Below are 113364 nucleotides of genomic sequence, written 5' to 3'. Positions count from 1 at the left end.
GGCACCCCCTCTCAGAGGGGCTTTGAATTTCCCACACATATGCACGTGATTGGTTGGGATCTTAGCTCCGCCCAGCTCAGTGGCCAATGGAATGTTTGCATTCATGGTTCAAAGGGATTGGCCGGGATTCCCTGTTTGACTTGGAATCCAGCCTATCGTTGTCTTAGCCAGGCACACCTTCACTCTGTTCCCTAACGAGCTGGGCTGGGCCACTCGGTGTCCATTGAGGCCCAGCTGTCTGTGCGGCTCACGGACCAGCTGCTGCTCTCACTAAAGCTTAGAAGAACCTTAAAGCTGAGTAAACAAAAATAGCTGATGGGTTCCTAAAGAGATTGGCTGTGGCAATATGCTTTCATTTCAGAATTCTTCCTGAAAATGTTTGTTTGTGTCATTAAGAGTTTTCCAGATGATTTCTTTGACAGATGCTCAGTTACCCCAGTATTAAAATGAAGAAGTAGAGCTGGCAATTCTGTGGTTCTTGATCAGCGTGAGAGTCCAGCTTCAGCACAGCTCAAAGGTAAATACTTGTAAACCACAACATTTGAACTCAAACAGTCTGCGCAGAAATGAACCTGCCAATATATCTCACCCATAAAAGCTCTTGAGCTCAACCGAGGGAAAATGACTGGATGGAGAGAGAGGGAACCACTTATTGAGATGTTCATCTAATCAGGCTTCCTACCATGTATGCTTTGGAGTTTTGGCATGCAGGGGGTTAATATTTTAGCAGAAATGTTCATTAAACAATTTCAGATTACGTTGCATTTCAATTTTTTATTTCAAACATTTAGCTGGGTTCTGCTATATTGTGTTATATTTCACAGCTGGGTACACAAGATTTATTCTTTTAATAGTTCTGTTCTTTTGACAATTATTCATTTATGTGGTTTCCACTGTATTTCTCACATTACTTGGCTTTTCTGCATTTTAAATACAGAAAAGGAAAAGTAAGATGCATTTTTGAAGAAGCAGCAGTTAATTCACCTTAACTGTAGGGGACAGTCATAATGTAGATGTTATAAAGAGAATGTCAGTAAGATGAGATGAATTGATCTTGAGAAAGAATTCTGTTGGAGCCTCAAGCAAATCTTTAGCAAGAATTGTCACAGTGACTGAGGTTTGGCTTCACTCGTGTAGCATGCCTTCCTTGCTTTCTGGACGACAGTACTAATCTCCAGAATATTTTTACCTCTTCAGGTTTGAAATGTACTTCAACTTTCTCACTTACTATTAAAAGGAAAGTTATGCACTGTACTGGATTATTTTTCCATTAAAGCAATGTGTTCCTTTCAGTTGTCAAAGCTGACATGTTCTTTTAAAATCTAGTGGACTTCTCTAATGCTAAGGAACAGAAAATACCCCGTAAAAGTGTACTGGTGCTCCAGGTATTTTCATGAGCAAAATTCCTACTAATGAGACTTCAAAGGCAGTGTGGCTCTACAGTAGTTGTCATTCTCATCTGTAATTTCTCTTTATTATAATCTTTTTATTTTTATTCATTTATTCCTAAATTATTTTATTATACCATTATAATTACTCTTTTCACTTTATCCGATGTTGAGGATTTCTGTTTCCCTCTTATCCTGCCTGATGGGGGTGTAACTGCTTGGAGAGGCCCCATCACTGTAAAATGTGCTCTGAGGGGTTGGGTAGGAGATTGTATCCCAAGCTTTTTATATCCATCCTTAGTGAGAGCTGGAGGAAGCATTTGTGTGTGCATGCAGCAGCAGGCAGAAATGGGCAGTGCATTATTTATATTTAAGCACCTGGAGCTTTGTTATCAGTAGGAAAAATGTCCAGGCTGACCCTTTGCCAGCTCAGCAGTGTGCTGTGGGTGACCACAAGCCTGGCTCTGCCACTGCACTGTATTGGGAGGGTGAAATAGTTAATTACTGAGGAAATGCTGGCTAATGTTTCCTGCTGATTTATTGGAGAGCACTTGGAACAGAAAGAAATAACCTGTACTATAAGGATGTGGTGAAACACTGTAGGGTGTTTAAGAAAACGGTTTTGTGTTGATTCATTGTCTCTGTTTTTCCTCCACCCCATCAGTGGACATGAGTCAAACTGGTGATAAACCTATTTCATACACTGCTTTTGCCCCTGGCATGTGCTCCTATGGAACCAGGCTGGGATAAGAGGAGTTCTTCAAGGCTCTCCTGGTATGTAACTATTCAAAGGATGTTCCCGAATTCCAGCCTCACTCTTGACCCCTAGAGTTCATTGCAAATGCACTTTCAAAGTGATTTTTTTTCAATAGTTTGATTACATTATTTACCAGTATCCTTTAGTTTGCAGTCAAATTTTTGTTGTGTTCTAGCAGGCCTAGAACATGTACAGGAGCCCCTCATCTGCATGGGTAGATTCCCATGGTCTGGAGCGCAGTATTTGCCAGCTCATCTAACAAACGCTGTGTGTGAAGGCATCTGAGCTCCCTGTTTTGGTACTTTTGTAAACATTTTCAATCAGGCAGGCTGAGCTGTGTGTGCAGTCTGCAGCTCAGAGGCAGCAGAAGGCAGCACTGGGTGCTGCTGTAGCAGCTCAGAGAGCAGCAGATGGCACACTGCCCCCACGCTGTAAATCCTCACATACGGGTCCTGCTGGCAGCTCTCTGCAAACTGGCAAGAAATTTGGAAGCAGAAAAGTCAGACATACATCAAATGACTAAGTTAATACAGATTTATATAAATGGTCAGGATTGCTTGGATTGTTCTATTTACAGAATGGATAATGGAAATTTTGCATGCTTCAGTCATGTTGTAATGATTTTTTTTGCTCATATGCTTTCATACTGACAAACAGAAAATTGTTAGACAACAGTGAAGAGTCTGATGTAAATGTAGAACAAGTCTTCTATATAAATATATAAATTTTGTTCAATAATTAACTCATAATCTTAAGCATGTGCATGTAATAAAAGCAAACTCATTATAGGAAAAGAGAAGTGGCTAGGTAAATGAATGCATTCTTATTAACCAGCCCACTGGGGCTTACTGTCTGAGGAAGGAGAGCAAAACCTGAGAGATTTCTTCCATGATGCTGTAATACACTTTTAGTGCCATAACCATTCCAGTACAAAAATGATGCATCAAGATTGACTGGCTTTGGAACAGACAGACTTTTGAATGAACATATACATAATAAATTTCTGTTGAATACTGGACTGGACTCTCTGGTAACTGTGCAGGACTGCTCTATCAATTGCCTATCAGTACATATTTTGTTTTAATGCTTGCATGACTTAGTTTTCATAGTGTCACTGTTTTGTGGTGTATTGCTGGCAGGGTAGGAGGAAGAAAGTTGTCTGGAAAAGCAGTGCTGCTAAGCAGACATTTGCCCTCAGAGGGGGAAAAAGCAAAAGGAGGGGTTTGTAACCTTCCCTGGAGCAGTTCAATGTGCAGCTATTCCCGGTTCTCCTGGGACAGGCTGGATCAGCAGCCTGTAGGATGGGCAGGGGTTGGCTGTGACTGCCCCTAAATGGCCATAAAATATTGCCAGGGGTCAGTAAAACTGGTAAGTCTTGCCGATTAATGTATCAAAGGAAATGCAACTGAGCGAAGGTAGTAGTTACTGAAATTTCTTCAGTTCACTTAGAATCATGAGCTTGAAACAAGTTTAAGGCACCTTCATACTCGGGAGTTCTGACTCTTGTAACAGTTCCGTTTCCACATACACACTGTCACAGTGATTGTAAAAAAGAGATTGCTTTGGTTGAAGATTTTTCTCATGAGATTGCATTAGGAGTTATTCTGGAAGTGAAAAATAGTTCTAATTCTTGGACATTTTAGGCATAGAGGCAGGAAGTTCTTTTTATTGTTAGTTCAATTGCATTGTACTTTTCTGGGGAATGCTTGTAGTCGTTTAACATTTTGTGATTGAAACCAGAATAATTTAGTGGCCAGTGCAGGAGGAAGGCGCACATAGGAGGTGGCTGTGTGCCCGGTGCAGGCGGGGCGGGCTCGGTGCCGCCGCTGTTCCGGTGCCCGGTGCAGGCGGGGTGGGCTCGGTGCCGGTGCCCGGTGCAGGCGGGGCGGGCTCGGTGCCGGTGCCCGGTACAGGCGGGGTGGGCTCGGTGCCGCCGCTGTTCCGGTGCCCGGTGCAGGCGGGGCGGGCTCGGTGCCGGTGCGCGGAGCAGGCGGGGTGGGCTCGGTGCCTGTGCCCGGTGCAGGCGGGGCGGGCTCGGTGCCGGTGCCCGGAGCAGGCGGGGTGGGCTCGGTGCCTGTGCCCGGTGCAGGCGGGGCGGGCTCGGTGCCGCCGCTGTTCCGGTGCCCGGTGCAGGCGGGGCGGGCTCGGTGCCGGTGCCCGGTACAGGCGGGGTGGGCTCGGTGCCGCCGCTGTTCCGGTGCCCGGTGCAGGCGGGGCGGGCTCGGTGCCGGTGCGCGGAGCAGGCGGGGTGGGCTCGGTGCCGCCGCTGTTCCGGTGCCCGTCGCGGGGCCGAGCCCAGCGCGCGGCGCTGTTGGACCGGAGTTCAGCGGGACGAGCGCGGCCGCCGGGAAATGTCACCGTCCTCTCATCCGGTAGCTGCGTGTGCCAGGGCGGTGCTTGTTTTGCCTGTTAATTTTTTATTAAAGTGCACTTAGGCAAGCTCTTTACTGTGAGCGATTACCGGTTCCCTGCTCGGATCCTTCGCAGCTAGCGGTAGCCCTGAATGAGCTCAGAGAAGTCCTGGGGTGGTTAATCCGTGCCGGGTACTGCAGCTTGAGGGAGCCCTCTGGAAGTGAAGATCCCTGGCAATGGGGTGTTCCAGCAAGCCGTGGTTTTTTTTTTGCCCCATCTTTAAATAGCAGTGATGGGGACCCAAGGTGGGAGAGCAGAGTGAAAATCCTGGCTGCAGGGTTTCTGGGGAGCAGCCTCATGTACCCGTGGAGAGATAAAGTCACCACCTGGCACTGGAGGGGTGTCGGTTCCACAGTCTGGGAGCCTGGGCTTTTAGACTTGGCAGATCTGCACTATCATAAAAAGTATCTCAAGGGTTTAGAATTTAGACTACAGTGCGTTTAGGGGGGAGTGATAAAATAGCTTTCTTGCTGGATTGTGTTAGCAACACCTGAAAGCCAGACATGTATAGTCAGGTGTCACCTAAGCACTGAACACAGGCTTGTCCTCTCACCTGGAAGGGGCATTCTCTTGTTATTTTGAGATTTCTTCAATATGTTTATATCTCTTTGATTACATTGCCTGCAGACACAAAGCATGACTTAGCAAAAAAGATAAATACACTTATTGTGCAGCATGCGACCACTTTTCCCCTGTGCAGTACGGGAGCAGAGATCTGCAGCAGTCCCATTGCCTTCAGTGGGATCCTTGCGAGTGGAGGAGTTGAGCTGTGAATGGCTGAGCAAAAGCTCTGGGCCCTGGCATCTCCATGATTAATGATATCTTAACCCTTATGAATGATTATCCTTTCCTGGCTGTAAAATACATACACTGTTTTATTTCATTACCACGAGGTGAAGATCCAACACTGACAGGTGCTGGGAATTAGCAGGCAGTTTTGAAATTGTTCTGTGCAGTAGAAATTAGATCTCATTTTAATTCAGCTTTTCCAAACTAGTAAATGAGGTTAATGCCATACATATTCAGCTGATATGGATGAAGAAATTGATATAAAGTAGATCAACATAGCTACAGGGCTACTTTAATTTATACGTAAAGAGGCAGTGATAAATGAAAGTAATGTAGTAGTGGTCACTAAACTCCTCAGCCATCAGGGATTCAATAGTGTTAGCTGCTCATTAAAGACATGGTTGGGGTTACCTCAAATAGAAATTTGATAAGAAATAGCCAACTAACCCTTAATTATCAAAACATAGAAAATACTAATTATGCCTTAATTAGCTTTTCTTTTAATGTACTGAAATTGTTACTTTTTGTGTAGCACAAATGGATAGTTATATCAACAATAAATAGGTTGTTTTAATAACTTTCTTTTACCTCTGGGAAAACCACACTCCAATTTTAATATGCAATAATGCTTCTCTCTAGCCTGTAGGAGATGAAAATTATTAAGTAGCTCTATTTTTTGAAGATCTTACAGCAGCTTTGGGAAGAATTATTTCACTATGCATCAATTATTTTTAATTGAACTGAATATATTTCAGATTGCATGAAATGCCTCTCATTTAAGTTTAACATTTAGAGTTTGTTACGGAAATATTACAGTGAGAATTGGATGCAACTTATTTCTGTGGAATATTCTAGGAAGAATAAAAAACGGTTGTTTCAGAAGAAAAATATTGTCACTGGTATTTTTCCCTTCACTGGGCCAAATCTCATTTTTGCTCTGTTTCATAGCTCCCACACTGCTCTCATCCAATCTCTCTGCAGTTTACATAGGAAAAGAAAGTTGGGATTGGCTTTGGTGGGTCTGGGATCCTCTGGTGCTGATGGAAAGCTCCAGCAGCTGTTGCACAATTCCTCTCCCCGTGAGGCACCCAGAGCTTTCCCCCGTGGGTGTGAGCAGGAGAGAACAGCCCAGCACAGTTCCCTGTGGTTTATCAGACACAGCAGGTTTGTGCTTTTCCAGCTACAGGATGGCAGGGAAGCACTGAGTAGTGCCCACCATGTAAAATCCAAATTCACTTAACAGCCCATACTGAATTAAATAGAATGTAAGTGTTACTACAGAAGTCAAAATAAGTAGTTCTTAGTAACAAAACCTTGGCAAACTTTAAATCACAATGTCTGCCCTTTAACTGCTTTTGGAAATTTCTTTATTGAATTTCTCCATTACCTGGAAATTCTGTACAAACAGCAAACACACTATCAGGACATAGAGACAAAAACTCAAAACTTTGTGGAATCATAAACACCGAGTTCCTCATTAGGTTGAGTTGTACAGTGTCCTTCTCTTTACATGTCCTCAATTCCATCATTTTTATGTGGTTGTTTTATGTGTGAACTGATGCTTTTCTTCACGCACTGTACAGCTCATTCCTTTCTGCCTTTGCTTGGGAAATTTTTATTCTCCTTTCTCTTTTCTCTGATTTTACATAGTCCTGCCTTCCTCCTTCTATTACAATGACGTTTAAAACATTTAAGTCCTTAAAACCTCCTTTTCTTTTTTTTCCCCTGAATTGCAGTGTATTTGCTGCTCTGTCACTTACACCTTTGTCTCTCTCACTCGTTACCTTTGGATTCCTTGCTCATGACAACCAAACCTGCATGAATCATTATAGAGATATTCTTTACTCACATGTTTGTAATTAAAGCACTGGTTTAAGTGCCACACTATTTTATTTTAGAATTTTATAACATGAATAAGGCAATACTGACAATAAATAATAAGCACAGTTCAGTTCTTCACTTGACTGTTGCTGAGCTTTATTTTGTAGCTCCTAATAAAGGCACATTATCATGTTCAGGGATTGCAATTATCACTGAAATGTGTATGTCCATTAACTGCAACATTAGGCTGAGGGTATAATTACTGTCTAGAGCCAATATCTGTGTGAAGTTACATCTATGATGCTATTAAGCTATAAGCAATATTTGTAAAACTAATATTTAAACATTTCAGAATTGATTCCATCACTTGCCAATTTAAAATCTAATCCTACTTCCACTCCAAATTATTGATGGTTTAAGTGTTTGGCAAATAAATAATTGAGTTATTTGGATGTGAGTATAATTTATGATGTGAGAGAGAATACTGTTTTTCTAATAGCAAGTGCCCAGAACGAACTGAGCTGGTGGCAGGAGGAGAGAGAAGCTATGGTGACAACAAAATGCTGATAAAGTAGTGGTACAGTGTGTCACAAAATGCTGCAAACAGGATGAATTTTTCTCAGAGTTACATTTCAGACAATTTAGTACAGCAATTTAACATAAAAACCTGCTGCATGCTTAAAGGACAAGAAGGAAAAGACTTTCCTAATAATATCACAAGTGTGTTTTGAAGAGGAATGAGGTTGAGTTTGTGCATTTATTTGCTTTAGGAAAAATTCTAGTGTTTCTGCTGACAGAACATGAAACTGCCTGTGAAATTAGGTGGATAGTTCATTTGCAAAACTAGTCTAAGTCGCCTGCCAGTAATTCCATACATGGAGATGTTTGCATCTGTAATGAAGCAACCTTTTGATACATTTTGTTTTTGTATGCAAAATATGCATAGTAGTAATTGACTTTTAAGTGCTTGTGTAAATTAATATTCTGTTGTATTTCCTTGGCATGTGAGTGATAGCCACTCCTTTGGTTAATTTGGTTACCTGTCTCAGTAATGGATAGTTAGGGAATGCTGTTTGGCAGTAAATGTTAAGAGAATCAGTCTTTCAGCATTTTACATCTTATTCTGAATGCAAGTATGTTTCAGATTTTTCTAGGAGAGAGGAACTTTTGCATTGCTAAATGATTTTTTTTTCTGGTACAGATATACCTAATAGGTCCCTAATAGAATTCCTCTTTCTGCTTTATAACAGTTGTTTTGGATTCAGCTCTCATGTGTGTCTGTTTTGTGGCTTTCCAGCCTCTGCTTTGTTTTTGATGGCCAGACTTGGTTGTTCTGACACTGTTTGCTGCCCACATCACTAAATATGACTTTGTATTTATTAGATTGTTGGTAATTTTTATGTTGATTATGCTCTTTGTTTCAAAATTCACATATTTCACCTCAAGCAGATTCTCTTCTCTGAGTAACCTCTAACTGCTGGACCTTTTCACTTGGGCTGCATTTCCCAAAACCAACTTAGCAAGAAGGAATAAGTAGCAAACAGGGCATCTTGGGGAAAAAAACAACCCCAGCAACCCAGGCTAACTTGACTTACTCATCTAAAATATATTGGTTTCATTGCTGTACATTGGCCTTGTATCTTCATTATTTAAGTAGCTTAATAAATTAATTTAACAGACCTTGCAGTAAGTAAATTAACCATCAGAGTTCAGAGCAGAGTGAATAATTTTTTAATATTAGACTACAGCAATTTTTATGATTCAAGTTAATTATTAAATTGCTTATTGCATATTTGTGTAATTCAAAGAGAAAAATTATGCAAAGGACAATCCAGTAAGATCCCAGGAGGTTAGAAAATTCTTGTTGATACTGGGTGAGTTATTCACCATTCTGTTTGGGTCCTGGGTTTGTGGTGTGCACTGTCCAGCACTGCTGAAAGAGGGGTTGTATGATTTTACCTGATCAGTTGTTAACCTCTCCTTCAAAATTACTCATGAATTTAATTTAGTTACCAGCAATTAGTGTAGTACAAAAACAGTCCTCTGGATGATCTTCTAGATTTTCCTTTAGAACAATGTTGTCAGTTTAGATTTATAAAGGGGAATATGTATTTGTCTGGCAGCATTCCTAAACAGGAATTGTTCCACAGCACTAACTTTGGTTCATTTAATTTTTTTTTCCCTGAGAAAATAATTGCTACTCAAGTAGCAATCTTCCCAGGTAGCTTCATGCACTGATGATTTCTATTCTTACATGTGAAACAGAAGTGAAATTGAGTAGATAAAGTGCAGACTTCCACCCTTTGTGACCTCAAGGTCAGTTGGTTTTGACCTTACAAAAAACTGAGTGTTAAACGCAGCATGGGAACTGTCCATCACTTGGGGCTTTTTGTTATAGTTCTAAGTACTGGGTTAATCCAGAATTGCAAAGGACATGCTGTTCTTCCTTTTAGCTTTTACTCTCATATCACTACTCCTGCTCTTTTTAATTAAATAAGATTGGACAGTTTGTATTCCTATTATGGTCTATTAATTGCTTTTTTCATGCTTTTTAGATTTATTTACAAGTAACTCTGCTGGCCTGATCAAGTGTTCATGGAGCTGCATGTGCAGAAACCTTTGTGTCTTTTGTTAAGGTGTTGTCACCTGACCAGCAATGCATCACGGTGGAGCTGAGCTCCTAAGGAGTCTTTTCTTCAGAGCAGCAGTCATGTCCAATATATAGAATGAGAAAACTTTTGAGGTTTGAGATAGAAATAAGGCTTCAGCTATTTCCTCTGTTTCCTTTGATCTGGAAACCTTCCAGATGCATGAAGTCATCAGATTTCTCAATCAATTTTTTTTTTTTGTGCTACCCTTGGCTTCATGTACACACTGTCTGGGAGTGCCAGATGGAGAAAACATCCACATCATTGTAAAATGCTTCCTGGTGAATAAAGAGAAAAGACTCCTCTAAGGCAGGTGAGATGTCACACCTACTTCCTTCCTTTTCCACCTGTGTGACAATAACTGTACCAGGAGAGGTCTGTACAGAAACCTCTGCAGAAACTGCATTTGCTCAGTCAAGGACAGAGCTTCCAGCAAGCACTTCTGTTTCTATTTGGGTGGCAGTTCATGGCTCATCCGAACATTTGCACTCTGGTAATTTTTTTTTTCTTTTCTACTAAATATTTGAACCATTTGTACTTTTCATCCCATTTTATAGTACCATTAGGAAAAGCTGTAAAGTGTTTTCAAATGCCAAGTTTAACTGGGAAAATACTTTTAAAAAATACAAAGGCTACTTTTGCTTATGTGATTGACTCTGGTGTTGAAAAGCCAAAGTGCATACACGTATGGTGTTAGAGGGTACCAGATGGTGTTTCTTCTCCAGGAAAAGGAAAATGAACCCATTGCCTCTCTATTGTTTCCCTTTTTTTTTTTTTGTGTTGCGCGAGAAATTAGCATCTTTCTGCGAGATCATGTGGCAAACCAACCTACCTTGGGTCATTCTTCTCCTCAGGGAATATTTGGCTTGTCATCTGCAGTTCTAGGAGCGCTCATAAAGACCCAGGTGAGAGGTCAGTGCTGTTAGGAGCTTTCCATCCAGGTAAGGTGAGCCATGAGAGATGAGCAGCTTCCCTTTAGGAATCTACAGTAGGGCTGGTACAGAAATTTTGAGGAAGCCTGATTCTTCAGAAGCTTTAAAGCTATTGACATTAGTTTATTTTTTCAAGACCAAACTGCACAGGCTAGAAGGTCTTCAAGGTGTTAGAGACTGGTTCTAACTGCACAGGCTTTGCAGCTGCCTTCAGTTTATACAGCCTCCTGCAGAAGTTTTTTCAGAGTGTCAGGGCACCGTGGCTGAATTTAGTGCAGTACCAAGACTGCTTTGTAAAGCTGCCAGTACCCTTGGAAGTTCAGGTGATCTCCTGAACTACTGGGATTTTAAGGAAAATCATACTTTGCAAAGTAAATCTAATGATTAGTAGTGATCTTTTAAAAAATAATTTTAATTGTACATGCTGTGAATTCTTGTATTTGTTTCCTTTGGAAATAAATCCATCAGTCCCACCTGTTGGGAAGCACGGGCTGTGAGAGGCAGAGGGTCGGCAGAGGGAGCACAAGGAAACGAGCAGGACTGCGCTGTGTGCCATGGACAGGGCTGGGAGTGCTTCTGCTGAGCATGCACTGAATCATCAAATACCTCTTTGTTTGGTATAGTATAAAGATTTCATCACAGGAACACTTCCAGGCTGCCACCATGAATCTTTAGATGGTGAATGATAGGAAGTTAATTCTAGAGGTGCATAAACCTGTCGAGTGAGACTGATCTGTGATGTGGGGAGGTGTTTCTGTCGCCAATCCTGGATTACTTTTTGCAGTTCAACTTTATTTTAGTTTGCCTTTTGCTTTCCTGCTGTGCCAATAAGTGAATACTTGTGCAGATACATCCCTCCTGCTCACCCCTGGAGGACCAGGAGGAGGGGAAGCAGGTGGGTGGAGGCTGCTTGCACTGCAGTTTCCACACACATGTTGGAGGCATTAAGCTTCCTGTTTACCTTGACACTCCTTTGGCCCAAAACAAGGGAGAAGATATTTTTTAGAAATACATGTTTTATTTTAAGCATGCTTGACCTTAATAGTTATGACAAATTTTTAAAATATGTGCATTTGACACAGCATTAATAATTAATGTATGTTTCATTAAGAGAAAGAACAAACTGTCTATAGGGCCATTAAATTCTTACTTGGCTAGGATCATCAAAATTTAGATGACCTAAAATGGTACCTTGTTGGGGTCATAATATGCCGCTTGAAAAAAAATACCCTGTGATTTAGTTTTGATTCTGACAATACTCAAAAGGATTTGTTATGTCTTAGAGACCTCTCTGCAAACTACTAATGGGATGAACACAATATATCACTTTTATAATAGTGAGCTATTAAAGGCAAACATAAAGCAGTCTGAAGCCCATAAGTGCTGCCAACAGCTCCTGCTTTAATGAATTCCCTTTTAGATGTCCATTAAATGCTCATGGCAAATGTACTCATAATGGAAATGGCAAATCTAAATGGGTAGATATGAATAATCCATGGAGTTTAAATTCTGTTTATGATCATCTTCACATTTAGTTTTCAAGACAACGCAGTTTAGTTTTCATTACAGTTTGGAATAAAGAGGACAGGGAGTAATTGATTGCTTCAAGCAGATTAAAATCAATGGGTTGCTTTTCAAAGAACCCGTTGAATGCAGTAATTTCAACTTTAAACATTGATTTAGGGAACTCAACACAAAATGTTTTGTGCTGTGTGAACTTTTATGTGGAAAGACTAATACTAATTTTATTTCTATATATCTGTATATAGAAATATATAGAGGTTGTTATCAGTATGTGCATGAGTAAACAGTGATCTATAGTAAGTTATTTTGGTATTATTGCACTCATATAATGAATCAATGAGATTCCCGTCATCATTGGGATACTGTTTGTAAACCATTAGCACACAGAAATTATAGCCCATCATACATCATTACTGTGATTGAGGCTTTATTACCATATTCTCAAATTGCTTGCTTGCTATAAAACTAAATAGACACCAGACAACTATAGGTAGACGATAGACTGTGCATTATTGGGCTGGAGTAATGAAGGATTATTGTAGCATAATGGGGCACAACTTATGAGGAAAATAAACTTGGCAGCAAAGGAAAGCTTGAGTGTTTTTAATGTTTGTTGTTACTGCTTTAAAGGTCAAGTATATTTGTTATGATCGAGTTAGTGTTTCCTTATTTCATGAATCATGCACTTTTTGCGTTCCACATAGGCCTTGTTTTATATTTAAGCATTTAAAACACAGGGACTGCACTGCACCTTTCAGCTCCAGAGGTGGATCTACAGCTCTGGGGGAGTGGAGTGGTTGTCAAGGTGCTGGGATGGGAGAGAGCACAGCCAGACCTCTGCACACATTGGTTTTGTGCAGGACAGAGGCAGGGAAGGAGAACTGCATCAACAGACATCAGCTGTTAAATGTAATATAAGTTCTTCAAACACACAGAGGCAAAGTGTCCATTAGGAATTTTGGGAGCTACAGTGAAAGGATTTATGATACCTTAGTTATAAAAGATGAGAGGACACACTGAATTTCAACTTGGGGAATTTAGCAATCTCTTGTGAGAGAGCCAGGGACTTTACAGTACAACACCAGTATGCACAGAATATGTTCAAGGTGTTACTTTCTCCAGCTACAGAAAAAAATGTATTTTAGAAAATTGAACTTAGGCCTTCTGACCATGAGACATGTAAAGAGGGAAGCATCTCTTCATACTCTTGTGAGATTTCAGAGATGGGTTCTGAAAGAGAAAAAGACATAACAGTCTGTTATGGTGACAAAGAGATTTCAATATCCTTCATCCTTTTTACTTGCCTCCTCAAAAGGATTCAAACCTTCACAGCCTTCTGAATTTGTGCTGTATGTGCCATCTTTCATCAATACTTGATTCTTCTCTACTAGAGTTTTTAGAATATTACAGCAAAATGTGGTAAGCTCCGTATTTTGGTAAGGTAGGAACATGTTTCTGCCAGTTATGTTTAGCTGAATTTTTGCATGAGCAAGGGTTGCAAACCTTTGGGTGCTGAGGTGTTGGGAGAGCAGACACCTTAGTGCTTGGCTACCTACAGGCAGAGATTGCTGAAAAAGGTAACAGACAGTGTTAAGACTTCTGTAAGTTGTTTAAAAAATTCTGTAAGTTGATGTACTACTATTTACCTGACAATTTCAGTTTTAATAATAATGATATTCCATATTTTTTTGCATGAAAGCTTCTGCAGTTCTTAATGGGGACTAGAGAAACCATCAGGGTAGAGTACTCAATTACTGAGAGGCAATAAGTAACTTGATGTGCATTCACTTTTGCCAGGGGTTTTGGAAACACATGCTTATTAATAAAGTACATTTGACCTTTCTTTGGCTTCCATTTGGCATGAATTCACATTTCATTTCAGTTCTGAAAGTAGAGGCAATGTCTGTAGACCACAACGCATCATTATGCGCTAGTCCAAATGATTGTTGGGTTGTATTTTATAGATGTTTGACAATACATATCTATTATAATGTTTTTAACTAAGATATATACAATAAGAGCATTCTAGGTTGAGAAATAGTCAAAACATATTGCTGATATGCAATCTAGACACAAAATACTGCTTCTTATGAGTAGAAGGTGTCAGACCTGGAAAACCGCTGAGCTTCTGTCTGAGTTTGCAGTGAGCGCCTGTCTCATGGGCTGAGTCCTGCTGCAGCTGGGAACCTCCTGCACCTCCCCTCATTCCACAGGGAACTTCCTTGGCTCAAGGAAAAACTCTTTGAAGTGACAATGATGCTGTTATGTACCGATAGAAGATTGTGTGGTTCCATTATCTCCATGATGGACGTTGGTTTGGAGAGAGCTTCCCCTTTGTCCTTTCATTAGGAATTGGTTTCTTCAGTGCTCAATGAGTCAGTTCTGATTCCTTCAAAGAGTGTCTGTCAGGGAATCTGAGTGTTCTGGAGTAATCATTGTTAGGCAGTGTTCTCTTCTTGAGTTTAAGACAGCTGTAATTCTAAACATCTCACCATTTGGGTTTTAATAGACATGATTACCACAGCAAATATGTTTAGCTGTTAAGTTTGAAGAATATATTTCTATTAGCTTTAGGCAGATCTTGCATGTAGTTGCAGAAAGTGTCTCTATGATACTATTTTTACATAATAATGCCATTTTAGATAATAATTTTGCCATTTTTAGATAATAATTTTGCCATTTTTACATAAATATTTTAGAGTGCTACATGAAGCCACTCACTTTTATTCATGTTAAATCTCTTCATGCATATTTGGTAAGACTTATATAGATGTGTTTTCATTTTATCAGTAGAAATCAGATAATTTGCTAATTTCTCAGAAATTGTGAGGTGTGTTTGATCACTCTTTTTCAGAATATAAATTATTTTGGTTTAAAATATTTTTAAAAACATTTCATTTGGAAGTATCACTCAGGTTTTGACTATTAGATCTAACATGCATTTGGTTTGCTCATCAAAGTGGAGAACATTTAATATTTATTCATAACAAAAGTATTAGAGAAGCTGTCAATAAATTTTCTGTCATAATTGAATCAAAGGATATCTAAATTGTTGATAATATGATCTGCTTGTTAAGCAAAAGTGTCTGGAGAAAATGATGGATTAATTGACTGATGGCTAAGGTTTCTCTCAAATATAATGGTTTACCCAGTTTGATTTGATTTGTGTAAAATAACTTTCTCTAATAAACAATTTGCTCAGAGGCAATAGAAGAAATGAATGGTTATCAAACCAAACTTAATTAGTCTCTCCTAGATTGATATTACTTGGGGAGTCTTCGTTTTAATTGTGGAGAGCTGGATACAAAGAGTTTAGTTCATTATATTTTTCCTGTATAAACACTATTGTGTAACTACCTATGGAATATAACATGTAAATTCATTTTAATAAGTGCATGTAAAGTGGATTAGCTAATTATGCCAGGCTAAAAATGATTCCTTTAATTATTTTACATATTTAACTAGTACTTCAATTTTATTATTGTTAGTCTGTAAACATAATTTGTATTAGCTCTGCCAAACTAATTAGAATATACAGCTTAAACAGTTTTAACAGTTTTGTAATGCTCATAATGCACTCTTCTCTTAAAAATACATTTCTATTATAGAAATATTCAAATTATAAAGAAATTTTTGCCATAGAAAGATTTTATATGTGAGAAAGAATATCTTTTTCTCAAAAATACAGTTTCAGAAAAGTTCATATAGTTCGAGACTGGAATATTTGAAGAAAATATATGAAGGAAAAAATTTTTCTTTTCCTCAGAGATGGAGTCAAACTAAACATAAATCATAGAGTAACATAACTTTGTGGTTGGTTGTCCATGGATAACACAAACCACAAGTATAGTTGCATTTCACCCTTTCAAAGGTTAAGCACATACTTAATTGTGTTAGTAGGTGAGACTGCATGTTCAGACTATGAAGAGTTGCTCTTAAAGACTTCCAGTGAATTTAAGGTAAATAATTTTTTCTTTTCCTTGAAATAAAGAATTTTCAAAACATCTGTAGAAGATTTACAAGATTTTAATATAAAATGTACATCAGAGGGCTGTTGTTTGAAGCTGAGTAACTGTGGAAAGCAAGACATTAATGAAGAATAATTTGGTTGTTCTTAATTATATTCATTCATGATTAATCTTGGGTTTATAAACCCAGAAATTAATCTGGATTATTGTTTCTTCTCGCAAATGAAGTTTTCATTTTGACAATTTGTTACTTTAGTTTTCCTTAGTGTAGGAAACTACAGATAACTGAAAATGCAGGCAGGAAATAAGGAACATCTTTTAGTTTTGTCTGTACAGTCACTGAATGTGGGTGTGCTCAGACTTGGGGACATGGAGCCTTCTGAGCATGAACTGGTGCCATGAGCCTGAGCTGGCACATCTGTGAGAGTGACAGGAGCCTGCTGCAGACTGGCACACTGGGAACATCTTTGGGGCAGAAACAGCACTGAGCAGAACCTCTGGTACTCTCAGTTAACGTGTTCTCGGGAGTTGTCTCTGAGAGGAGGTCTCTCAGATGCCTTGGTTTCGTTATCTGCCCTTGGGGGAAATAGCAGAGCCCCGGGGCTGCACGGGTGTCCTGCACTCCTCCCTGGCTCTGGGAAGCTCATGGGTGTCCTGCACTCCTCCCTGGCTCTGGGAAGCTCATGGGTGTCCTGCACTCCTCACTGGCTCTGGGAAGCTCATGGGTGTCCTGCACTCCTCCCTGGCTCTGGGAAGCTCATGGGTGTCCTGCACTCCTCACTGGCTCTGGGAAGCTCATGGGTGTCCTGCACTCCTCACTGGCTCTGGGAGGTTCATGGGTGTCCTGCACTCCTCACTGGCTCTGGGAGGCTCATGGGTGTCCTGCATTCCTCACTGGCTCTGGGAGGCTCATGGGTGTCCTGCACTCCTCCCTGGAATGGCTCTCTGGGACTTTCACCAGCATTTGGGGAGCAAGACAGCAAGAACATACAGTAATCTTTGCAATATAGTAAGTTGATGAAAATAAAATTCAACAGTAAAGTTGAGCAAGTTCCTGGACACTATTTAGATATCAAACTTTATCAGTTAAATCTCATTAAAGTCCCTGAGAGTCTCACAACTACCTTGAGGTCCGTCCTACTGTGACTCAGCAGTGCAGCAGAGAGGCAATGTGGCCACCATACCAAATCCAGCTGTCAGATTCTGCTGAAAACACTGACAGCACGGGGGCAGCTCTGTGCAGACAGGTGCTCCTGCCTGGGGTGCAGGGAGGGCATGGTGAATGTCATTATTAAACACTCATGGATTTACAGATAAAATCCAGTGATGCTGAGGTACGGATCATAATCACTCTCCTGGCTAATTGTGGCAAACACATCACAGAGAAGGGTGTAGCAAGATTTTGTGGCAGTTCCAACTAAATGTGTTATTTTGAAGATTCTTAGCAATGATTTATTTTCTTTGGTAAACTATAATGTATTCCTTTACAAGTCATTATTTCATTAGGCAGTTTTACTCATTCTGAAATAAACAAAAAAGCCAAAAAAAACCTTTGTTTACAAATTCTTACCTTACAGGCAGGAAATAAGTATTCTTTGACTTTTTGCAAACCTGTATGATTCAAGGTAGCTAGTGATTTTTAATATAGAAAAAAACAAGTATAGGGCACAGAAAAAATTTTAGTTGGATCAGAAATGCAAGGTTTATCCTAAAGCATTTACATGTTGGTATATGAATTGGAGTATTTAAGAAATATTAAACAGTATACAAATTAACATAGGAAGTGATCTTTAAATATTCGAAATTCTTAAGATAAAGCATAAAAATAATATATGTTGAAATTATATTAAACATTTATAATGTTTAATTTTAAAACACAGCACAACTTTCAGATCAAGTTTTGAAGTTGTAACACTGCAGAGATGTGTGTAATGTGCTTCACTGAGGTTGTGTTATTCTGAACTGGCATGTTTCACTTCACTGACTGACACGTTCCTATGGTGTGATTCATGCTGAATCTTTGTAATCTCTGTTGGTGTCCAAACACTCTGTGCATTGTTAGATAACCACGCACCAAATCTCATGTTGGTGTTGCATTACCATTCCACTACAATGTATAGCAAAAGTAGTGATGATTATTTAATATTTTTATTCTGATTGTTTCAGCTACAGAGTTTCAACACACACCTAGGAGGAGCTATGTGTTGCTCATTGTGCTTCCCAAGGAGTATGTTATGGGAACAGTAGATTTCTCATTCAATATTTCAATGGAACAAATGCAGAAGGGTTCTCTGCATCCTCCATTTTCTCTGTTACAGCACTGCTGGGTTATGGGCTTGGCTAACAGTTTGTCCTTGATATCCTATCTGCTTGACAAACCAAACAACTTGTTCTTGTATTTTAGTCAAGGTCCTTCCTTGACCCTTTTTAGGACTCCCATCAAAGTCTTGTGGGAGCAAGATAAAACTCAAAAAAATCCCAAAGAAACTACGTTTGCGTATAGCAAACAGCTCCTAATTTCTTTGTAGTAATTTTGATTTGAAAACTAACCAGATAGCTATTAATTAGAAGAGTAACAACTTTGGTTTTGCTGCATTTTGTGGTTTTTTTTATAATCTGTGGTGGAAACTGACTGCATTTTGTTAATATTTCTAGCTTGATATTAAAGCCTATCACAGAATCACCATCCTCATTCCTGCCATGCCTCCTGGCACCTCTCAGTGCAGTAACTTTGACCTTTCTGTACACATGGCACAGCTCTGACAGAAGATGGCCTTGAACTGGCCATTCAGAACCCAGGCACTATAAAGGGCTCCTTTCCTCACTATAACACCTGTGAATCTCTCATTTGTGTTCATGCATTCTAAATGAGACCAATCTTTTGGAGGTCAATTGGCAAGGTGGGCAAAAACTTTAAAGGTAACCTGCTGGAATAAATTCCTTTGGTTACACCAAACCGGTGTTTATACTTGGCTGTCTTGGTACTTTATTTGAAATCTATCTTTGTGGTTTATTCTATAGTTACTTGCAGGCTTCCAAACTCTACAGGTTTGGTTCTACACTTGATGGTTTCATGCTTTCATGCTCAGGATGTCAGTAACTGTTTAAAAGGCTGAAGAAAGTAGTTAGTTTTAGGACTGTACTTGTTAAGTTTATGAATGAATTAATATGGTCTGGTTGCCTGGAGCAGCAGCAGTCTGGATAAAAGCCCTGGGAAGCCTCTGTCAGGGCTGTGCTCTGCATTCCTCTGTTCATGTCTGTATATATTCAATGGTTTAAAATGTTACATAGATGATTAGCAATAAGTTTGAGTTTGATTTAGAGGGTCATTATGATGTCTTTTTGTTACCTGTATACTGGCTTTGTATTCAGCAGCAGCTGTAAAAATAATCCTCTCTTCCTGGATGAAGTTCAGAATGGAATAAAAACAATCCTTGTAATACTTCAGTCATATAGTAAATGGCATTTGGGGATAAATAGAGGAGGTGACTGCAAGCTTTAATGGAAAAAGGATTTTTAAAAGGATTGTCTCAAACATAGTACAATAACTCTTGAGATAAGGAAGGGGGTTAAAGATGCAAAAGTGAAAGAGTGCACTCTTACCTGTTGCCAAGTATTTTTTCATGTATGCATTACAGCTCTATTTTGTAATGGTCAGTATTGCCCTTATTGTGTTCTATTTACATGTCTGACTTCTTGTTTGGATTTTACTTGGTGATTTGGTATTAATTTTTAATGTGAAAGCACTTAGCATTAGGAGTTTGACATTTTGTCTGACCTTAATCACCAAGAGGATCATGAGAGGTTTATTCAGTGGGAAGAGAATTGTTACAGCTCCGACAGAAATGATGGGAAATAAGTAAACAGCCTTTTAAATCTTCACCAGAAATCAATAGAGCTTAAAGATGATGGACGTTGGTGTTTTTTGCTGCTTAAGGACTTCAACCTTTTACGGGAAAATATCTTCTCAGAGTGTCAGCGTTTTTTTGCCCAGCACCATGAATCACTGCTGCAAATAGAACACTCTGCATAGAGCACTTCATCATTGTTACACAGATGATGTTATAGATCTGTCTCTCTCTGATACTGCAGATGTTTATATTTTTACACATAGAGGTGTGGTGCTACTTCATAATATTGCTTATTAATGGATGGTCAACAAAGTAATGATGTGTTTTTGATAGTATATAAACTGATGAACTCCTGGTTTCATTCCATAATTGAAGCCTGCTATTTAGAACTTTTCCAGTTTTATCTCCTTCCCTGGATCTATAGAAATACCGTCCTTTAAGTGAGAGTTCTCAGCTTTTACTACCTGGGAGTAAGAGCTCCTCTGAAGTCTTTGTGTCAGCAGGCCTTTCAGAGCCAGGCAGATTTTGAGCAGCAGCATAGCAAATTATGTACTTTGGCTTTTCATGAATGATTTATTAGACGTTAGGCTGATACAGTAGTTAGCAATATATGCAGAAAGAGCACTATTCAGACCCAAGTATTTGTATATTTGCATCATCATAAATCATTTGTTGTGCTATTTGGGGTTTTATTATACAGTATTGGATTCCATTTTAAAACAGCTAAGTATACAGTAAATTATATTCAAATATAGTAAAGTTGCAGTTAAATAGTAATTGAGAACTTGACTTTCAAGCTTTCAGTTAATTTGTTTGCATCCTTATGCAGCCATTTACTCAGAATAAAGTGAAGGGGATTTAATTTTGATTTGTAGACAACCTTTTGTATTGAAAATAACTGTAGTGACTGTAGTTTTATGCTAATATCTAAGCATGCCACATATACTCTTAGGCAAAATTGTCCCTTAAGACCTTGTAATATGAAGTGATCTTTGATTTAAGGCTGCAGTACTTTGGCTACAACTGTGTTCAATGATTATTAAACTGGAGTTATTACATAGCAGCTGATGGAATTTTTTCTGTAGTTTATCTCAATTGATTACCCATATTGAGTACAGAGTGGCAAACATTTAAAGCCGTTCCTCGTGTTCCTGGTGCAGCAGCCAGGCCCTGCCCTGGGCTGGGCTTGGAGCTCCCCCGGGACTGCAGGGGTTGAGCCGGGATAGAGCTGGGACGGAACGGGGATGGAATGGGGATGGAGCCAGGATGGAATGGGGATGGAGCTGGGATGGAACGGGGATGGAATGGGGATAGAACTGGGGTGGAATGGGGATGGAGCCGGGATGGAATTGGGGTGGAGCTGGGATAGAGCCGGGATGGACACAGGGAATGGGGCAGGGACCCCCAGGCTGGGATGCCTGGGGTGGAGGCTGGAGCCCTCCTGGAGTCTCCAGGGTTGTTCACCTGCAGGAAAAGGGGCTGTGTACATCCAGGCAGCGTTTGGCTGTCTCCTTAGCCAGCTAACGCATTGCAGGGTACCCAGCTTTGAGAGCAGCACCTGGAAGAGAAGGAAAATCTTCCAAATAGCACAGCCCTATAGATATTTTCCTACCTTTCATCCACTGTGTGGATTATAAGGGCAGTAGGTAATCTTGCTTTCACTTAACATAAAACTAAACTATCAGAGATGGCAGGGATATTTCAGGACTGGAACCTTATTTTTGGATGACTTTGATGTCCTCACGTACAAATACTCATTTTAAATAAGTTACAAGACACAGCAAAGAAGCACAGAAAAGGGAAAGAAACACATAATGCCCTCTCACTAGTTCTTATTGTTTAGTTGATGTGGGCTTAAATTTTCCACTGTTAAGCAGATAATTTTGCTTACTTTGTAGTCGATTTTTATATATTCATAGAATTCTTCTCTGTGATGGGAGGCTGAATTTTTGCCTTTATTTCTCTTTCATTGTTTTAAGAGGACAGACACAGACACCAGATGCTGGGTCAGAGACATTTCTTTCAGGTCCAGAAGTTTGGATATCTTTGGGAGTTCTCCTGGGATAGCAAGCACTTTTCTTCATTTTTCAACCTTTAAGAATCGTATAATTTTTAGCATTTTAATATTTGCCATATACTAATTCTGAATATGGATTTTCTTTAACAGCCTTTTTTTGATGAGTTCATGTAGCTTTACTAAAGATGAGTAAGCATTCTGTAGATTGATTAGCCAGTGAATGCCACAATAGCAAGCTGTACACTTGATTTTTTTCAATTTGTCGCTTTCCTTTTTAAACCCATTTATGAAGCTTGTGTTGCCTTAAAAAATGTCACCTCCTTTGGCCTGTCCCGTTACAAATGTGAAGTAACAATTGTGTGGGTGTTAGCCCTCTCTGCTTTACCTTGGCAGCTCCTAGAGAGAGTCCTTCAAAGCAGGAGGGATGTGCAGCAGGGCTGTAGACATCTAGTGGAGCCTTTCCTGGCTGCCTGGGGAGCCCTGGGAATGTGGGCTGGGATGGGACAGGATCCATCACTGTGTGTGGGGGAGGGAGGGGACAGCTAAAAATTCAGGGCAGGTAAAAGAGCTTTTTAAATTAAGGATGTTGCTGGCCCAGGATCAAATGGATATGGCTATCAAACAGCTTTGGTTAGAAATTCAAAACATCCAGGTTCATCCAGAGGAGCCTCCCAGAGGGGGTATTATGGAGGGAAAATTATTAACAGATTTTTAAATGAAATTTGAGTGATTTTATAAAAGGATTAAGGGACATGGTTGCCTGTACTGGTATGAACAGTATTCAGCATCCACAAGATTCCTTCTAGGTATTTTAGGTCTCTTTAGAAACTTTATCTGTTCTTTAACATGATTGAATCATGTAGAAGTTAATTTTGCATTTCCCGTTTAAAATCTTGTATTAATACTTGTGAATCTATGAACATAGAGGATAACTAATGAGATTTCTGCTTGGTTTTTCTGTTAGAAAATAACCTCTAGATGACACACTGTCCATCTGGAGAGCAAAGGAAGGTAGGACTCATGCAGAAAGCAGTGGTGTCCCTGCCGATGGCGCAGCTTTGCTGAGGTAGCTGAGGAGAGCAGCTGGTGGCTGCTGCTGCTCCTTCCACTGCCTGGTTTCACTTCTGAGCCCACAGTGATTGCAGTGCAGAACTCAAAAGAGGATTTTACTGATCTGTGCTCTGTACTATAAGTGAAGCTGAGTTTGCCCAGGCTCTGCTGCTCTGCAGCACCCTGGGTGCTGAGGCTCCCTGTGCCACCCCCGCGCTGCCTCGGCTGCAGCTGAAGGGAGGCAGACAGACAGACAAAGCTCTCTGTGCTCGCAGCCCTGCCCTGCTCGTGCTTCTCTGGGATACTGAAAGTGCGTGTCACGCTGCCAGGGTGTGCTTGGTGCTGTAGTGCTGAGTGGGAAGCTTGGTCTGGTGGTTCACAAGGTCATTGGTTGATGCTGATTTTCAGGATGAAATCACTGAACTGCTCATTCATGATGTAATGCTTATCTTCCCTTGCCTTGTAAGTGGTTTGTTATAGTAATTCTGAGATGTCTTTAAAATTCCCATCTCTTGTGCTTGAGTTTCATTAACGAGACTCCTTTGCTGCATGTTTCAATTCAGTGTTGCAGAAGAGGGGACTGAAAATGGAACCAAGTGTTGATCCTTCCTCAATGGTAATTTTGTTGGATATTAATTGGTAACTTATTTTGGATTGACACACAATTATTGATCCCTGCATTTAATAGAATAGAAGACATGAAGCAAAAGGCAGCAGAAAGAACATGCAGAGCAGTGTGTTCTCTGAGCAAGCAGGGCCATAGCTCTGACACTGCCACCTGCAGTGACAGGGTGGCTGTCAGGGGTGGGTGTCAGTGCCAAGTGTGGTGCTGGAGGTCCCTCCTGTGTCAGGGAACTGCTGGGATCATGCTGTACATCTTCATCAGCCAGGCAGGCACAACAGCCTTGTATTCCCATGAGCTGTGGCCGGGCCATAATTAACCTTGTGAACCCGGATTTCAAACAGAATGTAAAATCAGCTCAGGTTATCAATTACAGTCACACTCCATTGATGGTTGCCAAGGAGAGCTTCTTAGGAAGAAAAAGACATTATGATTTGCTCATTGCTTCATAAAGTAGCAAAATATGTTACCATTCATTAAATCATAAATCTAAATAATAGCTAATCCACAGATTTAAAATCACCTTATTTTGGTGCATTACTCACAGGTCATGGGCCAGTATCATGTCTGTCATTAGCAAAGCTCACAAGTAATTGTGTTATAAAACTGAATTAGGAAATGTTTTATAAAGAGAAATTACTAGTCTTTAAAATAAGGGAATTTTATCAGTGTTTTGAGTTTTTAATGTTATCGTTTCAATCTATGTTGTAAATGCTTAGCCCTTCAGTCTGTGGAAAACTAGTTTTACATAATTCAGGGACTTCAGAGTCCATATATTTGTTGTAACTTTTAAAAATAATCATGAATTAAAAGCAGTATTTGAGATTATGATCTGTTGAGTGTATCAACTGTTCTCAACTGAATTTATATCTTTTTAATACTAGTGAATGATGATGCTTTATAGCATCAATGTTACTCAATGTTAATAGCTCAGTGTTTTTTAGGTACTCAATGTTATATGCAAAGCAAATGATAATCTAGTTAGATTTGAATTTTTTTTATCTTACATCATACTGTATGAATATGCAGAATATTGTTAAACAAACTTCTTACACTTGTTTTTCCTATAATGTACTTCATTTGTCATAAAAATGAATGAGGTTATCAGTCAAGGACTGACTGCTTTTTCTTAGTTTGATTGCTCCTGTCACCAATGTTTTACAAATCTGGAAGGATTCCCCTTTAAGAATAGTTTGTCATTATTACTCTTTAAATACAGACAGTAACACCCCTGCAATATCTTATGATGGAGGAAAAAATCCTATTACATATCCATAATATATAGAAGATCTTTAGTATGCACTTCAACGATTCTTATTCATTCTTTTCTTTTGTTAGTATTGAAAACTTTATTTTCAAGCCTACTTAAACAAGTAAACACAGAATTACTGGAATATGTCATCCTTGAAAGGCAATAAATGTTACTTTTTAAGAAGACTTGTAACATACTTTTGGGCTTTCACATATTACTGTCTTTACCTGCTAACAGTACTCACAGTCCATGCATGAGCAATCTTTTCTCAAACTTCCCTTAATCCTTTTCCTTACTTCGTTTTCTGTAAGTATGGATTTGTTAACTGCTTGCAAGATATTTCAGTCATATTTTTATTCTGTCCATCAGAAACCAAGGAAAGGGCCTTTAAGAGACCATTTGTCCTCACAAGGAAGGAGCCTGATAAAATTGGGTTGTTTTTTGTTTTACCAGCCCACAATTTAAACACAGTCTTATTTAAAAAAAACAAAAACAGCATGAACCTTGTGTAAGGGTAGTCCATCCATGGTTCATGAATTCAAAATGTAACATTTCTTTCTGTATCCTTACTTGTTAGATTTGGGAAAAGAAATTGTATTTAATTCTCTTTAAAGAAAGTGCTGATTCCTATGTAGAACATAGGAGAACCACCTGAAGTATAACATTCAGGAAACATAAATTTTTGCATCAAAAAAATCTTCCAAACCAGATAATTATTTAATTGTGCTTTCAATCAGAGTTTAATATTGTCTGTTTCCATCTATGGGCAGGGGCTCCCTGCCCACTCCGAGAGGTTTGTCCTGACTCTGGCTCTGTTGTTCAGAAGGGCAGGGTTTGCAAAGGTGTGACAGGATTTTGTGTGCCAGCAAAGGGATGTGCTGAGGTCTGAGGGAATCGGTGTTCGTTGGTTTGGATTTTATGTGTCTGGCTGGAATTCTGGAGGGCTGTATGGAAGCACTGACAGAGGATTGCCATCCCCAATTACAAGGGCAACAAAAGGCACCCAAATTAAATTCTGAGTCTTTGAAATCAATTCAAAAATATTTTATTACCTGTTGAATTTCTTTCTCTGCCATTCCTGTCTGTCTTCTTCTGTACTTCTGCTTAATAAATGACTTTGTAGTATATTTGCTAAAGGATTCTGGAGACCTGCTTGAATAAGAGTATAAGGTGCAGTGTTAATTATCCCTCTCAAATGCATTTGCATGTAGGTGATACCTGAATTATACAAACAAAAACCCTTCCAGTCTCTTTTTCAGCTTCTGCAGACACAAGCAGAATCTTGGATAACATGATTCTTTAATGTGGGTTGGGTTTTTTTTCCTCCTCACATCTTAATTAGGAAAGGGAAAGTATAATTGTATCAAATACAAACCAGATTTCCGTATCTGAGCAGTATTTTCTGGATTGTGCTTCTGAAACAATATTTAAGATACAAGAATGGAACAGCACATTGGCCTAAGCCTTGGAAACAATGAGTATTATTAATGCCGTGGAAATCAGCAGAACCTGAAAATTGGATTCCTTAATAATAGGATCTCTTCGCTTGCATTGGAATCTAAAAAGTTCTTTAATTCTCAGGTTTATCATTTCACATTCTTAAAGTTCATTTCTTCCCTCAATCTGAGGGTGATTTATGGTTGCTCTGTTATGGATGAAGTAGTTTCATCTTTCAACCTCACTGCATTTTCTCTAGCATTTCTATCACTTAAGACCTCAAAATAAAGGTGAGAGAAGATGAATGTGTGTATGGAAGAACTCTCAGCTGGACCCAGCCCCAGGTATCTGAAACTTTGCAGTTCTCAAAGTTTAATGAATGTTTACTGTGCTCAACAGAGCAATTTGAAAGGTCAAATGAAAACCAAAGGTATTATTCCACCGAGCTTCATCACTGTGACACTGCTGGTAAGCAGAGAGTGCTTTGCTCTCCTCGGGTCGTTGGCACACGTGGGGATGGACACAGGCAGCCCTGACACACCTGCCTGCCTGGCTGGGCTATTCTTGCATGGCTTTTTTGAGTCTGTGTGTTCCTTTAAAGAGTCAAGACAAAAACATGTTCAGATAAACGGAGTGTCACTGTAGTAGGTGGCTGTGTAAGCAGCAGGCAGTGTCCTGGGTTCCGTTTGGTGCAGGACAGGCAGGGATGTGCCAGGAGCCCTCTCAGCCTGGTCTGTGGGAGCAGCTCCGGGGCACGGGAGTGCTGGGGACAGGGTTGGGGGCGCGGGGTGTGCTGGGGACAGGGTTGGGGGCGCGGGGTGTGCTGGGGACAGGGTTGGGGGCGCGGGGTGTGCTGGGGACAGGGGGTGCTGGGGACAGGGGGTGCTTAGGGTGCGGGGGTGCTGGGGACAGGGGGTGCTTAGGATGCGGGGGTGCTGGGGGCACGGGGGTGCTGGGGACAGGGGGTGCTGGGGAGAGAGGGTGCTTGGGGTGCGGGGGTGCTGGGGACAGGGGTGGGGGCGCGGGGTGTGCTGGGGGCACGGGGGTGCTGGGGACAGGGGGTGCTGGAGACAGGGGGTGCTTGGGGTGCGGGGGTGCTGGGGACAGGGGGTGCTTGGGGTGCGGGGGTGCTGGGGACAGGGGGTGCTGGAGACAGGGGGTGCTTGGGGTGCGGGGGTGCTGGGGACAGGGGGTGCTTGGGGTGCGGGGGTGCTGGGGACAGGGGGTGCTGGGGAGAGAGGGTGCTTGGGGTGCGGGGGTGCTGGGGACAGGGGGTGCTTGGGGTGCGGGGGTGCTGGGGACAGGGGGTGCTGGGGAGAGAGGGTGCTTGGGGTGCGGGGGTGCTGAGGACAGGGGGTGCTGGGGGTGCGGGGGTGCTGCTTTGGGGTCCAGCCTGCCCGTGCTCTCGGGCTGCAGGCTCTGCCCCGCTCCGGGACGGCTGCGGGCCGCTCTCTCTGTGTGCCAGCCGAGGTTTCCCTCTCGCTGTGCCGAAGCAGAGCCCAGCACAGGCGCGCTAATGAGCGGAGCGGGGCTGGGAGGTGATTGATGATCCCCGGTTCTGACAGCTCCGGTGCCGACATTCCCTGGGTATCCGATCCGGCATTAGCATGCTGACAGCTCAGCATTTAGGACATTATGGTAATTTATCCTGCATACGCTGTCACCTGCACTGTCAGAGTTTGTTTTTAATGATGGTATAACTATTTTGTTTGTTTGTACTGCATTCTTTTCATTTGGCTAATGTCTCCTCATTAGATTGCACCTAGTAAATGAGAGTAATTAAGTGTTTCCTATAGCTCAGATGCAATGATTAAGTTGCAGAGTTGGTGCTGATTATGTTTTGCCATTTATCTCTATTAATCTGAGAATAATCCAGATGATAAACACGTGTAATTTTTTAGCTAATGTTCAATAGATGAAATTTATAGCTTCTCAATGGAGCCAAACAATGTGTGTATTTTTATATGAATCCTAAATTATTGTACTTATATTTAAACATACAATTATCTGTGCAACTAAGAAAAAAAAGTGGAAAATCTACTGAATGTAGAGATTTTCACTTTTAAAAATGCATTTGTGTATGGAAAACAACTACTCATAATTCACAGTTCAGTGACTGTCTTTATTCTGCTTTCTCAAATATCTACAGAGATTCCTGTGGTGATATTTCCGAGGATTTTTTCCTGCAGTTATTATCTGTATTTGTTATTATTAATTCTAGAATACAAATTGCATCTCTAGTACTGAAATGTAATTTTCATATAGATACTTCCAAATGACTCAGTTTAGAAACAAAAAAAAACCCAAAAAACCACTAACACATCAAATTAAGTACCTCACAGTAATTTGTAAATCTTTAATTTAACTTTCATGCTGTAGATCAACATTGAAAAATAGCTTGAGTTATTTCTTCAACACAAAGTAGCAATAATTAATTTTGATGCAAATAGTAATGGCAACACTAGGAATACCCTGAGTTGTTTGATGATGTTCCTTTGTTTTCCTGGCTCTATGACCTTCCAGCACATCATACTGTGATGTGCTATTTCTAAATTTACTATTTCTAAATGTATAATTTACTATTTCAATATATATACCTTGAGAAAGTCAGACATCATAGCCCCATAATTGTGTGGGGTTTATACATCAAAATTCTGATTGGCTTCAAAAGTAGCAGCTTTTGTGTGTCCCCGGTTAATAAACTGCTTCAACATGGCATTGGAAGAGCTGTTGGGGACAGACCCTGGGCTAGTGTGGGGTTTCTGTTAAATGTATATAAATAAAAGCTGGACAGTGTTTCAGGCGTACCTCCTGCCTGGCATTCCTGGCCAGAATGGGAACCTCTCTCTGTGGTGCTGTGGTGTCCCTGTGTGTCAGTGTGTGTGTCCTGTGCTGTGTGTCCCTGTGTGTCAGTGTGTGTGTCCTGTCCTGTGTGTCCCTGTGTGTCAGTGTGTGTGTCCTGTGCTGTGTGTCCCTGTGTGTCAGTGTGTGTGTCCTGTCCTGTGTGTCCCTGTGTGTCAGTGTGTGTGTCCTGTGCTGTGTGTCCCTGTGTGTCAGTGTGTGTGTCCTGTACTGTGTGTCCCTGTGTGTCAGTCTGTGTGTCCTGTGCTGTGTGTCCCTGTGTGTCAGTGTGTGTGTCCTGTGCTGTGTGTCCCTGTGTGTCAGTGTGTGTGTCCTGTACTGTGTGTCCCTGTGGTGTCAGTCTGTGTGTCCTGTGCTGTGTGTCCCTGTGGTGTCAGGGCCAATGCTGCTGTACTGTGTGTCCCTGTGTGTCAGTGTGTGTGTCCTGTGCTGTGTGTCCCTGTGTGTCAGTGTGTGTGTCCTGTCCTGTGTGTCCCTGTGTGTCAGTGTGTGTGTCCTGTGCTGTGTGTCCCTGTGTGTCAGTGTGTGTGTCCTGTACTGTGTGTCCCTGTGGTGTCAGTCTGTGTGTCCTGTGCTGTGTGTCCCTGTGGTGTCAGGGCCAATGCTGCTGTACTGTGTGTCCCTGTGTGTCAGTGTGTGTGTCCTGTGCTGTGTGTCCCTGTGGTGTCAGTCTGTGTGTCCTGTGCTGTGTGTCCCTGTGTGTCAGTGTGTGTGTCCTGTCCTGTGTGTCCCTGGTGTCAGTGTGTGTGTCCTGTGCTGTGTGTCCCTGTGGTGTCAGGGCCAATGCTGTACTGTGTGTCCCTGGTGTCCCACGGCCGCTCTGCTCATTGGGCATGGGCTGCAGCGAGGTTCCAAACACACCTCCCTTTGGAGGTTCCTCTGCTTTGGACCACTGTTTCTTGCTGGATGTGTTTCCCTGAACAGCTCCTGGCCCTCTCTGGGGAGTGTGTTCCTGGAAGGTGCTGAGCAGAGTTTCATTGTGGTTCCCTGGGCTCAGAGCTCCCTGAAAGCCCCGGGCTGGCTGGTTTGCCGCGGGGTCTCAGCCTGTGGCCAGCCCTCCCAGTCCCAGCCACCTCTGCTGCTGAGGAGGTGAATCCTGGAGCTGGACTTGGTCCAGAGAGACTATCTGCCATGCTGTGAAGCATGGTCAATAAAATCAATGAGATTTGCCATTTGTCCCTATTTCAGGTGCTCCCACCCTCACCAGCTGAGGAGGGGGACAGTGGGTTTGAGCTAAGGGGAGCAGTGGGCCCAGGGCAGATGGACACAGAAAGCTGCAGTGAATCCTGGTGTGGCGAAGACAGCTGAAACGTGCTGGGCAGGAGAGCTCGGGGCTGATTGCATGGCCCAGCCATAGCCCACAAATTTAAGGGATTTTCAGTTTGTGCACATTTGCTAGGCCGGCTGAGACTTTTCCGATATGTCTTCTGGATGAGTACGCAATTATTTAAGGTTCAATTTTCATTTTTTAATACCTAAAATCACATTATTGATACAACTTGGTAGACTTCTAGCTTGAAATATATGTTAATCAGATCAAATTGTTGATCATTAGAATTTATTTGTTTCCTGAGAACATCCATTTTAAGGCATCAGCTTTCTTTCTGGAAAAGCAAATACTCTGTTCTGTTTATGTGGGTCAGTCCTGGAGTAGCTGCTTAATATCCCGTGTCTGGAATTCAGTTGTCTTTTCTCTTGGGTGGGTCAGGAAGGCAGTTGAAGCAGGCAGTAATGGCTGCTGGGCTTTCATTTCTTTGTGACTGGTAAATGAAACACATGCAGCCTCACCAAACTACATGACTAATGACAACCTCCAGTGGCTCCTGCAATCAAAGATTAATTTGCTTTATCAAGTTTAAAGAATAGTAGGTGATAAATCATGTCAAAAAGAAATAATCAGTGGCAGGCTGATGTTCTTTTGCACAGTGGAGGACAGGTGCAATAGAGGATTCATCTGCCATAGACTGTTAATTTTGTTCTTGTGCTGATGTGTTAATTTTTATTTAGTTGATTTTTCAGTCAAATGGGATGCATTGTCAACTAATATTTTTACCTAAAATATATAGTATTGCTTTTTAGCTCTAAAATCAAACATGCTTAGAGTCTCTCACTTTCCATCAAAATATTTCCCATTTAATTCCTTTAATAATTTATGGATACATCTCTATCCCATTGGGTTTGCTGTCTTGGAGCACAGCTTAATGTGGACAGGAATAAAAATATGCTGTACGTATCTAGTGCATGCATAATATATTTCTTTTCTCTGCAGTTGATTCTTGTTTAGCCAGATCTGCTCTGCTATTCTCTCTGCAGGAGAAGGCTGATGTTGGTCCTAGAGTTGCCCTGGTGCTGCAGTTGCTCTGGGCAGCTGAGGTTTGACCCGTGTGGGACTTGCTGCCGCCTCCTCCCACCCGCTGGTGGCACAGCACAGAGGGATCAGCGTGGAGCAGGAGGGAATCAGTTCTCCTGTTTCTCACCTAATGAAGCCATTCAGAGACTGCAGCTCTGTCACTTATGCAATTACTGAATAGAATCATCCCAATAAAATCTACAGTTAAAAAAAAAATCCATTGTGGTATGACATGGCATAGCATGGCACTGACTGACCTGCATTTATTGTGAATCCTGGGGCCCACAGAGCGAGGGCTGCAGATGTTTGTTTTTCAAGGAAAAGCCTGTGCTAACTTAGCTCTCCAGCTGCACAGTTGACTGTTGAGCATTTTCAGTTCTTATTTCAGTTAAACCATGGCCCAATTACATATTTGGCAGCAATGTTTTCTATGTGTAAGAGAATTTTAGTAAAGGAATAATGTAGATTCCATTATCTTCAGTCCTGGCTAGCAGCGTCTGTGATTTCATACCAATATGTGAGCCCTCTAGTGGCATTCCGAGTGCTGGAAGTGTGGCTGGCAGGGCACAGGATGCCCTCGGAGAGCTGTGCATCCACACAGGGCGGCTCATTCTTATCACAGTGATGGCTCTGGGAATAGATTTGGAGAACAAGGTGAGAAGAGTCTGTGTTTATCTACTTTGGGCCAAAGAAAGAAAAATATCCCCTTCGCAATTTAAATCTAAAATTCTGTAGCTTAATTAAGACATTTCATAAATTTCCTTCAGCAGTCTTTAGGAATACAACTCCTCATAAGAGCTCTTTCACCCCAGAAAAATATCTGTAGCTGTCTTCAAGTTGATAACAGATGAGTGAAGATAGGTAATAAATAATAGTATGGAAAGTCTTCTTGTTTGAACATGTTTTGCCAAAAGCACTGAATATGAAGTTGGGTGAGAGAAAGGAGAAACATTCTCTGACTATGACTGACATACTTTATGATGATTTAGTGGAACACCTTGCGGCCAACTGTCGCTTTTGTTCACAGGTGTTCTAAAGCTGTCACACCCCTGTTCCTCTCACACAACAAATTCACGATCTAATTCATTGTTAATTGTTGAATGCTCCTTTTTATGGTATCCAGAGATGCCCCAGGAGCCACGTGGCCTCCTTAGATTCTTATGTGTTAAAAAAATGGAGTCACAACCTTAATGTTTGGAGCAGTACAACTTGGGTTCATCTGTGGATCACTTGAACTTAGGAAGGCTTGGGGCTTTTTCCACTTAGGAAAAAAGTGTATTTTAGTTAAAACAAAAATGAAAATAAACATTTTCTCCAGAGCATCTGGTTCAGGTTTGTGTTAGACTTTGTCAGTGTGTGGTGTAGCAGGGTGTGATTTTCATACCTAATTGGATTAGTATAAGGCAGAACAACTGGTGCATCTCTGTGCATGTGCACAGGAAGGAGCAGGGATAGGCTGTTTCACCCAGGAAGTGTGCAGGCTGGGGCAGTGGAGACTGTTATCTTGTCTATAACCATTTTCCATGTCCTGAAATCAAATTTGCAGAACAAACAGCAGTTGGGCTTGGCTTCATATTTCATTAGATAGGCGCATCCTCACAAAATTATTTTCATTAGACCATGCAGACATCTTTCTGACATTTACTTTTGTGTGCTTTTAGAGTAATCAAAAATGCTAGTAATGTCCAGATATGGGTCTGTTTCACATACAGGAATATATTTTTGAAGTATGCTTTTCAGACTTAAATGCACTTTTGTTAAACATCACAGGAAGGCAAATGGTTTTCTTTCTTCTACTTGCCCTTCTTCTGAAGCAAGGAGGGGAATAATACTCCAAGTGTTTCAGTGTTGTGTTTCACACAGGCTTCATCTGTATCATCTTTGTTGGAAGAGTTGGTAGTTGGCATCAATTTGGATCAAAAGAACTGCAGTTAGGAAGGCCATGAGGAAGGTTCCATATTATTTCTCCAGAGCATTCTCACTACTGACGAGTTGTTTCTTGAGGCATGTAGCTCTATTGAGAAAGATGTCTTCTGGGAATAAAAGTTTTATTTCTGAAGCAGGGGTTTATATCAATTTAAGTATTAAATTATTTGTATAGATATCATCTACACAATAAAGTGGCTGATCACAAGATACGTAAAAACTTTAGTATGTAAGTCAATATAAAATCATATTATTTTAGATTTTATAAGAATGTGCACAGAATCTGATTATTTAAGTAACATTAATAGAATAGGCTATCTTTGAATGAGCTCTGAACAGCACAAGTACATTCTAGTTTATGCATTTTAAGACTGTTGCTGTCAGTCAGACTGAAAAGAGGCAGTACAGGAGGCCTGGGTGCCCCTGCAGAGGCTGTGGCCTCGCTGCCACGTGGGTCCTGCGGGAGCCCAGGGTGTGGAGGGCACTGGGCTGCCGTGGGTGCCGCTGGCTGGGTACCTGCAGCTCCTGTTTGGCTGCTCAGCATCAGCCACCCCATCCTTCAGGGTGTTCACTGCCGTGTGCCTCATTCAGCTGTGGAGCGAGAGGGCCTTTATTTACTCTGCCCTGCATTTTTCTCCCTTAGCCTGGTGACAGTCTTTCTCCGGCCAGAGCCAAGGCAGGCTGTGTTTTTCTGTGCACAACTTCAGGGAGTCACCCCTTTGTTTCAACTTCAAAGGCTGCAGTCCGAAGCTCACCACGTTTTACTGAGAATAATCACTGATCAAGGTTCTTGACCAATTTTGATTGATTGGTTTCATTAGTTTTTATTACTTTTATAAGCTTTTCGATAAATACTCATGTAACTGTAATTCTGCTCCCTGCTGGTGATCCAGAGTTGGATCTATTGCTGTGTTATCTCTACAGCATATTTGTGTTTGGAATTTCTTGACTAATACTATGCTCTCTCAAATTTTAGCTATATTATTTAGTTGCCTAATTTCAGCAAAAGTTAAAGATTTGCAACTTCTCTTTAAATTATGCCTCTCAAATACTTTGTGTGCTCATAGGTCAGACCAGCTCATTCCTTTTTCCTGAGCTCTTCTTGATTTCAGTGTCCTGTGTTTTAGCTTGAACTCTTGGGTGAAATTCAGAGTTGATGAATTTTTGGTATTTGAGTATCACTGTGTTTTTATATTTAAAAACATCTGTAACTCCTCTTGAACCAAACTGTAGTTTTTAAAGGTCTGTCCTATTAAATTCTCTTTCCACTCTGCAGCACTTTGAGGACTTCTATTCCTCAAAGGACCCTCCTGATACAGACACACCAGGCTTCATTCACTTGTTATTCTTTACCATCTTAGAATTGCACCAATATTTCATCTCCACAAGTAGACAAACTAACCTGAATTAGGAAACCACAGGCTCTGCTTTGTTTGTTGCCCTGGCCACATGGTTTATTAAACCTTGTTTTTGTCTGCTTTGGATAAGGAATGTCTTTGTCTTGCTGTTTTACCACTGATGCAAAATACAAGAAAACAAACTATCAAGGTAAACCTAGGATTAAAGGAGTGGAAAAGTGTCCCAAAACTATTTCCCATCTCATTTTGATTCCCATCTCATCAAGCAGTGCTTGTCCAGAGTGAGAGATGTGCCCCACAGCATCTCAGTTCAGAGTGATGGATGGCTGTGGGAGGAATTCCTGGTCCTGCTGACATGTCAGGGGTGTTACCTTAACATGCAACAGCAATGTCTTTAAATGGTTTTACGAGTAGGGAGGTAAGATCTGCTTCCATGCTCAATTGAAGAACTGCCATTTTGGAACTACAGAGGGAAAGTTGTATGATCAAAGCAAAACCAAAGCTTCGGGAACTGTAAAAACCATTGTGAGTGGAGGAAATAATATTTCAACCACACAGCTGAATTTTAGCTGCATGATGATATAGAGACAATGAAAAGGAATGTAATGTTTAGGATAATGATTTATGAAACAATCAAACTGTAAGGAAGAAATCTATGGAAATAGTTGAGCACATCAGCCTAAAAATAATGCAGATGGAAAGGCAAAGACAGTGCACTTCAGTGCTCTGTGCTGTCAGCAGTGAGGGCTGGACTGGCCATGGAGCAAAACTATTAAAGAGCAGTTCAACAAGCTTAACAGATATGTCTAATTTAAAGCATTTCTTGGAGAGATGCATGATGAAATAAAACTGCGGGGGTTTTTTTGTTAAAATCTACTTTAACAAAGAAATGCTTTCCCAAAGCTCTGATACTTTTTTAAATTAAAAATACAAATCGTGGTTTGCATAATATGTGCTGGAGAATTACTGTTTTATGTTACAGTAATATGTTGCAATTATTATTTAAAACCTTATTTAATTTTTAGATTCAGGTGTAAATCAGTGTTATCATGCTGTAATTGAAAAATTGTGCTCACCTTTTTTTCCTGAAGGTATCTTGAAGGGCATCAATTAAAAAGGCAATTTATTTTAAAAATACTTTCACATGAACTACTGATGCAAATTTTATGTTTAGTTATGTAAATCCATAGGAAAGCCTTAAAAAGTTACCTTTTGTTTAATCTTATGTGGAGCCCCTGGTTCATGCTTGTCTGTTTAATAAAGGGTCAGATTTTATTTATGTGGTTAAGTAGAACATAAATGTAGACACTTCACACGATGTACCATGTAAATGTAAGCCTTTGTAGTTACAAGTTTTTTTGTAGCTGGAGAATTGTTTTAAAAGGCATGTAATTTATTAGCTATCAGTAGCTGCTTTATTGCCTTGCCGCGCTGCAGTAATAAATAAAAGAAAGTGAGCTGATTTTACAAATGGCACACAAGGTGCACATTTTGTGAAAAAAGTCTTTTTTTAAAGAATTGGCATTAAATCCTTTTTTGTGATGACAAAGAGGCTAAGAGTGCAAACTGTATTTTCTGTTTATCGAAAACAGAGTCTCTTTTTCTCGAGGGCATTTTTTCCTATGATCATCAAGGGATTTCAAAAGCAATAAAGTGTGGAATCATTGTTCGACTTGAACAGTATTAAAACTTAGGTTTTAATTTCAGTGAAGTAATAAGATTTGAACCTGTCTCACATTACAGCACTGTAAGGCATTTAGCAATTGTATTTTAAAGGAGGTTTTTAAAATGCAGCTCACTTGAAAGCTAACTGTCTATTGAGTAATTAATAGTTTCTTTTCAGCACAGGCTGTTGTGAATCATACTAAGAAATCTTGGTTTTGTTAATAACAAATTAAGATAATTGTAAGGAAGTTATTTCCTAATTAGTTTAAACTTAAAATCTTTTTTGCCCCTTTCTGAGATGGATTTTCAAATGAAGACAAAAAAAAAAAAGAAAGAAAATATTGAGGTTTTCAGCATGATTTTCACCCTAGCATTAAAAAAAAAAATCTCTATGTTTACCTGTACATTTCAAGAAACTGTATTTCTTGGTTAGCAGCACGTCTGCTTGCCTTTAAGTATTTAATCAGTAAACATACTTTATTGCATTAATGCAATTTCTGTTTCAAAATTGCACGTTGCAGTTGCAGATAATTCTGCAGAGCTTCTCTCTTCTGTAGGGACACGGGGAACTCTGGGATACTGGAACTCCCTGTGCTCGCTTTGGCACGGATATTCTCCGGGTTCAGACTGAAAATACTCCTTCAGGTTGGTAAGTAAAATGTGGGCTGATGAGGGCATAGCCATACCCATGCCCTGCAGCTGGAAATGCACAGGTGTGATTTTGGGGAGGGGAGTTTGGGCACAGGTGCCTGTTCCAGCTGCCCTGGTGTTGGTGCGGGTGCTGAGAGCTATGGCCTTCCGTGGTGGTTCTGAGCAGCAACTGCCTCCATCAGCCATCAGGTTTGTTCCTGTATTTTAGTAGATGGCCTAGACTGTAAATATTAGAGGATCTAAAATAAATCAACATATTATCCTAAGGATACAAAACGTAAGAGCTATTTGTGGCTAGGAGCCCTTGACAGATAGTTTGGCTGAGGCAGATGATTGCCCGCCTCTTGGATCTGGCTCCCATTGCTGTGCCTGCAGGCAGTGTGGTGTTATAGTTGTATATTGATGTTAGGGTTACTACTGAGTGGCTAGCAATGACAGATGTCTATAATTAGAGGCAATGCTGCCAGTATTTCAGAGGAGCCGGCCTATGTTGAACCATTATCTTATTTCTGGCTTGCCAAAGAGGGTTGTTCAAATTGCTGGTATTAGCTGTGGTGGCTGTAACACCTCTCCTTATGCCCTGGGATAAATGTGCAAAAGCACTGTCATGTACAACCCTGGTGCAAAACCTCTTCAGAAGAAGTGATCCTGCTAAATTTCATGTGCTTAAGGCTTGATTTGGAGATGCAGAACACCTGCAGTGCTGTTATTCAGTACAATGCAATAGGTTTGGATATAGGGATTTTAGAGCTATAGTAAGTAGCTCTGATTTTTATTCCGTACTTTTAAGTGCCAGAGTGATGTAGATTTTTGAGTGTTGGTGTTTATTGCACATAAGTGTGCTGAGTGGGCCACTCATTTAGATACAATTCAGCATCTGAATAAAATTTAGCTGCACACTTGTAATAGTTATGTAGGGACAAGTCAGAGTGTGGATTACTGCTATTTGATTACCTGTATTTCTGGATCTTTTGGAGTGTTCTGACTGACACAAATATAATCTTGTAACTGCACAGTAGTGCTTCATTTCAATCACGAAGGATTCTAAAACAGCATTTTGGCTTATTGTTAAGCAAATCCTTGACTGCATACATGGCTTGAATTTCTGCAGTTCACTGTATAGCTCTGATGGAAAGTGCAGCCCAACACTGTGCTTCAAAAGCTAAAAATCTTCTGGAAGGTGTTCAAAAAGTAACAGCTGTTAATAGTATTTCCGTTTTCACTATAATATCTGTTCTTTAAGCCCTGAAGGGGAACACAAGAGACAGTGGAATTAAAACTCTCTAACAGTGCTTAACAAAAATGAAAGTCTAAACAAGACTATTTAAGCTAAGCATCCTTTTAACTAATGGCTAACTGAAAACCTAGCAGATAAACCCATTTCTTTTTTCTTCTTCTTTGTTTTTTATGGAGAATGCTTCTCAGGCTGCATCAGTAATAAGAGCAGTCCATTCATGGTAGGTCTCCTGTATAAGTTCAGCAGAATTGTACCTCTTTCAAGATTTTCAGAAAACATGGATTAAGAAAAGGAGAAATAAATAAATAAGTAAATAAACACTGAGAGATAGTAATTGAAATAGAGATCAATTTCCATGTAAGAGAGAGTTTATTGCTGGCACCGTATAGGCATTTTATAGATCAGGAAACAGGGAGTTAATCACTCTGGCACCCTAGACTCCTCTGAATCCTCCAACTTATGGGGAAGAACTGGGGAACAGGGCCTGGAAAACAGCCTTTGTGGGAAATGTTAATACCTCTTGCTGTCAGAGCTTGTGGTGGCAGAGTATTTCAACAGACTAGGAGGGAAATAACATCCATAGCAATGAGCCACACAGTGTGTTTACCCTTTCACCTAAAACAGAACACTTGGTTATAATAACAATCTCCTCGTTTTTAAATGTTAGGTTGTAGTAGGTCTCTTTCAGTTGAGGATAACTTAATGCAGTATTTTAGGCTAGGTTTGGAGGTAAGACAGTAAATCATCTATATCATTTATGTCATTGGTGTGGGTGCTCTGGTTATTACGAACACAGGCAGCAGTGGGTGGGAGAGAAGCCTACATAGAAAGCAGCTGAAAGTCCACTTGAGTCTTCAGAGATCCTGTCTGAATTAACTGAGGCATTTCCTTATGGCCTGTTTGGAGAGTTTCTTCATTTAGAGAGTTTACTCTAATCCAGTAAAAACTCATTCTCTTGTTTAGGCTCTGAGCTAAGAGTATTTTGAGATGTTAGCTTTTTAAGACAGCTGGTCAGGAGTGGAAGTGACCAAGGTTTTCCTCTGCTAAGAAGAGGAGATAAAAGCCAGGGCTTTTGAAGCCCTCAGTTTGATCAGGAGATAAAGATGAATGATCTGGCACCCTGATAGTCCAATTAGGGGATTCAGTTCCCATTTCCTGAAGCTGGTTGCAGAATGTAGAGCTGGATTTCTGCTGTGTTATACTGGAGAATTTAAGTGCTGCAAATTCAAATACCTGAGTGTGATTTTAAAATAGGGGAAATTACAAAGTGTGTTTTGGCACTCAATACCAAGAATGCCACTTGCAGTTAGTGTGGAGGTTTGGTGGGTGCTGGAGGCATGTTGGTCAGGGAGGTGGGGGGTAGAACCCCATAGTAGTTGCCCCTGCTTTGTTTGTATTCCCAAAAACACCACGGGGACAGACAGGCTCCCCTCCATGTGCCCCATGTGCTTCAGCTCTGCCAGGCTGGGGTAAACGTGGTGCAGGTCTGCTTCTGCCCTCACTGCTCATGACAAAATGCTTTAATGTTGCTGTGATAGTTCTCTGCAGCAAGGCCTGGAGGGCATCAAGGAAGTGATAATATCTGCAGCATTTACGCTGTGCCTACGGGTAATAACTTTACTGTAATTTTCTGAAGATTCATTATCCAAAATCTTAATTCATTATAATAGCCCTTATGAAAACTGTAGAAACTAACATTTTCTTGTGCTTTCTTATTTGCACAGTGTGAGAGATTCATTGCTCTGTTTTAATTTGTTTCATGGGGTGTGTTTGAGTACATTCCATACAGTGCTTTTATTGAATTTCTGTGACTGTCATTACTGAGCCATACAACCTTTAGGAACTCATATTCTGAGCTTCCCAGTTCTGTAATCTGCTTCACATTTAAGAATTGATATAATTAGCTTCTTCAGAGTTATAATGTTAGAGCCAAAAAGAGAAGACTTCCAAAGGCAAAGCAAAGTTAAACATATCCAAGGCCAAAGAGTAGGGAAGAGAAGGAAATAAAATTTTGGTGTCATTACTGAATTATTTCTGTTTTCTTGGTCTGTATTTACATGCAAGTATTTTGCTTTATAAAACATTGCTTCCACAGTTTTATTTCTTGTCCTTTTGGGACAGTTCAAGGACCTGGGAAGTGTATGTTTATGTAACTTGGAAAACTGATAGCCCAGAGAAGCTGCGTCTGCCCCTGGATGCCTGGAAGTGTCCCAGGCCAGGTTGGATAGGGCGTGGAGCAGCCTGGCAATGTGTCCCTGCCCATGGCATGTGTAGGACTGGATGGGCTTTAAAGTCCCTTCCAAACCTAATCTTTCTGTGATTCTATAAAATTTCCTGGATCATTAAAAAATTCCCTGGCACCAGAACTTGTGAATCTTCTGTCTTCCTTTAGGGTCCTGATGCCACCAAGGTGGTTATAAGGGTACAAACAGAAAAAAGAAGGATCCCTTGATCCTTTGCTTTCACACTTGGTTCAGTATGTTTGAAATTGTGGCTGATCAGTATTGAAGGTGTTTCACTGGTCTGTTCTTTCTCTTGGCTGCCATGGCCAGTGCTGTCACCTCTGAGCACAGCAGTGCCACTGGGGGTTGAGGGCAGTGGTGCCACCAGCTCCAGCTTGAATCAAAGGCCCTGGCTGGGTTCCTGGACCTGTGGAGCCCCTGAAACATCGCAGCCTAACACTGCCACTTGTGAGGATGTTTCCCTCACGGTCACAGGTGTGTAAGGTGAGCTGGGGATGGTATTCTCCTGTCAGCTGACGTTGTTGGCCATACATGTTTTAGTCACACAGCTTTGGACTGACATGGAATTCTCTTCTGGAGTTGTAAATCTTGCAGTTATAAGGATCTGGGACTCATTGTGTCACTGTTTTCCAGGAGTCTAGAACCAAGGTTTTCCTACTGGAACTTGATTCCCTGCTCCTTGCTGGCAGCACCTGAGGGCAGTAGGAGCGTCAGCCTTGGGCTCCTTGCTGAAGCAGGGCAGGGAGGGGTGAAGGGAGGAGCCCCGGGGAGTGTGGCTCTGCTGCCCTTACCCCCGGGGCGCCCTGTAGGACCTAAGCAGAAGATGAGATCACCTCCACAGCTTTTTACGACCCTTTTCAGCAGGATTTCTCTCCACCTTTTGAATATGTAGCACAGCCTTTGTTGTTGAAGTGTGTTTTATTATTGTACGACCAAAATGCTTTATCATTAATTTTTCATAGTGTTTAGAAGTCCAGGGGCATTGCATTGCTGTGGTGAGAGGCGATTACTTTTCTATTTTTGTATGCTAATAGCATGTGCGGGTTTTGAAAATTATTATGAAGAATGTTTTTAAATATCATATTTATTTTAGCTTACAATTTGCTATAGATTGGGTAGTTTTTATTGTGAGGGCTATATTCATGCTGACTTGGAATGACCCTATCACACGTGAAAACAAATCAGATTGTTGCTCTAAATGAGCTTTTCAATTTACTATTCAGTGGATCAGATAAGTGGATTTAAGAGGTAATGATCCTGCTTAGCACTCAGGCTTGTCTGTCAGATCCTAGTAGTGTGGGAAATCCCCAGGGACAAAAGCGTTGACACAGTTCTTGATGGGATAATGGGAATCAAAGCTAATGGATGATAAAAGGAGTAGTAAGAGTTACAAGGATAATTGTGGATTAAAGCACTGCTCTTTGTCAACACTGACTGCTGGTTTAGTATTTTATTTGTTAAACTCTGATGTGGGGAGAGCCTAGTTTGACAGCAGAGCACAATGAGCTGGGCTGGCTCCCGGAGCACGAAGAAAGGCTCGGAACACACAGGGGTAGCTGCTGATGCCTCTGCATTCCTTGCTACTGTTTTTTTTCTTGTCATGACACCAAACGCAATAATTCTGAAACACTGCAAAAATTGCAGCTGTTGTAGCATTTCAGCAGTGCGTTGTTTAGGGAGTGGATTTTTTTTTTACTTGGAAGATATTATTTTTATATTTCAATATATTATTTTTGCTATGCCTAATTACTGTAAGCAGTAACTTTACACTTACAGTGTGAACATAGTATTTTGCAACATTTAAAGATTGTATTATATAGTATTATTTTTTTCATCTTTTTGATTGTCCTTTGGTTTTGCCACCAAAAACTACATTCATACAATTATAAAAGGATAAATTGGCTTACAAGTTAAGTTACCCTTGATTTTGGTGCGATTACTGGTTAGAGCTGCAAGTTTACATACTCCTGACTTTAGTAAGCTGGAATTTAAAGTCTTTGGGATGTGAAAATCCAATTGTTGATATTATTGTTTTCATTGTTCTTATTAACTGTGTCAGAGGTGGAGCATTGGTAATTTGGTTTTTAAAGCAAGTCCCAGGATTCCATCAGGGCAAAGGGAGGCTGGTGTGGGTGCGGTGGCACAGGTGCCGAGGCTGGGATGGGCTGGGCTGTGCTGTGCTGTGCTGTGGGAAGGGAGCCGGCGGCAGTAGATGGGGAAGGGAGCCGGCAGTAGGTGGGGAAGGGAGCTGGCAGTAGATGGGGAAGGGAGCGGGCAGTAGACGGGGAAGGGAAGGGAGCGGGCAGTAGATGGGGAAGGGAAGGGAGCGGGCGGCAGTAGACGGGGAAGGGAGCGGGCAGTAGATGGGGAAGGGAGCCGGCAGTAGATGGGGAAGGGAGCGGGCAGTAGACGGGGAAGGGAGCGGGCAGTAGATGGGGAAGGGAAGGGAGCCGGCAGTAGACGGGGAAGGGAGCGGGCAGTAGATGGGGAAGGGAAGGGAGCGGGCAGTAGACGGGGAAGGGAAGGGAGCGGGCAGTAGGTGGGGAAGGGAGCGGGCAGTAGATGGGGAAGGGAGCCGGCAGTAGACGGGGAAGGGAGCCGGCAGTAGGTGGGGAAGGGAGCCGGCAGTAGGTGGGGAAGGGAGCCGGCAGTAGATGGGGAAGGGAGCCGGCAGTAGATGGGGAAGGGAGCCGGCAGTAGGTGGGGAAGGGAGCCGGCAGTAGATGGGGAAGGGAGCGGGCAGTAGGTGGGGAAGGGAGCTGGCAGTAGATGGGGAAGGGAGCCGGCAGTAGATGGCACCAGGCGCTCACCGCTGGGAGCTGCGCTGGGGCTCTCCCCGCACCTCTGCTGCATTCCGGGATCCATCAGCAGGCAGATGCCAGGCAGCCCGGGGTGTCCCCAAGGGGACAGTGTCCCCAAGGGCTTGAGTGGCTGCAGTGACACCCCTGAGTGCTGGCCCTGCGTTCTACCCACGAAGCGCAGCTGGCGAGTGTGGGGAAGGGCTGGCACAGGCTTTGCACTATCGTCACCTTTCTGTCTCTGAAGTTGATTTAACCCTACAAAATGTTTTTATCTGAACTAAATGTTAGGATACTAAACCCCCGGAGAACTTCATGAAGATTACACAGTAAGGAAGAAATAGAATTGCTGTGTCCTGTGCATTTGCAGCTGCATGTTACCCACAGCTGGGTCTGGCAGGCAGGGTGCTGGGACACCGACCCTGAAATGGGTGTCCCGGACTGCAAATAAAGGGACACATACACTGCTGCAAGCTATTGGGCTGCCTAAGCCTTTGTTCTCCTTTCAAGGACACAAAACAATGTCTGAAGAGTACCAGATTTACCAGATATTATCACCAGCAGTGCAAGAATTTGTAAGCTTAAAGACCGCATTGAATGACATCCCACTGAGGACAGATTGACAAAAAATGTTTTCTCCACCCCTTTCTAATTTTCTGTAATAAACCAGGGTTTTGAATGGAGACTATATTGTTCTAAGAACAACAAAGTGAGGTTAATGTGAAAATTTGCACTCCTTTGTGGGAAGAAATGTTTGTAAGAGCAAGTAAAAGCCTCAGTCCCCACATCACAGGACAACATAAGAGAGTAGATGAGCCATCTCCTACGAGTGCTGCAGCCTGCAAGGTCGTAGGTTGGATGTATAGGCACTTATGCCTGTGCTTTCCTCCTGCAGAGTCAAATTGGGGAAGGTTTTAGAGTAACTGAAAATGTTGAAGGTAGTTAGTATCTATAGTATGTCACTGTTGAAATGTTAATTTCCAGGTGTATGCCAGGATGTCTGAAGTCTTGGGAATAAAAGGTGACAACCATGTTCTGGAAGCATTTATGACCAAAAATGTAAGTTTGTGCTTGGGTTCTATTGTGTATGTTGTTTGTTTTGTCTTTAACATGCTGTCAAGTTTGCTCTTTGCTAGAAAAATGTTTTCTGTGAATTTGAACTATTTGAAATAAGGGACAACCATTTTTTGAAGGACCCATATCTTATTTTCTGAAGGTACTGCAAGCCTCTAAGTGAACAGTTGCAGCTCAGTATTTCCACCATAGTGCCTGTGTCCCCTCTCAAAATGGCTTATGTGGGGTAGAGCTGAGATGTCCCAGCCTCTTGTTCAATGACAAACTGGCACAAACAGCCCCCATCCCTCCCTTCTCTTTCCTGCACCCTGTGTGGAATTGCCTGTAAAGTTTTGTGGCATTTCAAAGTGGGGAACTGACCGAAGCAAACTAATCTTCCGTTGTTTGGGAAAGTTTTCTTGGATTGATTTTTGTTCAAGATCTGGCAAATTTTGCTATCTTAAAAATGCAGGTTCACAGAGGAGGATCCTCAGGCCTCACACTGAAGGAGACAAGAGGCATTATCATCACCTATCTTCACATCTCTGGCATTTGCAGAATAACATAGTGTGTTATTTTGGCAGAGAAGTGCTGCAGTACTCTCTCTTAAGAATATTCCTGGACAATTACTCTGGAGAACATACTATTTCTCATGCCTCTGCTACAGCAGCTTTCCTTGGCTGCCAGCAAAATTACCAGGATTTTGGTTTTTATTACATATGGCCTTCATGATATTTACTAGTTTCTCCTGACACAAAAAGAGTTTCATCTAAAATAATTTTTTCTCTTGAAGCGAAACAAAATGATCCCTCTGAAAAACTGTGAATATACACAAAAAAATCTGGGAGTCCCCCAGGAGACAACGTGGCCCATGTGTGCCTGGAGAAAGAGAAACAAGTGTCTGACCTCTTCATTTTGCAGTGAGGGAGATGCTGCATCTGGTCATTTGCTTCCTGTCCTCTCAATCTGACTTACAGGACCTTTGAACACTCCCAGGAAACCTTGGCCTGCTGGACACAGCTCTCTGCTGGTGTCACCAGGCTGGCTGTGACCTGCTGGGACAGTACTGATCAGGACTTGTAGTAATTAAAACAAGGTCATTTTCTGATACAACTTAAATATCTGTGGAACACAAGGCATAAACACTTCCTCAAACCGGAAGCTGAGTGTTGTATCTTGCCTTAGGATAACAACAGTACCCATCCAGCCCTGATATTTATCTGGAGCAGTCTTTGAAGACAGGTCAGTGGAGGGTGATGGATGGAAAAAGGCTGATGATGTTACTGTGGAGTTTTGGGAGGCAGCCCATGCCATGGAGCCTGATGGCTGGGCTGTGTTTAGTTGTTTCAAACTGCAGTGAACCTTGAACAGCTGAGGAAAAAGGAGGCAGAGGGCTCTTTTCTGGATACCATCAGTTTGCCTCTCTTGCTACTCATTGCTACCATTGAGGGGAATTCTCTGTTATGTTTGCCACTTGAAGGAATGGCATCCTTTTACAAGTTGTATGAGCAGCCCTACATGTGTTTTGATAGGATAGGGTTGTGTTTGCACAATTACTGTAAATTAAGTTTTAAAAATTTAGTTTCTTCATGTTGAATAGTTTAGTGTTAATGGGTTTTAGTGTTACATGGAAGATTTTAAAAGAAAACAAGGTACATAAAAAGCAAAAATCAGCGGTGCTTTTTAGATTACACATTGTAGTTTTATTTCTCTTTCCTTGTGGCCTACTGTGTTTTCATAAAGCTCTGAGTTGTTAATTGATTAGATTGAAGATCGTATTTAACAGAATAGATGCTACCACCTGACATGGACACTTCACTGAGTGGCTGTAAGAAGCAGCTGTGAATCCTAGATAAACATTGCTGTGTTTGTGGCAATGAGGGTCTTCTTCCCAGTGGTAGCATGCCAGGTGAAAATTCTGGGTGTGAAATCAGCATATTGATCTATATAATCCAAACCCAACGGTCTGATGGGGCAATCCAGTCTGGCAGCATTCCTGGTGCTCTGTTACTGGGAATATTCTTAGCACATTTGTAGCAGCAGCAGGCAGAATCCCTGACTGGGAGCCCATTCACCTGTTCCTCCAGTGGATGGAGTGAGTGTTTTAACCACAGGTATTTTAGAAAGCCACTCGTCTACTCTTCTGTCTTACCCCACAGATTCAGTTTTTCTTTCAGTAGGTGCCCACCTGCCTTGGTTCTTCCCTGCAGAGGTAAGAAAATGCTTGGGACTGGAGGAGTTTTAGTTCCACCTGCTGCTTGAGCCTGGGCTGGAAGTGTCTTGTCATTATTTTGGCTGCAATCACCTTTCCTTTTCTTCCCTTACCCTTTGTGAACCTCTTCTGGGGTTTTTTTGGTTATTATCAAAATCACATGGAAATGATTTTTCATTAGGTGGATTTACAAAATGTTTTCCCAAGTATTTCGTATTTCTGGTCATGATAAAATAAGTGAAACATGAATAAGAGGTGCATGTCCAAACATTGATGTGGGATGTCACTGTGGTGAATGCAAATATGTGTCAATAGAGGGATTTTCCATGTTACAACTTTTCAGTGTGGATCTCTGAGTATTTTTTGGAACACTTACCCTGAAATGGCTCCTTGAATCACAGCAAACAAAAATTCAGTACTTTTACTCATGATAGAACGTGCAGTTTTTAACTATTCACCTTTGTCCAGCTCTAATGAAAAGTATATATCCCATTGCTGTCTGAGCCACCGAGAGCTTTCAGGGTAAGTGATGATAATCTGTCAGAAATAATTAAAACCTGACTGTACAGAGCTTTCTTGCCTCTGTGTTTTTACTGAAATTTCAGCACCACATAAAGAACAGATTTTCAGTGTCTTTTCAAGGGTTTTGGAAGCCCGTTTTTCTTTGCTCTGTAATGGGAATTGGATAGCACATCCTTAAGCAAAAAAACTTTGAAAGTTTTTGTCTAAAATGTAGTTTTTTTCCATCTTTTCTGTAATGCATTACATTTCTGTAATGCAACTACAGTTAAGGATATTACAACTTGTAATATCCTTAACTTGTGACCAAGACTGTTCATGAATTTACATTCCCAATTCATGTAATTCTTAGATAAGCTTAAAAGGTTTTCACTCTTTCCTTTAATTATTTAACAGGCAAACAAAACCCCAAAACAGCCACCTCAGCCAAATTTGGTGCTTTACGGCAGTCATCACCTCTTCTGGCTGGTAGCAGCTTAACTCTTGCAACTGCTTGTTTGGCATATTCCCAGCTCCCCTGTGCATGGGAGGTTAGGCAACCCATGTGTGAGCAGAAATTCTTGTGTTCCTGGAATTCCTCTGCACTGTGATGGTGAACCTGCCATTACCTTTCAGAAAAGAGGTTCAGGGCCTCCTGGAAAAAGGATGGTTCATCTGAAACTTCATGGTTATCTCCTTTGACTCTGTAACTTTTAGTTCATCTTTTAAATCACTAAATCACTTGAGTTACAAAGATAGAGGGACCGTGGCCCCTGGATTTAAGAGCTATCTTGCCATGATTTCTCTGAGATCTGTAAATTTTTCTGCTCTTTTATTCCTTGTTTCTCTTCCTTGCATACTGGAAACTGCTTTTTGTATTATGAGATTGAGCTCTAGATCTTTAGAAGTTTTCTCAGATACTTATATAAAGTTTTGCGAATGTTTCTTAAAAAACTATATTTTATGTGTGTTTCACCTTACCTGATACTGGCAAGGCCAAAACAGAAATGGGAATTTCTATGATTGCCTCTGTTCACTCAAGAGTACTCTCCAGCTTTTATAGTATTGCTCCATCTTTCAGCATCCAAATACAACCCTGAACCAAAAGAACAGATGCAGACAAAAGTACTCTGAATGTTGGATGAAGAGACTTCCTTCCTTTAATTTTCTCTTCAAGCTGTCACCATGGCTTCTTGTTTTCCTTTAAATGTCTTGTAACTGAAGGATAAAGACTCTGCTCTTTTGCAAAATAGCCTTTTTATGGTTTTGATATTGGTGTCAAATCTGAGTAGTTCAAAATCCTTTCTATTGCTTTGTATGGTATATACTTGTTAAGGATTTAGTGCAACTATAAACATCTCCAGAACTCTCCATAGTAGGGATAAACTGTGAATTATGGACTTGTTTGAAGGGGCTATTTCTTTAAGGCAATCTGAACCCATATAGCTCTTCATAGAGATTTTATAAAGTAAATCAATGTCTGTCTGTAAATTTAAATTGAGGAATTGCTTTGGTAATTGCATTGTTATGTGTCTTTTCCTGAGCAAATAATACTAAACATTTAGATGCTTTAAACTCTGTTGAGCGTAAAACTTCCTGAAAAAAATAGTTTATGTGTTGTATACATTCCCTAGCCTGTGACTATGTAAAATCAATAATCAGTGCTGATTTTAAGGCATTTTCCATCTCTTCTACAGGTTCTCTTCTCTCAAAACTGAAATCCTACTGCATCACAGTACAAATAGCTGGTGCTGATGATATCTCTTACTTCACAGTCTGTCATCAATGGATGTCACAGCTGAAAGTAAAAATCATTGTGCACATTCCACAGCCATGGAAACTGAGCAGACAAACCTGGGCTGACTCATTTCCCTGACACCTTGGGGCACACCTGGCTCCTGGGGCAGCGGGCGCAGCACCACCCTGGCAGAGTCAAGGGGTGTTTGGACAATGCTCTCAGTCACGTGATGTGACTTTTGGGGCTGTTCTGTCCAGGGCTGGGAGTTGGACTCAGTGATCCCCGTGGTCCCTTCCAACTCAGCTGATTCTGTGATTCTGTGGGTTTGATGTCATGGTCAGGAATAGGTGCTAGGGCTCCCAAGCCAGGCAATCATGGGGCCCTTTTGTTTGAGCAGGCTGGTATCCAAATGCAGGGTGTTAGAGAATGGACCAAGCTCTGCTCACTGGTGCCAAAAACAGGACAAGAGGCAATAGGCACAAACGGATTCCCAGAAGTTCCACCTGCCCAGGAGGCGGAATTTTGATGTGCAGTGCCCAGCCCTGAGCAGAGGGTGCAGAGGCTGTGCAGTGTCCCTACCTGGGGCCATGGCAGAGCTGTGAGCACACCCTGCTGTGCCCTGAGCTCTGGGATGGCCCTGCTGGAGCAGGGAGGTGACACCAGGTGAGCCCTGGGGTCCCTCAGCCTGACCCACTCTGGATTCTGTACCCTCACTAGAAAAACTACATTCCTACACTTCACTGGCAGCAGTTTCCCACTTCCATCCGAAGGCCAAGGCCACCTCTTTCCCCCCTGCTGGGTGGAGCAGGTAAGCACAGGAGGTTCCCTCCCAGCTCCAGGGGGGTCTGCAGCTGTGCAGGGTCCTGCCGCTGCCCCACCTCTCACCCTGAACCTGCAGAAGGCAGCGGGGCTGCAGGGTTTCACCAAAAGGCTCTTGACATGTCTTGTCATTCCTGGTTTGGGGTTCCTCAGTGTGTCACCGATGAAACAGCTGTGACTTTTCATGTGCATTTTCATCTCCGTTCAGGTATTTTTGTGAAATTCTTATCCAGTCATGGATGCTAACTTGCTCTCTGTTGGAACCTTTTGTAGCTTATTCTAATTAATATTCACTTACCATAAGTTGCAGAAGAATGTTTGTTCCTGGAGTGTTCAGTCAGTCGAGCAAAAAGATAAAAAAAAAAAAACAAACCCTGATAGCAGTGTTTGATATGACACAATATTTAAAGGTGTATGACAGATAATAAACTACCAGGGCTCACAAAAGCAACTGTTCAGTAATTTTCTAGAGGGGGTTGTTACACAAACAGAGGGGAAGGCACCTGGAATATGATAATTGGTATCATTTTATTTCTCCATAGAACTCTAATACTGTAGGAATAATTTTAATATATTTCCTTGAGTTGAAAGATGAGTGCGGGTTTTCACATTCCATAAGTGAATTTTGTTTAATGAAAACCAAACAAGGTGTAGTTCTATATGCTGACTTGAAATACCATTAAGCAGCTAACTTGATATTTTAAATATGCATGTGTTTGTTTTCTTATGGCATCACAGAAATTAGACTGGAAAGGACTTGAAACATTGCTAAGGAATTCAACATAACCAGAATGAGAGACATATATTTCATTAACAAGATTTATGAAGGAACTAATGAACTCTCTCCTCCTTTCTACTGTATACTTATTGCTTCTGTAGGATTCAGAACTCTTTCAGAATCCCCATGAAATGTAGCACAGGGCCCCTAACTGCGAGTGCTTGCCTTGTTATTCCTGTGTTTCCTGACCGAATCACCTCACATTGCTGCTAAAGCCAGCAAGCATTCAGCATTTCCTGTTGTCTGCTGGAGGCTTGAAAAGGAATGTATTCTCACAGAAGTAGGGTCAAGATACACTGTTGGTGTGAATAATCCTTTCCAAGGCTGAAAAGTCAGGATAGCTTTCAGATTGCTCACATTATATTAGCAATAAATGAGTTTCTGCTCATGAAATATATGTAATAATATCAGGACCTAGAAAGGATGAGAAAGGAGATATTTAATAGTCTAAGTTCTCTTGAAGATTGGCATTGTCATGAACCTCTAGGGTTTTTCTTTGCAGAAACTGGAAAACTGTCGTGAGAGTGGTTTCAGACCCCGCTGTGTGCTCAGGCTGTCCAGCAGCACTGTCCTCTTCTTTTAAATGAATAAACTTCTTTATCAGCAGTGTAAAGTGTTGAAAGACCAGCAAAAAGAGAAATCAGCTGAAGAAACAAATACCCCAAATGAGTTCCATTAGAATGATTCCAGGAGGAACTCTGAGAATGGTTGCTCTGCTGCTTGGAGGGGTGGGGTTGTGCCCAGGCATCTTCAATGCTGCTTCACTTCACCCTCAGCTTGTATTAGTTAAGTTTAAAATTGTGTTCCCTGGCAAACCATAAAAGATTTCAGAAGTATTAGACACCCACTTTTGTGCTGGAATTTAATATGCAACTTTTTATTGGAAAATAATCGTCCTTGTCTGGCGAAATCCACCATGCAATATTTCTGTTAGTAGGCATAATGCAATAAAGACAGGGAGGGCTATTTATCACTACAAATTTTGAGGATTTCAGGATTCTTTTTATTATTTTAATATATTTCTTTGGTATTAAATCAGAAAAATGATAAATTACACCTGTCGAGGCTGTTTTTCCTTTTTCCCAGAAAATGATGTACAACCTAATTTCACTGGTCATTTTGGCTTTTAAAGATATGTATTTTTTCCTATTAAAAACTCTACCAATAGGGTTTTTTTTAATAATAATACTGAAGTACTTTTTATTTCAAACATATGAAGTAGTTTATAACTACTTCCTGGCATTGCAAACTTTGGCCTTTTCACATTATATTTGGGGTTTTTTTAAAGGCTTTAAGTATACATTACTTTGAAAGAAATAGTGTATTGTTAAGATGCTAGATCCAGTGGATCAATTTTCAGTATTTGAAATAGATTAAATTGTGGCTCTTCTGAAAGGTTAAAGTAATAATTTATTTCATTTCAATACTTTCCTGTACACCAATCAGCTCTTACACGGTCTCAGAAGTTGGTATTTTTCTTTTTTTATGTGTATTATAATCTTTTTCTAAAGGATAAAGTAGAATTAAAAGCAAACCATAATTTCAGCAACTTCACTACAGAAAAAAAGAAGAAAAACCATAAGAAGGTATCAGCAAAGGCAACAAATGATTGGGGTTGATATCAGGGTTTCCATTACTTTCACAATTATCCCAGGTTTGCATATTTCGAAATATATTAGTCCAATTTGATTCCAAAGCTCAGTTATTTGAATTATAAATCATTATGTCCCTCCTAGCTGATCAGTTGTGAAATATCTTTGAATTCATTTACATAATGGAATATGTTAGTCATTCCTTTATGTTTGTGAAGCCGAGTGCTCTCTCATACATGTTTAGTCCTCTCTGATAATTAACTTTTCCACTCTATGTTTTTGTAGCAAAATAGCTGCAGTTTTATTATTATTGTGTATGGTAACTTGGGATGACATAGTTTTAGTCTCTCAAGTGTTCTCAGTCCCTGTGTTTGTTAGCCTCATGTTATTAAAGACTCTGCCCTATAATTGGGGGGGAACCAATTATGAAGCTTTGCAAAATAAAACCCTGTTGGATGTTATAGATTGACAGAGAAACAGCCCTTAAAACTAAATTAGGAGATTTTCCAATACCTGGCAGCTATAAAAACTATTCTTACAATGTTACTTGTTTCAAAATGAGTTTAATCTAATTAAAATTAAAAGGAAAATTGTTTATTCTTATAAAAGTTAGCAAAGTCTTTTGTCAGTGATGTGCAGGGATGGCACAGTGAAAGCACTGAGAAAAGCCCAGTGGCAGCAGTGAGTGTGCTGGGCATTTGTGGAATGTCTGTGAGTTCAGGATGTTCTGAGACACAGTGCCAAAGACCTTGCTGAAGTCAAAAGTGATGAACCTCCACGGCCCTGTTTCAGCTTTGGTGAAGTGTTTGACATGGCTTAGTATGGATGGGATGTATTTTTATCTCTTGTAACTGAAACAAGTGAGATAAAAGTAATTGGGTTCATGTGTCTCTTTTGTGACTAGAATATATACCATGAAACATAATTGCTTTAATTAATAACAGATTACAGTCTTTAATGTCCTAAGGAATATCTCTATTGTATGTATTTCTAGATGAAATTCAGATTGGGTTTACCCAAAGTCCATCAGACCCTTTGCTACCAGCAGCAGCTTTGGGATCCAGCAGAAAGCCCCTCTCGCTCTCGGGTTTGATGCAGGTGAGGATGCAGCTCACAGATTTGGGCAGACCCTTCAGTAGGTTAAGAAAGTCCTTGAGCACAGATTGTGCTTTGAAGGCTCTGTAACTGAGCTGACCAGTGAGCAACAGTAAGTTATTGAATGTATTTCCTTTGCTTTAAGAAAAATCGGGAAAGGCCTGTATTAGAGCAGAGCAGTTCAGGTTACAAAGCTGGATATTTGGGACTGAGGAAATGCCAGGGCTTGGATTGCCAGTGCAACTGTAAATATTGGCATTGTTACAGAGCAGTTTTAATTGCAGGATCACAATTACTTCTCTCAGAGGATATTTGATTTTTTCAGTTCAGAAGATGTGTCATCCTAGCTTCAAGAAAACCTACTACTTACTATGATTTTTTCTTTCCAGGATGTTGTCTGAATTTGTCAGTCCCTGTGACTGCTCTTCTGGCATTTTCTGTCATTTTTACTGTTGCACTGGGGTGAGTGATCTGGTCTGGGCAGCATCCCCAAAGGTAAGGGGCTGGAATTAGGCCTGTGTTACAGATGGCTGTGTGAAGTGTGGAAACTGAGCTGTGAAGCTCACACTAACTCTGCACAACCAGTTTAACACACAAAAGACTCCTCCTAATTCCATTTGTCACTTGGCTTCCCAGAGTTTGCCCATGAAGAGAGAAGAGAGAGAAGCCCTATAGCCAAGAGCCCTTTAAAGAACATAAATTAAATTCCTACTCTGAATTAGTCTCAAGGGGAATGAACGTGGGAGAAGCCTGCTAGCCTCATTAGAGCCTAAAGATGAGTAGGTGAGGGCTGATCCTTGTGCAGATTGCCATTTCTAAAGAGTTGTCCCCAGTTAATTTGTTTGGGATTACAACAAAACAAAATCTTCCAGGATACCTTTCAGCTGTTGATCTCTTTCCCTTCTCAGAGCATCTTGTGTCTACTAAACTCACATATTCTGGAACAAGTGAGGCAATGTTACACATAATCCCAATACAGCCCAGGTTCATTTCCAGGGCAGCTTCATTCTTTATCCCAAATAGGTAGAGGCAGGAAAAACAGTATATGAAGGGAAAAGATTACCATTTAAATATCATAAACTACACATGTGAAAGCATCTATTTTAATATTGTAGTTTTAAATTTACCATTTTCTAACTGTTGAATCTGGATTTTCTTATGTGAATATTCTTGTAGGTCAGTGAACAAATGCTGCAGGTTAACAGAGGAAATATCAAAAGGAGGAAGGTGTGAAATGTGGACATGAACCAGTCTTAGATACAAGTCGTTTGAAATCAATGATTTGTGGTCCCTGTAGCTCAGTAAAAATGTGTCCTAGCTCAGGTTTTTGTTCCTGTAGGCCCCGTGAAGTTCCCACAATGTGAGATTTCTCTGTGAAAGCCTCAGAGCCTGACCCTTCTGAACACGTGCAAAGATGAGGCCTTTGCTGGTTTGTTCTGGTTTCTTTTCCTGTAGGTGAAGATGAGGATGAGTTTGAGAATTTCCTGCTCCCCCTCACAGTTTGATTTAAGGTTTGAATATCACTCAGATACTCAACAGTAGTTTTGAACAAGAAGAAACAAAGGCAGGTTTATTTCTATTACAGGGGAAGAGACAATGTGTGGGAAGAGCTGAGAGTGGGGCAAGCATTCAGCAGCAGCTTGGCACCTCTGCACAGCTGAGCATCTGCGTGTGGCTGTCTATTCCTGAATACATCTGTTTTATTAGGAATTCAGACATCAGAGGTACAAAGGCTGTGAATACTATCCTAGATAAACTTTGTACAAAGATTTTCAAAGGCATTGGGATTTCTCCCGTGTTTTGCAAATCAGGGGACCCCATTTAAGGCTCATTTATAATCAAAGAGACAGATTTTTCTTCAGCGATAGCTTATCTGTTCCATATTCCCCTTTTCCATGCAAGTATCCTCTTTGTGTATATTAACATATTTATTTGGGGGTATGAGGAGACATATAACACACTTGATAAAACACTGCTGGTTTAAAGTATTTTTTTCCCAAACAAGAATTTATTATATAAATCAAGACTTTATTAAATGGCTGGGCATATATGTATAAATTGGAACGGGTCTTGAAGTATTGCACCCTTAAACTGAACAAAGTGATTAGGATAACTGATAGCTAAATAAGGTTTTTATGTGCCTGTGGGAGCCATATTAGGATTGATTTGACAAGGCAGTTCAGCTGTGGCAACAGTCATAATATCTAACACAACATTATGTTTTATTAGTAAAATCCTTAAGTGTAGCAAGCTGTTTGTGTCAAAACAACAGTATATTTTAGGGAAGAAAAAGACTTACTGGATACAAGGTACATCATCAGGAATGATAATATATTGGAGCACTCTTGCATTAAAGAGATCTTCTTCTGCCATCACTGAATCAATAGTTAACTGCACACTGGAGTGCTCACTTCAGCTAAACAGGGTCATTTTGAAGAAATCCTAACAGTAATTTTTAATTTGCTATTTTAAAATATGGTGGCAACTGAAATACTGCTTCATAATATTTATCTGCTTTTTTCACAAGGAAATAAACAGTTGTGCTGGATGTATTTGGTAAATAATTGGCTGCAGTATGTGGCTGACAGTACCAGAAGATGTGCAGTTCATAGTCATTGCTTGAATTAGGACAATATTTTTTTTAATCATACTAAAGGTTATTTCAACAGTTACTTAATTCTGGTTTCCTCTTTGTTGTTGCTTTATGTATTTAATTGTAATCCCTTTCCATGTATAAAATAGACTCAGTTCACCTGTCCTGGATTCACCTCTCCTGTGTTCAAGTTATAAACCCTAAAAATTAGAACCAGGAGGTCATTTGGTGACATAACCATTTCTGTAAGAAACTGGATTCCTCTTGTGTGAGGATTCAATTTATTAAAATAATTTTGCCATTGTCCTGTCTGGATTGCTTGAAACTGTCTTAGTAGAGAAATTTTAATGGAGTGCCAGTGATATATTCCTAAACTAGCAAGTTCTTAACGACCCTGGAAAGTGACTGCTTGATTACACTTTAACGGTATTTGCAAATAAAATCACAAGTAATTAAGGGGAAATCTCCAGGCTTTTGAGCAAGTTTGATGCATGATAACTGCCTGATTCAGCTTCATCTAGAGTAATGCTGTGTAGACAAGAGCTACTGAGATCAATAGCAACATAATGATAGTGGCAGAATTAAGTGAGTAACCTGAGAACTGTGTCTCCACAATGCATGCAGCTGCCACCAGCCAGGGCCACACAGTGCACTCCTGCTTCCGTCCTAAATGTTCATCAAAAGACGCCCTGCAGGAAAATGGAGTTAGATGCTCTTTATTGCTGATCGTGTCTCTTGCCACATTTATCAGGGAAATTGGATTAGCAGTTGGCAGCTGCAGGTAGACAAGGTTCTGCAGTGATTAAATATGCAGCTTGGCTGCATTTGTTGTGACAGACCTTTAGTAAATTCTACTGTAAGCACCATCTGTCTAATTTGTATAAAGAAAACTTGGTGCTTTAAGCTACTGATAAAGAACTAAATGCTTTATCATAAACAAAACTTTTGCTCTAAATTATCTTAAACGCAATTTATTAGGTTAAAGCTATTTTTTCTATCATAATAAATAAATAATACATGCAAAAGTGCTTTCAGGTACTTCATTTTGCAAGTACTGAAAACAAAAACAGTTCAGTTCTTCAATAAAATGCTTAGTATTGCAATCCACAGGGAGATGACACTGTTAAAATATCACTATGAAAATGGTCCAGGACTGCCAAATTCATTTAATTTGTGGGTTTTACTAGGACTTTCTAACTGGCTAGGGGTTTTTTTAGGTTTTTAATATTTCTGAAATACACCACTGAAAAACAGTTGTAACAAGAGAGATCTTTCTTTTTAAAATACATTTGTAATCATTATATATGCATACTAAGCATATGGTTAGGTTTCTTTTTCAGGGATATCAAATGTAATTGAAGAAGTCATTATACATGTTGCTTTCCTTTTTTCTTTTTGCCTTTTTTTTTTTGTTGTTTTGTTTTGTTTCTTTCTTCTTCATGTTTTTATACTAATAGGAAAAATTTCCAGTATTAAAACAGTGCCTAATTTTCTCCTAAGAATGTCAAGATTTCTTCTGACAATGTGGGTAAGGAATCTATTGCTTGGGCAGTTAGAATCTCAGTAGTACTTTGTTTATAGTTGTGACATCCTCAGATTTGCTACAAATGCATGGAAAAGGGATCTGAAGAAAAGGCAGTTAAATAGCAACATGCTATCTTTAGCTGGTTTGTAGAAACTCCATGCTGTTAAATTATTTAAAATCGTTGATTTTCAGCTTGCACACATTAAAAGTTTTCACACTAAGTGCCAAATGTTGCAAACAGCACTTTAACAGAATGATTTTGCTTTGATCCCTGTAGCAGTTCCTGAATAATTTATCACAGGTTATTGCCTTAATTCTGGAGAGGGATAGAGCAATAAAGGCAGATGAAAACACTCCAGTTGAAACACCTTGGGGCCTGCTCATTCCTCTGACACGGCTCTTTTGTTGGAACTATTTAGAGGTTATTAAGATGTGTCTCCAGAATTAAGAGTATGCTGTAAGGATGAAGACAGCCATCTTAATTCTAAAGACAAAGCACAATGACCCTTCACCTTTTTTTTCCTTTGTTGTTATTATATAGTAGAATTATGAGGGTAATATTATAGCTGCACCCAGTAGTGCCACTATAGTTAAGGGTCTGTCAGACTTTCCATTACCAGCCCTGTTTTGGGGGTGGTGGGTGTGAGCATACTCATGTGTTTTAGATGGCCTCAGTCAGACACTTGGCACATGTTGGCAAGTCAGAGGGGCTTTTCTGGGAATATTTACATCTCCAGCTCCTTTCCCTTGAGAAAAAATCATTGAAAAATGGGCTTCAGGACTCTGAAACCAAGTACCTGAATTTATTTTAAAAATAGCTTTGTTATAATTAAATCTTAAGGAAACCTGTCAGTGACATTCAGGGAAGGATATTCTGAAACTGAAATCTGCACAAAATTGCCACATTATCGAGAAGAGGACTGTGTAAACCCCCAGAATGCTGACAAGCTCTTTTTGCTGGGTTTCCTGTATTTGCTGTTCTTTACTCCTCCTCTCACTCTTTGGCCACTGCTGGTGATGCCATTTGCTGTCCCATTGCCCCGGGAAGGGCTGGGATATAGCTGGGAAAGGAGCAGCAGCCTCAGCAATTCCTGCCATCACTGTGAAGTTTGCAGGGCACTCGGGATCCCACGGGATGGCACACAAAAAGCAGATGTAAAAGTATGTAATCTTGTTTGTCATTAATACATTTTATGCACATAAGTGCTATTTTATTACTTACAGTGAACTAAAACTAGATCCTCTTGGGATTTTAGGAGATTGGGGGATAGGTTCTTACTGAATGTGAGGTAAGCAAACATGGAATCTAGGGTGATTTTTGCTCCTATTAGAGTTTAAGGGTATTTTGTACCAATGACTTAAATGGATCAGGATTCATCTTGGGATCCTGGAGGCTGTTCTGTGGGCTGTTCATCTGGTGCTGGCTGTGGCAGTGTGATCTTACACAGCTGTGTTCTGATGGATCCTATCTGAATCACTGCTTTGCTGGGATTTTACAGAACAAGGATATTAAATCTAAATCTTAGATCTTGCAGATTGAGATCATTTATTAAGAAGTGTGGTTATGGGCTTTTTGATAACAATATCTCAATTTTAATAACAGAAAACAAAAAATGTTGTTTATATAGTAGTCATTGTTCTTTCACTGGAATTTGAGGTGTCTGAAGCTGCCAAGTGTTCGTGTAGGTTCCCAGAAACCTGGGGCTGCAGTTCAAAGAAAGTTGGGCATCTACTTTAATTAATAGTTTTTAAAGTCTCACAGCCAAACTGTTTCTTAAATAGATTTGCAAAAGAGCATTTTCTTAAACTATTTTTTGTGGAGACAGAATAAACCTGGTGGTGGCCTGTGGGTTGGGCTGTCCTTTTCTAGCCCCATCCCACAAAGTCACATGAAGGGAGCTCTTTGTCCCCAGCAGTGCCTGAACAAAGATGAGTTCTTGTCTTTCCAGGGGCTGTGATGGCTCCCCTTCTCCCTTGCCCCAGCCTTGCTTTGTGCAGCCTTTTTATCTCCTTCTTTTGTGGCTGGCATGGGCAAGGGAACCAAAATCAGAGTGAACTATTTCCACTCCTTGTATCTGTTGCTGCATCCCTGGCTGCCTTCAGAGAGATGTATAAATAATTGCTGCCAAGTTCTTTTAATTCTTGATGTTTTGGCCACCTTGTCTGCTGAACAGTGATTTTCTGTGCAGACAAAGCAGCACACCAAGTATGAAAATATAGATGACTATAAAGTTACAATTTTATATTGCATCTTCTCAGTATTGAACACTTCCTCTCTAGTGATTTCAGAGTCCCATTAAAGTTAATGAGAGTGGAGACCTCTGAGCATCTTTGTGAGTTCAGGCCATTTCAATGCACAACAGAAAGGAAATGCAAATATTAAAATACTCCCAGCAACCTCAGTAGTCTTTGGTAAAGAACTCCATTTGTCCTGGGATAAATCTATGTCTATGCCACCCAGGTCAGCCAGGCTGATGAGTCTGTATATGAAAAGTAGAAATTAGGCCTGGTCTGAGCTCACAGGGAGCAGTTTACAAGGCATCAGACATAATTTGTTCTTTATGTGATCAAGTAAAATGAATATGTAACTCTTGTATTTGTCAACACTATAAATATTGCAGTGGTAGTACCAAGAAGTACATTACTGAAAACTCTGGGTTTAAAAAGGGAACTCCTTACTTTTTGTCATGGTTCTGTGATTGTTTTTTTTCCCCAGACTCTGTAGAATGGTGACTTTTTTTTGTAAAAAGAAAAGTACAATCCCACCTGCAATTTAGAGAAGAATACTTATGTGTGAGTAAATCAAAAAGTTTATTTATGTTGTTAAAATATTTTTCATTCATTGGTGTTTCTTATTGATGTCTATTAATTATCCTGAAAACATCCCCTTGGTAGGGGCTAATTGTCTTCATACAGCATGGTCTGCAGGGGAGCAGGTAGGATTCTGCAGCCACACTTCAGTCATCAAAGGGCAAAAAGTGCATCTCAGAACTAATGTTAACACAGGCAGATTTGCATCGTTTCCTCTAAAGTGAGAAATCATTTTTGAAGAAAACTTTCTTGGAAAATTACTTAAAAAAACCCCAAGAAAACAACAAAAGATATGTTAAAATAACAGTACAATGGGAGTCTCAATGCAGCCTTAATTGGAGCTTGTTATGAGTATCAGTTAGTCTTACCATTCAAAATATTACAAACTTAAATTAACATTTTATTGTTATTATCCCTTTAAATATATTAATACAGGAAGCACTTTTAAACGTTAATACATAGTATTCATATATAATGTTTTTATTTGCATAATTCATTGTGAGAGCATATTGAATAATCCAAGGCATTTCCTAAGCATTTTCCTAATGTCAGCACTAGAAAACTTGTGGAAATCTTTTTTTATCCGAGGACCTTTGTGTGTTTTCTGAAGAAAAAAAAAAAAGCAGATTGGAGCAAGACATTTAAGCTAATGAATCAAAATCAGATATGTGCCCATTATTGGCTGATTATTGCTCCATCTGCTCAGCGCTAACGTGAAAATCAATTAGGGAGTCTGCTCCCGCTGGCAGCGGCGCTGGGCACGGAGCGGCCCCGCCCGGAGCGGCCCCGCGGGGCGGGATCGGCGCTGGAGCCCCACACAGAGCGGGCAGGGCAAGGCAGGGCAGCGCGAGGCCGGGCCGGGCCGGGCAGGGCAGGGCAGGGCTGGGCCGGGCTGGGCAGGGCAGGGCCGGGCTGGGCAGGGCCGGGCCGGACCGGGCCGGGCAGGGCGGAACAGAGCACAGCGCAGCTCAGCGCAGCAGGGCGGTTTCCTCGCCCTCACACCGCCAGCCTAGAACACATCCAAGGCGCTTCCTTCCCTGTAGGAACGATGGGGGGTAAAACGGTCAGGACGGATGAAGACAGGAGATCTCTGAACCAGGTCCTGGAACTGGGGGTTTATTGCAAAGAGCCTGGGGGCAGGGCCCTGCTGGGAGCTGCCAGCCACAGCTCGGAGCAGGCCCCAGAGAAGTGAAGAGAGTGGTAACGAGGATGAGAGAGAGAGAGAGAGAGAGAGAGTAAAGGAGGATAAGAGGGCAATGTTCCCGTTGCAATACAATAAATCTTCTTCTGTGTTGAATATTCTATTTCTCACTAACCAATCTAGTACAAGTCCTATAGCATTTACATACAATCTATAAGAATCATTACATTACCATACTGTGTTATACTTTAAACCCTAAAAACTCCTCTTTGGACCCCTTCTGCTGAGCTAGCAGGGTCTGCTCTGCCCCTTGGAGCTGTCTGCAAGCAGAGGGTGTTGTTTCATCAAAAGGGGATTACCTTCAGTCTGGCCACACCATTGTTTTCCAGTTGTTCAGTAGCTAAGGTATCTCGAAGCTTGCTTTCATGTCAATCTCACTTCTAATTTCTATATTCTCAAAATCTTTTGCCAAGCAATCATATTTATAAGGCTTTCCTGTTTCATCTTCACCAACACTTCCCTTTGTACATCCCTAATGTTGTCATAGGAAAAAAAAAAACTCCAAACCTGTGTCTTTCATTCCAAACACAATGTACCTACGTTTGGTTTAACATTGAAAGTGCTTAAAAATACCATACAAGTGCTATCTGGGGAGATTTCTTTCTCTGGTATGAATCATGTCTTTAATTTAGTCAGTTACTTTCTATTTATGTCAAGTCTATTAATATCCCAACACCTGCAGTTGTCTTGATCCAAAAGAAAATGGACTTTTGCAAACAAAATCAAAACCTTTACATTGTAGTTTTCTTCAATAAGTAATGATAATGAACTCTGATTACTTTAAATATTGTGTGCATTTTTAAAACTAGCACATACAATATTGCCCCAGGGTATTTTCTTAACCCTACAGAGAAATGCTTTGTATTGTTATAAATACAGTAGCTGTAGCTCTTTCTCAGGCACACAGTCATGTTGGAAATAAACTGCTGAAATAGGTAGTGAGGGATTATGAAAATACTTGATTTATAATTTAGATCTTACAAAACTATGAAAATTAATTATGTATTTGTTTTATGGAAAAAAAATAACATTTAAGAACAATTACATTATCTACAAGAAACGAAGCTTTAAAAAATATTTTTATTTTAAGTCAATTGTGAAGCTTCACTTTTCTCTCATAATCTTCTTGGTTAAGAAAGAAAAATGCATCAATATTAAATCACAAGTAGGGAATTATCCTTTCAGGACTGCCAGGCTGTACAGGAGCCCCTGATGATCTGAGCCCCTGCCATGCCCGGATGCTGGGGAGTAGGATCCTGATGACCACTCAGAAAATCCCTGTTTAAGACCCTTACAAGCCTGCAGGGATTTTGTCTGTGGAGGCTCAGTAGTAAGAAAGTAAATTCAAAACAGAAAGCAGTGTAAGCTTTATTTCTCCTAAAACCAGTGGAAGGCATCCCTTATTTTCAGTTTTAGAAGACTGGAGGGGGAAAAATACCCACAACAACAAAAACAACAACAAGCCACCCAACTCCTGAGGCCAACTGTGAATTAGCATCTCATTTTCTAGTGGGCACCACTGGGTACATTTAACTTTGTTAGTGCTATTTGTGCTTGTGTTACCCTAAAACTTCATAAAATCAGGAACATGTGTAAAAGTTGATCAGTGCTGCTTCCATTCCAGATTGGTTTGACTTTGTTTTGCCTTGTGTACCACAAGTGTCATGCTCCTGTGCAGAACTGCAAACCTCCAGCTGTGGTAGGAGTAACAGCATCTTACCTCTGCTCCTCTGGAAAGAAAGAGATGCATCCATGCAGATGGCTTTCTATGGAAGGCTTCAGGACATACAGTCCTCAGGACCCTTTCTTGATATTTAAAAAATAATTTGGTCCTTCCACTTCATGGATTAATTTCATTTCAAATAAATAAAAACAGAATCCAACTTTTGGATTTCAGTATTCCATATTCTCAGTAAAAATATGTGGACATGTACCTTTGTGTGGAATTCAAGGCTCAGGCCTTCCCAGTTTCTTTTCCCTTGCACAGGTTCAAAATGTTTTTCTTCATCCCCTTCAGCTGCCAAGGAGAAGTGCATGCTTCTGTTCAGTGGATTTCTCCTCATTCAGACAAGTCCAGCTGCACCCAGGTATTGATCCCAAGCATTACAGCACAATGAGCTGCTATGATCACAACTCTTATTTGCTGTAGTTAAAACAAAAAGGTAAATGGAAAAAGAAGGGAGGGTCAGGTACCAATTTTATTGTATCAAGTTTAAATATCCTTTGATATTAGCATGTTTCTTTTTTAGTTTCAAATACATCATCAGAAAATGGGCTTAATAGCAAAGAAAAATTGTTTTAAATTCTGTTATGTTTGAAGCCCCAGTATTTCAATATTGAAAATGGAAAACACAGAATATTATAAAAAATAATGTCTGTTTACTTACATTTGTTCAATTAATAAACCATACAAAGAGGCAAGAGATAAAAGACTAAGCTTTTAATATATCTTAAGGTGATGTTTATTCTGTATTGAGTACTACCAGAAAAAGTCGCTTATAAATCATTGTTAGAAGAATGTCTTGATAAACTTTTCAAGTGATTGTAGGAAATACTTTGGGTCTAAGGCCTGTCTGTAAGAAAACAAATGACACTGGGTAATCTCTCACCTGATCACAGTGTTTAGGATTTAAGCTTTGTCCAGTAGATGGCAAAAATGAGCAGAAATAATTTCTTGGAAGTCCTTTTGGTCCAGGGAAGAGAGAGGGAAGGCAGGGCACAGTTGTATTTTAGCACCAGGATGGAGTTGTCGGGCTCCTGGCTCAGAGGAACATTGCAGGTACACCAGGGCTGTGCTGGGCTGCCAAACAGGGCTGCTCTGTAGCAGCTTTGCTTATACTAATTGAGTTTCTCCAGCAAATCAGGCTCCTTGGAAAAAGGCCAAAGGCTTTTCATAATTGTATTGACAAGAAAATGAATATGATAAATGGTGTTCATTCAGCTGAGACAAGATTTATAGTTTTCCTCTGGCAAGGGATGAAGAGAAAATATTTATAATAATAGTAAAATTTGTTTTTAAGTTGTGTTAGGTGATCTCTCAAAAGACTTCATTAAAATATTTCCAAATATTTTAAGCAGCTTCAGGTGTTAAGTGTAGCATCTTCCCAAGTATCCAGTAATGAACAATAAAAACAAAACAAAATAAAAAACAACACACAAATAACCAAACCAAGAAAACCAACCCCCTGGATATGAAAGTCATTTATTCTTCCTGAAATATTGATATGTCAAGCTGTCAATGACAATTGCAGTACCACAGCTTGGGAAAGTTTATTTGTCTTTTGTATTCAGAACATGTGGGCTCTGTAGTTTGTGGGTCAGGTCTGAATGAGCAGGTGTGGCCTTGGCAAAGCCTGAGTACCCACAGGTAGACAGGCAAAGCCTGGTTTCCCCCAACAGTGGTGATTCTCCTTAGGTATTTTAGTCTACTTCCAGGCTGCCTGGGTAAGATGTTGTGTGTTTAATCTGTTTTTTCCATACTAATACCAGAATGCAGTCTAAGATTCTTAGCCTGGAGTCAGATACATCCATGAAAATTCAGTTATGAGTTCAGGGAAATATCCACCTTTTTGTTTTTTCACTTAGTGTTTCTTTGCTAGGTGGGAACCCAGAGCAATCTTTTCCTGTGCTCCTCCCAGCTGAAGCTTGGGTTTAAGGATTTCTGTTCTCTCTAAAAGAAAGAGGTTGCAATAAGAAAATGGGTCGGAAGAATGAAATCATTAGGTTTAGTCAGAGCTGCAGTCAGCTCAGTCACACCTGATGTCTGTGGGCGAGTGCATGAAGCTGCCTATAGAAAATACCTGAGTGTACAGACACAGACACTGAGCTCACAGAAAAATTACCTGCCATGGATGGGTTCATCTCATGCTCATTTAAAACTTGCAGTTGAGCTGGCCACTGGGCTGGCTGATCCTGTGCTGCTCCAATTGTGGATTACTGGGACAAGCAGGACAATCTTTTCACCAAACTGACAGTGTTACATATTTGTCCAAATTCAAATCATATTTCTTAAGCAAATAAACCATGAACAGCAGTAAGATGGCTTCTTCAATATTATTCTGATTATGAAGAACTAAATTTTTGATTGTGTGTTTTAACTATTAAGGTTTAGGTACAAACTTGAAAGATCCAATCTGCTGCAGAGACTGAAGTTTCCTAATCACAAGAAGAGAATGCATTTCTCATGAGGCAGTAATTTTGTAAGATCAGTTATTGCCCACTTACAGGGACTTAAACCTCAGTATTGTTTTTTGCAGCTTGAATTCCTTTGAGCTTGAGCTGACTGCTCAGGTTAAGTTCATGCCTTAGCCAGATTCCTTGAAGCTTATGGTTAGAAACACTTAAAAATAATACTCTGCTTAAAACCAATTTATTCCATCTTATTTGATTTATAAAAGAAGCAATAAATTGCCAAAGCCTTTCTGTTGACCCTGGCTTTTATAAAATTTGACTGTAGTTTCCAGTCTTTCCTGGTCAATGAATATGGACTCAATGCTTCAAGTTTCTGAATTAAGATGTGTCCTGGATGTATCAGCAGTCTTTGCTGCTGGCTTACATTTTGCTTGGAGGGTTTGGCTGTCAATTTACTCTCCTTGCCATGAAATCTGAAAAGGTGATTGCTTTCTATGCCATGAAGTTCCATATTGAGTCTGTGCACCTCTCCCTGCCGTGCCAGGGGGGTGCTCAGAAGGCCGAGGAATGGGGATGACTTAGGAGAATTAGTAACACAGCTCAGTTCTGTAGCTTACCTGGCATCTGCTGCATTTGGATAATTGACCACCCTCTCTTGAGAGTGAGCTGTATTGGAAGTCTACCTCGGTAAAAATGCAGCTGCCATTAGTGAGCTTTCAGAGGTATGAGATGACGTGGGTCATCTGTGCCCTTTGAGAATATCTTGGGTAAGTGAGATTTGAATTTAAATGCCAGTTTATTACTGGACAGCTCTCCATGGTGTGCTTAACTCGTTTGTTGGATTCCAAATGTGAGGAACTCCATAAAGGAGAGAGAAGCAAGGTCTAAAGTACATTTGTCATGTCAGCCTCTTCCCCTCTATAGCTCAGCTGCAGAGCCTGGGGCAGGTGGCTGCAGGATGCAGCAGTGTGGAGCTGCCTCAGGCAGCAGCAGTCCATCCATCCATCCATCCATCTGTCTGTTCATCTGTCTGTCTGTCCATCTGTCCATGCAGTGCTGCCGTTGATTGGCAGGGCTGTGGCTGGACTTCATCTCCACCCCAGAGCAGAGCGGGGGCTGCATGGCCTGGAGGTGTGAAACCCTTCCTATATGTATATGTATGTGTAAATCCATTTAATTGTACTCTGTAATCAGCAAATGTGTTTGTTTGTTTCTTTCTTTCTTTCTTTTAGAAGTGAATCCATTGCTGTGTTCAGCTCTGATGAAGATCTGAATATTTTTTTGTTATTTTTTAAATCACAGCATTTAAGTGTTGATGGATATCTCCAAACAGAATTCTTCCCTTCAGAGAAGCCAGTAAAGTGATGTGTCCATTGGTAGGTATTCATTAATGGTTCCTCTGCAGGGTAATCCTTTGCCTGGCATGTGATGTAAAAGTTCTATGAGTTGTTACTCTTGAGCAGGGCTGGATTTGGGGAATCCCCACCAGGACTGGGGAATCCCCAGGGAGTTGCTGCAGCCAGAGCCATCTTGGCAGTGCAGGGCTCAGGCCTCGGGAGCTCTTGGTCCCTGGCCTGGGGTTTGCTCCTGTGCCAGGGCTGCTCATGTCCCTTTACTCCAGGGCTGCTCATGTCCCCTTTACCCCAGGGCTGCTCATGTCCCCTTTACCCCAGGGCTGCTCGTGTCCCCTTTAACCCCAGGCACTCTGGCAGCTGCAGATGTGTTCCAGATGTGTTCCAGCAAAGATGCACCTACTCATGAGGTGTTTGGTCCAGGCTGATTGATAGGTGTGGGATGATTTTATGGATTCAAATTATATTCCAGCTCTTCCAAAACATAATAGGACCATAACAGCTCTACCCTAGAGCACTGTTAAAAGTGTTTATAATAAGTTGCTCCATTTTACTACTCCCACTCATGCCTGCAACTGCAACAGGTCTCTGACACTAGCAGTTGGTATTACACCCCAACTGACATTGCAGATGATTTTGCTTTCTCAATATTTAGAAAGGAACATTACCAAGTTTTTGTAGAGAAACCTCATTTGTAGTTTGTGTAAACTGGAAAAGCCATTAATGGCTTGTTTCATTTAAAGAAAGAGAATTGGCCCATCAAAGTTGCTTTTACTGCATTCATTCAGACTGATTTTTCGGTCTGGAAATTGTTTGTTACATGGCTGCCTTTATAAAAAACTTCAAATGTGATGTTGCATTTGATCTGTCAGACATAGCAACAGTATCTGTGCAATGCATAAAGCATTTATTTGTAACAGAAAAAAAATTACACACAAGTAACTTTCAGTTTTTGCAAAATAATTTTTGTTTCTTTTGCAAATGTACTGTGTTGTAAGTGACCAAAATTTTTCAGCTGTGTTCTTAAGTAAATTTGTTAAAATGATTAAGCAAAATAAAAACAAGCTTTGAAAATGTGTGAAAGATAAAAGGCAAACCTTTAGCTGACCTAAAAAAATATAAAGTGTAGTCATGATGATGATTCAGCCCTATTTGTCTTATGGTATCTGATCCCACTGCAATCATATTTTCCTTTTTAATTTTTTATTTTAATTTATTTCCATCAGCCTTTACCATCCTTTCTGCACTTAGGAAAAACATAACCATATTATTGGGCATCCATTCAGCTCAGTTGTTGGCATCAAGTTTCTAAACCTTGCTGAGTAAACCACACGAGTTGTTTTCAACCTGTTTCATTCCTAATTCATGCCCAAAAAATCCCCAAAAACCTTTGTAAAGAAACCTTCTGTTTTCAATTGCAGCTTTTATGGTGTGTATGCAGTTGATAAAATTCCCAGCCCTAAGGTATTGGTAGCTCTTACACATAAGGACCAGGCAGCATTTTCTGACTCATGCTGGGATTTAATTGTGTGGTGGGAAAGGGACTCTGAGCCCAGTGCAGATCTGGGAGTAAAAACTGAGCAGTAGAGGCGTGGAGCCTGTGGGAGCTGTGTCCAAAGTCTGATCACCCTCTTTGCTAAATTATGGGAGAGATCCTTAGGACTGTGTGGCATCTCCTCAGAGGTGTGCACCACAGAAAAGGGGAGGTGAGCAGAGAATCAAAGACTGGGCTGGGTTGGAGGGACCTGCTAAAGGTTACTGAGTACATCCCCTGCAATGGGCAGGGGTATCTTCTGCCCCCAAGAGCTTTCTCCTATGTTCTCTTCCATGTATATTATAACTGCTTTCCTAGGGAAGGATGACATTTCACCCAGCACAGGTTTAAGAGGAGTACTGTGCTTAATCTCCTCCAGAAGAAACATTTAAAATCACCCATCAGCTAAAAGCAGAGAAAAAATGGAGGTGTGGGAGAGAGCCTCCCCCAGCGTCTGTGGGGTTTATTTTGCTTTAAAGCACATGCATGTGAACATCAGGGTCCCATCAGTGATCCCTCCAGTACTCAGGTGTGACTTAAGAGGAACTGTGCAGCTTTTCTGTTGGGTGAGTGACTGCCAGGATTTATTCTGGGCAGAGCCCACTCTTGGGAATCCACCCCAGGATTTATTCCCACACGAGCCCTGCCCATGTGGGAACAGGGATTTCACAGGATCCAGCTGGCACAGCTGGCACAGCTGGACAGCACAGCCTGGCCATCACCCTGCTGGGCTCTGGGCATGGAGTGAGCCCCACTCAGCCCCATTTCACACTGCTCTGGGAAGGTTTCCCTGCCCACTGTAAATATTTCAAGATACTACAACTGATCAGCACTGAATCATGGCTGTTAGGATTTTTAGCTTTTGTCACGAAGTGGTAGTTTCTGAGATTTCTGTTCCAGTGTACAGAAAGATGTAACTTCTGGAAATGTGCTTCATTAATGAAGTATGATCTTTTGAACTTACAAATTCCTATAAAAGTACTGATGTAAAAGAATTCTGCATTATTCTCCAATGCCCTCCTGAAAATCTTAATAATTTTATTTTTAAGGAAAACTGTAATCCATAAAAGTCTATGATCTTTTAAAGTGTATTTGTCTTTTAAGCCTGTGTAATCTTGGCAGATATCTGGGGTAAAACAAACAAGTAAAGCAAGTGGTGATCATAAAATTCACTTTGGGTTCTTGAACAGTGTTTCCAGACCCTGAATTTTCCAATTCTGAAAAATTGTGTGATTTGGATAAAAGAATAAACTCATACATGCCTTCTAATCCTGGGACTCAGTTTTCAAGTTTTCTTCTGTACCATTCTTCCAAATAACTTAAAATCACAAAAATAGTTGAGATTTTCTCACTCAGCATGATTTTATGATTGAAGTATTAGAAAAAAATAGGAGATGCACAGCAAATGTCAGGAGATGACACCAGACAGAATGTGCTCATTTATCTTACCAAGTCAGCCAGACCTCTTGTATGTGCCTGCAGCTTATGGTGAGCTCCTCAGAGCTGATCAAAGACACATTTTAACTCAAGATAGATTTGACTGAAATTTATATTATAATAATTTCCTTTTTAAACTGGGAGAAACAAGGTGATGGCATGAAGCAGAGGGGGGAAATAGAAGTTTCTTTCCTCACACTGTCCTTTGCAGGAAGGCGCTTCCGTTCAATCTCTTTGTCAATTAATCCACTGACTGAGAGGATTGCCATAAACTCTGCCCAGGCTCCTCTCATCCCTAGGAAGTTCTATTTTCCACCACCTGGAGCCCTGGCAAACCCTTGTCTGAGCACCTGGCTTCCAGCTGTGAGGCTCTCCCCTCTCCTCCCTGCCATGCCCTTGACACTGAGTTTCTGTCTCTGGCTCTGTAGGGAAAGACTTGGTCCCTCTCCACAGACAGTATAGCTCAGCCTGGCTGTTCCTTTTTCTGAGAAGAACAGAACATAAAGCAATAAAAAAAAATATGGCTTCATGGTATTGTGCTTTCATTGGTAAGTGAAATTTAAATTTGTTTTAGAACAGGATTTTTCCTCCTCTTTCATATGCAATGATATACAGAAAATGCATGTAAAGGTATTGTTTTCAGGAATTTCATTTGCACCAAATGAAACACAAAAATTTCTAGTTATGTCCTAGGTCAACTGGGAGTTTTCTTGCTATGTAAACCTACAGGTATATAAAAATGGGATCTGAGATACACCTCTGTCCAGTCAACACTTTGACAAGGAATTAGTGACAGAAGTGAGGTGCATCAGGTGATTCTTCTCACCCATGGTGGTGATTGCTGACATCATGTGCATTCTTCCTGAGCCTGGACTACACCAATCAAGGCAATTTTGACTAACACAGAGATGCTTCACACATATGGCCTTCTTCAGGTGATGCAAATCAGCTAAAATTTATATGTGGCTTTGTTCTATGTGGGTCCTGTACTGTTGTGTGCAGGAAATAACAGTGGAAATGACTCTGAAACAAACATTGGTCATCCAGTGTGTTGCTTTCTTTCTATCTGTCTTCAGTTTAACCTAAGTTTGTGATGTCTATTCTGAATGATCCCTCCATTTCATTTCTCTAAGAGCTGTAAGGTCTGTGCTTGGACTGAAGAGAGAAGGGGGAAAAAAGGGTAAAACTGTTTGGGAGGGTGAATGTACACAAAAGCTTGTGAGTCTGGATGCTGAAATCTTTAGTATTAGACTGGAGTAGAGACTCTTTTTTCCCTAGACTGGCATATAGTGATTCCATGTGTTTGAGTGCAAAGCAGAAATCATCCCCAAATGCCTGTTTTTAAGATATGCACGTATGTTCAGTTGTCAGGGAATAAAATTCAAAAGATGAATTTTTCTGTAGCTTTGAAGAGGAGCACCTCGGTGAGTGCTGAGTTGTGCCGCACAGATCCAGCTGTGCGCTTGGGGGAATGCTGGTATGTCCTCTCCTGCTGTTCATTTATCACTGATCCTGTGCTGCAGACAGCTCTGAGATGCCATTGCTAATGTGATCTGCTCAGAAGATGGGAAGCCTGGCGTAGGATGCACTTAGTCAGGCAATTATCCTTGTTGGGGCTCCACAGCTTCTTGGCAAGGGCTGTTGTGTCTTGTCCATTACGGCTGGAGCCGGTCTGAGGGAGCGATAGTGATTTAAAATAGACAGCAGAGAGAATTGAGAGGAGTTGGAATAGTGTAGTTCACCATTCTTCATCCCCAATATATTTCACTTTTAATTCTGTATGTACAGGTCTCCTTACCGTGTGTTTTTGAACTCCCAGTGGCACAGGAATGTTTCGATGCATCTTGCGACCATCCATTTTTTGTTTTGTGGTTTCTTTACATTTTAGTAAACCTCTTCCCTTTCATTAGAGGAGGCTGACATAAAAATAATATTTTCAATATGCTGTTTTTATTTATCTACATTCTGTCATGATATACTTTGATGTAAGTTTTTAATTTTGCTTCAGCTTTCAGCTGCTGTAGCAGTTACTGCTAAGGGTCAGCAAGGAGGTTAGCCACAGTAGCACAAAACAATTTCCTGTGCTCACAGCTCAGGTAGCATTTGGATGTGGATTAAATTTTACCACATTTTCCAGTGGCCAGACACAATTATTTCTAATGAGCTTTAAATTGCTTCCAGAACATGTATTTCAAAACTTAGTGTAGTAATCCATTCAGTGTCAACTTCATAAGATAACAGGTCTTCTTCAAAATTTTGGTTAAACGGATTCTTGCAGTCTAACAGGTATTTCTCAGCAACAGCTGAGCTTGGCAGTGGCGTGCTCAGTGCTCTGAGCAGCACTGCTCTGCCCTCCTCATTCCTGGAGTGGTGGTTCCACAATATATTGTGCTGCATTTCTAACTTGTGTTTCAGAATCGCTTTCTTTCAGCAAATTTATCTTGGTGTTGGACACACTCATTGTGCTGATTTGAGAGCTTTTCTGCACATTTTGTAGTTATGGAAGCCTTAAAACACTTTTTGAAGCTCTCTCTCATCTTTATGATTCACATTTTCCTTTTTTGTCTGGGCACTTCTTTGCACTGCCCAGCATTCTAAATGCCTGAAGTGTAGCTCAAGCCATCTTTATGGGCAGTGGTGAATAATAAAAATAGGAAAGGAGGAGAGGCAAAACCTGCTTTTCTCTATAAATATGATAAGTTCTCACAACCTTTGTTTAATCTCACCAAAGTCTTCATCTAATTCACACATGTTAAAATATGATTCAGGTACATTATTACCATCCAAAGTGTTTATTGGTTTGAAATTGGTTAGAAGAAGCCCTGCTGCAATGAACTCAGCAATAAGGAAATCATTCTTTGTTACAGCTTCTCCTACATGAAAAACACGTTCAGTCTCCTGTGAAAATTTAAAAGTTTAATAAAGGACAATAGGAGACAAGGACATGGAGCAAAGGTTATTATGGCAGGTGCATCTTGGCACTCAGCCAAGACCACACTGTTACCTTTGGGGATACCCCTTAAATACCTTTTCCCCTACATCAGCCTGTTGCATATTCATAGACCCTTATGCCTATCCATAAATAGTTTACATATTCCAGGAACTATTTTACATGGTCCCTCTTTGGGTCCGCCTTTTTAGAGCATGCATGTTTCTTGGCTGTGGTTTTGGCTCCTTTATCACTTCCAGTTTGGGCCTTGGTCCACACTTTCTTCAGATGGTGAGTGCTGATAGTTGGCGTATCTGTAGCAGGTGTCCTCATCCTGTGTTCATTGGATGTTATCCCATCCAAGCAGGCATTTTAACACAAGCATAGCTATTTCACTACTATGTCTAAGCTTAATTAACAACAAAAATAAAAATGATATCTTTAAAGAAAAATTACTTTTACATCACACATATAAAATCCATTTTAATATTTGCAAAAAGCCAATATGTATGTATAGCATCCTGTAAAAGCAATGAAAGAGAAGAGCTGAGGGGAAATCTGTGTGTGCTGACATCTCCTGCATCCAGGGGAGGGAGGGAAGGGGTGGCTGTGGGTCCTGAGCCTGGGGACATTCCCTGGAGCCCCAGCAGCCCAGACTGCTGTTGGCTGCCTTGGAACTTCCCTCTGCACAGACACCTTTTTCTTCCAGCACCTTTGGTTGTACTGAGGAGTCTTTCAGTAAGTAGCTCATTAAATTGGCAGCCAAATTCAAGCCTGTATTTCCTCTCCAGCAGTTTCACCAATATCTTTTAAAACCCCTTTCATATTCCTATCAGAATTTTGTATCACCCCTGAGTCACAGAGAGTTCTTAATTTGTGTGACATTGCCATGAAGTGCAGGGCAAAACTTTGGGTTAAATGAAATTACTGAGAATTTTGAAAGCCAATGTATTTTAAGGTAGTGAGATGCAATTTCTCCCACAGCAAGAAGAAATTGGTGCAAGTTGGATTTTTTCATTTGATTTTTAACTCAGTAGTAGCACAGGGACTTCAGTGATTATCTCTACAGAGTTGTTGTTTTGATAGGAGCTATGAATTTCAAAAACAATTTTTGAATTAAATATGTCAAAAGTCACTTTTATGTTGAATTAATTTCTTTAAATGGTTTCTTTTAATAATAGGAGTTTATAAAATTGTATTTTGGTCTTCCACTACAGGGATTATAAATGTAAGCATATCCTCAGTAGCTGAGGAGTTGTTCTTGACCTGATTCCAAGTACCTCCATAAATTAGTTTATGTTCAGTAGTATCCATCGTGTATAAAAATATTCCCCTGAAGCTCCTGCTAAATGTTACAAGGAGATCATTCTCTTTTTTTACCTACTCAGGCCTGGCACTGTAGTTCATATTTTGTTCAATAAATGCTGAAACACTGCTCTGCACTGGTGCCCTGATGGCGGCGGGGTGGGGAGTGGCACCACCAGTCCCTCAGCACAGCTGCTCTCGGAATTGGCTGCTCCCACCCTTGGGCCCTTTGGAGATGGATCCATGAGCACAGGACACTTCTCCTGTTCTCCTGCAGCTTTTACTCTCACACAAGACTCAGGCTCCTCAGTGCCTCTGGGGAGGGACAGCCCCGTGTTCCCCTGCTCCCTTCCTGCACCCAATCCCTTCTGCTCATCAAGGGGTTTTAATTACAGGGTGGTTTTTTTTTGAAGTAATGAAAGTGATGGAACATCAGCAGTTGAGGATACTTCCTAGAATTCATGTTCCCAGTCTAAGGGGTTCCTAGGGTTTTTCCAGCTTCTTTCCTCATCATCCATATTTTATCTCAGCTTGCAGTTAATTTCCATATTAAGTACATAATTGCCTTCTTGACAACTCCTGAGCTCTTTCATTGCTTTTTACACCAAGTAGTTGAAGGACCTGTGGCTGCAGGATGTAATGCTTCGACGGCTACAAACTCAAGGCTCTTCCTTTCCGAGATCCAGAACTTTGCTTGTTTCTGAAGCCAGGTATATATTTGTGTTAGTGAAGTTGACATTTTCAACAGAGAATTTAATAGTGGAAGAGCAGCTCAGGTTAATTTACAGCACTCTTGCTTTTCTGTCTTGTTTGTGCCCTGAGAATTTTACTCTTCAACAATGGTTTCCAAAACCAGTGTCTGTCTTCCCACTTGGTCTCACAGACAGTTTTGTATTTAGTTTTATTTTTTTCCCCACAGAATTTGAAGTTCATTGATCTTCTCAGTAACTACACCAGGACTTGTCAAAGACATTAATTGTAATTAAGATTATTTGTCTGGGATGTATTAAATAGTACACTGTAGGAAGCTAAATGGAGTTTAAGTTTTTGTAAGTGAAATCTCTTATTTATGTAAAGTATTAAAATAAATTAATATTCAGGTACACTATAAGACTTTTTTCTTTTTTTTTGCTATGTTTTACTTTTCAAAGACCTTTTAGATTCTGCTTCTGTTTAGTAACAGAGATTTAACACCCTTTGGAACTAGTTTCTGTGCAGCAACAATGTCTGGAATGGTATGTCTTCCCCAGTTACCCTGTGTTCCTGACTGTAGCATTTGAGATAAGAGAGGTGCTGCAGCGCCATTTCCAAATGTGAAAACCATTCTGGATTCTCATTCATAAATTAGTTTTTGTTTAATTAGGAAGGCTTGATTTTATTTTGTGATCATCTTTCCTAGCTAAATATTTGCTTTCCTCTTCTCTTCTGTAATTCTAATTTACCATTCCAGCTTCTTACAGACCCCAGTTACTTTTTTAGAGCATATTACCTGACTGTATTCCCAGTCGGTTTTGGTTTTTTTTTTTTTTTTCATCTACTTTTCTTTTACACCCTAATGCATAAATTCCCTTGCATAAATTCACCACTTGCTAGAAGTGGTGACCAACACTAGTGTTTTAAACAGTAGCTTATGCCTTTCTACCCTACATCAGGTGACACCAAATGGGTGGTACTTCAGTGCATTAGGTGTTTGGAAACAATGTTTTCCTTTCATTTTTTTAATTGCATGATGTAAATTTGTCATTGCTGGTAACCAGTAGCATTAAGAGAAAGAACTGAAATGAGGCAGGGAGATGATTTGCAGGTGGGAATTTGCTTGGATGGGAAGGAGAGCTGTGCAGAGGCTGACCCACTTTAAGGTTAGGCCTCAATATGTGTTAAATGATGCTCCATCTGTGCAATCTCAAGCAAGGTTTTAGGGCATTTTTTAATTGCCTACTATAAAATCACAACTGCATTGTCATAACTCCCGCTCCCAGCAGGCAATGTTTGGGTTGTGAACCAGTACAGGTACTGCCCACTTAGCTCAGTGCTCCTTGATCCAAGCTGTCATCACAGCCAGGACAGCACGGAGAGCAGAGGAGCCGAGCATCTCATTGTGGGCTGTTCTTAATGAGAATCCTTTCAAAAACCTACAGCTTTGTGGTATTTTCCTCTGGTTAAAATTGCCAAGAATGATGAGTAGTAACAAAGGCAAGTCTGGCACTTGGGTTCTGTGCAGACCAGGTTTGTCCAGGTCACATCCGAGGGCTCAGTTGAGTCAGGCTGCTTCATGGTGGGCAAGAGCTTTGGCTTTGCTGTGCTCTTGCACTATTTTAGCTCACTTTCATTAATTGCCTTAGGTTTGAGAAAGACTGTCATGAAGACAAACTCCCTCTGGGGTGCTGTGAAGATGAGCATTAAATTGTTACAAGGTACTAAGAAAACATGGTAATGAGACCTTGTGAGCACAGGAATCTGTACAGAGGATTGCACTGGGATCTGCTGCACGATGGATCCAAAAGTCATTACTGCTTGTTAATAGCAACAAAAATATTTACCAGTTGCTGTTATTTTTATATTATAAACATGGAGTTGAATTAAAAAGTCATTCCCATCGGTGACTGGTAAAACAGAGGCTTTTGAAAAGGACATGTTAGCTTTCTGAGGAATACATTTAGGGTGTGTATCTGTCAGCAAGGGACCCGAGAGACCATTCTGGTAGTGGATCAAAACCAGGTTTTGCTGTGGCTGAGGCATGAGAAACTACAAAACCATGTGTTGCAACTCTGTTCAGATTGAGGAATTCATGCTGATAGACCCAGTCATGGTCTGGCTGTACATCAGTGGCAGGGATTAGGAGCTTTTAATTTTAATTTTGCATACTAATTGCTTGGTGGCTTTTAAACTCTAGTCATGCTTACTTAACAGATCTTTTACATCTTTTGCATCTTTACATCTTTTACATATTTCTTCCAAATAGTAATGAAAATAGAGGCAAAAAATAAGTTTAGATAGTGCCATCAAAATATTTTAGATTTGCAGCTGCTTAAATAAGTCAAGTCCCTTCCTTCCTTCCTTCCTTCCTTCCTTCCTTCCTTCCTTCCTTCCTTCCTTCCTTCCTTCCTTCCTTCCTTCCTTCCTTCCTTCCTTCCTTCCTTCCTTCCTTCCTTCCTTCCTTCCTTCCTTCCTTCCTTCCTTCCTTCCTTCCTTCCTTCCTTCCTTCCTTCCTTCCTTCCTTCCTTCCTTCCTTCCTTCCTTCCTTCCTTCCTTCCTTCCTTCCTTCCTTCCTTCCTTCCTCTCTCTTTCTTCCTTTCTTTCTTAACATGTAATCAGATCCTCTCTCATGGGATCAAGTTCATCTGCTGAAAGTCAAGGGCATTTCCATCAGTTTCTCTCCACTCAAATCTGCCTTATGTGGAAATTATGTCAGCTTTGGTGTCTTCAAGTTGAACAGGGACAACCACTTTGACAATGTACTTCAGGCCTGTGTCAAAATGCTGTTTTCAGTATCCCACAGTGACCTGCTAGTAAGCAATTACTCATCTTGGGAGTTTTTATGTGAAATATGAAATAATACCACCACAGGCTTTGTATTGGTATAATGAGAGGGATCTAGAACAGCTCAAATGCAGTTTTCAGTTCACTTATATGAATTTATTTATATAGTGACATCTGAAATACAGGTATGACTGAAGTGCCATGTGAAACAAGAGCTTTTTGAGAACTCCCGCTAGGCTTGTAAAAGAGAGAAATGCAATTTTTTTTTTCCATTTCTATACTTGCAAACCCATTTTGTTTCCTGCATGCACTGTAAAGCATCCTCATATATCCAGCTACTCTGCAATTAGTTTCAATCTGTGAATTGTCACTGCACTGTGTATTCCCCATAAACTGGGAAACTTTAAAATTAAAGTACACCATGTTCCCACTTCTCCACAGGAAAACAGCAGATCTTACATAATATCTGCCTGAATTCAAACTGTGACTTTTTCTTTGTGATACTTTCATTCAGAGCTGTCCTTGTCTTGTAGGAGGGGACAAATCCAGGGTAGTTAAAGATGGTAACACTCACGTTTATTTTTGCTCATAAAGAAAGACATAAAGAAAGTCCATGGAAGTGGTAAGTTGCTCTCAGTTAAGTCAGTGTATGGTCTGTATAGTCAAACATGCCTAATGGGAACATTCCCATATATCCAATGCTTAATTCCCTAAACAAGAATCCTTAAGAGGAAGATGATGGTTGGATTGGGCTGGTGGGCTCAAGCCGGGACCTGTGCCAGCACACAGCCTGTTAAAGGAGCTCATTTAGGCACAAAAACAAGCGTCTCTCTGAGGTGGCTTGGGTTGTGATAAATCTTGGTGAGGTGAGGTTTCCTGCAGAAGGCAAGACACAGCTGGAGTCCTGAACAGAGCCATCCCACTCTTCCTGGACTGGGAGCTGTGGCAGATAGCAAAGCACTCGAGTGGGTTTGGAATATCCTGAGCTTATTATTTTAAACTAATAGCAAGTTATATCCAATGGTAAATTTGAAAAGTTGAAATCTACTGAAGACAAGAGAATATTTTGTCTTTCAAAATATTCTGATTTATTGGCTAGTTTAGAATTTATCATCTCATCAAATCTGTAAGATCATTCTTGTGTCATCTATTAATACTGTTAATATTAGTCAATGGTAGTATCAGTATTTTCTATGAATGTGTACTCCTTTTTTCAGTAATGTCCAAAACAAAGCCACTCTTATAACTCATTTTTTGAAGTGTCTCACCCAGGATCATATGAGTTCCATTGCCTGTTTAGAAGTAACATCTTAGTCTGTATTCTGACCTCAGTATCTGAAGGACTCGCTGCAGTAGATAGGAATTGCTTTTACTTGGCTACAGAAAGAATTTAAGTATTTAGATAGCTCAGGTTTTCAAGGCAGCACATTCATGTGTATCTTCAAAAAAAATAATAATATTTCAAACAATGGAAGATGTTGAATTTTGATGTTTGGAATTTGGAAGACACTTGGATTTTGAATAGCCAAAGAATGTGACTCTTTGGTTACTGGATAAATTCTTTTAAACCTGTAGATTTTTACAGAGAGTGTTTTTATACAAGCCTGAATTTTTAAACTTATTAATGTGCCTCTCCTGGAATCGTACTGAAAACTCATGCATTTGTTATACAGAAGAAAAATATTAATGTGTGTACAAGTATCTGTGGGGTTATGTTTTATTTGATCAGCATTGCTATTGTGTAAATAATGCTTGTTCTGCACAGCTGTGATGTGATTTGAGGAATGTAAAAGTATCTGCCCATGGAAAAAAGAAACCAGTTACTCAGTACTTCCTGAAAACACTTCAGGGGAGAATCAGAGCCACAGAAGCACACCTGGTATGATAAAGCACAGCATCCAATTGCAGTTCACTGAATTCGTTTGCACTGTTTAATTAATGATTTTGAACCAGATGCCTGTCCAATATTTGGGGTTTGGGCTGGGGAGTCCTAGTCTAAAGTAATTTGGAATATGGAGAAGGAGACAGCATTTGAAGGAAGAAAAAATAAATCATGCAGTTACGTTCTGGTCACCTTGGAATACCCTGCAGTTTCTGCCAGGGAAGCTGTTCAAACCCTTCAGTCAGGTTTCTTGATTAGGGGAGTTCTTGCGGGAAGGACCAGGAGCCCACACCATGAGCGTGTGGAGATGTGGCTGCAGGAGCTGCTGCTGCTGCCCCGGGCCTGCAGGAGGGCAGAGGCACTGAGGGGTTCTCGCTCTGCTAAATACACCCGGGCAGCACTTCGGGAGGGGATCCTCTGCTAAATACACCCAGGCAGCACTTCGGGAGGGGATCCTGGGATCCTCTGTAAAATACACCCAGGCAGCACTTCGGGAGGGGATCCTCTGCTAAATAAACCCGGGCAGCACTTCGGGAGGGGATCCTCTGCTAAATACACCCAGGCAGCACTTGGGAGGGAGCACTGCGAGGGGGAGCGGGCAGGGAAGGGCTGAGCCGCAGCACGAGGAGTGTTCAGGTCATTCTGCTCTAGAACAAAACCCATGTCCCCGTTATCCCGAGTGCTTTGTCGCAGTGGTGATGGCACGACGGCTCCTGCCCGTGGCTGGCCCTGCAGGTGGGTATTCTGCCTGAACCTGACCTTGGCCAGCTCAGCAAGCCATGACCTGGGCTCTGCTATCCTCCACACCTCTTCCATGGGACACACTGGTTATGTTCATTTCCATAATTCACTGGCATACCATGTTTACTTTTAACATCTCTTTGAAAAGCAAATGGAACTAACTAAAAGGGGGAGAAGAAAATGTAAAAGCTAAATAAGCTTCAGCTTTCAGGTGTTCTATTTATTTTTCCCTCTCAAAAAGTGTTGATCTCTCACTCAAGGCAGGTAGGAGGAGTAAGAAAATTGTGTCTTTCCAGTTTTAGCTTCAAACTTTTGTGGTTTAGGCATATGGGAGTTTAATTATCAAAAATCATTGATTTTTTTTTTTTTAGGAACATTTTAGAAAACTTATATACTCTATAATGCCTAATGTTAACAGCTCACTTTTTTTATCATAAGCCCTAGATTTGCTTATCCAATGCTCTCCTTCAGTTCCTATCAATGTCCTTACAGCACAAAAAAAGAAGTACAAACATACAAGGCCAAAACACTGTGCAGTCTCCATCCTTGGAGATATTCCCAAATACTGGAAAAAGTCCTGAGGGACCTGTCTGGTGCTGACCCTGGTTTTAAGAGGAGGTTGGATGGACAATGGTCTCATTTGGTTTCTGCCTCCATCTTTAGGATCCCGCTGGTCTTTTTCACTTGTTTTCATGTTAGCTCCCCAAGACATGTTTTGGTTGTGTCCAAATGCCTGTGCTTACTTCCCATGATTAGTCAGCTGAAAAAGGCTTCATTTGTTTTAAATTTCCATGTTGCAGTGACAAACTGATTATTTTTCCTTAATATCATGTATCAAGAATTAATATTCAAGTCAGCCATTAAATTCTTCATTTGTGTTAAAGAAATGTTATTTTCCATACTGCTGTAATGACATGTCCAGAAGAACTATTGGACAGTTTATGGCTCTTAATGTTGATTTGATTTTAATCATCTCAATAGTCTCACCTGTCACTGTATTTCCTAATTTTCTAAATGTTTTATCCCTTTTAAAATGTTGGTATTTGGGACATTATTAATTATCAGACAGTGAAATATAAATTTACTTCCTCTGTGTTATTTGGCCATATACAACCTTGTGAGTAGATTCAAGCATTGCCTTTTTCACTGAATTGTATCAGTGCCACAAGAACATCTCAGAATAGTAGGGCTCAAGGCTATAAGCCATGTGAGGGGAAATTGTGTTTTAAACTGATTAGAACACACAAGTCATTTTCAGAAATGTTTATATAAATTAAATAGCTGTCTTTTTTATTTTAAAAATTATATACAAGGAGATCACTTCTCTTTCACAGAAAAAAAGTATGTGACATTTTTCTCCATTCTCTTTATGTATGTGAAACCTTTGAGACTATCATTGCAGTCAGGTGTAGGACAAACATTCCCCAAATTCTTTTTCCTGAGGAGTGCTCATTCTGATCCTGAGTAAATACCTTTCTTGATTCCCCACTTTATAAGGAATATGTATCCCTTCTGAGGCACCTCACTGCAAATCAGCTGTAATAGAAGCCCTCATCCCCGCTTTTATTGGGAGGATAAACACTGCAGCAGTTCCCTTCCAAAGTGTTTACCTGGCTTTCTCACAGCTGACTCAGTGGATCAGAGCCTTTTAAGGCAGTCTGCCTGGCATTTTGTCACTAATCTCTGAAAAGCTTTTCTAATTCTCATATGATTAATAGTATAGGATGCTATTCATTGAGGAAAAAGTAAAACATTTTTTTCTGTCTTGCTGCCTAATTTAGATGTTAAATTGCTAAATCTATTTACTTTCCAGCTTTAGTCTCAAAGGCAAATAATGCCAGTATTGAACTACAAGCAGTTGACGGACAAAGAAAATACCACTTAACTCCCTCTCCTTGCCAAACCAAAATCTTTTAATTTGCAGAGATTCAGCAATGTCATTAAACTACTGAAAAACAATTTCCTTCCAGCAGGTTGTTGTCATATTGCTGAGACCAAAAGGCATCATCAAGTCCTCTGAGGTCTTGATGTCTCTTCTAAAAAACAATATAACCCATTCTAAGATACATGCTCAACCTGCAATTGAATGAGCTGATGGCTGATTGGAATTGCATACAGGAGGCAAAACCACACAGATAACAGAGAAGTGCAGGTAAGGCCCCAAATCTGAAATGAACACCTGCTAGCAAAGCAGAAACCCAAGGGACTGGTGACTGGTGCCACAGTTGCCATCCATGTCCTCGGCCGGTCCCTGTCCCCAGCTGGTCATCAGGGAGGTGCAGAGGGCTCCGTTTGCCTGACAAAGCTGCTGAAGTGCTGCTGCTCCCTGATGACACACCCAGAGCTGGAGGTGGTGCCTGTGTAACCATGACCTGCTCGCTTGGTGATCCAAATGATTTGTACACAGGGCATGGAGCTGAGTGGACCAGAAGTGAGAAGCATGGTTTGACTGCATTTTTCCTGATTATACCAAGATTTTTCTCTGTTTCCTTTGTAATTATATCTTTATTCTGTCTTCTCACCCATTTATCTGTCCATAGCCTAGAGCTGGTAGCTCCTCATTGCTCCTGTTTGTTCTATTTATTTGGTTGGCTTGTCTCACTAAGATTTAGTGAGAACATTGTTCTGCAAAGCACAGGGTTCCACATGCCCAAAAGAGTCATTCAAGGGAGTTTGCTTGACACTCCCTGTCTGCAATCAAAAGGAAAAATGAGCATAGGGAAGCATATTTGATATATAGTTATGGGCAAATTTAAGTAGCTCTTAACACTCCTATCAGATTCTCATGAGCAAATGATAGCGTAGACTGTCTGCTGTCCTGCTAAAATCACTTACTGTCGAGTGTAAAATACCTACTTGCACAGTATCAGCATGTTTAGAACTACTGCTGTTTTGTAAAGTGATGATAGTGATTTACTTTGTATTATTCAATTTAAAAAGAAATAGAGTTAAGCACTGGTTAGGAAATACAGCAGAGCCCTCCTATGAAATATGTATTTTAAAATCTCTCACTTGTTGTTATTGATGGTGATTCAATTCCACCATGCAATTGCATTGCATTTCTAGTTTATATGCAGGACTGTTTTGGTTGGGAATACAACAGTACCAGGTTCTGCGGCCTTGGCTTTGTTAACACTCACAGCTTTGGACTCAGCTCTGTTCCAGCAATGTCCTGCCCTCTTGTACCATTGAGTTCAGCCCTCAGAAGCTCATGGGTCCTGTGGAGACAGAGCTGAGAGGCTCCAGCTCATTTTTGTGAGCTGTTAGGTGACTCCCAGCTCCTGCTGCTGAGCCAGCTGGTTGCTTTGGAAGATCAAGCCTTAGGAGACCACTTCTCTGGCTAAATGTCCATTTAGTGTTTCCTCCAAAACACCCTTAGCAAGATGCTGTTTAGATTTAGATTGTGAAGGGTTAATAGTGTCAGCACAGAGCTCAAGGAGTTAAATAGACACAGATCAAAATACTCCAGTGTCTAGAGGGATGTGTTTAAATGAACACTGCAAGGTTGGCAGGCCTCCAAATTAGCATAGCTTAAAGAATTCAAGGTACATTTAATTGGATCCTTCTAATCCCTTTTCCCTTAGAATGAGCATTTTAACAGTTTAATTCCTTTTGCAACCCCCACATCCCTTACTCCAGTGGCCCATCTAAAATAAATACTGTGAACTATAAAAGGCCTAGAGAAGTTCTTGCTGAAGCTAGTGGCAACAGGATGTAGCCCTCAACACTCCACTCATTCGGATGGGATGTTTGGAATTGCAGAGGGTATCAGGGCTAAGCTTGGCACCCAGCAGGTTCAGCTGCTGCCTGCACAAGGAGCTTCAGGGGCTGCGTTGGGATGGAGTTGGCAGCTGTGGAACAAGGGTTACAGGGTGGGAACTGGAGGCAGCACAGGGGGCTGTGTCCGGGTGCCCAGGGAGTCCCTTGGGTGCCAGCTCAAGGAGGTGGCAGTGGGCAGGGGATGACACTGACACTGCCAGAGCAAGGCAAGGGAAGAGTGCATGAGAACCACAGGCCAGGACACTGCTTTTAATGGATTTAATACACTTTAGCCACTTCAATTACTCATTAGTGAGTGAACTGACTAACTGGCTGTTCGTGATGACCTTTTTACTGCCTTTAATGACCCTTGTTCAGTGTTTGGCACCTGACATGGACTATAAGCTCCTTGGGGCACAGAAACACTGGGAAACCCTTCTTGAGGAAAGCCTGGATAACAGCTCTATTGGGTTTAACCTTTTCTTCTCAGTAGGCAGATGAAACTAGAATTTTAGTTTCCAGGAATCCGCAGTCTTTTGAATGTGAAACTGAATACCAGTAAAATGTCAGCCCTCATCCTGCCAGAGGATGAGCAGCCAGTGTTCATACAGTGCTGAATGAGGCTTGCTGCAGTTACAGGATCCTTCATGTAGATATCCCACGACATGGTATAACATGAATAACCAGTTCCCTAACAGCAAAGGGGCCTTAGTAAAAGCAGTCTTCAAAGCTGCCCAGCCCCTCTGCCAAAACGGGACTGGGTGATTTATCATCTAGCCTAATGTCAAATAGATTAAACTTGAGGTCTCGAAGTACTGTGAAATGTCATTATTAGTTTTTGTTTTTATGGAAACAATTACAAAACTGTTTCATTTTTTACACAGATACAATTGTCTCCTCCAGCTGCTGAGCTACTTTAGACTACATTGTCATCTGCTTCTTCAGGCACTAAAGACAAGAAGACTCTCACAGAGGTAGAGATATTTCACAGGATGGAGAAAGATTGCTCCACTTCATGCAGCAGAACCCAGAAGTTCTACACCAGGTGAATTCACAGCCTTTTCTATGGGGTATTACTATATTTCTGAATTCTCCTGGGTTTTGCGGTACTTAACATCACGTAGCAGTGGCTATTTAGTGACAGAACAAATGTCCCCACTCTGGGATGCAACCCCTGAGTAGCTTCAGCTGTGTTCTCATGACAACCAAGGACTGAAGGTATTTTTTGTCACACTGAACAGTGTAGGCCCTGTACTTGTCTGTACAGCATCTTACAACTGAGTGTTTCATTTTTGCTGATAAAAAAAATGTATGTGAGATCATCAATACATTTCTATAGACAAATGGGAAGAAAAGTCTCTAAAGTATTTTAGGAGGAAGAAGAAAAAATTCTGGCATTGAACTACACATTTTGGTAATGAAATGTGCAAAGTGAATGTCTATATGCTGCCAAGTTTGAATATTTTATTTTACAGTAGATGACTCACTGGAATTTTTTTCTATTAAAGGTAAATACAATAGAAATTAAATCTCATGCTTCTGAAAAGGAAGTGGCCTCTGTAGTGCTTAGGAGAGATTGCCCCTTCTCAACTCCCTCAGGTTTTCACAGCCCAAGTGCATTACAGAGAGACCAAGATGTTCATAGCTACAGATCTCCCCATGCCACATGCCCTTAAATTCTCACTAAACTATTTGGAAATGCTTATTTACAGGAATCTAATGCGGTGGCATTTAAGGAGGTGTGTTTCACCGGTCAGGAGGCTTTTAATCTAACTAAATGCAAATGACGAGTGTGATCATTTGTGTTTCCCTGCTAGCTGGGCGTCATTTGTAAAAAGCCTGGCATGCAGTCACCAGTTTTTGTTGGCATTTGCTTGCTGTTCTAATTGAAGGTGAAAAGGAACTAATGGTAGCTAATATAATCCTGGCACTAAATTCCAAGAATATTAATGGTGTTTATTATTGACATCATTACCAGAATAGGATGATTCCCTTGTCATATTACAGGTTCTTATGTTTTACACGCCTGACAGGGGTTTCCTGGAAGCAGCAGTCAGCGTTTGGGGCTGTTGGATTACTCCACACTGCACCTCACGTGCAGTGATTGAAGGGGCAGAGCAGCAGGCTGGTCCATTTATGGCAGTCCTGATGTAATACTTTGTCTGTTAATATGCAGTAATCTTTCACTTTACAGCATATGACTAGGCAGCGATCTGTCTTTATTAACTTCAGATTCTGCGGAATACGTTATATTTATTTTGAATGCAGGCTTTCACATACTCTTTTAAATATTAATGGCTGGTCTCCAGCAGTCAGCATAAATATGATTTGCATTAGCACTAGTCATATCATATTGAGTGCCTTTGATGTCAACTATTCAGGGTACTAATATCTGACATCATCTCCCGAGGTCACTGACAACTTTGACCTTTATTCTCATGCACAGTTTCTATGGTCTCAGAAGCTCTTTTGAATTGATTTGAAATTTTGACTCTTCCCTTTATGAGGCAGTAAAATTGATAATTATTCAGATGGGAACTGAGTACTGAGCGAAAAATCAATTCCACCCGCTCTCTGCTGCGTATAAAATTACTTCTGAGTCTGCCGGACTGAACGGATGGCCAAGGTAAAAGCAGCAGGCAGGAATAGTGGAGAGGATTAGCTGGACAAAACTAATAGCCTAAAGGGATGGCTTTGGAGATGAGGGAGTGTGTCGGTTGGGGGTTATTATTAGCAATGATGGGACTCATTGATCATATGTTTACATCAGGTTTCCATTGGGTTATAAATCAGCCCTGAATAGAAGCGGAACCCAGGGCCTGGTGCACTACCGGGGGCACGACGTATTAGATTATTCTCACTTTCACACTCGGATGAAAAGTGAGACATTGATTATTCATTGGCTGGCCATTAAACACTGGGTTTATGGACGATTTGACTATCATAGAAGCTAATGAACAAGATTGCTGCTTCCTAACCAGCGGTTTCAGTTTTCAGGACATCTGTTTGGTCTCAGTAATGCATAACCCTGTTAAGGAGCGGGTCACAGACGCTTAACGGCGCTGAAAACCTGCGGCCTGCTGCCAAACTGTGCTGCACTTTGGGGGTTTGGCGGCTCGGTACCTGCGCCGCTGGCGCGCCCCCTGCATAGTTCCCAGCCGGGGCTCGGGGCTGCCGTGAGGCTCCGGCGGCAGCCGGACAACGACCCGGCCCCGCTCGGGCCCCGCAGCGTCGCCGGTGTGCCCCGGGCCGTGCCGGGCTGCGCCGGGAACTCGGGCAGCGCCGGCCCCGCGCCCCCGCCCATCGTGCCCGGGGCAGGGCAGCGCCTCCGCCGGCCCGGCACAGCCCGGCACAGCCCGGAACTGCCCGGCACTGCCCGGAACTGCCCGGGGTGGGGGCCGGGGCCGAGCGGCCGCCTCGCCGGAGGAGAAGGCGGCGGGCGGTAGGTGCGGGCCGGGCCCGCGGGCAGCGAGAGGGGCTGGGGCTGGGCAGGGGCGGTTCTGCGGGCCCGGGGCCCTCTCGCAGCAGGAACCGCCGACCGCCCGGCCGCGAGTGCGGGTGTCCCGCTGTCCTGTGGCATCGCTATCATCATCATCATCATCATCATCATCATCATCATCATCCCCATCATCATCATCATCATCATCCCCATCACGCCCACGCTGCCCAGCGGGGCGGTCGCGGTGCGGCCGCTGCGGACAGCGCGGTGTGACGCGGCCCCGAGCAGCGGAGCTGTGGGATCGCCCCCCTCGATCCTACCTTGATCCCTCACGTGTGACCCGCAGCAGCTCGGGGGCTTTAATGGGTTGACGTGACTGTATGAAGAGGGAGCAATAGAGAACATGGAAGTGAAACAGCTCCGTAATGCTCAGGAGCAAATTTCGGCATCCCTGGGAAACTCAGCAGTGGCTGTTCGCTCTGGCCGGCTTTTGCCGTGCCCGGGCTCGTAGCCCCGGGCGAGCAGCCTGAGCTCCATCTGCATATATCCACTTGGTGAGGGGATCTTACAGCCACTCCGAATTAATGTGGGAAGTAATTTCAGATGTATGGGTAGAACACGGTATTAAGTTTACTGCACTCACCTATTGATGTTATGTTCTGTTCTAAGCACTTTGATAAATAGTTTTTTAAAAAAAAGCTCCTACTTTGTCATTTTTCTCAAATTGAGACTTTTGGTACTTCACTTTATAAATGAAAGTGTAATTTTTGGTCTTAAGAAGCTACCTTTACCCTCTCTTAATGCTGATCTTGCTGAACTCTACACATTAGGCTGTTAGCTCAATTTTTGTGTCTTAAAATACTATTCCTTTTAGTTCTTTCCAAAAATTGATGAGTTTTGTAGCATCTTTCACCTGCAGTTCTAACAAATGTTTATGAACAAGGCACAATAGGTAAAGAATTCTTGCTTGCATCTCTGAAATGATTCTGTGCTGGCTGCAGAGGGGATAAATGGATGGTTGGTTGAATAGAAACAGGATTTCAGTGGCATTCCAGTATTCACTTTCTTTCCTGGGTGTTCCCTGGGCAGGGATGTAAAGTACAGCTAGGCCAAGTGAGGGTCAGCAGTGCCAGTGGTTACTTGCTGTGCATCATTTTCAGGAAGATCATGTGGACAGTGAACTGGGTTTTTGATGAGACTGAGCACTGCAGCAGTGTTTGGGTTCCCCCTGGCCATGGGCAGGGTTGCTCCATGTCTCAGCCCCAGCGCTGGCAGAGAGGTGCTTTGGGGCTGGGTCTGTGGGTTGAGGCTGTGCTCCAGGGTTCAGCATTTCAGGGGACAACAGGTGAGCAGTGCTGGAGGAGGGGATGGTCGGCAGGGACATGGGAAGAGCCAGCATTCCCTGCCAGAGGAGAATCTGGTGGAATACAAGGGCTGGACAAGGACCTCTGGACAGGAGTGTCGCAGTAGGTAAGAGGGAAGGTATGCAGGTGAACAAAGACCAGAGCCTGGAGCCAGGAGCCAGAACGGGATGGGAGGTCCTGGGGAGGAAGAGGGGGTGAGGTCCTGAGGAACTTGCCTGGGCTGCCCAGTGACCAAGGACCCAGTGATGGGAGGCACCAAGTGAAGCGGCACAACAGGCACTGCCTGGAAAGTGGAAACCAGAAAGCAGAGGTGCCAGTAGCAATGAAAAATCAAGTGGCATTACTACAACGAGAAAGTATTATAAATTGGAACTTTCCTTCTTTCCCTTTTATATAGTGAAATAAGTGATGTTTTTGTTTTTCAGATAAAGCTCAGTGCTGTATACAGCTAGTGTGGAGTTATGCACAGTAATAGAGATAAAAACCTGCAGTGGAGCTGTGTTTATAACACGTGCTTCATGGCCCAGGCAGCAGCACTTACACATAAGCACATCACAAAGAAATCTAATTGGCATTGGCAGAGGGTACTGGTGTGCAAGATGTTGAGTGCCTAAGACCCTCACTCATATTTGTGAGCATATACTTCATCTTAAGAGCAGATCAAACCCACAGGTGTGATTGTTCCTATGCTTAAAATCAAATGTGTTTAAAGGCTCAGCTGAATCAGGATGAGGGTGCTCAGCGTTTGCTGGCTCAAGGCTTGAAAGTTTTGATAAAATAGTGAGAAGGATTTTCCCTGGGACATCTGTTTCAGCCTCTTAGCCCAATTTAAAAATGTTATCCAATACTACCATAACTTTCTTTATTAATTGAAAGGGATGGGGATATACCAGCTGTAGCCAAGCCAGCAGAGATTTGGGTGGCTAAGCAACAGAAAAGACATCATATTGAGTGAGCCAAAATTCAGTCTCAAAGTCATTTACTTTAACCAGTGACAATACATTTAGACTCTAGTGTTTCAATTTGATTGATGGTTTAATATCATATATAATCTTTTTAATGAAGGAACCCATTTAAATATGTTAACATTTGCACTAGTAGTCTCCCATGTACATAACTGCATTTAATCATTACTCTGATTGTTTTTGTGGTTGTGTCATTTGCATCAGCAAAATAACTATGTCAAAGCTGTGTTATATTAATGAAAGCTACAGTTGCTTCTCTTTTATACATGCTTCTTACTGTTCATGTATAAAAATGGCAGCAATCCCAGTCCCAAGTATATTGCTAAATGTATAGTTATCACTATGTGTGCTGTCAATTAACAAACGAAAAAATTAATGAGCTTAGTGTCTTTTCTAATTCCACTTTGTTTAAAGCCTCATTGTGATTCGTTATCATGTGAACTGAGTAATTTAATTTTAAGACTTTTAATGTTAAAATACATCATCATTAGTGATCTATCGGAAGATTTCACGGTCTTAATAGTGGCGCTAAATCAAATTGGGAATCCCCTCTTAATCATCCAAGCTGTGCTGCAGTTGGCAGCAGCAGTTTGGGCTGGGGAGAAGTTCCGAGCGCGCTTTGTACCAGCCCGGGGAGGAGCACAAAGCTCCGCACGGCCGCGCGAGGTGTCGGCGCCGCAGGGCCCCGGGCGAGGCAGCTGCTCCGTGTCTGCTTTTGTTTATCCCTTGCTGGTTTGTGTAGCCTTTAGGCCAGCACATGAAACAATCGCTTCTACAGGGTCAGCTGCTGGTCAGAAGCAAAGCAAGAAAAGGCTTTGCCTTAAAACGCCTCAGCCATCATTTCAGCGCAGCTGGCACCTGCTACTGGTGCGCAGCGGGAGGGTTAGGGGTCAAAGAGGCAGTTGTTCTAAACTCAGTGATGGCTTAAAGGGACTTGTAGATTAATCTGCTTTATTAACTTCTGTATATTAGATAACTATTGCAGTGAATGACAGTCCGTCTTTCTGAATAAGTCCCTTCACCTCATTCTCTTTTAAATTGGCTTTTGAGTAATGAATATTAAATAGAATACATTTCAGGGTAATTAAGTGGAAACATTAGGATGATGTTGTTTTACAATCATATCTATAAGTTTCTTCTGTATTTATCTTGCAATATTACTATTCATTGCTAGCAGAACAAAAAGCATAAATGTTTCAATTAAACGAGAGAAATTGGCTGTGTTTCTCACTAAACTCGTGTCTTTGTGCTGCATAAGTATTTTCAAAAAGCAAATAAGTTTAGGGAGAAGTATAAAAATGTTTTATTCCTTGTTTACTCCCTGCAATGTAATACTTTACTTGGAAATGTTCAATTTTTGCTGGCTGTGGTTCTGTTATGATAATAAACACTAAGAGGTGCTGGTTTGGGGAAGGTCAAAAAATATCACTGTTCCATAGAATCTAACTAGTGATATGAATAGCACCAATAATTTTGTAAAGTTCACATTATAATTCAAAATCCAGTTAGAAGTGATGTTTGCAGTCTGGAAAGAAAGCAATATCTTTGCAAAATGGATAGGGAAAGGTAACAATCCATTCTGTGATCTGCTACTGGCAGATTTGCCACGTGAGTGATGAAACTCGCTCTCTGCGAATGAACTCCCTCCTCCATCTGGAAAAAAAAAAGTAAATTTGAAATTCTAGAATAGCTGCAGCTTACAAGGATGTTAATTGCTGTTGGATCTGAAGGCAGCAGCCGAGATGGTGCTAGTGTGGAGGTCCAGGGTTGGATGAGGCAGTTCCTGGGCATTCTGACTGGGAGTCAGAGCAGAGACGTGCAGGTGAGGGGGCTGGTTTGTGCCCAAAACTCTGTAAGTGACTGGCAGACACTAAATATGTGTCCCACTTAACCTTGGCAGATGTCTGATTTTCAGGACTCTGGAACTGAACCTCAAAGTACACATTTTTCATGGGCTAATGCTGTTGGTTTTGTCTGTTTGTGATCCTGAGAGATATTTGTGTGCTCAAGATGTCTTCTGAAGTCATGACCTCCAGCTGGGTTTTATTCCTTTGGTGCATACTCATTTGGAGTTTTTACTGAGAATTGAGATTCTTGAGTATTTGCATGTCTCCAGGAAGCTTCACAGCTTTAAAATAAAATACAGTTTAAAAAAAAAACAACGTCACAATGGTTTGATGAGACCTGAGAATGCTGTTATCTTCTCTCAGCTTAGCCCAGCATTGTCTAGGTAAGCTGAGTTTAACTTGAAGAAATCCTCCCTGTGCTTTGCTGGGCACATCAAATGAGAGATTTGAGTGTCTGGAAGAGCACCACACACAAAGGGCTGCAGCAACATGGGCTTTGACCTCTCAGTAGAACCATGTTTCTGAATTCATAAGTCGTTTTCCTTTAAAAAAAAAGAAATATAAAAAATTAAAAATGAAGTGTGTGCAACCATTCTTTAAAATCTTTTTAGCATGACAAGTAAAGTAATCTTCCATTGATACTTAAAAGTCCATCTGCAGAAATTCAGGCAGAATGTTAGAGAGATGCAATATCTATTGAAATGCTGAGTGTCAAACTGCCAGGGTAATGTATTTAGTATGAAATATAATATTCAGTGCATTTTGTTTTGATGACTGCATGAAATAGCCGTGTGCTCTTAGCCTTTGTTGTTGTTGTTGTGAAAGATGATATTCACTGCCAAGTGTTGGTGGCTGCTCAGGACACAGGAGCAATCTGCTTATTACCAGCTTTATCATCTGTCTTTGTGTTTATTTGCAAAAGCTTTGGTTACAGTTCAGTTCATCAGGATAACAAAAACACTTTTAATTGTTCCACAGAAGAAATTAGAATCTATTTATGAACAGTTTGAAAACAGAAGAGGCTTGCAATCTGTTAGTCAATGGGTAATTAATACTCATTTTAGGCTTTTTAAGTTGTGTACTGGTCCAGTGCTCTGCTGGAGCCAGCAGAGGGGTCACTGTGCCCTCCAGACCATCCTGGCACAGTGGTCACAGCCCAGCTGCTGCCTTTCTACCACTCTCATTTCCTTCAAGGGGTGGTTTAAAGCCCACCCTGCCTCTTGTCCCTGCTAATCATCTCCATATCAATTGATATGGGTAAAATAATTACCCCTGTTCTAATTGTCTCTGGTTATTGTTGCTGTGTGGGGGCAGCCTCTGGCTCTGCTCCTGGCATGTGTCCATGGAGCTGAGCCCACTCTGAGCCTGCTCTGAGCCCAGCCTGAGCCTGCTCTGAGCCCAGCCTGAGCCCACCCTAAGCCCACCCTGAGCCCCACCCTGAGCCCTTACTGGAAGGTGTTGGTGTGGGTGAAATTGATGTTCTGTCCTCCCAAGAGGATTAAATAATGTGTAACTCATCACTGGGGTAGAGATGCTTGCCGGAGACCCCAGCTCCATCCTGTGTCACCTCTCAGACAAGAGGGCTGGCTGTACAGGACAGAGAGAGGCTCTCACTATGGGGACTGTAAAAGATGCTTAAGGACCCTCAAAGATTAGCCTGTGCTAGAAAGCCCTGAACCTGTCTGCTTTTTCATGTGCTGTTAAAGCAGAGAGGAATGGGTATTAATTTTTTTTTTTTTTTTTTTTGTGAGGTTTTGAAAGGGCTCAGCCCTCTGGTACATCAGACCATCCTGAAATTTCTGTTACAAATTATGGCAGGTTGTGCATTCCACAGGTCTCAGTTATCACAGTCCTGTCATCATTAAAAACAGCTGTAGCATCATATAGTTACAGCCACTTGTTTAGAAATAGCTGAATCTTAAATAAGCAGCTTAGATTAATATAAAATGACAGTCTAGTAGCTGTAACTTAAAATCTCTGCATGCTACCAGCTAAAAAATGCAGATTAAGGATTGATGTCACAATCTTCAATTATTCCAGCCTAAGGTGGAATAACTTGCTGTCTAACAGGGAGCACAGATGGATAGGCAGGAAGAAGCTGTGCAGATACATGAGTTTGTAAACATCTGTCAGCTACAGCAGGTACCCAAATACAAAATCTTGCACTTCAGGCAGCGCATGAGCATGTGACATTCAACAGAGGGTTTACATGAAATTCAGCACAGACAGGAGCAAGTCAACACACTCTGGAAGGTAATAATTAATGAAATATATCCTTCAGAAGGAGGAGGGATTTCATTCATCAGACATTTTCAGTACTGCTGCTGTTAACTGTTCTGCTCCCAGAATATGATGTAGCCAGCCCTTAGACCAAGCAAAATTGCTCCACCCTGTGAGACTCAGTGCTTTCCTATTGGGGCAGTCTACACTGGCCAGCTGGCATCACTTCTGCAGCTCTGGTGGGTGTCAGCCTCCCCAGGAGCACGGTGTCCCCTGACAGAGGTGGACCGAGTTCTGATGAGTGAGACTGGATGTGTGATAGTCCTTCTTGGGAAAAATTCAGATGCAACTGCAATTTGAAAATAACTTACTCTGTCATGTAGGAATGGGGTCTCAGACAATGACTGTTGGAAAACCTGCTGGGGCAGGGCAGAGCTGTGTTGTGAACAGCTCAGGTGCAGGCTGTAGCTGCTGCCCCTGCCCAGCAGTGCTGTGGTGACTCCGTGGCATAGCACAAACCTCTGCTTTGTAATCGCATCAACGCCCTTGAAGGCTAAGGGCTGCTGGCTAAAGGTAGGGAATTAGGAGGGGAAGCTTTGGAAGGAGCTCTTTGCACTCCTGCTCTGGGTTATTGTGCCATTATTAACATAAGAACCAGACCACAATGGCTCTGGTGCACATGGCAGGGGCTAAACCTGTCCTGAGGGTGTCCTGAGAGTGTGCTTATGCTCATGTTTATATACAAAGTCAGCTCTGACCTAAGTTCACACACTCTTATTTTAGGACTATTTCTGCTGGCTCATTTTAGGACTATTTCTGCTGCAGACTTGGGTCTGCTTTAAGTGAATTCCCACACTCAGCCCTTTGGCCAGTTCTGAAGATCTGTTGGGAAATGCAGAGCTCCACATTCCCTGTAGCTGCTCCTTTTTCACATCACCCTTTTGGACACTGGGAGAATGGGAGTCTCCCAGCAGGATGTAAAACTGATGGGAATACCCTGTGAGAGACACGCTTGGAGAATATTTCAGTCCATCAGCTGCTGGCACATTCTAGTTTATGGTGTGCAGTGTGTCTCCCAGATGCCTTGTCCTGGCACCAGGATTGGGTTTTTTCTCAGCCATTTGCACGTAATTCTCATAAAAGTAGGCAAAAAGGGCAGTGCCTGTTGAACTGTTGCAACAGAGGTACAGAACTGGGTCCCTCACACTTTTTAGCTTCAACTGTTGAATCCTAAAATTTTAGTTACTAATGTTTATTTAAATATATATATACTGGAAGTGTGCATAAAGAGGGTGAAATGCTACATACTCTGAAGAGAATCTGGAGGAATCTGGTCTGTGCGGGGAGGAATGCCAGGCTTGGCCCGAGGGCAGGTGGAAGGCTTTGGAAAGGGCTCTGGATCCCTTGCCTGGGCTCACGGACTGCCCGTGTTTCCTGCCTGATGCCTCTTCTGCCTCTCCCTCCCTCCCTCCCTCCCTCCTGCCACAACTCCTCCCTTCTTCCTGTACATGTCCTGGAAATTGGCAACAGGATGGGAGGGATTGGGGAGGGAAAAGGAAGGAAATATGAAAGTCACAAGGGAGGGGAGCTGCAGTGTCACCAACCTTCCGTGCTGCTCTGGACAGCTTGATAATATTCTGTCTTGGACTAATGTGGTTTCATCATGCGGGGGGAAAGGCACGTGGTTCTTAAACTCTTATATATTACAAAGCTCAGCTGATGTGCTGTTTCTGACAGTTAAATATTTTTAGTTCAGGAATAATGGGTTTATTCTTGCTTTCAAGGTAAATAAAGGCTTTATTTTCTGCATTTCATCTGGAAATTTTAGCTTTGAACATGAAAAATATCAATATGAAAGCCAAACTTTCTAGTAAATAAATATTTTTAAAAACAGATTAAAATTTAAGGTAATTAATAATCCTGGAGTATTGAAATCTTCCTAGTGTTATTAGTAAATTATGATCTGTTTACCGATAGGGGAAAAATTGATGATGAAAGAACTAAGAATTCCAAAGGACATTTAAATTAGTCAGATCTTAAATTAAGAGCAGACTCTCCAAAGCTGGAGCTTTAAAAACCAACCAAATTTTATATGCTAAACAATGAAAAAAAAAAGGTGATTTTTCAGATCTGAATGGAAACAATGAATGCTATTAGCAGACAAGTATTTTGTTAAAATCTGTGCATGTTCCCTTCTAAATCCTTTGTAAAGAAGTACTCGTAGTGCCTTCTCTGGTGTTACTGTAATGGTTTTTTTTTGCCAAAATGTGATTTTTTGCAGCATAGTAAAGGATCCATCCAAACATATGCCAAAGAGAAGTGAGTTACAGGACTTGCAGTGATGCAAATGTTCTGTTGATAACCTGGCACAGCAAACCGGCCTTTGCAATGGAAGGGCAGCTTCTCTTCCAGCTTCCTTGCTTTATAACTTTAAAAATGCTTCTGTCCCAACAACTGGCTTTGTTACAAGCTAGGAAGATGAAAACCTAGCAAGGAATGAATTATAAGGAGTCATAATTATTCTTCATGTTTGGAAAACAAGCCCCTATTGGTGCTTGTGCAGAGGTTTGGAATAGTTTGCTCTGGTTCCAAAGCAGAATGGAACAGTTTTTGTCCTCTGAGTAATGGAGCACAGTTGGTGTGATGCATAACTGTGAAATCAAGTGAAGAACTGGCCCTTCCCATGCCAGACCATGTGTTCCTAACCTGGATGCTGAAATGATTTGTGGATCTCTGTGTTCCAGGTGATTTGTAGTGCTAGGATTCATCTTTTTCATTTAGTGAAACATGCTGTTTGACTTTGCCTTGGCCAGTTATTACAGGCTAGTTTGCTGTGTGGCAGCTCTCTGGAGACCCTGCTCACAGCTGCTCATTGGCCTACAAGAAAGGATTTAATGATTTTCTACTTCCTCTGTGTTTGGTTTTAGGGTGTGGATATTTTATAAATGTGAGTCAAACTATTTACTGGTGACATTTTACAAATTTTCTCTCTGTTTAATCTCTAAGTAATGCTTTTAGGTTTGTATATGTTGTGGCCTTTGGCGTTTGGGACTATCTCAGAGCATTTTATCTTCAAATGGATTCCATCGTTATTTTGTAATTTCTTCGTACAAGAATGGTGCCAATCACTAAGATAAGTCTTATCCTTCCCAGCTAGACACACCAGAGGTACAGGAGTAGAGCTGAACAAGCAGAGGGCTCAGAGTCGGAGCTTTGTGGGGCTCTAGGGCAAAGTGAATTGTGCAGCTTCTGCTTAGATGCCAACAGAACCTAAGTGTGTGAGCTGCTAGATCTCAGTGCTTTATAGAGCTGAGAAGTGGCTGTATCCCTGCTATAGAGCTCTGTAAAGCAAGTCAGAGAATAAAATCAAATGTCTAAACTCTGAGGCTGGGTGTGTAACTATGGTGGAAAGGGTACAGGTTTAAAGACCTTTTGCTGTAATCACAATTGCCTTGGTTGAAATAGGGAGTGTTCCTCTCCAGTCCTGGCAGTGTCCTACACAGAGAAAGTTGAATGTGAGAAAACCAGAATTTTGAAGAGCAGCCTGGGTTTTGTCTCAAACTTGGACAGATTGCTGAGCACACGTGTTGCTCTCTGAAAATAGTGTGACAATGGGGAAAATCCTGGAGGGAGCTTCAAAGTCTGTACCTCAATTAACTCTGCTCTAAATGTCAGTTCACACTTCAGGTTTTATTCAACTTTGGCTTTAGAGATGAGCTTTGGCAATATTTTTTTCTATCTGTCTTCAGCTGGTAGTTTTGGTTATAGAAATATTTGTTTGGAAGAAGGACTTTTGTAATTCCAAGTTCATACAGGAAACATCAGTGATTTAATCAGGATTAGTAAAGGTTTCATGCATTTTTCCTTCTCAGCACATCACACAGCTTAACAACAGCATCCATGTTCATGTAAACTGTCTGAATTTTCTTTCAGGTGATGTCAGTCCTAATGAACACCATCATCTTTGGACACTGAAGAAACCAATGACCTGTGTCAAGACTGTCGCTTAGACTCACACTTCTTAATGAGAAAGCGAATGTTTAGGAAATTCCACCCAATCACATGCCAAAATAGTAAAAATAATTACTACACATAGAACAGAGCTGCCTGTTGCACTTTCAGTTGCCATCTCTGTCCCTGGTCCTTGCTCCATTATGCTCATGTTAGGAATGAAGAGTGGATTTCAGCCCATGCACTCTGTAAGCCTCTTACAGATCTGTAAGCCTCTTACAGATCATTCCCAGAGTTGAGTGGGTTCATTTTGATGAAAAATCCTCTCAAACTTTTACCCCAACCTTTACACCCAACCTCCGATCATGCAAGGATATAATTAACCTTTTCCTAATAAACTTTGTTTTCATATTTCCAGAATTAGGCAGAAGATATGCAAGCTCATCAGTCTTTTAGATAGAAAGATAAAACAACAACACCATGCAAATCACATCAGAAAAATTGCTTCCTAGAAAAATAGTTAACCAGTTTCTTTCTCTGAATGGTTTTCCAGGAGCAACTGGCTTTGGGGGGGATTATCTGAGTGCTCACACTTAACTACTGGCATTGATTGCAGTTTGGGTTGTGTGCATCTGTGGCAGACTCTGTAAACCAGGAAATAGGCTGCAATTCGCCCTTTCAATAAAATCTGAAGCTGTGAATTTGGATATGCCCATCATGTTTCCCTGGTGACTTCCTAGCAATGCAATATGTGGGATGGGAGCCCTCTGAGGGAAAGCCTGTGCCTTGTTCCAAAGGTGTGCATTTTTTGTGTGGTGAGGGGTTGTTTCTGAGAATATTGACCTGTTGTCTGTGCCTTTCTGCAGAGCTGGCTCTAACTTTATTCTGAATTGCTTTATCTCCTGGGCAGTCACAAGCCTCAGTGTATTACTGCTTTGGAGAATGAATTGTCTATACAATAAGAGGGCGCTGGAAAAAAAATCAGACACTAAGATTAGCAGCAACTGCATACATTAAAATTCAAACTGAAATCCCAGCCATGGAAGGAAACTAATAGAAGAAGAAAATATATCAAGAAGAGAAGCGCTGTCTCATCATTCACCTGTGCTGAAGGATCCAATTTTAGCCATATCTAACAGCAATGTCATTCATCTTCTTGGTGTGTTACTGTGATTTAAATCCAAGCTCTATAAGAGAGAGCAGTTCTTTTAAAATGATTGAGAGGGAATAAGGGTAAATTCAGTGTTTAGGAAAACTTTATGACATCACAATATTATACTTTACAGATGGAAGCAATATTTTCTACTTTGGAAGGAAAACTAATCATTTTCTATCTGCTCTGAGTCACTGCCTCATTATAAAAGTGGGATATAAGTAGTTTTCTGCACTCCCAATCTTGTTCAAGACGACACTTTTGTTTATATAATGCTTCTGATTTATAGTGCTTAAGGATTAGCCTGACTACATATTAATTATATGGTTTTGATGCTTCAATATAAGAAGAAATTAAATATTTCACTTGAAGATAAAACCATGGAGCTGTAAATCATAAAGAATAAATTTGTGACTGTCAGAATATTCTTTTTACTGAAATTAGACTAGTTCTAATGATTATGTGTTTTGCTTAGCAGACATGGATATGTATAAGCACCTTTACTTAGGAACAAGTCTTATATTTCTTTTGGAAGAGTGACGAACAGGAAATAGGATTTGCAATATTTGTATTGCCCTTTTTGCATCAAGGTTATTTATTTCATGTTGAGAAAATGTAGGAGATGTTCTTACATATAACTGTAAAAGTCATCTTTTCTTGGCTCATTCCAGTGCACTGCTGATTTATTTATTGGGAATGGGTTCCTTTACTTCCTTTACTGTCTCTACAGTTCTTGAGAAATAGCAAGCATGCAAGTTACCAGGTCTTACTGCTCGTTCCAGTACTGCTCTTTTGTTTTAATGAGATCTTCTTTGCCCATAATTGATTTCAAAGGGAAGGCATCATGTTTACTGGGGGCTCAGAAAAATTTGGATTGACACATGCCTGCACCAATAGGGTTAATTATCCAAAATGGAATCATACTCACAGTCCACCCTACAACAGCACTACTCTCTTGAGGCAGCAGGAGCTCAGTATGGACTGGCATGTTTAGAAAGCCCAGGGCTCAGCACAGCTCCATGGTGTTGGCACATGGATGCCATGGGATGCTGTGATCAGGAAGGGGACACAGAGATGTTATTCTTTGCTGTTGCCTGGGGATGCTGTTAATGCTTTCAATTGTGGGGTTGAATGAAGTTCTTGGAATGCCTCTTTTCTAAAAATCACTTGTGGACACTGGCCAAGGTCTCAGGATTGTGACCTCCTCTAGTCTGGACTCTGCGCTGGTGGTCACTGTTGTTGATGTTTGGGGTTTGGAGTTTGGTGTGGGTTTGGGGTTTGGGGTTTGGGGTTTGGGGTTTGGTGCAGGCAGGTCTTGCATCCTTCATGCCTGCTCCCAGGGGATGTTCAGAGTGGTTTGGGTGTTCCAGGACCCAGCTGTGATCAGCTGCTGCCTCTGCTCCCAGTGCTGCTGCAGGGGCAGCAAAGATGGTGACACAGGGTATTACTGGGAGAGGAACTGTCCTGGGGCCATGAAATTTGCCAAGGAGACATTAAGCCAAAAACTCCCTCCACAACTGTGGAGTTGTCAGGGCTTAGCCTTAGTGTTACAGTTTTATTACATTTTCTTTCACCATCCCATATTTTTGCCTATGTACAGACAACTGTAATTTTGATGATAATGATGTGTGTTTAATTTGGGATTTGTTTAAGATTTAAACCAGTTTAAATATTTTAAAGGTTTTTTTAAAAATCTGGCAAACAAATCCCAAACTTCTGTGCTTTCTGACGCTCTGTGTGACACCCTACAAGTTACATTAACTTCAAAAGCCTACTACATTTTGCATCCTAAAAGCTGATTCTCAGCCTGCCTTTAACAAGTTCTCTTGTTACACACCTGAAATTTGTGGAATACAGGTAATATTCCTCTGGAGTGCAATATCAGACTGCTCAGGAACCTTGCCAGGTACGTGCACACAGGTTCATCAGAATGAACCTCTGAATAATTGTCTGTATAAGTGCGTATCCCAGGGATGTGCTGATGCCCAGGGCCATGACTGAGGCTGTGACTGACACAGCCAATGTAATAAAGGCTGAACAGGGTTATTTGACTTGCTTGGCTGTGGTAGCAGGATGGTGGGCAGCTCTACAGTCCCCTCCTGTTTCATATTTCTAAGCTAAATCAACATTCTTGTGAGGTGCTAAAAAGTTCTGCTTTAAGTAGCCTATAACTGTGCCAGAATATGATGGGAAGAGAAATACAGGAAGTGATGCAGATGCCTGAGCTTCCCAAGAGCCCAGAGCAGATGGCCCAAACTGGCACCACCCTAAAAAGGCTTGAGAAGTACTCGAGGATGCTGCTGCCACCTCTCCAGGGTGAGTTGGAGCTGGTTAGGGGCCAACACCCACTGCTGGTCCCACTTCACCTCAGCCCTGGTGGCTGTTAGTTTTTCTGTGAAGCAGGAGGCTCATTTTAACTGCAAATGCTTAAAATTGAGCAGAAATCAATTTCCATTAGTAAGAATATAAGCACAATCATTAAAAAATAGGACTAGGATAAAGAATAACTTTCTAATTGCATCCTGTACCTCCACACAAGCCCCAGCTCACCCCACTGCTCCAGACATCCCCATGCAGTGGAGGCAGGCAGGATTATTGCCTCTGATCTGGCAAAGAGACCTTTGCTGAGATCCCATCAGTTTGCAGGCACCTGTCCCCACAGTCCTGTGCAGGAAGGAGCCCTCAGGAGCTGTTTTGGGGAGACTTTATTAGCTTGGCTGTTGTGAGCCAGCAAAGCCTGACACAATCACAGCAAAGAGCATAGAGGCAACAGACAAAGAACATTTGAAAAACTCTAAATGTGGAGTGCAGACACATCTGGTACTTTAAATCGTTTCTGTGTGGGTTTTGGATTGTTTTGGTGTTTCGGTTTTGAAAAAATAGAATCATAGAATGGTTTGGGAAGGGACCTTAAAGATCAGCCAGTTCCAGCCCCATTGCCGTGGGCAGGAACATCTGACCAAACACACAGATTTGGGTTGGGACAAACAGCAGTCAAGGTGCTCATTCCAGGGGAGGAGTTCATGTCTGGGCTCTGAGGTGTCCATCAGTCTCAGGTGATGTTAGCAGACAGATTTCACACCCCACCCCCCAGGTGGTGAGCTGCTGGGGGATTTGTGTGTTTGTGCTGTGCCAGAGGGGTCTGGTCCCACCTTTCAGCAGCCAGGCTGGACTCTGGCATCTTCCGGAGGGGGGAAGGTGGGGCTGGCCTCCATGGCACATCCCAAGGAGCCCTTTGCTGTAGGCTGGGGAGGAAGGACATTTCTCAGCCATGTGAGGTGGGAAAGCTTCTGGCTGCAGTCATTTCTCTGCTGGCTCTCAAATGTTTCACACGTTGCTATGCCCAGACTTACATGTCATAGAACTGGCTTTTGAGGACACCTGGTGATTCTGTTGGTGAGTCTTCCTCTGGTTTTCCCTCAATTTAATACACATTATAGTTTCTATTTTTACCATCTCTCACAATGTATCTCCCACAGTAAGGTCTCCTTTAACCAAATGTTTGGTGTCTGCTTTTCCAGGTCACTCAGAGCATGCTGGAGAGATGTGGCCAAAGCTCTGCACTGCAAAGGGGCCTCCAATCCCAAGGGTGTGGATATGATTTGACAAGGACTTTGGAAACGGAGAACTGACTGATAAACCCTCTTGGAAAGTGCCAGGACCCTGTTATATTGTTAGAGAGATTTTTTACTCTTGTGAAAACTATTTTTAAGATATTTTCTTCATTTTTCTATCTCTAGCCTAAATGTAAGGATTTATAATAGTGAAAACAATGGAAAACCAGCCTTACTTTGAAGAATGTTTTCAGCATTTCTTATCAAAATTTATAATCCTGTTGTTTTCGCTTTATGAAACAGTGTAAAAATAGTGTATAACTAGAGAAAAAAGGATATGTGTTCCTTCTGAATTTGTGTCAGTTCACGATTCTCAGTTCTGTACATAATAGTAAATAATATCTCATCAGTTCAAACCTCTAAGCTCACTCTAGAAGACACATTTGTTTGAAAATGAGATGAAAGCCAGTACAAACTTTATATGACACCTTTTCAAACTATTTTTCTGCAATATGTTCTATATTTCTTTGTAGCACAGGTGGTTAATGACAATGAGGACCACAAAGAAGACTGAAAACAAGCATTTTTAGGCTATAAGTATAGCAAGAAAATTGAATGTTGCACAGAGTGGAATAAGAGAGGATGGAGCATGACTTAGTGAAGTACTGATGTGTTATTTCACAAGAACACATTTTCCAGGTCTTTAGAATCAGGAAAAAAAGAACCACAGAAAAAAATGGTGTTAAAGCCCTTTACAAAGCATAAAGTTTATCCAAAACTGCAGAAAAAAAAAAAAAGAGACTTACACTGGGGAGCAGTGGGTGTCCTGTGCTGGGCAGGAGGGGCTCTGCTGGCTGGGGAGATGCAAAATGAATTGAAGGAAGACCTAATAAAAATCAGAACCTCTTAAACCATAACTCAGTGTATTATGTGGAAAAGCTACTATGTGCAATTACAAACTTGCTTTGGGATTGAGTTGAGTTTTCCATAATTTACCTAAGGAAAAAAAAAATTCACATATTTGTCATGTTTGCTGACATTTGTGAATTCAATAACATTTCACCACTTCTTAGATAAGAATGGGAATTATTAATTGTGGCCAACAGGGAGAAAAAGTTCACACCTGTATTTCTTACAGGGCTTTTCCAGTTTTCTTCTTTGCAATTGTTACTTTTCTGCACATTTTCAAACGGCAGGAAGTACAGCTGGAAGGAAGGTGTTTCATCAGTTTGCTGTTCACATTTGAGCTCAGTTCAAGAAAGGATTTCAGCCAAAGGCTCTGAGCTCCAGGAATGCTGAGCATCTGAGGAGTAATCCGTGGAGGTAAAGTGACGCATGGAGGCTACAGAAATCCATGGAGGTTGAAATCCATGGAAGTTACAGTAATCCACAGAGATTGCAGTAATCCATGGAGGCTACAGAAATCCATGGAGCATGTGTAATGCCTTATGCATTTTTTGAAAAGACATAATTGCCTTAAGGCCCTGGAATTTTTTTCTCCTTTAAAAACAGTGGAAACCATGGCATGGGGAATGTCAAAGGGAGATGCCGCTCAGAGCCCAAGCAATTTCCTCACAAAGAAGCAAAGTGAGCCTGTCTAGCAATGCAGAGAGTTGGGGACTGTAAAACTGGGCTGGTTCTCCCCCAGCTGTGTTTTATATCCTCACAGAGCAAGGCAGGGCCTGCTGAGGTTCAGGTGAGTGCCCATCCCTGTGTGAGTCAGAACAAAGCCAGAGCCTGCCCTGGCTGGGCTCTGCTGCCTGGGACAGGCACTGGGCTGAGCACACTGAATATGGGCCCTGCTTGCACAGGAGGCTGTGAAGAGCTCAGCCCCAGCATATGCACACCTTCCAGGGTAATTCCTTGGCTTCATTAATGTTTTATTGCACAAGGAGTTTACGATGACAGCGAACCTCTCAAACTGCAGCGGGATAACACGCTTCCTCACCAGATTAAAAAATAATGCTGCTATAGGTTTATGTACCAGGGTGTAGACTGCTGTTAAGAGGCACTGCTTTGACAAAATTCTTTTTGAGGTTTACAGAAAGCATAATAAAATATGTAAGTTACATTTCTACAAACAAAAGCTATAACATAAGTTATTTATAAGCATGAGATACAAATGGTATCACAATAAATAAACCTTAATGGATACCTGTGGCATCCATCCTAATGTAATTTGCCCAGCAAAAGTCATATTTAGTATAAAAACCTGGCAGCAGCTGCATGTTGGTATTTAAAATAGGAATGAAGGAAGGAAGAAAGCAGCTGCTTCCCCAGGCTTATCCCTGACCTGTGGTACCTCCCTGCCTTCCCCCTCACCTGGGGCTGGCACTGCTGCTCCCAGAAACCAGATGTCTCTGCGTCTTTCAGGGCTTGTCCACGATAATAGGATGTTCCCTGTCAGTTTCACTACAGTCTGCTTTTATTAAAGATGGCAGAAAGAAATGGAGCCCCATCTGCCCATCACCCTCTGCCCTTTCAGGGGTAGCTCCTTCCCCAGCACCTCCCTTGAAGCCTCCCCTTCTCATCTAGTCTCAGCCATTTGTGGAACAATGCATGGATTCTGAACTGAAATAAAGTTTTGGCTTTTTAAATATCACAGTTAAGGTTACCAACCCCACCGAGATGTGTTTTGGAACAGGGATTGAAACCACTAAGGAATGTTCATTTGTCAGAGGCTTTAGAACCTGTTAGCATTGGCTCTCTGAGTGGGGTTTAACTGCTTCCACCCACTGGGACATGGAGGACAGGGAGTTTTGCTGGAGCCTGTGTGTCTGGACCTTGGCTTATGGGGCAGGTATCTCCTCCATCTTGGGGTATAGGGAATATCCCTTGTTCTGATGGGGAAAAGGCTGCTGAGGGCAGAGCTCCATGACCCTGCCCTCCCCTCTGCCTTCATGGGATGAGGGGAGGCAGGAGGGGCACAGCCCTCCAAACCCAAAGGAAGGGGCAGAGGGGAATGACCTTTGGCTCTGCAGCATTGGAGCCCTTCCCTCAGAAAAAGAGCAGCTGATTTAACCCTTGTTAAAAAATAAAAGGGGCTTTTTGTCAGCTCTGCTGAGAGCCAGGAGCTGAGTGCCTGAGCCAGGTGCTGCCCCATGAGAGCACAGCCACAGCTGGCACCCAGGGTCCTGCTCCATCACTGGCATGGGGCAGCCAGGCCTCTGCTCTGTCCTGGGGCCTGCTGGCCTGTTGGCCATGGTGGGCCCCACTCAGGGTGGCTCATCACTGACCAGGAGGACCCCCAGGGTCTCACTGAGCCCTGCAGAAGGTACAAGGGTCAGGACCACATCCCCCTTTGGTGCACAAACCTCAGCCCTTGCCTGCCACTGCCCTCCACAGCTGGGCACATCTGGCTACAGGCAGAGTTCAGGCAGCACATAAGCTGCTCCTGGCTGTCCTGTTCCCCTTCCCCTGCTCATGCCAGGACAGAGATCACACATGTCCCTCTTCTGCATGAACACCAGCATCACCCACCAGCTGCACAGGAAGCTTCTAGGGCTATGGCTGAAAAGCAACGTGTGTCCTCTGTCGTGCTGAATTCCACATGAGTTGTGTAATCACTCCAAACCATATGGGGTTTATGCAGCAATATCCATCCAGAAAAGGCTGTGGAGGACAGGACTGGCCTTGCCCAGCCTGAGAGCTGCTGCCAAAGACAGGAGACACAGCAGGAACTCTGGAGATACAGCAGGAACATCTCAGCATCTGCTACTGCTTCCTGGTGCAGGGGGTTATTTGCAGTGCTCATCACGTGGTTTGATTATCTCCTGCTACAGGAAGCACTTTTTAAAAGCTGAACGGTGGCGTTGGCTACTGTCAGGCACATGGTGGGGGTCCTGCAAGGATAAGGGTCCTGCGAGGACATGGTGCTGCAAGGACACCCTCCCTCCAGGTCCCTCATTGTTTTGATCCTGAGGACATTCCTAGGGCTGAGGAATGCCTGTGCACACCATTACCAAACCTGGTGACCATGACAGGCTGCAGCACATTCCCTTCTTGTCACCTCCTGGCAGCCAGGCCTGGGAGCAGCTCTGGGTTTCAGGCATGAGTGAGAGAGCTGCCACATCTCTGTCCCCAGTGACTCCCAGCGACAGACTGGACAGGGGATTCTTCTGCCCAGTGGGACAGGGAGTGGTCACTCCTCTTCCACAGCTTTAGCTGCTTTTCTCCCTGCTTAACTCTGTCCCCACCCAGGGGGGGCCCATCATACCTCCCATACCTCTGCAGGTGCCTGGGAGCAGCGCTCTCCAGACCTGGTCAGTCCCTGTGCCCAGGCGTCCTGGCAGAGCTGGCTCAGCCACGGTCCCTGACAGGCCCAGGGAGCTGTGCCCCAGCATGACAGGGCTGCACCGTGTTCCTCTCTGCCAGCATCACACACTTGGCTCCACATCTGTTAATACCTGTACGATATTACCTGAAATTCTGAAAGCAGAATTTCACAGGGAATGACAATGCCACAGCAGCCTTCCCACACACCTCCAGAACTCTCCCTTCCCAACCCTCTCCTGCCTGCATGGCTCCAGTGGTCACCCGCTGGTGCTGTCCAGCTCTGTCCCCCTGGTGCTGTCCAGCACTGTCCCTTGGTGCTGCCCAGCTCTGTCCCCTGGTGCTGTCCAGCTCTGTCCCCCTGATGCTGTCCAGCACTGTCCCCGGATGATGTCCAGCTCTGTCCCCTGGTGCTGTCACTATCCCCTGGTGCTGTCCAGCTCTGTCCCCCTGGTGCTGTCCAGCACTGTCCCCTGGTGCTGTCCAGCTCTGTCACCTGGTGCTGTCTGTCACTATCCCCTGGTGCTGTCCAGCTCTGTCCCCCTGGTGCTGTCTGTCACTATCCCCTGGTGCTGTCCAGCTCTGTCCCCCTGATGCTGTCCAGCACTGTCCCCTGGTGCTGTCCAGCTCTGTCCCCTGGTGCTGCCCGGCTCTGTCCCCTGGTGCTGTCCAGCCCTTGCTGCCCGTGCACTGGGTTAGAGGCACCTGCAGCTGCCTGCTCGTGGCTGGCACTCCCAGGCTGGGCACCGAGCATGCTCTGCCTCACTGTGCCATGACAGCCATGGGCTCTGCTATTCTGTGCCACTCCATGCAAGGGCCAAGGCCAGGCCATGCCATGCTTTACTGTGCCATGGCTGGGGCCTGGCCAAAGCCCAGCTGGGTCTCTCAACTCCTTGTGATGGGAAGCTGCCTGGTTGCTGGTGCCGTGCGCCTGCCCGGGGGTCCCGCTGCCTCTCTGTGCCGCTGGAGCCAGCCCTGAGCGGGCTCAGTCCCCCCGATGGGCTGCAGCGTAGCCCGGGTTCCGGTGGGCACTCCCAGCGGCGCAGCAGCACCGCCCCGCAGGCCGGCCCTGGCACTGCCGGGGCTCGCAGCAGGGCCGCGCCGGCGGGGCCGCGGATCCGGAGCGGGGCCGGGAGGGAAGCCCGGCACGGAGCCAAGGAGCGCTCACCTGCCATAGCGCAAGCGGACTTTGGGTCGGGAGGAGCCGCGGGGCTGTGCGTGGCTGTGCGGGCTCTGCGCGGTTGTGAGGGGGTTTATGCGGGCTCTGCGCGGGCTCTGCGCGGCTGTGAGGGTTTATGGAGGCTCTGCGCGGTTGTGAGGGCTTATGCAGGCCCTGCGCGGGCTCTGCGCGGGCTCTGCGCGGGCTCTGCGCGCCCCCCGCCCGCAGAGGGGCGAGGGAGACGGCGCGGCTGCGGGAGAGCTGCATTTAAGGATACCATACGTCCGGGGTTATTAATTATAAAACATAATTAAAGTAAAACTACACAACGTCAACATATTAAATTTAAAAGCTAATATTAAAATAGCGTTAATATTTAATAAGGTAGCTGAGCGTTACAGAGCTGTACGCTGATACTCTATATTTAACTGTGTAAAACCAGGAGAGTTTTCTCAAAGAAAAATGTATTGTTTAGCTGATTATCAAAGACTCTGTGATATATTATCCATTTCACAAAAATAATATAGATATCTTTTTAAATATAGTAATAAAAACATACTAGTGCCTTTTAAATATACTATTACTTACCACCCCTTTTCATATTGTACTATCACAGACACTTTGGAATTGGTTTAAAAGCACATCATTCATTATTCAAAGCTCATCTTTGCATATTATTCCAGCTCAAGTCTGCCAGGCTCCCTGTGAAATCGTTCACAAAATTGATAACAGCAGACACACACGCAATAAAAAGATCGCCTTGGGCAGCCTGAGCTCCCATTATGCAGATCGAGCTGCAATTTTCTCTAACAAAGCCTGCCCTGATCCAGGACTGGGTGGCACTTTATTTATTTATTTATTTATTTATCCTCCACCGGTTGCCTTTTCTCTCTTTTTTTTTTTTTTTAATTTCCTTTTTTCCCCCCTCTCCGTTTCCCTTCTGCCCCCGCCCCGTCGCCTCCCGCCCGCCCCGCCGGGCCGCCCGGAGCGGGGCCCCGAGGGCGCTGCGCCCGCGGCCTCTGCAGCTTGCGGGATCGCCTCAATCGGATTAGCTCCGCTCCGGGGAGCGGCGGCTGATGGCGGCTCCGCTGCCCGTCGCACCGAGCGGGGACAATCCGATTAGGGCCGCCCGGGGCCGCGGGTGGCATCCGGCGGTCCCGCCGGGGGATTGGGCGTTTACTGGTCGCGTTAATGACCGCCGGGCAAGGCGGGGCCGGTGTCCCTCGGCGCTCTCGACGGCCGGGGCCGGGACGCGCCTCCGTCAGCGCCCGCGCCGGAGAGCTCCGGGCGGCAGCTTCGCCGCGGCCGTCGGACCTCGTCGGGGCCGGAGCCTACTCCAACCCCGCGAGCCGTGCAGAGCACGGGGGTCTCAAAAAAGGCACACCGGGCCCCTCTTTTGCCGTGGGGCCGCCGCGGAGCAGAGCCGCGCGGAGCGGGGCCCGCAGGTGCCGCTGGGGGGCCCCGAGCGCGGCGCCTGTGCCTGGCAGGTCCGTCCCGCTCGCTGCCGCTGCCGGCGAAACGATTGGGAACGTTGCGGTAATTGAATACAAAGGTTTAAAAACTAATCAAGTCCTTCCTGTCACCGCTCCGGCATCCCGGGCTCGCCCTGCCAGGTGCTGATCAAATGCCATTACATTCTATTAAGAGGGAAATTCTATTCCCTGTTTTCATTTCCCTTTATAAGAGAGAACTAAGTAAATGCACCGAGCGTTATTTAATTGTTAACGCCTTGAGTCCCGTTCGGCCGTCAGGGACCGGCTGCCAGCGCGCTCGGCAGCCGCGCCGGGCTCTATAAATAAAACCCAAACGGAATCTCGCCCTGCAGGGCTCCGGCCGCCCCCCAGGCCGGCCCCGGGAACGGCCTCGGCCCGCCGCTCCGCGCTGCCGTCGGGGCAGGGGCCTGGGCAGCCGCGGGCTGCAGGGACGGAGTCCCGCCTCGCAGGGTTTCCTCGGGCCGTCGGGGCCCGTGGTGGAGCGGGGGCCGGGGCCGGGGCCGGGGCCGGGGCCGGGGCCGGGGCCCCCGACGTGCGGCCCTCGGCCCCGCCCCCGCCCCGCGCGGGGCCATTGTTCGCGCGCCCCTGTGATGTCACCGCGGCGGCGGCGGCCCCCGCGCCCGGGCGCGAGGCCGGTGCGGGGCGTCGGCAGCCAATGGGCGCGCGGAGGGCGGGCGGCGGCGGCCAATGGCGGCGGCGGGGGCGCACGCGGCGCGGGGCGCGCGGCGGCCCCCGGGCGGTGACGGGGCGGCGCGCGCGCGCTCCGCAAAGTTTGGTGTCGGCGGCGGGTCCGGCCGGGCCGCGAGCGCAGCGCGAGTGGCGGCGCCTCCACAGCGGCGCGAGGGCGGCGGTGGCGGAGGATGGACCCGCCGAGGATGGACCCGCCGGGGCCGGCGCAGGGCCAACACCAGCACGAGCCCATCAGCTTCGGCATCGACCAGATCCTCAACAGCCCCGAGCAGGACAGTGCTCCCCCGCCGCCCCCCCGGGGCCCCGACGGTGCGACCTTCCTGGGCGGCCCTGGCGGCCGCGGCGGTGCGCCCTACCCGGCCCTGCCGGCCCCCTTCCCGGCCATCGCCGCGCCCTTCGAGGACTCGGGATCGTACAGTGTGAACCTCAGCCTGGCCCCGGCCGGCGTGATCCGGGTGCCGGCGCACAGGCCCATCCCCGGGGCCGTGCCGCCGCCCATCTCCAGCGCCATCCCGGCCATGCCTGCCGTGCCCAGTCTGGGCAGCCTCAACTTCCCCTGGATGGAGAGCAGCAGGCGCTTCGTCAAGGACAGGTTCACAGGTAAGGCGCCGGGGCGGAGCGCGCGAGCCGGCTCCCGACAACGAACGAAAGGGCCAATAAAAAATATAAAACGAAATAATAACAGTAATGCGAGTAAGAATAAAAGCAAAGGCGGCCGCTGGATGCTTCCCTTCCCCGCGCTCACAGCGAGGCGAAAAATCGCTCTCCTCACGGCGTGGATAGCGCGGGGCGACCCGGGGGGCGGCCGGGCCCCGGTCGTCTCCGTAGCTCTTCGATGAGAGGTGGAAGCGGGACCCCGGGGAGCCACGGTCCCTCCGGGGGCCGGCGGGGCGCGGGCGGCCGGCGGGCAGAGCGGCGGCCCGGGGGGGGCGGCCGGCACCGTGCGGGCGCGGGGCTGACCCCTGTGCTTCCCCCCCGGGCAGCGGCGGCGGCACTGACGCCCTTCACCGTGACACGGCGGATCGGGCATCCTTACCAGAACCGGACTCCGCCGAAGCGCAAGAAACCGCGGACATCCTTCTCCCGGGTGCAGATCTGCGAGCTGGAGAAGCGCTTCCATCGGCAGAAGTACCTGGCCTCGGCCGAGCGCGCTGCCCTCGCCAAGTCCCTCAAGATGACGGACGCCCAGGTGAAGACCTGGTTCCAGAACCGGCGCACCAAGTGGCGGTGAGTCCCGTGCCCCCGGAGCCGCCCCGTCCTGCCGCTGCCCCCGGCGGTGTCCCCCGCCCGCCGCCCTGCGAGTCCCGCTCCGGCCGGGGTCGTCCCCCTTGCCAGCTGCTAGCAGGCAAACCGTTTGGGGTGAATTTTTATTATAATACTATCATAATTATTATTGTTATTATCGTTATATATTTCTTTTTCGATAGTCCCCCATTCGGAAAACGGGGGATTGTTAGTAAAAACGAGGGATTCTTCGAAATAACGGGGAATTTTTTGAAGAAACGGGGAAACAATTTGAAAAAAAAAATCGAGGGAGTGTTGGGAGAAAAAGGGGGAATATTTGGAAACGGGATTACTGGGTAACGGCGGGTTTCCAGGCTCTTCCCGCCGCCCACAGTCCCTCCGTTGTCGGTCAAGCGGTGGCCGCCCGGCGGTGCCTGGCCCCGGAAGGACGCGCCGGCCGCCCTGCCTGGTTCCCGCGACCACCGGGCCGGCCCCGGCCCCGGTCCCGATCCCGGGCCGGCCGCTCCCCGCGGAGTCCCGGGCGGAGCGTGCCTCGTGTCCGGGCGCGGGCTGAGCGTGTCCCCCGGCAGGCGGCAGACGGCGGAGGAGCGGGAGGCCGAGCGGCAGCAGGCGAGCCGGCTGATGCTGCAGCTGCAGCACGACGCCTTCCAGAAGTCGCTGAACGAGTCGATCCAGCCCGACCCGCTGTGCCTGCACAACTCGTCGCTGTTCGCGCTGCAGAACCTGCAGCCCTGGGAGGAGGAGAGCGCCAAGATCCCCCCGGTCACCTCCCTCGTCTGAGCCCAGCAGACGGGGCACGCAGCGGACTGGCCCGCGGAGCGCGGTCGGCGGCTCCCCCTGCCCCGGGGCCGCGGCTCCCCCGACGGGGCGGGTGGCGGGGCGGCGAGTGGCGCCAGCGGGGCTGACACCGGGATCGGGTCCGACCGGAGCCGCTTCCCCGAGGCCGGCGCGGAGAGGAGCCGCTTGTATATTTGTGTCGATGTTCCACTAGGAAGGGAAATATGTCACTTTTTGTAAGAAGTGTTAATACTTTAATTTATTTATGCATCGAGATTTTGGGCACTATTAATATGGAATTATATAAAACCTCGATTATTTATATCGAAATCTGAACATAGGTATTTTGTGTTGGCTTTGGAACAAAAGGCTATTTTTTTCCTGTTCTGAGGATAGTGTAAAGAAAAAATACCTCCCTATCACTTAGCGGAGGGGACTCGGTGGAGCCGGTGATGACTCATTAGCTTCGGAAACCCTATTAAACTGAAAAGCGGTAGCTCCCATCTGTCCCAGGTGAAGTTAATGTCAGCTGTAATTTATTCACCGTAGTAAAAAGGGCTCCTTCCAGGCACCACACGCCGTTCTGTCCTCACCTTCCCAGCCGATGAGCTTTAGCGCCCCGAAACAGCGCTCGCTTCCCTGCGCCACCGGCTCTCGAGAAAGCGCCTTATGTTTCATAATAAAGAAGATTTGGGGTTGACACAGACCATGTATAATACTTTGTACTTGCCGAGACGTGTAAATAAACGTTTTCTTTACAAATGTCTCTCCGCTCTCTGCCTGCCGCTGCGCCGGGGAGAGCCGAGCCGAGCCCGCCGGGCCGGGCGCTGCGGGCCGGGCAGTGGCCGGCGGCCGCCGCAGAGCCTCGGCTGCCACGGAGGAGGGAAGCCGAAATGGGGGCGGCAGAGGACCAGGGAGTGGAGCCGGGACGGCGGGCGGACTCGGAGCGGGGCTGTGGCGGCGGGGCCGGCGCGGTTGTGCGCGGTGCTACCGCTCTCCGTCGGTGCGGGGGGAAGCGACCGGGAGCGATCCCGGCTTTGGGACACCGTGGGCAGCGCCGCGTGGGAGCGAGGGGTGGCCGGGAGGGGGGAGTGCGGGGCCGTCGTCCCCCGGAGCGGGCGCCGGTGCAGGCCCCGCCGGTCCCCGGTAATTTCTCCCCATCAGCGACGCGGTCCCGACTCGCCCGCCGGCGGAGCCCGGTGGTTTTCGTTT

The 113364-nt window shown here is 42.9% G+C and overlaps 1 protein-coding gene and 1 long non-coding RNA gene across 3 annotated transcripts; both read left to right on the top strand.

Moving 5' to 3' along the window:
* Positions 1 to 59663: 59663 nt before the first annotated feature.
* Positions 59664 to 104670, top strand: LOC129126768 (uncharacterized). 2 transcript variants are annotated; one of them, XR_013184338.1, is made up of 5 exons: positions 59664 to 60254; positions 63491 to 63560; positions 66837 to 66980; positions 84908 to 85068; positions 102484 to 104670. It is a non-coding gene; the product is annotated as an uncharacterized LOC129126768 (long non-coding RNA). The 2 variants fall into 2 exon arrangements; XR_008535116.2 differs by having other exon boundaries at positions 59670 to 60254; positions 66907 to 66980.
* A 5630-nt stretch (positions 104671 to 110300) lies between these two features.
* TLX3 (T cell leukemia homeobox 3) lies at positions 110301 to 112155 on the top strand. Its single transcript, XM_054643105.1, has 3 exons — positions 110301 to 110730; positions 111114 to 111357; positions 111945 to 112155. Exons 1-3 carry the CDS (start codon positions 110301 to 110303, stop codon positions 112153 to 112155), a joined length of 885 nt encoding a protein of 294 aa, XP_054499080.1.
* Positions 112156 to 113364: the final 1209 nt, after the last annotated feature.

This window comes from Agelaius phoeniceus, chromosome 15, assembly GCF_051311805.1.
Source record: "Agelaius phoeniceus isolate bAgePho1 chromosome 15, bAgePho1.hap1, whole genome shotgun sequence".
Lineage (NCBI taxonomy): Eukaryota > Metazoa > Chordata > Aves > Passeriformes > Icteridae > Agelaius > Agelaius phoeniceus.
This window is presented reverse-complemented; position numbering and strand designations above follow the sequence as displayed.

What these genes read in the sequence shown, in the direction of transcription:
- TLX3 (XM_054643105.1), top strand. Translation starts at nt 110,301, where the DNA reads ATGGACCCGCCGAGGATGGACCCGCCGGGGCCGGCGCAGGGCCAACAC. An exon ending in CGTCAAGGACAGGTTCACAG is followed by an intron (nt 110,731 to 111,113) that starts GTAAGGCGCCGG and finishes CCCCCCGGGCAG; the next exon opens with CGGCGGCGGCACTGACGCCC. An exon ending in AACCGGCGCACCAAGTGGCG is followed by an intron (nt 111,358 to 111,944) that starts GTGAGTCCCGTG and finishes GTCCCCCGGCAG; the next exon opens with GCGGCAGACGGCGGAGGAGC.